Here is a 128100-nt window from a genome sequence, read left to right on the forward strand (position 1 = left end):
CAAAATCAGGAAATTACCCTACAGGCGTAACTCTGATTTCATCAGCTGCCCCACCACCATGCTGCATGTGCCAAATGTGTTCTAGTTACCACCTCTTGCAACTCTCTCAACAACCCGGTGAGTTTGATGTTATTATCCCCATTTTACCAACGAAGGAGCTAAGGCTCGGGGAGGTTAAGTGACTCGCCCACTCACACAAACATTAAGCAGCAGAGCTGGAATTTCAACTTTTCAACTCAAGTGTGCCTGCCGCCAAAGGCTCGCTCCTTAGTTCCGGATGAGTGTTGCCGTGTTAGAGAGGACCTCCGCACCAGAGGAGTGAGTCTGTGTTCCAGGCAAGAACAGAACCTGTGAAAGGAAAGCCAGTGACTATTTCTCAGTCTCCCAGGGAAAAAGTCCAGTGGAAAAGGAGCCGGGGATGAGCAGGTACAATTGTAGCTATTTCGTTACACAATGTATAAGGGTTTTTTTTTTTATACAGTCAACTTTATTTTTTAACTTTTTAAAAGTAAAAAATAACTTTTTAAGTCATTTTAAAAACAGATACAGAAAGAGACATAATACAAATAAACAACTTAATGAGTTCTGTTGTGGCTTATCCCCTTGTGTCCATCTTCCAGGTCAAGAAACAAAACTTCAGACCCAGAGCTCGTGGCAGACAACGATCCTGGACAAGCTAACACACAGCGCAGAGCATTGGTTTTCCCAAGTGTAAAACGAGACGATACTATAGTCACGTGCCACAGAATCACGTTTCGGTCAACAGTGGACCGATAGCGGTCCCACAAGATTATAATGGAGCGGAAAAAACTCCTACTGCCTTGTAATGGGGCTTTGAAATGTCCTAGCACAACACATTTCTCTAGTGTTTGTGGGGACGCTGGCTTAAACTGAGTACTGCACTGCCAGCCACATAAAAAGCACAGCACGGTTACTTATGTAGAGTACATTACACTTGATGACAAAAAACAGCTATGTTACTGGTTTATGTATTTACTATATTTGTTGTCATTGTTTTAGAGTGTGCTCTTTTACTTAAGAAGCGTTTGCTGTGAAACACATGCCATGTTCATGTGTCTCTTGACTGCTTTTTTGTGTGTGTTTGATGTATTCTCGTGTTTTGTCCAGTAACACTGTAGCCCAGGAGCAATAGGTGGTACCATATAGCCTAGTGTGTAGTAGCCATCTAGGTTTGTGTTCACGCAGTGACAAAAATCACCTACTGTTGCATTTCTAAGACTGTCTCTCGTCCTTAAGGGGCACACGACTGTATTCCGCCCCAGTGTGACAGATCTGCCCACATCGGCGTGGCAGGGCTGTTAAGAATCTCAAGTGCAAAATTGAAAGGAGGGAGGTGTTGCTCTTAATCTGTTCAAACCCAGTAATAAAATAAAAAATTCTACAGACCCTGATGCTTTGAAAGTTGGCATTTGGAATGATTTTTTCACAGCTCTAAATTTCTTGGTAACTTAGGGGGTGGTTCTCAAACTTGAGCACGCACCCACAAACCTGGAGAGGGTGCAAAAATACAGACTTCTAGGGCGCCCTAGAATTTCTGACCTGCAGTTCCTGGGGTGGGGCCCTAGAATTGCATTTCTAACAAGTTCCAGGTATAGGGTTGGTCCAGGGACAGAAATGTACAGACCTTTGGTTTTCGAGAGCCTGGTATGCAGGGCTAGGGTTCTATCTAGTCCACTTAGGTTTATCTGGTTTCAACGTCCCCCTTCTGTCCTCTGAGGCAGCCGAGGAGCAAGGAGGCCCTTGTGGAATGAAGTCCAACCCCCGGGCGCGTTATCAGGCTGCTGACAGCGGGGCCTCTCAATTGCCTTTGCAAAGGGTCTAGCAGAGGCCCACAAGGAACGAGATAACGCTATCCTGAAGTCACGAGGCCGCGCGTGGCCTCCAGATTCGTCAAGCTCATTCCCCGCCCCCGGGTCTGCTGTCGTGGGGCGGAGCGCCGGGCGTAGCAAGCTCCCAGGCTATGGTCAGGACCCGAGAGGGGCGGTGCCAGGTCGCGGGTCCTCAGTCAAGTGACGCCGAGCGGCTGGCCGGGGCGCCGACTGCGATGGAGCAGAGAGGCTGGAGGGCGGACCTGCGGGGGGTCGTTCGCATCCTCTCTCTGCTGCTGCTGGTGTTCCTGCCGCCGGGCCCCGTGCACGGCTTGCGTGTAAGTCTACAAGACCCCCTTGCGGGGGTGCATTGCTAGGGGACATGCTGGCAGAGGACCAGGTTGTAGCTGCGGCCAACAGGGGCCCTGCGGGGCCGTGGGCCTGGGACCCGGGGCGTACCTCGGCAGAGAGGCAGCCTGCGCAGCGGGCAGGCAGTGGACTGGCCCTCCTGCCGGGGGCGGGCCGAGCGCGTCCTTCCCGGTAGCTTGTCGCTAGTGTGTTCCGCTCCGGCCGCCGGTTTCGCCTGAATCCACATCCCCAAAGGTGCTAGGAGGTGGGTGAGATGAGGTGTGCCCATACCTTCCCAGCTCTGCAATTTTCCAAGAGGGGGAATTGGAAATTCCTCTAGCGCGCGTTAGGAGGAAGCCTTGGCCTCTGGCCTGGGGCGCCCTCCCTTGCCCAGTGTGTGCCCTGCGAACCGCTTCGGGGGGAAAAAAAAAAAAACGGGGCCAGGGGAGGCCCCCGCAATGGGAACTTTGGGTTCCTGTCCTCCGAGGAGCTCTCTTTTCAAATATCTCGCCACTCCCCGCCGCCTCCTATTATGGCTTGGATTTTCCAGACCTTCGGGTGGTCCAGGCCGAGAACGGAGAGGAGGCGGGCGGCAGTAGCAGCCGGAGTTGCCGGAGCGAAGTCTGCTGGAGCCAGTAGGGGAGGGGGAGGGGCACGTTTGGCGGGAGAGAAGGAGGACCGCGGGGAATTGAAACCGGCACCAACCCCTTGGCACGTTCAGCGAACCAACTTTGGTTCCTCCAGAGCCTGGGTGGGCTGAGCCTGGGCCACGTTTTAAGCCGAAGTGATGAGGTTTGGGCCGGTTGACTTGTAAAGCAGGACTTGGCCTGGAGCAAAACCGTACATTTATCTGAAGCGAGGTTAAGAATCTTAAGTATTTGGAAAACACCTGCTGACAATATTTTAATTTGGGGTTCTTCTTGGGGAAAGGTCACCTCAAGTGGAGGGTTTGCTACCCCGTTTATTGGGGTCTGTGGCTCCCCTAGCCCAGTTTTTTGGCTAGGAGTCTTGGAGGAGCTCGCCCCGACCCCAAGGCGGGAGCTCGCCCCTGTGAGAAGCCCGGGACAGCGGCAGAGACAGACGGTCGGGGACCACTGACCTTTATATTCAGGTGGGCTGTGGGAAGGGAGAGACACGAGCTTAGGTGAGGAGCCGGTGCACCGGCCAGTCCTCCTGAGTGATGAGGGCTCATCATTGCGCAGCAACATTCCGCGGTGGGGTGCCCTCGGACCGCCATGCCAGGTCCCGGCCCCCCCGGGGGAGGCCGGCTTCACCCCAGGAATCGTCATCGGTGTCTGGTTTTCCCTCCTGGGCCTAGAGCCGAAGGAAGCTACCAGCTGATGAGCTTTCTGTGATTTCCTTGTTTACATTTCCTTAGAACAGCAGTTCTTAAACTTCAACTGACCTAGAAATTAACATTTTAAGTATTTATTGATGTATTTCAGAAATAATAACTCTATTACATGTAAAGAGACGGATGGGTTTTTGGAGGGGAGGATAACAATATTCTCCCCAAATTTTAGGGCAAAGAGTGGTATTGGTTTTCATGTTTGCAAACCTCGTGTCTGCCCTAGAAGATGACAGTGTCCTTCTCCTACCTGCTTCTGCGCTCTGTGTCGCCACAGCGTGTGTCCCAGAGCCTCCGGAAAACTCCGCCGCACACTCAGAGAGAATGAGAAAGGAACAGGCAGTTATGGCGTAACATTATTATGGAAACAATTTAAACTAAATGGACCCCCGGGCCGCACTTCGAGAACCGCTGATTTAAACTAATGTGTTTGTTATCATAAAAGAAATTCTGTACGCATTGTGGAGACACTTTAAGCATTCAGAAAACTGGACGGAAGACCATGAAAGCTGCCCATCGTGTTATAAGCCAGTGTTTGTGTTTAATAGTAAAGTGTCCCCACCAACCAGTGGCTGGGATTCGAGGCAGGTCGGGCTGTTGTACGCGGCCTTGGGTTTTGAATGGGGACGAGAAAGGTCTGATACTCCACAAAGCTGATGCCGGTTCCTGGTTGCAGGCGGACCTGAGCCGGAACCTTCTCCTTGGCCACTGTCTTTTCCAAGGACCTCGCCTTCCAGAGCCCGCCGGCACAGACCTGCCAGGGGACCCTCATAGGAGCAGAGAAAATGGTGGTCTTCAGGCAGCTGTCCCTGGGTGTGAAGGCTGCCCTGGCTGCGGCACTGTCTTCGTGTCCATGATAATCTCCCGCTCCTACCTGTCCGAGAGCTTGCGGCTGGGAGCCTGGCGCTGGCTGTTCCGCCTGCAGCTTGCCCTGTTTGTCAACTCGCTCATGCTGATCGGCTCCCTCTACATCTGGCGGAGCGCAGTCAGCAACCTTAGCCATTCCCCAGCCTCGGAGTCAGCCTGCTTCCAGCTTTGGAAGGCGGCCGTTGTGACGTTCCTGGCCTTGGCCCATTCCAGTTTCTTCACCATGCTCTTTCTGGTGGCCGAGGAGCCCTATCTGTTTTCCTTGGCCGCCTACTCCTGCCTCGGGGCGTACATCATCATGCTGTTCTTCCTCTGTACCCTGAGCGGCATGGAGCAGGCCTACCAGCTCTTGGCCTGGCGCAGTGGCAGGGTCGTGGGCAGCCTTGACAAGACAAGGAAGCTGACCCTCAGGCCGGCCCTGGCGGTGGCGGTGACCGCCGTGCTCAGCATAGCCGGGCTTCTGAACGCTGCCCAGCCCCCGCTGGTAAAAACCGTGGCGGTGCCCATCCATCAGCTGCCCCCCTCGATGGACAACCTCAAGGTTGTGCTCCTCTCAGACATTCACTTGGGCCCCACCGTGGGCAGGACCAAAATGGAGATGTTCGTGAGGATGGTGAACCAGCTGGAACCGGACGTCACGGTGATCGTGGGCGACCTCTGCGATTCAGAAGCCTCCGTCCTCCGGACAGCCGTGGCTCCTTTGGGCCAGCTTCATTCACGCCTGGGCACCTACTTTGTCACCGGGAATCACGAGTACTACACGTCCGACGTCAGCAACTGGTTCGCACTGCTGGAGTCCCTGAACGTCAGGCCCCTTCACAATGAGAACGTGAAGATTTCCGCCACAGGGGCCCAGCAGGCTGGTGCTGGGGATGACGACTGGATCTGCTTGGCCGGGGTGGATGACATCGAAGCAGACATCCTGCACTACTCCGGCCACGGCATGGACCTCGAGAAGGCCCTAGGGGGCTGCAGCCCGGACCACGCCACCGTCTTGCTTGCTCACCAGCCCCTGGCTGCCAAGAGAGCCCTTCAGACTCGGCCAGATATTAATCTGATCCTTTCTGGGCACACACACGCTGGGCAAATCTTCCCCTTGAATGTGGCGGCCTATCTCCTGAACCCCTTCTTTGCCGGTCTCTACCAAGTGGCCCAGACCACATTTGTGTACGTCAGCCCAGGCACGGCCTACTATGGGATCCCCATGAGACTGGGTAGCAGGGCAGAGATCACAGAGCTCATCCTGCAGCGGGCTGTCTGAACCTGGCCCTGCCCCATCTGCCTCTTAATTACCCCTGCCCTCTGTTCTCTGTTCCTCTTCAGAGCAGGTCGCCTGCTTTATGTCCTCCTGCCTTTCCTGCCCAGCCCTGCCCACACACGCTTGTCACGAGGCTGGCCTAAACAGTGATTTCTGGTAGAGCTGCCTGGCAGGTTAACTCTGTAGATGGCCAGTTGCTTTTTACTATGCACTTGTGAGGCCACTAAAGTCACATGCATGAGGACAGGCACCTGTTTTCCAGATGACATGGAGTAAACCTTCTTTTCTACAGAGCTCGTAGGCATAAACGAAACATGGGGTTGCTTGAAATGTGCACCTCTAGGAAGCAGAGTAGGGAAGGTTCTCTGAGTGCTTTTTAAACCCTCTCTAGGACTTAGGCCGTTTCCAGGACCACTGATGCAGAGCTTTCTGGGCAAGGGGCCACATTGCTAGGTAACCTGGGTGAGCAGGTGAGACAGAGGCCCTTCTGGCTGCTGAAGAAGAATTTCTTGTCCCCCTTGGTTCTTGCCGAGTCATCTTTATCGAGGGCATCAGCAAAACCTGCTGGAATACAGAGTTCATCCTGTTCCAGACCTTGAGCGATGCTATTTTACTGCCAGCGCTCCTGGGCCTGTGGGGTTGGGGGTGGGGATGCAAACAAACAGCTTCGTGGTCAGTGATGGTAATAGTGCTGCGCAGCAATTCAGAGGGTGTTTGCCTCCTTTTATACAATAATTGGGTGAGGTAATTAAGGGCAGGCTCCTTCCCCCTGTCTAGAGATGAGAAACGGAGGCAACGAGCTGTAGGCACTAGCAACAGGACAAGGTGTGTAGGAGATTCTGGGCTAGAAGTCAAGTCTGTTTCCCAGTGAAAGTGTTCTTTCCACTGTCGGTGGTCCAGGAGCTGTGTCTGATTCAAAGAGTTACCAGGATGAAGAGAACAAAAAGGGGCTAGAATCTGATGTTCTTTCAAAGTGGTTGTTTGCTTGAGGCTGATTTCAGTTCACCCCTAACTGCCTGGGCCAGGGCCTGGAGGGGAGTCGGCTGGTTTCAGTGTGGGACGTCTGTTAACACTGGAGGGAGAGTTAGAAAACTGGACGCTCCCAACCCCTCACTCTCTACCAGCAGGGGCAGGGGGAGTTGCATTGCAGAGCCCCTCGGCCCTGCCTCCCATTGGGCTATGGAGTGCAGGGACCATCCTTCCTACTGGCCGGCTCCCTGCCCCCTGGCCTGACCTCATCAGACCTGTCCTAGGACTCTGGCCACAGATCAGAGGGCCATCTGTGCTGCCACTGGACCCATGGCAAAACAGGCAGAGGTTACTATGTCTGGAGTGACTTTACCTCTGTTGGTCCGGCCCTTATGAGACCCTTTAGCCCTGGGGTAGCAATAAGCAGGCGTGCAAGGAAAGGCCTGTCTGAGAAGATGGAGGACCTGGGCTCAGTGTTGACATTTTTGTGACCGACAGTCACTCTGATGCGAGGTCACCCTGCTGCTCACAGGTCAGGCAGTGAGGTCAGACGTGACCTCACTGAGCCTCGGTTTCCCTCACCCTAAATGGAGATATTATTATAGCTACCTCAACACTGTGTCGTGGGGAGGGCACTGGGACGTGGCGCAGGAGTTGCATGTGGCACAGTCACCGTGGAAGCACGCGGTGTGGCTGCTTTGTAAACATCATGTGGGGGCTTGCTAAGGAACTGCGTTGGGTACAGGTGCCAGGGAATTTATGGAGCAGACAGCCCTGGGGATGTGAGTGGGTTGCGAACCTCCTGCTGCCAGGCCCCAGTGATTTGCTGGGGGGTCGCTTTCCTCTGCCTGTGTTAAGTCTCCTGTGAACTCTGCCTGGTGGGTAATGGAATCCCGGGGGATCCTGAAGCCCACCTTGTTACATCCAAAGTATTGACAGCGGGCCTTCCAGTCCGGTGTGGCTGATTCCACCCTATGAGACACAAGACAGGGCCATCTTAGGTGTCCAAGGAATAGTCAGCAGCACCTCCCACTTGGCTTGTATTCCGTGATGCGGTGGGAGTTTCCCAGCAGAAACGACTCCTTTACTGTCCAGATGCGGCCCGGAAGGGCCGCTCTCTCCCGGGCACCCTCTGCACTTCTCTTCCTCACACACGGACCTTCTTTGTTTGTGGCTGGAGGAAGTGGTGAGAAATAGTTACTTGGAGCTTGAAAATTCAGCTTCCATTCTGGATTTTTTTTTTAATCTGTAAATTCAAGTGAAATTGAAATGCTTTTAAAAAACAACGATGTCATGTATAGTATGATCCTATTATTGGGAGATGTCACTGCATTCACCCCACTGTCATCCATTCCAAACATCCGTCTGTCTTTTTTCCCCTTTTTTTGTTTGTTTCGTTGTAGTTTTTTATTGAGGAAATGTAAGACATATTCACGATGCAGAGAGGACGGCACTGCTCTCTCAGCACCCAGCGTCAATGATCGTGGATATTCTGCTGTTCTCTGTCACTCATCCACACCCCACGCTCTTGCTCTTTTGGCTGGACTTTAATATTAAGGCAAATCTTAGAAAACACAGTGTTACCCCAAAATACTTCAGGATGAATCTCTTCTAGAAAAGCGTACACTAATGCCGTTATACCCAATGAAATTAATAGTAATTCTTTAACATCACCTAATACCTAGTTAGGAGGTGTCGGGGCTGGAAGCCAGGTCTTCTACCTCTCAGTAAAAGTGGTTTTTCCACTGCCTGAGGTTTAAGCCACTGTATTGGTTACAGGTGACTATCAGGATTCAAATGCAGTCTACTGTCGAAAGAGTTAGTATGCAGTTTTTCCTGAGTAACTCAGTAGTTTTTTTTTTTTTTGTACTGTGGTAAAAAGCACATAGCATAAAATGTACCACCTCAATGATTTCTAAGTGTACCGTTCAGTAGTGTTCAGCGTATTCACACTGTTGTGGAACACGATCTCCAGAGCTTTTTCATCTTGCAGATCGGAAACTCTGTACCCATTAAACAGTAACAAACAGTAACTCCTCTTTTTCCCCTCCTCTCAGCCCCCAGTAACCACCATTTTACAGTCTGTTTCTATGAATTGGACTACTCTGGGTTCCTTATGTAAGTGGGATCACACATTGTTATTTTTGTGATGGCTTCTTTCCCTCAGCAGAATGTGCTCAGTGTTCATCCATGCTGTAGCGTGGGACAAGACCTCCTTTCTAAGGCTGAGTAATAGTTCATTGCATGTATGTATCACATTTGGTTTATTATTTGTCCATCAGTGGACATTTGGGTTGCTTCCACATTGTTTGTTTGTTTGTTGTTTCTTGTGACTAGTGCTGCTATGAACATGGGAATGTAAATAGCTCTTCAGGACCCTACTTTCTATCCTTTTGGATTCATACCCAGCAGTGAGATTTTTGAGGAACTTCCATACTGTTCTCCATAGCAGTTGGACCGTTTGACATCCCACCGACAGTGCACAAGGTCCTCATTTCTCTGTGTTTTCACCAGAACTTGTTACCGTTTGTTTTTTTGTTAGTAGTGTGAAATGATAACTTATTGTGGTTTTGATCGGCATTCCTCTGATGGTTAGTGACATTGAGCATCTTGTCATGTGCTTGTTCATCATTTGTATATCGTCTTTGGAGAAGTGTCTATTCAAATATTTCCCCCATTTCTAAATCAGGTTATTTAACTCTTTGTTGTGTTGAGTTATAAGAGTTCTCTTTATATTCTGTATGATTAACCCCTTATGAGATATATGATTTGCAAATATTATTCTATTGCCCTTAATGAGCAAAAGTTTTTAAGGATGTCCCACTTGGTTATTTTTTGCTTTTGGTGCCTGTACTTTTGGTATCATTCAAAAAATCATTGCCAAGTTCAGTATCATGAAACTTACAATCCATTTCAAGTTAATTTTTATATATAATGTAAGGTAAGGGTCCAACTTCATTCTTCTCATGAGAATATCTAGTTTTCCCAACATCATTTGTTGACAAGACTATTTTTGCCATTGAATAGTCTTGGCACCCTTGTCAAAGACCATTTGAGCATATATGTGAAGGTTTATTTATGACCTTTAAAAAAAAGATTTTATTTATTTTATAGGCATGTGCCCTGACTGGGAATTGAACTTGCCACCCTTTGGTTGGCAGGCTGGTATTCAGTCCACTGAGCCACACAAGTGAGGACAATTTATGGCCTTTTTATTCTATTCCATTGGTCTATTTGTCTATCTTTATGCCAGTACCACAGTGTCAGTTTTGTAATATATTTTGAAATCAGGAAGTATGAATTTTCCAACTTTTTTTTAATTGTTTTAGCTATTTGAGGTTCCTTGAAATTCCATATGAATTTTAGGATGAATTTTTTTATTTGTGAAAAAAATGACATTGGGGTTTTGAAAGAGGTTGCACTGAATCTGTAAATCAAATTGGGTAGAATGGACATCTTAACAAAACTGAGTCTTCCAATTTGTGAACATTGAATGTCTTTCCATTTGTCTGTGTCTTCTTTAATTTCATTCAACAATGTCTTGTATGAGTCTTCACCTCCTTGTGTAGGTTTATCCCTAAGTATTTTATTCTTTTTGATGCCATTATAAATGGAATTGCCTTAATTTCCTTTCTAGATTGTTTATTGTTAGTGTATAGAAACACAGCTGACTTTTGTATGTTGATTTTTTGTCCTCCAACTTTGCTTAATTCATTTATTATTCTAGTGCATAGAATCTTTAAGACCTTCTACATATAATATCATGTCATCTGTGAACAGAGATAATGTTACTTCTTCCTTTCTAGTTGATTGCCTCTTATTTTCTTTTCTTGCCTAATTGCTCTGGCTTAGATTTCTAATACTGTGCTGAATAGAAGCAGTGTTGGCAAACATCCTTGCCTTGTTCTTGATCGTAGAAGAAGAGCTTCAGACTTTCACCATTGAGTATGTTAGCTGTGGGCTTTCATACATGGCCTTTATTATGTTGATGTACTTTCCTTCTATTCCTAGTTTGCTATTCTATTATGAAAGGTGTTGGATCTTGGCAAATCTCTTTCGGCCTCAGTTGAGATGATCATGTGGATTTTGTTCTTCATTGTGTTAATACGGTATATTACTCTAATCGAGTTTCTTATGTTGAACCATTCTTGCTTCCCAGGAATAAATCGTACTTGGTCATAGTGTATAATCCTTTTAATGTGTTGCTGAGTTCATTTTGCTGGTATTTTGTTGTGGATTTTTGCATCAATATTTATCAGAGTATTGGTTTAGAAAGTATAACTTTTTGTTATGTCTTGTCTGGCTTTAGTATTAGGGTAATGTTGACCTCATAGAATGAATTGAGAAATGTTCCTTCCTCTTCAGTTTTATGGGAGAGTCTCAGGAGGATTGGTGTACATTCTCCATTAAATATTGGATACAATTCTCTAACAAAGCTATATGGACCTGGGTTTTCCTTTGAGGATTTGCAACTACTGATTCAGTCTTCTTACTAGTTATTGGTTTGTTCAGATTTTTTCTTTCTTCATGATTCAGTCTTGGTAGGTTATGTGTTCCTAGGAATTTATCTATTTCTTCTAGGTTCCCCAATTTGTTGGCACGCAGTTCACAGTAGTCTCTCCTAATCCTTTTCATTTCTGTGATATCAGTTGTAATGTTTCCTCTTTCATTCTAATTTTAATTATTTGAGTCTTCTTTTTTCCTTAATTAATCTAGCTAAAGATTTGTCAATTTTATTCTCTTTAAGAAAAAAAACGCTTAGTTTTATTGATTTTTTTTCCTATGGTTTTTCTATTCTCTATTTTCACTTATCTCTGCTCTAATCTTTATTATTGCCTTCTGCTATTCTTGGGTATAGTTTCTGCTTGGTTTCTTGAGGAATTATGTCTCTGCAGTTCTTCTGTTTGAATCAGGATTCAAGAACAAGGTCCATATATTGTATGTGATATATTTCTTAAGTCTCTCTAAGTCTGTTAAACACCCTCCCTCTTTTATTTTGTGTCATTTGTTATTCAACTTACCAAGATATCATATCTTAGAATTTCATACATTTTGGACTTGTGCTTCTGTTTAGTGTGTTGTCTATTCCTCATATTTTTTAAACTGGTAGAGCTAGAGATCTATAAAAGTTAGAGCTAGAGGCTGGATAGAATCAAGTTCAACTTTTTCCCTTTTTTGATACAAAGACTTCATTGCTTCAGTGATACTAAGATTGACCCGTGGGTCCAGGTGTTAGCTTGATCCCTCCACTAGAATGTTTCTCATCAACATTTTAGTTAATGTTTCAGCAGTCACTGATGAGTGTTGCTTAAATTCATTATTCCACTTCCAACTGCAAATGGCGATTTTTAAAAAAATAGTGTGATGCATTAAATTCAGGCTTGAGTAGGCCAGTGTACTCAATAGGCTTTCTAGGAGTAGTTAGTTGGCTTTTATATATTCAAGAGACAATGGGAACTTCTCAATTTTGCATTCTGAAGGAGTTTCGGGGCACTCAGAAATACAGCCCTTCCCTTGGCCCCCAAAATAGTGATTTTCAATTTCATCATGTCTTCTGTGTTTATTAGCTGTCATTCTTCTGCAAAGAACTCTCCTCATCAGTTGTTTAATTACTCTGAAAAGTCTGTAGCAAAGGCAAAACAGACACCAGATCCTTCTCCTTTGTTCATTGATTCTCAGATTAATGAATTGCTGCCCCAGCAATCTCCAGGATAGCCAATAAGCTTTCTTTGGGATGGGAGAGAGTATTATGAATTTGGTTATTTTTATACATTTGATGTGTTTCCATCCATTGAAGTGATACATCTTTTGATGCTTCCGATACCTCATTTTTGGCCAATTATGCCATTTTGTTGTGACCCTAATAGTTTTTTGATAGTTTTAGGCTTATTTTGGACATATTCTGCCCCAAACTTAGGTTAAGTAATTTTTTGAAGGCTCCTGGTTCTTTTAGTAAATAATATTTACAGACCATAATTTAAGTGTTAGGGGATCTCATTGCTACGGGCTACTGGTCAGTTCTAGGCAGTTTCCCGTGGATATTGCTAAGAAATACACACGTTTTTTTAGAGAAAGAAAAGAACTTAATTTTATAGTAATATTTCCAAGTCAGGTGGAAGATTATGGGCTTTTCAAAAAATAGACTTTATTTTTTTAGAAGGCAGTTTTACATTCATAGCAAAATTCAGCGGAAGTCACAAAATTTCCCCCTTATCTCTGATGACAGGGTTTTTACTTAACTTCTTTGACTTTGTTTGTTCTTTTTTTACTCGGAAAATTTTGGTTCCTAACAACCCATTGCAATTACTTAATTACTTTATTCTACTATATACATTATAGATTCAAAATGGTATACGATATTAGTACTAAGGTGAAATCTACTGAACGCAGGTTGGTTGGTTTGTGTGTTTACCTAAATGCAGTTTAAGGTGTATTTTTATCCCTAGGCAAGACAGTCATTTCAGATTCACTGGAAATGATTCTTTCCTGATGTATTTTTCTCCTTAGGCAAAATATAGTCAAACTACTACTTCAGATTCACTGGAAATGATTCTTTCCTGTGTGTGAAGTTAGGTCTGTTTTTAACTTTTAAGAACTAGTTTATATTTTTAAAATTTATTTAAAAAGAAAAGCTATGCACTTTTCTCTGAGATGAAGGCGGAAAATGAAAAATCTGCCGATGTGTGTGAGTCCTGGAGGATTGGGAACTGGTCCCAACTGGGCTCCTTTTCCCTCCTCTTTCATTGTAATTTGTGCTCTTGATCCACAGTCTTTTTGGATGCTGAATGAAAATCTTTGCAAAACAAGACAGGCATAAGTACCCTATTTTGCCTTGTATAATGCTCACTTTTTGCCCAAATTTTGGAGGGAAAAATAAGGATGTGAATTACATATGGGTAGTACTAATTCCATATTTATATAAATTTTTTAATTCTTTTATTTATGCTTATGCATTAAAAGTATAACTGTAGAAAGCAATAACGCTCTCCATATGCAAAATAATGTCCTGGAATACAATAATTGGTTTGTTTCTAAATACAAATAAATAATTTAGATTAAAAATTAAAATGAAAGATTTTTTTTTTCCTGAAAGCTTGGGCCAAAAACGTGGGTGCGTATTATACCTGGCAAAATATGGCACGTAAACAGAAATATGCATAAGCTCTAGCAGCTCGTACACAAATTTCTCCAGGTCCATATTCATTCTCACCATTCCGTGTGTGGTGGTTTTGCTTCTCCAGCCTGTCTGATGTAATGGTGTTTCCATGACATTTCATACTGGAAAGATTGATAGGCCTGGCATAATTCAATTTGGTTCTCTAGTCATCTGAAATAGTCCTCCTCTTTCTCTGTGTTCTGTGGACTGTAGGGAAGCCGATGATGTGTAAAGACTCGTCCACCCCTATGTTCTCCCCTTCCCAGAATCCCTCTCCCCCTCAACCCCAGGGTACTAGCAACCTAGGAGGCTTGGGTCTCTGCCACCTTGGCCCTGAACAGCTCGTGTCAGGAATCCCCCGGTCTCTTGGGTCTCTGGGGTGAAATTGAATGGGTATGTAGAGTGTGGGGGATGGAGATCCACTGAGGAAGAACTTACCAGAGTTAACGGGGAGGGACCTGAAAACAACATCCTCACACGATCGGCGCAGCCCAGGTACAGGCTGTGAGGTCACTGAGCTCCTTCTGTTTCTTTAATCGAACTGAGAAATGTGCACAAGTAATGGAAATATAATTACCGTCTTTCCTGAGGACTAGAAACCTGGGGAATGGTCACATTACTTGGTGTTATAAATACCAGTGTTATGTTTAATGGGGTTTTTTAGATGCTTATTTACCACTGAAAGGACCTACACTGAACAAGTAACTTTAAAAATGTTCCATTGGACAGTATTAAGTCCCTGATGTCAACTGAATAAATAACTTAAAAAATGTTACATTGGATAGTATTAAGTCCTGATGTATACTTGGTTTGGGGGTAAACAAGTGATATTGTTTATATTTCGTGGTTGTTTTCCTCCAGTAATATATATATATTATGTACAACGGGGAACCTTGGGAAGATGTGGTCCTGGCGTTGCTTGGATCGATTTATTGATGTGTGGTTGCTGTGACTTTATGCATTGTAAGTACGTATGCTACCACCCCCCTGTACGTGTGAAATAAAACTGCCTCTTCAGCATTTCGTCCCACTGCCAATTAATTTAGAAGGGCTGGAATTTGCACAGACGGCAAACTTTGCATTCTTTTCATTGGGGGGAATACACTTGGAAGGCAGCCTTTCCTCATTCCTTCCCCCACCCCCCACGTTTCTCGGTCACCTGCTGTCCAGGGTGCCCAGCACAGCGATATTAAAGAAGCCGGCTCCTGGGGGCTGGATCCTCTCGTAGCCTTCAATGTTGAGAGGGGTCATTTTTGGAACCATGAAGTGGATTTTCCCTGTTAACCTTGACCGTGGCAGTCATCAACGGGAAGCTGTCTTAGGTGATGCTGCTTCTGCGGCTGTCCAGGTTGACCCCCTCTGTGCGAGACTTGTCACTGCTCCGCCGATCCAAATGGTGTGGTGTCAGAGGGACAGCCCGTGGCTGGTCCTCACAGTCAACGTCTCTCCTGAGAGAAAGCGGGGCAGTTAGTAGGGCCCCGGGGCAAGAGCGAATGTGTCCTGCTGTCCTGGCTGCCTACAAACAAACTCCTTTTGATCCTTTTTATTGATAGTTTTGAAAAGACTAGAATGTTGGCCACAAACCAGACGCCCAAGGCTGTGTTGATGTTCCAGTAATCCTACATCCACAGGGCAGCGGCCCCTGGGGCTACTACTTGGTTCAACAAGCAGGTGGCCACCCCCATCCACCAGGATCTGTCTGGTTTTCACTGGGGCTCGCAGGTCGTTGGCATGGGGACATGATGGGGATGGCCTGTGAGTCTTGGTGGAGGAGGTACCATGTCTGCAGCTTCAGGAGGAATTGTGGTCTTGCTTCAGAGTCCTCTCGAGTGGAGATGGGGTCCATTCCTAGGACTTCCCTGTGGCCCTTCCCTCTATAATGGCCCTTACTCGTGGTAGGGTTCTGGGGGTTGCTACGTAAAACCATCCCGACTTGTACCCGGGACCCGTGAAATAACCATCAGGTGGTCCCTGACTCCTGTACCCACTGTGAGAAGGACCTGGGGTCAGTATCAGCTCAGACCATCGGCCATTCTCCTTAGGACACAGGTACCCTAAGTCCCATCAGGGAAGGATTGAGGGGCTGCTGTGTGTGCAGTGCTTGGGTTGGCATTGCAGGGCCCTCCCTCAAGGGGGAATCCATCCAACCTTCTGGTCAGTCAACTGGCTGTTTGTCAGAGAGCCGTCCCAGAGCTGGCGGCCAGAGGAAGGGACCCATTTGCCAATTGCAGTGGCCGACAGTCAGCCTTTTGTGCCTGAGTTCCTGATTTGTTTTTCTCTCGCTAGACACAACGAACCACACCCTTGCTGGTTGCCCAACCGTCTCACCCTCTAGGAATGCCGAGGTTTGTGAGCCATTGCATAAGGACGCTGTGGGTCAGCACACCTGGCCGCCACTCTGCCCTCGCCAGTCCTTGGGGCGATTATATCCACCTGCTCCTGATGGCCAAGCGGTCTCTCTTTGATTGTCAGCATCTCATCATCCCCAGTGACACTAGGGCGGGGCCCAGGGCCACAGCAGCAACTTCTGTGACCATTTTCCTACAGAGGACAGCACCCTCAATGGGTTCCCCAGAGAGGCCAGGCTGCCCCCCACTGCCGCCTCCCCCCACTGAAGGGAAGGGTGTCCTGGGGCATACAGCCAGACAGCGGGTTGTCGGGGCACCATTTTTACATTTCCACCTCCGAGAGCCATCTCACACCATCCTCAGGGTGCCGGTGCAGTGTTGGCATCTGCGGCTCATTTCCTGTGGGCCTGTATCACGTCCAGGTTCAGGGAGCCGTGCCAGCCACGCAGCGACGGGGGAAAGGTGCTTTCCGGAGACGCTAACTCACACGTCAGGGAGAGTGCACTGTGTCAGCACACTTACCTCTGTCCGGCTTTGTGTTCCGGGCCCTCAGGATGACTCCCAGTGTGCCCTGGGATTAAATGCGAGCCTTACTCTTCCAGAAGGAAATGTAGATCTCTGATCACTCTGAGTGGATGGCCGATCTCTTTCTACAAAGCTTCCGAGTCTGTTTCAAAAGCCAGGCAACCTCACAGCCCTTCCAATTACCAGTACCACTGCCTCCCACGTCCCATTCCCCATTCCCGGGTAGAGCTAGTGCAGATGCCACCCCTCCCTTTCCAGCCCCGTGGTACCCTCCTCCCAGGCCTGCCCAGGTGAGGGCCTTAGCATTGGCATGCATGGCCCTGGGCGGTCACCGCCCACGTAGCACCAGCTGCAGGGCTGCTGTTGCTCTTTGACATAGCTGGGAGATCCAGGTGCAGACTCACATCCTGAGGACCTGCCGTGTGGGCCCGCCCTGGGACCAGTCGTCTCCATCTGGGTTTCTCTGGATGGCCTGAGGACTGATTCCAGAGCGCAGAAATGAGGGACAGGTGGGAAGAGGCAAAAGCGACGGCAGTTATTCAACCCCACCGGTTGAGGGTTGCCCCTGGGGGCATGGACTCAGTACTCCTGGGCCCCTGGGACAGCAGGGTCCCGTGGTGTTGGGACAGGAAGGCAGGACGACTTCAGGTGTGAGTTTGAGCTGACACACTGCCCTCACAAAGGCTACTGAGCTCACGCAGGACTATCCACAGGAGCTGCTGCAGTCTTGGGCTTGTGTTAAAGAAGAGTTCTCTCCTTTCTCTTTTTATTCTCTGTATGGGAGAGCTTTCATAATGGCAAGAGTAGGGTGCTTCATTACTCTCGGGAGTGAGAATATTTCATCGTGTGTGTGTGTACATACATGCATGTATAATACACACACCATAGAAACCATAATTGACTCATCAGCCCACTGATTTGTATCAACATTTCACGAGGAAAAAATTTCAAACATATAGAGAATTGAGAGAATTGTATACCCACCATCCAAATTCTAGCATTAACACATTGCTACCAACCCATCTCTCCATCTCTCCACCAATACACCTTATTTTTTTGATTCATTTCAAAGTGAATTACAGACATCAATGCATCCCCACACACACACAGATACTTCAGCATGTATGTTGTTAACTAGAAGGCAGTATTACTTTGTAGCTTTCTTTTTCCCTTTTAAGATAAACTCGACACACAATGAGTTTATTTCCTTGCGCCTTTTGATGAGTTCTGACAAATGCAGCCACCTGAATGATGCAGAACCCTTATCCAGCTGGAGAATATGACCAATACCCCCAGAAGGTCCCTCATGTTCCCCCCAAGCAACACCTGCCCCCGATGTCCCAAAGACAACACCTATCCTGATGTTCTCCCCACCATAGATTCAATGTGCCTGTTCCAGAACTTCCTATAAATAAGTCCACTCAGTCTGGACTCCCTCAGGCAGGGCTTTTATTCACTCAGCATAACATTTTCGAGATTTATCCATATTATTGCAATATCAGCAGTCCTTTTTCAATGCTGAGTAGCATTCTATCATGTAAATATACCAGTTTGTTTACCCATTCTCCTGTCAGCAGACCGTTGGTTGTTTCCAATTTTGGACTGTTATGGATAAAGCTGCAATGAACATGTTTTATGTCTTTTCATGAACATATGCCTTTGCTTCTCTTGTAACCAAGAAAAAGCCTTTATCTTGAAGGGAAATTTGGCTTCAACAGTGTCATAGTAAGAACAACAAAAAGTACACTTGTAAGTACACCTACAGGAAAAAATTTGTGGAAAGGGCAATCGCGTGTTTAAAACACGCTTTATTATGGAGAATTTCAAAAGTGCAGAGAGAGAGAACTCGAACACCCTCCATCGATTAGCCAGCCTTGAGAACCGTCAGTTTCGCTCTGCATACCCTCTGCTGTTTCTGCTCTTTGTACTTGTGGTCTATAGTAACTTCAGATGCAGTAATCACCCTAAAACACTTCTGATAAGATTTTTTTGTGCTTTTGTGTCATCCCCTCGCCATCATTATACCCAACACAATTAGCAATAATTCTTTTAATCCAGTCAAATGCCCAGTCTGTGTTCAGAGTTTTTCTACGTCAGCGCGGTGGTGTTTACAGGTAGAGTCAGGGTCGGAACCAGGTCCCCACGTTGTGTTAGATTGTTACGCTTCTTACATGCTCTTTTATTTCCGCACAGTATTTTAGGGTTTGATTTTATTTCAGTACCATCGGTCTGCTAGAGCAGCGCTATCGTGAGACATTCGGGATGCCCCACATGGTGGATTTGCCTTACTGCTTTCATTGGTGACACTAGCCTCAGGTGCAGTACTGGGAACTGCTTCTAGGTGGCGCTGCGTGCTTCCTGTTCGGGGATGTCTGCTTGTTTCATTTTCACGAGGCTGACACGGAGCAGAGGGATCGCACAGAATCTGCCCGGTCCCTTCTTTGTCCGCCTTGCTGATGGTTTTACCATGCACTGATGATTTGGCTTAAATTCATTATTTTACTAAGTGTTAGAAAAGGGTGTGTTTCAGATTCTGCTCTTCCATCTGCATGTATTAGCAAGAATTCTGTGGAAATTTTCCATTGTCGACTTTCTGGTTACTCCGAAATACAGTTTTGATGTGAAAGGGAAGTAAACGGCTTGGTTCTTCCCTTTTATTTGTCATTTTTTTAGAGTAATGAGTAATCCAGCAATCTCCAAAGGCGACCAGCGAATTTTCTTCCCCCAGTATATTGTTACAAACTCACAGGTGTTAATATCCTTGAAGTCTTTTTTTTAATTGATGTCTCTTAAGTCCCTCTTTCTCTTTTTAAAAAATAATGTTCACAATTTTCCTCCTGGCGCCAGTGGAGCCCCCAGAGGTTAGCCCCTGTGTCCTACACCTGTGACCAAGCCCCATCCTGTGGGTCCTCCCCCACCCACTGCCCCCCTCCCGTCACTGCCGTGGTCCATGTCTCTGCTTTTTTGCCACTTCAGGAAAAGGCCAGGGTCTCGAGTATTTTAAGACACACGCTTGATTCGATCATTCTTCTGTTTAAGCTGTTCTCCACTGCTCTTGGCATTAAGTCCAGGCCCTTGAACTTGGACTTCAGGGCTCATTCGATCTGGCCCCTGCCTGGCGCTGTGTCAGCAGACGTCACGCTCTGTCTGCACTGAGGTCCATGGCTCCTGCCCTGCACTGCCCCTTGTCTGCCAGGCTCACACACACACATACACACACACACAGTTTCCTCTGTCTGTGTCACCGTTCCCCTCAGCTGCCTCTTCTCCATCCTGGGGTTTCATTTAGGCCAGTAGCTCTCAACCCTGCTGCACCTTACAACACCTGGCCAGCTTTAAGAAATACCAGTGCCTGGGCTCCACCCAAAACCAATTAAAATCCAAATGTCTGGAGGGTGAGGCCTGACTTTGCTATTTTTAAAAGCATGCTCAAGGGCTTCTGGTGTTCGGCCAAGGGTGAGAACCACAGTTTGGAGTGGCCCTTCCTCTGGGAAATTTGCCCCCGCCCCCACACTCCCATGCCTGAGTTACATGTCATGTATTACCACTGTAGCTTTCTGGTTGAACCCTTTTTATCCCCAGCTTTATTGAGATATAATTGATGGATGACATTGTATAAGTTTAAGGTGCACAATGTGAAGATCTTATCTTTACCATCTGAGCCTCACTGTGCTAACTGCTGGGTTTCTTCCGAGTGAGACGGAAGCTTCACGTGGGCTGTGTGCCCTGTGCTTACTCAGCAGGTGTTAGATAATATTTCTAACTGGGCGACAGGGAGCTATTTAGGCTGGATTTGGACGTGGTTTTACATACAGGAATGGTGCCGTGCTATGGGGGACAAAGGCCAGATTCCAAGCTCTGCCAGCATCGTCTCTTGCTAACTCCTCTCCAGCTTTTCTGAACTCCACCTCCTAGGCCTATGGGCTTCAAACAGTCCTTTCCTTTCCCCAGTTCTGCCCGAAGTGGCTTACTCCTTCCACAGTGGTGCAAAGAACGCCCCCAACTCATCGGCCCCTTTTGAACTCACAGGACTTGTGGGAAACCCTTATTTGACAATTTGTCATGGATAGGCTGTAAAAATGTTTACAAAATTGGGGCACCTGATATATGAAGTAAATTTTGTATTTTGTGCATTTCTTTAGGAGTATCTTGGTTTCCTAGAAGAATAAATTGATATTAAAATGGTTATTTTATGATTATGTATTATTTTTATGTTGAGGTTGCTCTATTGAGGTGCAGTTGACATACAGGGAAGCTCCCCATTTGACCCAAAGCAACCTACTTGGAGTGCTTCAACATGCAGTCACAGTGCCTTGATGCCCTTGGGCTTCAGGCTATGTGTGATCTAGGACACACACTCCCTCCATTGCTTCAGATGTGACCTCAAGGCACCCCCAAGCTCTCAGTGACTGTGGTGCTGCTGTGAAGAGGGACTTTTTTTAAAAGTTCATATTGGGACCTTTGAAAGCCTAGAAATACTCAAGGAATCTTACCAACAATGAAATGATGGTAGCTGCCGTCCTGTTGCCATCTGGAGCCTGTTGCTGCCTTTTTCATCCACTAGAGGGCAGTATTGCCCTCCACCTAACTGTTGGCCTCCCCTTTAGGGCCTCCCTTCCCTTTCAGGTCCTAGCACCTTTAGCTTCTGAAGACCCACCAAAAAAAGTGCCTGTTGAAATTTGATTTGACTGCTAGAAATACATCTTATATCACAACCCTATAGAGACAGGCATGTATATGCAATTCTGTGTACGCATTATACAATAAATATTTCATAAAATAATACGTGCCTTTACTACATGCAATACACTCTATGTCCTCTCTTTTATTGGCATCGTCATCTAAACTGAGTTCATGACTCACAAATTGGGTCACAGCCAGCAAGGTGGAAAATATTGCGTTAGGGTTCACTTAGCCTGACATCCTGCACATTTATGGGTGAAGTACAGAGTTGCAGTACAGAGAGACTTGCCTGAGTCACTGTGGAACTTAGAACAACACCTGGGATGAGGCTTCAGGGCCTCAGACTTTCACTCTGTTGCCGCCGCTAGCCCACTGCCATTGCTGCTGTGGTACCCCCGGCGCTCCGGCAGGTCACAGCCGCAGGGCGGGAGGTCTGTGCACGTGTGTGTGTGTGTGTGTGTGTGTGTGTGTGGTGTTCCCGGTGCACTGGGCTTTGCTACGCCAAGAGAAGGGTCACCACCAGCAGGGTTTCCTCTGCGGGGATCTAACTTCTGTGTCCGCACCACTGATTATCAAGTCGGTGCTAGACTCTGCAAGGTCAGCTCTGTGGAATCCCTCGTGGGGAGCCTCCTTGGTGATCCGGTTTCCTGAGTGAAACATGGTGAGCCTGGCTTGGCCGTGGTTTGCTCGATAGCCCAGAAACCGACCGTGAACTCTGTCGGCACGTGATGCAATGACACAGGCAGGGAGTCACTCACCATTGTCAAACTGTCTACTTCCTAAAGGCTGAAGGTGCAAGTGTTACGGCAGGGATTTAATTATTGTTAATGAGGAGAGCGGGGCAAAGGGACTTAGACACTGAGCTTAATAACACTGGGGGCAGAAGCCTGTTTGCTCCACCAGGAAGCTGCAGCTTTTCACCCTCCGTGGGAGCACAGCATTGCCCCGCCAAGGAGACTAACACTCCTCCCTTCCCCACTCTGGTACCAGACTGTTGGGGGCTTGAGGGGAGGTGCCGCACCACAGAGGCTTGTCAGTCTTAACTAGGGGGTATAGACCCCTCCAAAGCCCACGGAAGCCTGGGAAACTGGTCATTTTTTAAAAGCTGCTGGTCTTTTCCAAGCCCAAGTTGATATAATCTCAGGGGAACAAAGAAGCATCCTGTCTCTCTCCCTCTCTCTCTCTCTTGCTCGTGACCTGCACTCACACGTCCTCTCTCCACAGCCACGTTGCCCTAACTGCCACACGGCCCATGGTCACGTGGACCCCCACACAGCCTCCAGGGGGGAGCCCAAAGACCACAGCGCAGCAGTGGACTGCAGCTGGAAACACACGCTAGGCCAGCCAGATGCTGGACTGGACTGGACTTTAATGTGGAGCAGACACTCTGGCCAGTGGCCTTCACACTGGCCCTACTAAAGACCAGATCGGGCATTTTCCATGGCGGGACGGGTGGAGACGGGACTTTAGGAAGTCAGGCCGGGAACTCCTTAGTTTTACACCATCAATAAAGTTCACCACCCCATTCCCTCGTGGGTCTCAGGAAGTTCCTTTCCTCTAGACACTGCAATAAACTCGTTTTCCACCAGTAACACAGTTCTCATCCTTGCTCTGTAGAATGTCTCCCAGAAGACGTTCACGATCGACTACAACCGCAACTGCTTCCTCAAGGATGGCCGGCCGTTCCGCTACATCTCGGGCAGCATCCACTACTTCCGAGTGCCCCGCTTCTACTGGAAGGACCGGCTGCTGAAGATGAAGATGGCTGGGCTGAACGCCATCCAGATGTAAGCAGGAGGGCCCTGGGCTCGAACCTGGGCCCAGACTCCCACCGGGAGAAGAGAGGGTGCTTCTCGATGCCGCTATTGCATTGCTCAGAATGAGAAAGAGCCATTGTCTGGTGTTCTGGGGGGCCTTGTCACGAGCTCCACTGGCCCTTCTTCAGATAATTCAGCCCCTCTTCCAGGCTGGAAGTTCATGGCCAGAAATCATAAAATGAATGTCGGCTTCAAAAGGCAACGGAAAGTAACAATGATGGAGCGCTGGCCATGTGCGGGGCTCACATGCATGAGCCTATCTTTTCAAGGCGTTACCATTCCCATTTGCAGCTGGTGAAATAAAGCTTTCCCAAGCCCATGTTTCTAGCCAGAGGCCCAGCTAGGACGTGAAGTTAAGGGTGTTTGTAAGCAGTCCCACCTTCTCTCAGCTCTTAGGGGGAATGTGCCTCATCAGGTAGATTCCTGAAACCCAGCCTGTCCCCAGGGTTCTTTGGGTTTAGTCTACAGCCCAGGGGTGATAGAATTACCCCAAGAGCTATCTCTCATCTCTCCTCTTCTGTCGTTGCAAGGTGACTAACAGGGAGGAATTGAGGTGGCTGGCCACTCTGGTTTTTACACTGCTGGTGTGAATTGCCAACAACTTCGCAAAAACAAAGAACTAGAAAACCCAGAGGCAGATTCCTAGGACAGATAAATTAGGGGGAACCCCACTTGTTGTTCTGGGTGTAAGGCCACCTGGCCTGTGTATCGTCTCAAGCTTATGTTCAAGGGGACGAAGACCGTCAGTTCCAGAAAACCCTGCAACCCTGGGAGCGTGGTGAAAGGGCACAAGCCAGGGTCACCAGAGACCTTTCTGATGACCAGGTGTGGCTTCGTATGTAAATGTATGGTCCATGCTGTAGGCAGGCAGGGGAGCTGGTAGGGACTTTTACCTCCTGCACGGTGTTCCTCCCTCTAATTTTTCTTTTGTTGCCTGTGCTCTCTGTGTTATAGCTAAGAAACCATTGCTTAATCCAAGGTCAAAGATTTACACCTATGTTTTCTTTTCCTTTTTTTTGAAGATTTTAATTATCTTTAGAGAGAGGGAAAGAGAGAGAGGAAGAGAGGGAGAGAAACATCCACATACAAGAGGTATATCAATTGGTTGCCTCTCTCACGCCCCCAACTAGGGGCCTGGCCCACAACCCAGGCACGTGCCCTGACCAGGAATCAAACCAGTGACCCTTTGATGTGCAGGCTGATGCTCAGTCCACTGAGCCACACCAGCCAGGGCTCTATTGTTATTTCAGAGTGTACTAGTTTTAGTTATTATTTTAAAAAGAGTTTGCTGTAAAAGTATACCGTGTTACCCTGGCGGCAGCCTCGTCCACCTCCTGCGTACTGTGGCTCTTGACTGCATCATTGTTTCTCATGCCAGATCTCGTGCAGGCGGCTTTGCTGTGTGGGCTTGTTGCCTAAGAGCAGGGGGCTAGACCGCCCGGGCTTGTTACAGGTGCACTCTCTGGTGTTTGCACCACGACAAAATCACCCGACGGCGCATTTCTCAGAACATGTCCCCGTTGTTAAGTGCACTGACTTTCTACCTCATCACTTCAGCACAGATATTTTCATTTTGCATGAGCCTCGAGCAGGCATATATACAATTGGTACAAATAGCAATAAATCGTGTTCGTGTAATTCTGCACCTTTTTTAAAGTCAGGCAGTAAATAGGAGTGGACATTCTCTGTGGGTCATGAACATGACAGGGTCCCTGCCCAAGTTAGATTCCCGTGGGTAGCTGCCCTGAAAGCTCACAGCGAGACCTCCTGCCCAGAGGCTGCCTCGGGGAGAGCCCTGAGCACCCTACAGGTTCACCGTTCTGCAGGCGGCTGGGAAGTGTGTGCAGGGCATCTGGATGGACCATTGAGCTGTTTCCAGGGAGGGGCTGTGTATGTGTGTGTCTTGGCAGATACGTGCCCTGGAACTTTCACGAGCCACAGCCAGGGCAGTACCAGTTTTCCGAGGACCACGATGTGGAGCGCTTCATTCAGCTGGCACATGAGCTGGAGCTGCTCGTGATCCTGCGGCCCGGGCCTTACATCTGCGCGGAGTGGGAGATGGTGAGCACGGCCGGCCAGGCGGGGCTCTGCCTGCCTGGTGCACGGGACGGGGGTGGGCCGGCAGGCAGGGGCTGGGGCAGGGGGGAGGGAGTTACAGCAGTTTCAGTCACTCGCTAATTCCAGAAAACACGGGGCCTGTGACTGGGGCCAGTGTAGGTGTTTTTAGCCTGAGGAGGTGCCCAGGCAGAGAGGACTGGCTACGGGCCGGAGGTCCAGGTCCTCCTCTTGGCGGTCACTCACATAACTCAGTTTCCTCACTGGGAAAAGCGGGAAATGGTGTGGGGCTCTGTCTGCCTCACGGGGTAGCTGTGAAATTAAGTAGAATAATCTACATAAACGGCTGCATGCCTGAAGAGTGACCTTATTTGTGCCATGATGATGCAATTTCTATTTTCCCCGAAAGTTCCCAAATCAGAAAGCCCACCTCCAATGCCGCTTCTCCGTGAAACTCCCCTCCCCTTGCTGCTGCTAGTAGTTTCTGTCCCTCTGCAAAGCGCCTTTCCTGACATGGACCTTGTAACAGCTCCTTTTTTCTGTCCCATCCGAGGGAGGACTGCCTGCGTGGCTGTTGGAGAAGGAAAGTATGGTGCTCCGTTCTTCTGATCTGGGTAAGTGGTCACAGATGTCTCGAGAGAACTTACAAAAGCTCAGACAACTTATGTCAGGGGACTCGAGTGTTTGGAAGGCTGGGGTACGTCCATGCAAATGCTTCCAAAAGTCGAGTGCAAGTGTTTTACCATCGTCCACACAGAACACCAGACAGTGGACGTGTCGGGAACAAGCTTTCTTTTTTTTAAAAAATATTTTATTTATTTATTTTTAGAGAGGGAAGGGAGAGAGAGAGAGAGAGAGAGAGAGAGAGAGAAACATCAATGTGCCGTTTCTGGGAGTCGTGGCCTGCAATCCAGGCATGTGCCCTGACTGGGAATCGAACCTGCGACACTTTGGTTCACAGCCCGCGTTCAATCCACTGAGCTACACCAGCCAGGGTGGAACAAGCTTTCTTGAAGTGCTTGACCAGATCTCGCTGACACACTCATGAAAATTTGAGTCAGCATCGGGCCCTCCTTGCGGGTGGCCGACTGATTTGAATGCTCTCCCTCCTGTATTCGTAGGAGGGTGCAGGGCGGGTGAGAGCATCTAGCCAATCCTCCCGGCAGGTGTAGGGTCTGGAGCGGTGGCCCTGGACCGCTGGGCAGCTGCAACGCTTTCTGTTCCTTGGTCTACTTTTGCAGAGGGATACATAAATGATAGGCCTTTTCTCTTGTCTCTGTAAACGACCAGAAATTATTTTAGCTGGAAACCTGATGAGCTGCATGTCTGTCTTCTAGAAGTTTCAGTTTCTCCTGCTGGTGGTGGTGATGCAGGTGGTCCCGGAGCAGCTCACGCTGAGCTCGCCGGGCCAGAGGCTGGCGTGCTGTACTCTATGCACTTTTCCTTCTGCGCGTATTCCCTGCACATTTTGCACTCTTAGAGTATTATTATTAGTGTCTTCACATGTATTATGTCATTGAATCTGTGAGGCAACTCTGTAAGTACGTACTTATTACCTCCCTTAGACAGTGTGTATTTACCTTTATTGGAACTTAATTGTAAAAAGAAAAAACCCTACAGTGACAGAGAGGAGGACACACCCTTTGGTCACCCTTTTCATTTAACTCACACTGGCAGCATGCCTCCTGTGCTCCAGGCTTTGTGTCCTAGTGACAGGGACAGATACCAGGCATACTGGTCCTCATGCACTGAGAGCTCATCAGAGGAGACGGCTCCTTGCAAGACAACCTTTATCTGACCCTTAGTGCCTGCAGTGACCCCACTGCAGAAGGTCGTTGCTGAATCTAGTACATTCTGATCTCTGCTGCTGGCCCCCGGGTCGCAAGGCTGTGTTGTGTCTGTTTGTACTAAAAGGAGCGTGATGGTGCTACACCTGTCTTGTTTTCCAGATTACCTTGCAGCTGTGGACAAGTGGTTGGGGGTCATCCTGCCCAAGATGAAGCCTCTCCTCTATCAGAATGGAGGGCCGATTATAACAGTGCAGGTAACCGTGAGCACGGGCTGGCGGTGGGGGGGGCTTCCCTCCGTTCACCACGGATACAGGAGTGAGGCAGACTCGGGCTGCATGAGTCTGTCTGTCTAGGAGGCAGCGCCACGGATGCTGCTTCAATTTAAATTGCAGTTGGGGGAGGTTTGACCATTTTTGAAGGCCTGCTGGGTACCAGACTCTCTCCTGGGATGTCCTCTACATGCTACTCAATTAATCCAACCACTGTCTGTTTTCAATGAAGAGTGTCAAAGAGATGAAGTGACTTGGCCAAGGTCACCCAGCTGGCAGGTGGTAGAATCAGCATAGCACCCCAGGTCTGCTGTTGCCTGTCTCTTTCTCTTGTCCTGTGTTGCCTTCTGACTGCAAGGATGTGGCACGGACCCAGCCACTTGGGTGACCGCCCCGCATGGGCAGCCAGTTCACACAGGTATAGAAAGAGGTGGTGGACTGGGGCCATCGTGTTTTCTTGCTTCCTGTCCTCTCCACTGTCCTTCTCCCACCAGTATTCCGCTCTGCAAAGAGTAGTATTTTCTGGGATATATCATGTGGCCTTGTATTTTCCATGTGAAAAATCAGGACACTCAACCTGCAACGACAATAGCTGTTTGTAAACTGAACTTAAAACACCAAACCATGTTCATTGGCTATTGCCACGGATGTTCTTATTGGAAAGAATAGCTATGTCAAACTAGCTGCATCCTGGAACAGTGTCAAGGTGCGGTGGGGCGCCCCCTCAGGAATTGTGGGCCAGACTTCCTTCTTATGAATTATGGACAGTGTGCAGGGACTGTCATTGGGGGCAGAGAACACGGCCATTCCCTTGCCCTTCCGGTAGCTCAAAGGAGCAATGAGAGGGCGAGCTGGTCAGGGTATCCACTCTGACATGCATGGCAGACAAAAGCCAGGCCACTGCCCCCCAAGGGATGTACAAGTAACACTCAGGGCCCCCTCTTGTCTCGAGTCTGAACTGGCTAAACCTTTAGGAGCCCATTTCCTGTCTGCAGATTTTGGTCTGAAAGTCGGGTGCATCTTTGCACAGCTGGGTCTTCTGCCTTACTCCTGATCTCGGGTTTACTTCACTTTCCCTCGTTTTTAGGGAAAGTCTCTGCCTCTCCCTAGACCACTTTCAGTTTCCAATCACAACTCTTCTGTACCCTTGGTTATCAAACTATCACAAGAATGTAATCAACCGTGAACTTGCACAGGAGAGCAAAGCTGACTGTCTTGGGCGTGTTTTCTCTGTGACCACCCCTGATAACCTCAGAGGCCTTTCTCTCGGATGTGGATCCTGCCAGCAACTTGGCTCCCTCCTCCTCTGCTCCCCCTCACATGGCCACCGCCTCAGTCCCACCTGATCCGTTTGCCCCCGATCACCAAATGAACAAGTACATGATGTTGGGAAATACAGAAAAAACATAAGAAAAAACCCCCCATAATTTGCATTTAAACATCAGGAGCCAGAAGCAAAGCTCAGCTCTTTGCATTTAGGGGGGAGAATTCCTTAAATTTTTGTCAATGCCTTTAAAAATTTCTTTTTACAGTCAGTTCATACTGTATGGACCGCTTCTTACCTGACTATATTTTTTTAGTTTATTCTTACGTCGTAAGCATTTTTTCATATCATTAAAAAGTCTTTACACTCCAGACTCGTGGTTGCCCTCTTGCCCTGTGAGGGTTCCCATAGGTCCTCTCGGCCCTAAAGCCTTCCCAGCTCACTCCACTGGCATCCACTTGGCTCAGAGCACGCAGCTAGCGCCTCTGCCTGTGGACCATTTGTGGAGTTTGGTCTGCTTCCGCCCCTGCCCAGGTGTGCCTCTAGTCACTTCTGTTCCCCACCCGTCTGCCTGGCAGCCAGGAACTCACATCCCAGGTGTGTCCACATCGCACACCTACCGAGTGGTTCTGGAATTGAACAGAGGCGGCTGGATTAGATAAGACAGAAGCCGGCACTGGTCGCCAGTGCCTCCGTGTGTGGGCGTCCCTGTACAAGTTGGTAGCTCCGTCTTCATTCAGGTCAAGGAGCGGCAGGACGAGTTCACTCAGTTCACCAGGCTGGTGTTTTCTCTTGGTGCCCAGAGAGTTGGAAGAGGCCACCGAGGAGCTGGCTCAGCCGGCAGGACTGAAACGATACCTACCAGCAGGCTCAGGCCCCTGCCCCAGGGAGGTCAGGGCCCTCGGTGCTCTCTCCTGACAGCCGCAGGAAGCCCAGCCTGGAGCTCCACCGTGCATTTGTGTACACATTTGTGTATATTTACTGTGTGTGTGTGTGTGTGTGTGTGAACATCTGGAAGACTATGCCAGACGCTTACGGTGGTTATCTCTGGGTAATAAAATTAACAGGTGATTTTTCCACTTTCTGTTCATTTTTCTCCATCTTCTAATATTTCTGCCATGGGGAGGTATTATTTATGGAACATTTACAGGATCTCTTATCTATCACAGCGTAGAGTATCACTACAGTCCGAAGCCGAGCATGGTGATTTTTGTTTTCTTTTTCTTGTTTCTGGGTAGAGCTGTACGTTTTTTACACTGAGCTGCTTTTCGGAAAATGAATTTTGAGGACTGAGTGTAGGGGATGTTTTTGGCAATCTTTAAGCCTTGTTATGTCAAAATACATGCTCAGGTATCCTGTCCAAACAAAAACGTTCATTAGAATGACTACATTGGAGTCTCTGATTTGATTTTATTTTTTTCCCCTCCTTTCTCTTAACTTGCAGGTTGAGAACGAGTATGGCAGCTACTTCAGCTGTGACTTCGACTACCTGCGCTTCCTGCAGAAGCGTTTCCGCTACCACCTGGGCAACGACGTAGTCCTGTTCACCACCGATGGCTCGAACGAGAAGCTAGTGCAGTGCGGGACGCTGCAGGGGCTGTACGCCACCGTGGACTTCGGACCAGGTCGGTATTTGTGCCAGGGTACCACGAAGCCGGGTTACAGCCCGGCGTGCAGCCTTCGCTGCGTCACCAGCCGATTGCTCTGGGCAGCCGCCATAGGAAGTGGCATGGGGCCACCGAATAAGATTCCTCACGTTTTCCTTTATCCAGTAATAGGTACAACAGGATAATTGACAAAGCCCCCCTCCATTGCTAAGGTTACTTTATTGAAGCCGATTTGGTCTGTAGGACAAGAGTTCCGTTTTCCGTGCTGGTGGAGCTAGCCTTGAACCTGGAGCACAGCTCTCTCCGGGGCTGGCGGGCCCAGCAGCTATTCCAGCTGTGAGAATCTCGACCCTGAGGCGGTCGTCTTTCAGGCTCCGTCTGGGACACACTGCTCTTCTCCGTGTCCCCCCAGTCGTGGCTGGGTGCTTGGGGGCCCTGTCCTGGCCATAGTGAGCTCTGAGGTCAGCCCTGGAGGGCAGGAGCTTGCTTTTCACATTCATTACCTCTCTGTATAAGTCAGAGCACTAGGAACTCTCACCATGAACTCTCTCGTGGGCCAGAGGTGGTTTGGTAAATGCTACGAAACTCATCCTGTTTGACTCGTGAGTGCCACGTAAGCTGCAGAGGTTCCACAAATAAAAGTTTGCGGGGGTTGGGGTGGGGGGCAGCATGGCTAGGATGCTTCTGGTTATAATTAGCTTCTGGCTGTCATTAGGAGAGTCTTCATTTAGGTTGAGTGCAGCTTTCATAAAGGACAGGAACAGCAGCGTGCGATTCCAAAGGGGATCCGGGACTGGACTCAGCCACCCTTCTCTTTATTTTTTACTGCAAAGAACACTGTTGTGACCATTGAAATCTGCATGTAGTCTGTAGATTAATTAGGAAATAGTAATGTAGCCATGTTAATTTCCTGGGTCGTAACGCGTGTGTTGGGTTTATTGGAAGGCGGCCCTGGCTCTTAGGAAAGCACACAGAAGTGTAGGGTTAAAGGGCCCTCCTGTCTGCAACTTATTTGAGAATGACTTCAAAATAGGTACCTTCTTATATAGAGAAAGGAACCAATAAAATAAATGTGGTAAAATGTTAACGATTGCAGAGCCCGGGTGAAAGGAATACGAGTTTTGGTACTATTCTCATGACTTTTCTCTGAGTTTGCAATTAATTTTTTTAAAGATTTTTATTTGTTTATTTTTAGAGAGGGAAGGGAGGGAGAAAGAGAGAGAGAGAAACATCAATGTGCAGTTGCTGGGGGTCATGACCTGCAACCCAGGCATGTGCCCTGACTGGGAATCAAACCTGTGATGCTTTGGTTCTCAGCCTGCGCTAAATCCACTGAGCTATGCCAGCCAGGGCGCAATTAATTTTTTTTTAAGTTAAACTCTTTCCACCCTCCCCCCCCCCAAAAAAGGACGTTCTTTAAATGGCATCGAGACCGCGCCGCTCTGCCATCCAAGGGAAAACACACTCCGTGCTTTCTTTCTCCTGAGAAGGGTGTAATTGCATTCTTTGAGGAGATTCTTCTGCATTACCAAGAAAGAAAAGAGTTCTTTTCGGCCCTAAGCGGATTGCGTGTCTCTTGAAACACGCACACTGCGCAGAGCACCTGGTGGTGGCGAGGAAGGAACTCGTCTCCAGAGATCTGCACAGGAAGTGGCGTGCGGGTTTCCTCCTGCCGTCACACCCCCCCCCCCCCATCGCAGCATTTTCTGTTGGGAGGAACAAATGGAAGATCGTCACAAGTGTGCTGCAAGCATTATTTGTAGGTGGGGTGACAGAGGGATGGCTGTCTGCAAGTGGAAGGGCAGACCACCGCAAGGCCAGTGAACCTTGGGGCAGAGGGGCTTGTGACAGCTTCATTCATTCGTGTGGCAACGGGGCCTTGGATGGAGGTCAGGTCACGGGAGGAGACTCAGGAGAAGAGACACTAAAGGTCTGAACACCACCTGATGCTTAATGGTGAGAAATTCACCGCCAGAAGGTAGAATGCGATCATACTCTTTCTTGATCAGCACATTCTCTCCTGAAAGCTGGTCTTACCAAGAAGCCAAGGGCCATCGGAGAGCAAGGGGTCATATGGAGGTCTTGGCCGGTGTCACTTCCACAGGGGGATACCTGCTGTGAAGTTCGGGATGCCTGGACCGTGGAGTTTGGGACCAGGGTATCCTCTGCTTTGTTGGGAGAGACACTATTCACGCTCATTCTTTCACTGACGCAAGGCAGCCATGACCTCTTCGTGGAGAAATCCTTCCTCTTTTTAGAGAAAGGAGAAGAGAAGGTGTGGGAAGACAAGACACAGGCATCCTAAGGAACATTTCAGGAGGAAGAATGGAGAGCGAGCAGCTGATGTGTACAAATTAAAATTCAGACATACACCATTATTTAGGGATAGACACGATTAGACCCTATTCATCCCTTTGATCCATTGATTAATTGGCAAATCTTTGTGGCACTATTATTGTGTGCGGCATTGTGGAGGCTACTGGGAAGCATCTTCCAAGCAGGCCCATCCTGTGGGGAATGTCTGGGTCAACCAGATGTCCATGTGAAGTGACTTGCACAAGAGGTGTCTGGGCCGTGGGGAAACACAGGTGAAGAAGACTCAGGTGAAGCAAACTCCCAAGGCAATGCAGCCATGAGAAGCCATGGGGACCTGCTCAGAGAGAAGGCAACATTTTTGGTGCCCACGCATCCATTGGTCTGAGTGCAGCCTAAAGCTAGCTTCGGGGTGTCCCAGGCCCATGGGAGTGTGGGGAGGTGCTGCGACCTCAGGTTCAAGTCCTGGGAAGGGCTCTTTTTATTGAACTTCGTGTCATTCCCACAACTGACCTTTTTTCTCCTGATCATGTTAGGTGCCAACATCACAGGTGCTTTCCTAATCCAGAGGAAGTATGAGCCCAGAGGACCCTTGGTAAGAATCGGGAGTGAGTGTGGAGAGACTGCTTGTACCAACTTCATCACAGTTGCTGGGAGAGAGGTTACGTGCTGTAGAAGGTGGGAACAGATCCATGGTTTTTCTGGCTCCAGGACTGTGGGGACATAGCCCTCTGGACACATGAGTGACAGCAGCAGCCATGCCCCTGCTTGAAACTGAGGCCCTGCCCTGGGGTGGGACAGAATGGGGACTAACGTGAACATCCTGTCACCACCGGGCTTGGTGTCCTTGCCTGCTCATCCCGGTTGGTCCCATAGCAACTCTCATAAGTCGTATTATTGTCTCCGTTTTCAGTGGGGCTCAGGGGACATGTCACTCACCCAGAGTTGTGCAGCTGGAGAGTGGCAGGGCCAGGATCTGAGTTCAGGTCTGCGTTCCCACCTTCAGTGTGCTTATGAATCACGTAGGAATTGTGTTAAAATGTAGACTTTGACCTACTGGGGCTGGGGTGGGGCCTGAGATTCTGCATTTCTAACGGGCAACCAGGTGGCATTGGGTGCAGGTTTGCTGAGTGCATTTTGAGTTGCTGGGCTTTGTGGCATGCGGTGTGGGCAGCCAGGAGGAGGAGGGGGTGCTGACAAGGTCCAGGAAGGCGCATATGGTCCATCAGTCCAACACTCTGCTCATTCCTTCTTCACACAATTTGCTGTGACTCAGCCCAGCTTACGGGCTTATGTCCTGTGCCTTCTCTGCAGTGGGACAGGCGGCCCCCCTGTCTGCAGACCTTTGTGCAAAACAGCCTTTTCACAATCTGGCCTCTGCCTAGTGAGCAGTGCAGAACCCACACTCATAGCCTTTGGATGGAGCTATTACCTGAGATGAGGAGGCCCCAGAACATGCCCCGGTTCCTTCTTCATTCTGCAGACCCAGGGCTTGGCAGGGTAATGCCCAGGAGAAACATGAAGTGCTTGGGGCCTGCTTGTTAGAATACTTGGACAGGCTGACCTCACTTTAAGTCAACATGCAAAATTTTGATGCAGGGAGAGCTTTTCAGGAATGCCATGTTACCGGTGCTTGAATACCGAGTTTAGGCAATGCTGTGATTACTGGAAGTCCTCATTGGTCCCCCAGCCCTGGGTTGAGCACATCAACTCCCCCTTCTGCCTGTCCCATGGTGGGGAATCTGGGGCGATAGTTACAGGGCAGTAGCCCCAGCATTTGAAGGTCATGACTCAACCCTAAACTCCATGTCCCTTTCTCTTTTTAGGTCAATTCTGAGTTCTATACCGGCTGGTTAGACCATTGGGGCCAACCTCACTCGACAGTCAAGACTGAAGCAGTAGCGTCCTCCCTCCAGGATATACTTGCCCACGGAGCGAACGTGAACTTGTGAGTGTTCACTTCTGGAGGGGAGGGCATCCCCCCTCAGCTGTCAGCGCACAGTGAGGTACCGTCTGTTCTCCTGTCTCCTTGCAGGTACATGTTTATCGGTGGGACCAACTTTGCCTACTGGAATGGTAAGAGCAATTTCACATCTGTTCGTGGGAGCTTATGCTAACAGGTTTCTGGTGTTTGGTTTTGGGGGGCTGTGCCTACAGATCATTTTTATGTTCTATTTTTGTTTTGTCTTCTGTATTTTCAGATATAGAAGAATTGCCTATATACAGTTTTTAAAAGATTTTATTTATTTATTTTTAGAGAGAGGGGAGGGGAAGGGAAGGAGAAAGAGAGGGAGAGGGAGGGAAACCTTAGTGTGTGGTTATCTCTCACGCACCCCATCTGGGGACCTGGCCCACAACCCAAGCATTTGGCCTGACTGGGCAAATGCAACCCTTTGGTTTGCAGGCCAGTGCTCGATCCACTTAGCCACGCCAGCCAGAGCCATTTTTTTTTAATTCTAAGGGTCACACATTGTGCATTTAGGTACCTTATTGTCTTAAACCGGCTGTCTGGGGAGTCCTCAGTTAGTCTCTAGCTCACATGTGCATATATGCTCTGCTGTGGTCTTTTATTTTTTTCACTTTTTTTGGTGGAAATATAATCCACATATCATAAAATTCATGATTTTCAAGTATACAGTATACAATTTTGTGATATACTAAATCTAATTCCTGGACACTTTTATCAGTGCACAGAGAAACCCCAAACCCAAGAAGCTCCCCCGCTCTCCCTGCCCCCGGCCCCTGGCAACTACTGGTTTGTTCCCTCTCTGCGGATCTGTCTATTCTGGAAATTTCACATCAATAGAACCACACAATGGGTGGTCTTTTGTGTTCAACTTATTTATTTTTATAGCATAATCTTCTTAAGGTTCACCTATGTGGTAGCCTGTATCAGTACTCAGTTCCTTTCTATTGCCAAGTAATATTCCGTTGTATGGATATACTGCGTGTTCTTTATTCACTCGTCGGCTGATGGATAATTGGGCCGTTTCCACCTTTTGGCTGTTCTGAGCAATGTATGAACATTAGTGTCTACGTATTTACTTGAGTCCATTTCAGTGTTGGGGGGTGGAGTTTCTGGGTCCCTCTAAGCTGAGGGAACTGCTGTAGCATTTTCCAAAGTGGCTGCACTGATTTACGTTTCTGTATGGCCTTATTTATTTATTTATTTTTTCTGGTAGGAAAAACCATGACAAAATTCTCTCCATTGCTGTTAATGTTCACAAAGGCGTGCCATGCTCGGTTGGCCTTTCTCTAACCCTCACTCCCCACCTCTCCTTACATCTATATTTGTCTCTCTGAATCATCACTAAGGGTGCCTGACTGTTGCGTGCTGAAGGGTTACTTTGGACCCAAATCTCCTACGATCTCTGCTACTCTCTGCTCTTAATGAACTTTCTCCTCAGAACTGCTTCGTTTGGGGCAGGGTGCGGTGGCCTGGGAGAAGACTGAGCTTACCAGTATTAATGTTGATGTTATTACGATGGTTAGAGAGCCAAGAAGTGGAGACACCGCAAAACTCAAATGTCATTGATTCAAAGATAATGGGCAAGGTTGATAAATGAAATGTTAGACCATCCCCGCGTGTCTCTGTGTTCTTGCTAGGAACCGTGAAGACTCTGGGTGCCTTTTTCATTCGGTAATGAGGAATTCCGCCTAGCTTCCGTTCATGGAATTCGGGCCAATCATCCAGTCCAGGAATGAAGATGGATATATACATGGGAACTTTACCATTCATGATATGATTTTTAAATAGCTTACTGTTCTACTTAAAACAATACAATGGTGTTTTTTTTAAAAAAAAAAAAAAAGAAGTATGGCCCTGGCTGGCGTAGCTCAGTGGATTGAGCGTGGGTTGCAAACCAAAGTGTCGCAGGTTCGATTCCCAGTCAGGGTACATGCCTGGGTTGCAGGCCATGACCTCCAGCAACCACACATTGATGTTTCTCTCTCTCTCTCTCTCTCCCTCCCTCCCTTCCCTCTCTATAAACAAACAAACAAACAAAATCTTTTTTTTTAAAGATTTTATTTATTTATTTTTAGAGAGGGAAGGAAGGAAGGGAGAGAGAGAGAGAGAGAGAGAGAGAGAGAGAAAAACATCAATGTGCGGTTGCTGGGGGTTATGGCCTGCAACCCAGGAATGTACCCTGGCTGGGAATCGAACCTGGGACACTTTGGTTCCCAGCCCTTGCTCAATCCACTGAGCTACGCCAGCCAGGGCTAAATAAAACCTTTTTTAAAAAGGTATGAAAATTACCACTGAGAAGAATAGAACCCACCTTTAATCTTCTCCCTTGCTCCTTTCCCTGCCATAATTAATATAAGCTTCTTGTCCACCTCGGCTTTTCCATTTAGTCCTCAAAGTAGTTTCACCTGGCTTACTATTACAGCCTCACTTTCCAGCTAAGAGAAGCAGGGTATGGGACACTCCACTCAGCTGGCAGAGGGTGGAGCCTGGACCACACTCAGGCCTTGAGGAGCTGATGGTCACCGCTCTTGGGATAACTCCTTCCCACCTGACACCCCTGCGCCAGCCCCTAGACCAGCCCTTCTTGTGAATGCCAAGCCCCTTTGACCTGCTGAGTGGCCCGCTGTCTTTGGGGACGCAAGGGAGAGCCCGTCTGCTTCTCAGCAGCTGTTCCTCAGGCCAGCTTCCCTGAGGAGAGCTGTAAGAAGAAACCGTCACGAGCTCGTGGCCCATCCTCCCCGGGGTCAGGTGCCCATGCTGTGCTGGTCTGTGTGCTGCGCTCTGGGCCTGTGCGACCCCACCTGTGCGAGGGGCTCCTGCGGGCTCCAGGCTGCCGTATGCGTCTCCCGGCAGGTGGGCAGCTGAGGACGGGCAAATCTTACTGTTTGTTCGCCTTCCTCCCTCCTGCCCCCTGACGTGGAGAAGAGGGTGGAGTTAGTACTGTTTGTCTAGGACACCGTAGTGGTCTGAAAACATCTGGATAAAGATGCTGCTGGTAGAAAGAGAGCAAAGACTTACTCTGCCAGTCCATCCTTGAACCCCCTGGCCAGCTCCCCAGCCTGGTTCCCCTGGCCTGTCAAGTTTGCTTCCAGAAGTCACACTGGTTCAACTCGGTAACTGACAGAGCTCCTCTTTGGTCCTGGCTCCGGCTGCCCCCTGCACCCTCCCTCCCCCCCACCCCCCCACCCCCTCCCGCAATGAGGCCACACCCACTGATAAGGTGCACGCAGCGTCTAGTGTGCAGGGAGACGTACAAGAGAGAAGCACCGGGCAGCACCGTCACCTCTACTTTAGAACGAGAGAGGGGACCACAAAGGAGAAGGTGTGCTTGCAAAAAGGGATGTGGTTTTCTTTTTCATTGCCTCTCACGACAAAGGATGTGTTTTATCATCTGAACCCCCCAGAGGCGGGCGCACCTGCTGGCAGGCAGCTGTCTCTGGTTAATAAGAAAGTAACGTGACTGAGTCGATTGGGTGGGTTTAGGTATTTCCAAAGGCAGGTTCTGGGCAGAGAGCCAATGACAAGGAGCCTTCAGGGTAGCTCATTTGTGAGCTGTGGGGACCAGTCGAAGGAGTTTGTTATGAAGTCATATGTGAACTCACAGATCTGGGGCCTCATTTCCTTAGAACTTAGGTTGGATGTAAGATTTCTCTAAAATAACTTCATTCTCATGCACTTACACGGCCAGGTGCCGCCAGAGTAGAAGAGAAAGGCGTGGCACGGAGCCTTCTGGTCCCCAGACGGCAGCGTCTGCGTCACCTGGGGGCCTGCTGGAGAGGCCGAGTCTCAGGTCCCTCCCCACAGCTGCCGACTCAGAATCTCGGGCAGGGTTTGGGGATCTCTGCACCCAAGTTCTTCACGTGACTCTCATGCCTGGGCGAGTTTTCTAAGTCCTGGCGGATGATCACGGCCCTATACTGCACACGATCTCCCACCTGTAAATGTCACGTGTGACAAGGTTGGGGTCCTCTGTTCGAGGCTCTGCTCCCTTGGCAATCACTGCAAGAACACTTGCTTTCCGAGTCTTTGCGGACACACAGCCTTGGCATTATTTGTTGCTCTCTGTCGCAGGTTGCGTTCCCGGGGAAACAGACTCCGAGATGACCCAGCAGGAAGTTGACTGGGTTGTGCTCTGAGGGGCCCACAGACACCTGGGAGAGAGTGTGGGAGGCAGGACTGAGCCGAGGGAGACACTGGGCTGTAGTATGGATTCAGACGTGGCTCAGCTGATTCTAGATGGAGCTCTCAACGGGCCTGGGAAGGCTCTTGGAGGCACAGGGGCTGAGTTTTTATATATCCACATTGGTCAGTTGTTGGAAGGGGCTATCCCGTGAGGGTTGGAACTGTCAGCAGGGCAGCCCAGCAGAGGCCAGGGACCAGAGAGGGACACACCTGAGAGCCGTCAGCAGCCAACTCTCCCAGCGGCTCGGGGAGCACGTGAGAGCCTTAGTCCCGAAGGGGGATGCGAGAGGCACCCCCCAGCACCCCCTCAGTCTTTGCAAAGGCCTTAAGGCTATATGGGAATCTCTGTGGGTTCATCTGTGTGTGCGGTCATCCCCCGCCTTGTTCGGTCTGGTGACCCTCCGTTGTTACCTGCTTGTCCCTGGCCTAGTCACCTGTGTCTCCACCACTGACCTTTTCTCAGCCACACAGTTCAAGGTCATGAAAAAGATCGCAGGACTAAACTGTCAGAGATGCGGGTCGTGCCATAAGCCCTTCCGTGACTGGTGGTGATGAGCAAGTTTTGTAGCGAAGGTCAGATGCTCTGCTTGTGCCGTGACAGCGATATCTGCTGATGTCAGAACTGTGAGCTCTGCGGGGGTGGGGGAGGGGGGAGTGCTCTGTAGGCTCCACGGTGCTTGGCACGGGCTTCCTGTAGAAGGAAACTAATTTCTCTAAACCTTGCATCCAGAAGGGCACCTCTGTGTTGCTTAACAATTGGTTCAAATGTGTGTTTTCTTTTCTCCCTCCATATCACTGAGCCCATGGGTCCCAAAGAATCTGTCCCAGGCCAGGGCCTTTAGTGGTAACTCGTGGCACGGTTTTTGTCTTCCAGGGGCCAACATGCCCTACCAAGCACAGCCCACCAGCTACGACTATGACGCCCCCCTGAGCGAGGCGGGAGACCTCACCGAGAAGTATTTCGCTGTGCGAGATGTTATTCGGAAGGTGGGTGCTCTGTGTGGGCTGTGGCGGGCTGGTCTTGGACAGAGCCTGCCTTGGACTCCCTGTGCTGTGTGGACGACTTCCTAGAGCCTCTGGGTTTCAAGGGACAGCTGAAAAGAGGCATCAGAGAGACTTGGCCTTGAGCCTTGGTCTCCGGCTGGTGAAGACTGAGCCCATGAACAAGGTACTCCACTAGTCTATCCATTTGTAAAACTGGACCAGCAGCCCTGGCTGTGCTGTAAGGCATCACGTTGTCCAGGGAGTGGTAGCCATTACTATTATTGATACTGAAGGTGAGACACTGTGTGTTCGTACAAAGAGCTGAAGTGCAGGGGAGAACATCCGTGGGCCTCAGGAGCAGGGTGCAAACGTGAGCTGTCATTCTCCCGCCTGGGGCAGTGCTTGCCGTTCCTTCTGGCCTGCCACCTGAACTGCTTCGTCCTGCTGATGCTGTGACCTTTTCAGGCATCCACAGCACTCAGGTGGGGTTTCCTGTCTCTGCTGTGGGTTAAAAAAAAAAAAAACAACCCACAGTTTTTCTGCTCAGTCACCTGAGTTTTGAAGTTAAAGAAACACAGGTCTTTCTGCCTATAAATGGTATGGGCGGTATGGACTTTTTTTTTTTTTTAAGTATGTTCTAGTCTCAACTTAACGGTAAGTGTTAAAATCTGTATACTAAAATACATTCCATGTATCGAAAAATATGACCTAGACTTATCTAAGAATGTGTCTATTTCATTAAACTCTCAAACGTATGGTTACAATGTTGCTCATGGTGTTTTTGTTACGGGTTTGACTGCTGCAGGACTGGGCGTGAGGATGCCCCAGCCCTGTCTCGGAGGTCTGTTCTCCCTAGAGCTATCTGTTCCCTTCTCTGTTATTTCCTTCCTTTATTTGGAGCTTAGCTTTCTAACCCGGCCTTCTCCTTTTTGAATATAAACGCTCAAGGTCACACATTTCCTTCACATTGCTGTAGCTCCATCTGCTAAGTTTTAATATGTAATTATGGATGATAGTTTGCTTCTAAACATGCTTATTTTGATTTCTCTTTGCCCCTTGAAATATTCAGAAGTGGGTTTTTCAGTTTTTGAACTTAAGCATGTGTCTAGTTTGTTGGTTTCTAACATATTTGCATCTGTTTAGAGAATGTGGTCTGTATGATACCGACCCCCTAAAATTCACTAAACCTAATCTTAGAACCCGGCATATACCGCTGTGAACAAATACTCCATGTGTTCTTGCTGTATATAATCTGTATATGTGTTCATTAGATTAAGCTTATCAATGGGGCTGTTGATGTTTTTGTTATCCTTCCTTCCTAATTTTTTGTCAGTTTATTCTATTACTTGTTGACAGAGTTGTTTATGTATTTCTCTTTGTAGTTCTGTCACTTTAAAAATTTTTTAAATTCTCTTTCACAGTGCTTTAATTTCAACATATATATAAATGTGTCCCCTGTAGGTCGATTTTTAAAAAAAAAATCCAGTTTGAACATTTTTGTCTTTTAACTGCTGTATTTATTCAATCTCATTCATCATAATTCTGGATACACATCAATTAGTTTCAACCATCTTATTTTATAATAATCGATTTGTTCACCTTTTCTGTTTTGTCTTCGCTTTATTACTTTCTTTTGGATTGTTTGAGGGGTATTTTTTCCTTATTTCTCCTTTTATCCCCAGTTTAGAAGTTATTCACTATATTTTTACCTCATTTCTGGTTACCTACTGAGGTATAAAATATGTACTCCCCACCCCCCCAAAAAAGCACAGCTCCTAAGTGTATGGCTCAGAAAATTTTATGCAAAGTGAATACACCCCTGTAACCCACACACGGCACCCCCGACGCCTCCCAAACTCCCTCTAGTCATTAACCTTCTTCCACCCCTCGGGTTAACCACCGTCCTGACCTCTATCACCATAGGTTAGTTTCACTTTTTTTTTCACTTTATATAAATACGTTCACACAGTACGTCCTCCCAGATGTCCGGCCCTCAAAAAAACTTGAACATTCCGTTTTAACTTACAATAATTTCAAATTCATCAATATCTTGACTTCTTTCATACAACCAGAACGTCCCTCTTGACATACGTGATACTGTGTCATGCATTTTTGTTCTCTTGGATTTAGATTTCTGAATGCATTCTACTTCCCTCTGGGGGGAAAAAACCTATAAGGCGTTATTATAATTGCTTTAGACATTATTTGACGTTACCCACATTGTCTGTTTATTCACAAATAATTCAGCAAATATTTAGTACGTTCCTTCGATATGCTTGGTATTATATAGACAGGGTCCAGCACAAATAACGCCCTTTTATTACAAAAGCTTTCATTACAAAATCATAAGCATGTCATTCTGTAACGTAACAATATCACACTCAAGCACACCACATGACATTTTAGGTGAAATGTTCAAATTACTACTATAAATTATTACACCCATATTATCACTCTACCGACCACACCCAAGCAGGTGTTTCTTCTGCCGACCCAGTATATAGTCCTCCTTGAGGATCGGGCGAAGCTGTGACAAAGATTTTGAGGTGCTGAAAAGCCACGTGGGATATCCAGGGCCAGAGCCGTCCTTGCAGCGTGCAGCCTGGGAAAGCGCACGGCATTTTTAAGGACTGGTGAGGAGGCCGCTGTGGCTGGAGCTCAGTAAGTGAGGGGAAAGAGTAGTAGGAGATGACGTCAGAGAGATAACGGTGAACTGATGACCCCTGGGGCCTCAGGGGCCGTTGTAAGACTGACTGGCTTTTACTCTGAAAGAAACGGGAACTCGTTGTAGAACTGAGCTGAGCAGAACTGCTGATGACTCAGGTTGCAACGGTGTTGAGACCAGGCCCTGGGAGGCAGCCCCAGGGCAGGGAAGGAAAACCGATCCGAAGGCTTTTGCAGCGACTTGGGTGAGAGGGGTCCTGGCTTGTGAAGGTAATGGGAACTGGTCGTATTCAGCCTCTCTCCTGGCTGCTTGCTTCCCCAGTCTCCTAGAATGAATAGATTCTCGTGGAGTGCGTTAGATCTTAGATTTCATATTTGACATGTAAATGTTGAGGTGCACGGAACTTTTGTAACTGTTGTTGTTAAGAGTGAGGTAGGGATTTAACTTTATTCACCTCTTCAGTGACGAGCTGGTTACCCCAGAACCTGTCACTAACTTATCCATCACTTTGCCACTGATTGGATGTTCCCATTTCGTGACCTACTTAACTTTTTAAGTATTTGGGTCTCTTTTTGAACTTGCTTTTGCGTTGATTTCCCCTTCTCCTTTTCCTACACTAAACTGGTTTAATCGTTGCTGTTCCTGTGTTTTATTATCTGGTAGGACTAGTCTTCCATCTTTAGTCTTTCAGAATTTCCCTGGCTATTCCTGCAAGTTTATTTTTCCATACAAACTTTGGTATTATTTTATCAACTTCAGAAAAAAAAAAAACCCTGCAAGATACCTGTTGATGTTTGATTAGTTTTGCATCAGCTTAGGGGTGATATGTACAAGATGGAGTCTTAGCCAAGAAAATGCTTTTTTAATCTATTCAAGTCTTCTCTGATGTCCTTTTCGTTTTAAGATTTCTTAAAATAGCCCTGGCTGGCGTAGCTCAGTGGATTGAGCACGGGCTGGGAACCAAAGTGTCCCAGGTTCGATTCCCAGCCAGGGTACATTCCTGGGTTGCAGGCCATAACCCCCAGCAACCGCACATTGATGTTTCTCTCTCTCTCTCTCTCTCTCTCTCTCTCTCTCTCTCTCTCTCTCTCCCTCTCTCTCTCTCTCTCTCTCTCTCTCTCCCTCCCTCTCTCTCTCTCTCTCCCTCCCTTCCCTCTCTAAAAAAATATAAATAAATAAAATCTCTAAAAAAAAAATACTTTAAAAAAAAAAGATTTCTTAAAATAGTTCTTGTCCACTTCTTAATATGTTTACTCCCCAATATTCTGCTTTTTAATATCGCTTACAGTGGTACTCAGGGGTGCACAAATCGGTGGCATTCATTACATTTATGATGTGTAATCATCACTGCTATTCCCAAAATTTTCATCGCCCCAGAGAGAACCTCTAACTACGAGGCAAGAAGTCCCCACTTTCCCCTGCTCTCAGGCGCCGGCAACCTCTAGGCCACTTCCTGTCTCTGTGAATCCGCCTACTCCAGATGTTTCCCATAAGTGGAACCATACAAATTTTCCTTTTGTGTCTGACTTACTTCACTTAGCGTAACGTCTGTAAGGTTCATCCATGTTATGGCATGTATCAGAATTTCATTTCTTTCTATGGCTGCATAATATTCCATCATCTGGATGTACCACATTTTGTTTATTTCTCTCATTCACCTCTTGAGGGACACATGGGTGTCCATCATTTGGCTATTTTGAATAAGGCTGCATGGAACATCGGGCCACGAGTATCTGCTCAAGCCCTGCTTTCAATTCCTTTGGGTATACACCTAGCCGTAGTGTTGCTGGCAGGTTTATTTTTAGAATAGTTTTCTTTCTGAAATAGTGAGCTTTTCTTATGCCTTACATAGGAAAAAAAATCCAAATTGGATTGTAAAACAAATATTTACATGGCCTTATCGTAACCTCACATTTTTATTCTATATTTTTAGCTAATTCTTTCTACCCAGTAACTCATACTTTCCTTGACCTTCCCTCGTTCTTACGATTGATGGTTGTTAGAGTCCTTCCCCACCCCCTCCACTTCCCTCCGTGCTGCTGTCTAAGGATCCCTGCTCTACAAACCACCAGCCCAAGCCGCTCTGACCATCACACACCCCACACTGGAACCAGGCAGGAGAATTGGGGATGTCAGTGTGGACTGGCTGGAACAGGGTTTTGTACTTCCAGTCTCAGCTGGACCTTTCACTATCTCCAGCTCTCTTTTGCACCTGGGTCTCTTCTCCTTGTCTAAAGCGAGCCGCCACTGCCGTCCTCTCTCCTTAACACACAGGTGGCATTATCTCCCATTTCACCGAGAGCACCTATGCTGTTAAATACGCCACGTGAAGGAGCTTGAAGAAAGTGACATAGGGCATTTCATAAATGCTTGGGGTGCATTCAGAAAGGGTATGGAATGAGGCAACGAAAGTGAATGCACATTTAAATGAGTAAAAAAAAATTCTTACTGTTACACAGATTTAAAGGATTAAATTCATCACAAAACTTAATAACATAGTTTGGGTTTATTAACTGTTTGGAACTGTTAGTAACTGCCATCCTTCTTTCCTTATAATTGCCTGCGTGCTGTTCCATTGTCTCTCTTCTCATGACAACCACGTTGGCGATCTTCTCCTCTAGAGAAAGTGGAACTCTTTCTCTTTAGCGTGGCTGATTGAAATGTATTTTTTAGTATTGATAGTTCACAAAAACAGAAAGCTTCGCATTTTGTTACCGATGATGATACACAGTGGTACGTTGGTGCTCACCATTCATTCGTTCTGGAACTCATGACAAGTGCCAGAACCAGAGAGTACGAAGCATTTTTCTCTTGCGGGGCGGTATGACTCATATAAGCTCTGGCAAGTGTGACGAGTCCCAAGCAAGCACCAAGTGCTGAAACATTCTTTTCTCATCAAAATGCACCGAGTACAAGGTTTGACAAGTTCTGAAGCTGACAAGTACCAAGGTATGACTGTATACATATTTAGGATTATTATCAAAATTGGGGGAAATCTCTCAAGTTCTTTCCTACTCGAGCTGTAATATTTGGAAGAAATTTCTGCGGACAGGTTCTGACCCCGTACATTTCACGTACTTCTGAGGCTGAAGTACGCCTTAGAGCGTGATCGTGTTGCAAGTGAGTTAGCATATTGAGTGTTGGGAACAATCAGTTGGCGATAATTTACCTACTCTTGGAAGTGCCAGTGTACCATGGATATGCACTCTATACCCTAACTAAATAAACCCCCTGCTCCACTCACCTGTGGTTGAATCCAAAGATGCCTGTAGTCACTCTAAAGCCTCCTGATTGGAAGAGGGTGTGTGACTCCGGGAAGCTGGTGCAGAAGGAGACAAGGCTCTTAGCCCCTTGTGGTTACATTTTATTGTTTTTGCAGATTTTTTAAAAACCTATAATCGCGTGAACACACTGGTAGGACCTTGCTCTGGGGCACTTCTGGATTCAGAAGATGAGTTAGGAAGCTGCTCTAGTAACCTGGGAATGACGTGATAGCAGGGCAGCGGGGAGTGGAGAGGAAGCAATGGGTCTTAAAGGATTTAGGAAGTAAAATCAGTAGGGTTTGGCAATTGACTTCATGCCGATGAGAAAGAATGAAGAGTTGTTGATTTGTCCAGGTTTCAGCCTTCGTTGGATAACTGGGTGGGTATTGGGGTCAGCAACTTAGATAGAGGGTTGCAGAGAAGGCACAGGCTGGGGATGGAGAGGGGGAAGCAAATTCAGTTCTGGGCTTGTTCAGCCCAAGATGCCTCCGGTGACATCCAGGTGGAGGTGCCGCTGCAGCAAGTGCCTCACTTAAGGGTGAGAAGCTCCAGGAAGAAGTCACTAGGACAGGCTCAGATTCTGGGGCCAGCAGTGAAAGTGGAGGCTAAAATGCAGGGCATGTTGACACTGAACATGGAGAGCTGAGCAAAAAGGGTCTTAGGTCAAGCAAAAGACTAACCTGGGGATCCCCAAGCTTATGCGCAGGGGACACAGCAAGATGAACCCATGAAGGACGCTGATCCTTCAGACATGAATGTAATTCAATGCCTTACGATAGATGTAGCTTAACCTCTAGTCATCCTTTCCCCCGTCTCTTTTGATATTTTAAATTTGGAAGAGAGAAATGAACTACTTTAACAGTTGGCTCTTTCTTGTAAGACTTTGCAGACGGCCAGTTAGCTGGTGTGCTAAATAGTATTCAAACTATTTGCTTGCCTCAAGAGAAACAGGGGGATCACAAATACCCCCTTCTAGAGCTCTACCAGCCGCTCTCCTTCACCGAGGACTTACAGAGCGGAAGGGGTCCCTCCTTTGCTCCACCTCTAGAGTCAGCTGAGTGGTGATGGACATTATCTTTTGCTGGCATGAACTCCCAGGGATGACGATTTCCCACCAGGCTGCACAAGCCTGTGCTCAGTGGTGAGAGCTCCAGGCGCCCCTTTGCATGCCTCTCCAAGCATGACAGAACTCATGACATTTGCAGTTTCTAAGGTATTCTCTTTGGTGTGGGTAAACTCAGCCAGACATGGTTAACACTTTGACCTCGAACATGAACTGTCAGACTCTAGGGCAGCACCCTCTTCCTCCGCCCTGCCAGTGCCTGAAGAGGGGCAGGGGTGAGTTTATTTGTGCATGCTTTAGCATGGATTCCAGGCCCACGTTTTAAAGAGGTTTCCATCAAAGAGAAGAATCTAGCTGGCTTTTGGGAGATGGGCTATTCTGCCGAAATTAATCACATGATAGCTGGAGGACCTTGATCGTGGAGTTGACCTTGGGATTCCTTGAGGTGGTTATGGGAGCGAGAGGTATGGGGGTGGGGACTGCAGGTGCAAGAATGCCACCGTGATTTTCAATAGTTTGGAAGCTTAATGAAGTTGGAAATTTGCCTCAGGACCAGTCTACAGAGGCCGATGGATGGGCTTTCTTGGTCTTTAGCTGGAATGACACTAGCTCAGTGGATAGACACAAGCTGTCTCTTTCAGCCCACGGTGCCGGTGGGAATGCAGTGTTTTATGTCTGATAATTAAGGACAACAAAGTGAATATACTTAACGAGTGTTAGCCTTTTGAAGCATCACTGGCACCCTTGTGGCACTAGTCTTTATTTCTTACAGACTTGGCTTTCTGAGTCTATCTTCCAGAGTGATTTCTCTAACATGCTGATCTGGTCCGGAAGCCATCTATGACTCGGCCCCTATTTTCCTCAAGCCTCATCTTTCAATTCTCCCCACCTTGTAGGTGACCCTCTGGCCTTAAAGTGAAGGGACCTAAACCTCTCTGAAAGGGACAGGGCTGTTTCTACCTCCTGGCTTCTGCACACGCTGTTCCCGCTGCCTTTATCCTTCTAGAAAATAAGGACACACCTCAGTTACCTTCTCTGGGGAGTCGTCTTTGATCCGTCTTTCTGCAGTTAGTCACACTCTGCTTTCTGCCACGAGCTGACAGTGTGGAAATCTTGAGTACACTACTCCTCACAGTGGGTTAATGAACTTGTTTACACACGTATCTCACGCTCTGTTAGAAGCTGCTAATATCCCCAGTTCCAAGCATAGGAACTGATGCAAAGTATGTTTTTAGTAAGACTTTGTTACATGAAGGAGCAAAAACGTTAGAGATCTTGGGGAAAAGATCTTTGAGATTCCATTGGGAAAAGAGCAACTTCCTCTATTGAATTTGTCTAGCTAAAGAAGTAGGATAAGAAGCAATATTTATGATTAGTCTGAAAACTGTGGTCAAAGCACAGGTTATTATGGAGAAATAAAGGTTTAGAAGTATAGTGTTTAAGTATATTTGTCTATTTATTTTCTGAAACCTAAATTAGTTGAAAAGAGATTAGGATTTTGCTATATGATGAGAAATGAAAATAGCTAAAATTATTAAAAAGAAAATGGAGAAGATTGTGGCAAATGGAACAGATGGGGACTTAATATTGATATTATAATGGGTTCATAGCACTGGTTAAAAATCAAGATCCAACTAGATAATTGGGCAAAAAAACCAAAAAAAAGTATATACATTTGATAAGAACTTTGGCATACACTATGTTAAGAATCATATAAAGCCCTGGCTGGCGTAGCTCAGTGGATTGAGTGTGGGCTACGAACCAAAGTGTCACAGGTTCGATTCCCAGTCAGGGCACATGCCTGGGTTGCAGGCCATGACCCCCAGCAACTGCACATCGATGTTTCTCTCTCTCTTTATTTCTCCTCCCTTCCCTCTCTAAAAAATAAATAAATAAAATCTTTTTAAAAATCGTGAAAAAAATTTTAAAAATCATATAAAAATGCTCATATCATTTGACACAGCAACCCTTTACTTGGGGCTTTATTCAAAGTAAAATTTAAGCCAGGACAATGCTGTAACTATGAAGTTGTTCAGTGCAACAATATTTTTATATTAAAAACTGGAAATAATTCAATTCCTAATATTGAAAAAATAGTTATATAAATTCTGTCATATCCATTTGAATATAATATGCAATAAACAAACTTATTGTCAATATTTGGTCATGCCAAAAGTACTTTTGATAAGTGGCAACAGCAAATTACAAAATTGCCTCTTACCCTTAGAGTATACATGTGTTTCAGGGGAAGGTCTACGAGAAAAACTGGAAGAGAGTAGGTTTCACAGTATGTTTTTGGTTTTAGAATTATGTTTTGGAATTAATAGGAAACACCTTCTGTTGTTGTCACGACCATTAAGGCGGTAAGACAGAGCAGTAGGAGCAGCAGCAGACGTGGGGTCCAAAGGCCCAGCTCCCACCGCCCTTGCTTTCTTTACAACCTTGAGCAAATCTCTCGGTCTCGGGAAATATAACAGCTGTGAGTGAGGGCTCTTGCTCTTGTGAGTAGTAAATGAGACGACAAAACTGGCTGAATGTTGGCTGAAGAAAGTTAGCTGAAGGTAGTGAAGAAATCAATGATAATATTTTAAGTGAATCAAAAAAGTCATCGCAGATATGTGTATTATTTAGAGACCCAAAGAAGCAAAAATAGGTTCCACTGAATGATTTTTAAATGGTTTCCTCTGAAGAATATAGCTAAGAAAAGACTGAGTCAGAAGACTATTGTGTTTCCTTTTACCAGTTCTTTTATCCTCTTCTTTTATTAATTACTTTTAAAAAGGAAAAAAGACCGGGGGGGGGGGGAAGGAGGGAGGAAAGAAGGAAGGAAGGAAGGAAGGAAGGAAGGAAAGGATCCTGAAAGATCATAATGCAGTCTACTTGGAGATGCCAGATGGGCATAGACTGTTCTAAGACCTAGGACTTCCACTCATATCTTCTGATGCTAATTTGTGTGTGTGTGTACACATTTAATAGGGTTTATTTTTATTTTATTTTTTAACTTTTTTAATTCCAACTTACATAAAAGTTTCAAGAATAAAAATTGTACAAAGAACACTTGTATATTCCTTACCCGGATTCACACATGTCAACATTTCACTCTATTTGCTTCATTATTTACCCCTCACCTCCCCCCTTGTGTTTTCTAAACCATTGATTGAAGGGATGCGTATCTCATGACCCTTTACCCCTAAATGCCTCAGCGTACCTCTCATAAGAATAGGTAGGAATGTGCTCTTACATGACCATGACAATTTCAACATTGATACAAAACTTTAATCTACCAATAAGATTTAATCTACAAATAATATTTTTCCTTCCCTAGGCTACCTCCCCAAAGATTCTGAGCCTTTTTCCTTTTCTTCCCCCCACTCTAGTCTTCTTGACGCCAGCCTCATTCTCTCTACTTGTCTTCTTTGCTCTCCATTATGAAGTCTTTGTTCTGTAATTACCTGAATGATTCCTGGAGCTTAAGACACACACATACACAGACACACACTTAGAAGTAAAAACTGAACCAGATCCTGTCTTGGAAGGAAGCCTTTTGGTTCTCTGCCTTTCCAAAGCATCACTGGCACCATTGTTTCCGTCGCTGACCCTCCTTTTGAAAGACGAATTGTACAGATGTGTTTCCAAGGGCTTAACGGCTGCTTTTCTTTTCTGTCCTTTTCCACTCCGGAGTATAGTTTGAAAAAATACCAGAAGGTCCCATCCCTCCGTCTACACCCAAGTTTGCATATGGAAAAGTTGCTCTGAAAAAGGTAAGGAAAAAAAAATGACAGAAACATTGAGAGTGCGGAAATGGAATTTAGCTGTTGGGAGTGAAAGTGTTTCGCTGGGGCATCGGCTCGTTATTTTTCTGTGAATTTGTTTTCCGTAAGACCGATGGGGAAGGTGATGTTTCTGGGAACACGGGGGCACAGGAGGTGAGAGCATGGGTATGTGTGTTGACAAGGTGAGCAAATGGGGCCTGGGGAGCCGGGAGGTATTCTAGATAATTCAGGTCATTTGGGGTCAGTTATCAGTTATCCAAAGCAATCCCAGAAACCTTTGTGGGAATGACATGCCACCTTGATGTTATGGCTGATAAGGTTCTTTTTTCTAATCCGCCTTTATTTTAGGGGGTTCTCAAAAGTTCCAGGCATTTTAATAGGTCTTTGCCCTAAATTATACACTCCCATCTCAAAATCGTGTGCTAGTTTTTGTGGTCTGTAATGTACATGGTAAATGAGACATCATGGGGGAAAGGTAAAAATCAATCATAAATAAAAGCTAAAGGTATTTTATTCTAGAAGAGAGGTTACATTTTATAGTCAGGAGTGACGTAAGCCAAAGTCATTTTGTTTTGATCATCTGTCTTCAGGTTTTCCCCTTTTATAATCCCTAACTCCTACATATGTTAACTCACAAGAAAAAAAAAAAAGACATGAGCCGTTGCATATTTCTTACGAATCTTGATATTCTAAAATAGCATCATAAGTTTTTATCTTTAAGCAAAATGCCAAACATGATCATATGATTTTTTTCCATTCATGAAGCCCTTTGATATTATGGTTGGTTGAGTCCTTGTAACTTTTTCCACCTAGTGTCAGATTCGTGTGTTACACTCTACAGAGAACGTGGTTGGCTGCTCTGACTGATAGGCATCTTTCTTTAGATTAATCAGACTTGAATCACACTCGTCCATGGAGCATCTCCGACTTCTTCACTGCTCTTGCTACTTAAGGAAAAGTGGGTTTGTCGGGGTTAGAGCAGTGAGGGTTTTATTTTTCTACAACAGAAATAACTACAAACGTTTAATACCACATTGCTAAATACAAATCTAGCTTGGTATCAAAAGCACATTCTGTTTACTGCAAAAGAAAATTGTGTGAGCAGAAAAGGCTTTTTGTTGCAAACTAAGTCCTTGCAATTTCATAGAGCAAATCAGCCTATAACTGAATTAAATGTGTACGGAACTTAGTTACACAGGATAAAACCTTTACCATGAGTTGTGTTTGTCTACGTGGGAAGACATCCACGTGAACAGCTGAACTGATAAAATTGCACTTAAGATTTTTTATCTGGATGCCGCACATCAGCACGGTAACCACGGAGAGTGCTGATGCCATTCCTCACCAATGTCACTGCCATGGAGAGTCCTGGGTTTAGAGCCAAACCTACCTGCAAATCCTGGCTGTGCCATGGCTCAGGCGAGCTTCTCCGAGTCCCTAACTTGGGGACCATCATGCCTTCCCCACTGGGTCCTTGCGAGGATTCAGGGAGGTTTGTGTGTAAAGCTCTGTCTCCCTTGGAGTTTGCTAAGCAGCCAGTGTTGGGCAGCTGTTACTGTTGTTGTTGCACAGAGTAAGCATCCTGAGTTGCCAGGATGCACAATCGTTTGGACAGAGAGTGTGTGTGTGTGTGTGTGTGTGTTGAGTGGCTACTGTGTATTGGGCTCTGGGGGCTGCGCACAGCACAAACCCAGCCCTGTTGGAGCTGACAGCCTGGCAAAGGGATGCAGCTGGTAAATGATGCAGGCATGGAAGCTATGCTGCAGACAGATGCAGAGAGCGCAGTCACTGGTACTTGTCCGTGGGGTGTTGGGGAAGGCTTCAAAGCAGGCTGCCTCCGAGCCTTGGGTTGCATTTATTTTAAGAGCCTTCCGGGAACTGCTAGAGATGATCCAAGGTGACTGGGGAGCAGCCCTGAGTGGAATTTGAACCATTTAGATTTATTTAGGGGGTTGGCCAAATCTGCTAATAACTTTGATCATTTGCAAGGGGCATGCTCGACTCTGATGACCAGAGAGGGGTGCGTAGGGAATGAATGAAAGCTGCTTTTGTTTCTTTTCAGTTAAAGACAGTGGAGGAATCACTGAACATTCTGTGTCCCAAGGGGCCAATAAAAAGCCTTTATCCCCTGACCTTTATCCAGGTGAAACAGGTAGGCCTTCAAAGGTAACACTTTTTTCTACCTGCAAAAATGTGCTTTCTGTCCTGCCTTGCAGTGTCCTTTCTTTGCACAGGGACCAAAATAGTAAGCAGACAAATCAGACCCCCCCAGTAATCTAACGGTGGATTTCCTGGCCCTCTTTAGCTTTAAATATTGCACATTAGGCCAGGTTTATTTGTTTGTTTTTCTGTATTTCCCCCATTTCTTCTTATTCTCACTCACAGAAGTTGTAGCTCAACCTGTTTTCAACATAATTGTGTACTAGCTGTAAATCGAGTGCGTTTCTGATCTAACTAATCTTTGTTACTAGGTACCAGTGGAAAACCACTATTTTCGTACTCAAAAAATGACAATTTAATTACTTGTCCATAGTTAGCTCAAAGGTTTAAGGGCTGTGTTTTTACTACATGAGGTCCGTAGAGGTTCTTTTGCCTGCTTTGGAAGAGAACAGAAACAAGCAGAACTGGGTGGTGTGTGGGTGTGAGTTGAATCCCCAGGCACTGCCCTATCTTTCACTTAAGAGCTTTCCCCACTTTCTATGTTGGGAAACTTCAAATTTAAGGGAGCCTCAGGAGCAGGACAGCCAGCACGCCTGTGGCTTCCCCCCAGGTTCTCCCAGTGTGACCGTCGCTGCACTGGCTTCACCTTCCTGTGTGTGTCTGTCATCCGCTGCTGGCTTTTTTTCTCCACCCTTCGAGTGGGTTGTCACCATCACGGCACTTCCTAGCTGTGACAGCCTGGGTCCTTCGAGAAGAAGGACTTCATCCTACTTGACCACAGTATAACGATCACACCTCAGAAAGTTGACATTGAAACGCAATCCAATGACCAAAGATACATTCCATAGTCAGGTATCCCGGTTATTCCAATGATGTCCTTTTATAGTTTAACTCTTTCCATCCAGTTTCCAGTCTAGGATCCTGCATTCCATTTAGTTATAATGTCTCTTTAGTCTCCTTTCATCTGAAACTGTTCCTAAGTGTCTCTCTCTCTCTCTCTCTCTCCCTCCCTCCCTCTCTCAATGAACATTTCTCAAGAGGTCAGGCCAGGTATTTGGTAGACTGCCTCTCACCGATCAGATTCAGTGACAAAACCATTTTTTGGCACAAACACGACAAAGGGTGATGTGTCCTTGGGGTACCCACGAGGTCAGCTTGTCCCTTCGTTACCATGTTAAGTTTGACTACCCAGTGGGGATCTCAGCCCCGTGTTTTTAAATGGGCTCCCACTTTCTGCAGAGATTGCCTCCTGGAGAGTGTCTGAACAGTGAGGTGACAGAGTACTAGCACACCTAATCTTTGTCTAGTGCGTTCTGTCTCCAGTTACTATCCTTCCACCTGTAGCATTTTACAAGTTTTATGAGAATGTTTTATAAGGGACTATTTTTACACTCGTACAATTTTACAAGACTGTTTTATTCCAACAAATCTGGTATGCCATAAATAAGATGAATAGTTAAGCTCCTCCACCCCACCTTTCTCATTAATACTGGGCCAAGTTTCCTGTCTAATCTGGGCATGCACCGGCTGCGTGTGCGTGTCTTCATCTGTACAATAGAACATGCCTTCCCACCTGGCGCAGCCGTGCAGCCCGTGAGAGAGGACACGGACACTAGAGCAGCTGGAGCCCGGGAAGCAAATGAATTCCAAGTTCACATACAGACACTTCGAGTCTTCGTTGTTTCTCAGGCTCCCTCTGCTTTGTGATCTTTGACCAAGGCCATGCTCTGGATTGGGCGGGGCTCCCGGAGCCCCGGCTCTCTGGGGTCTAGAGCAAGCCCACAGAATGTTTATTTCCAACGAAACCCATGGAGGGCACAGCTGCAGGAAGTGGGGTGCAGCCCTGGTACGTCCCCCAGCCCCCCAACCTCGGAGGCCTGAGCTACACCTTTGCAGGGAGCATCACAGCTTCCACTCCCCTCTGGGGGCCTTTCACAAAGTTCCCCTCAGCCTCTGAGTGAACACTTACCATTCTGGTTCCTCTTAAAAGCAAGAGATGAATAGAGACGTGGGTGTCAGGGAGGGAGGCGTCCTGGGCTTGAGTGTTCAGCGGTGGGGGCTCCAGTCCTTTCCTGCAACACAGGAACAAGGGTTAGCATTTCTTTCAGCTCCCCCAAACCCCCTTTCCACTCACCTGAGGTGCACTGCCCTGCTTTCTGGGCCCTGGACGTGAGGAACTTCTCTCTCTGGTCCCTAAAGGATTGCGATTGGGATTCTTTCCGCTGACTCAGGATGTGGCCCAGCTCACCCTGGCGCCTGTCCAGAGCAGAAAGGTCACTCCCTGAGGCTGTGGGTGTGCAGGAGGCCGACTGTCTGGGGCCTCCCTTTCGGAGCAGGGATACCAGCACCTGAAAGTATTTTCTGACTTCGCAGCAGGTTACACCCCATCTCTCGTCTCTCGCTGTCTCTATTTCCCCTACTCCTGCACTCGAAACAGTTTCTGATTGACTCTTGTTTTGCATGTGAGAGCAGATATTGCCCAGGGACCTGGAAAATGTTCCACCAAACACTCTCGGCTTTGTTGTTGTTTGTCTCTTTTGGTTGTTTCTGTGTTTTGTTTTGTTTTTCGAGGTAACGAAATACATGCGACAGGGTCCCTCTTAGTGATTCAGGGCAAATCACTGAACACATTCCAGAGTCCCATTGGCTCAGGCGGGAAAAGGATGTTTGATAGACGTCCCTTCACGGTCCCTTGAAGTTTGCCTCCCTGGAAGTTATTCCACGACCTAAAAACTGAAGCCAAGCTCCCTTCTCCCTGATTGAATTTTCCCCAGCGCCTGGGGGAAGCCTTCCATTCCTTACAGTTTTAGAAATATCACTTTCAGCCCTGGCTGGTGTAGCTCAGTGGATTGAGCTCGGGCTGCGAACCAAAGCATCGCAGGTTCGATTCCCAGTCAGGGCACATGCCTGGGTTGCAGGCTATGGCCCCCAGCAACCGCACATTGATGTTTTTCTCTCTCTCTCTCTTAAAAAAAAAAGAAAGAAAGAAATATCACTTTCACACAGATCAGGGGCAAATGAGTTCTCTTAAGGTGAATAGCAAAAATGACGAATTTTTCTTCCGTCCTTTTCTGGCCAGTATTTCGGGTTTGTGCTGTACCGAACCACGCTTCCCGAAGACTGCAGCAGCCCAACCCCCCTCTTCTCGCCCTTCGGTGGCGTCCACGACCGGGCCTACATCTCCGTGGATGGGGTAAGGACTGTCTCGGGGCTGTGTTTGCGCCAGCTGCGGGGGTGTGGTCTGCACTTGGCCGCGCCAGTCCTTCCGAATAGACATTCGAGACCTTAGCCCACCCTTCAGCCTCAGGCTCTGCCTCTTCCCGTAGCTGACCCCACCTGGGCTGACGTGGCCTCACCCACGTTCCCTCTGCCCGAATCCCTCCCTCCCGCCTCTTCCCCTGGAGGGCCCTGCTCCCGGCCCTACCTTCTCGGAAACCTTTCTGGTCTCCCCAGGCCAAGGCCATCCTCGGTGACTAACCACCGCCTGTCACCCTCGTCTTCCTTGCTCCTTGAGGAAAGGATCCATTCTGTAGATGCCAGAGTGGCAATTCACTTAAGGAAAGTTATATTCTGAAGGGTTGTTCATGATAGTTAGAGCAAAAATCCACAAAGAACTTTGCCTCATAACAAAGATATGTTCCTCTCTGCAATATTCATGGGCAAGAACACGTGAAGAGGTTTTCCTAAGAAAATTTGTTCAGAAAATTTTAAATTAAAACATCCCCATTATATTGTCATCAACAGCTTTATTTTCTGTGGGAGCAAGTTCCTAAGACATTATGTGTATACCGATGGCGATTATTTCTTGGATTTCAACTTAGGAATTGTGTTAGTGAATTACAGTCAGTAACATTTTTTCATCCCGTCTTTGAAAACATTAGGAATATGTCGCTGCTAAAATGCCTATTGTTTTTGCTCATTCTGTTACATAATTTCCATGGTTAATGCATTGTATCAGGTATTCTGAGGTGAGAACACTCCGCCTAACTCTCTGATTTTTATCTCATTTATTTGATTTCTATCTCTGCTCACCATTTTGTTTAGAAGCTTTTTTTTTTCCCTTAATGGCTGCCTTTCATGCTACGAGAGCACGAAGAGGTTCCTGTAATAGGAATCCTCCCCTGGAATTGTTTTGCTTCCATCCCCTCCCTATTAAAAATGGACACAAAGCAGCCCTGGGCAGGTAGCTCAGTGGGTTGGAGTGTTGTCCCTCTACACCAAGGTTGCAAGTCCCATCCCTGGTCAGGGCCCACACAAGAAGCACCCAATGAATGGGTACATAAATGGAATAACAAATCAGTGTTTCTCTCTCTCTCTCTCTTCCTTCCTCTCTCTCTCTCTCTCTCAAATCAATTTTAAAAAGTAAAACTTTTTTTTAACATGAGGCAAAACTTTTTTTAAAACATGAAGCAAAACTTTCCCGAGCAGAGGAAACCAGTCTAGACCTTTCCTTGCTCAGAGCTGTGTCTGGCGACTTTCCTGTTTAAAAAAGCCGATGACTGGGACAAAGGGGCCATCAAAACATTTCCTCCCAAGTCTGGTGACACTTCAAGGAGGGAAAACGAGTGCTGAATTTAACTGAGCGAACTGCCTGTCTGCTGATCCGCTCACCTTAGGTAATTCTGCTCTGACGTTGAACCCACAGGTCCCCCAGGGAATCCTTGACCGAAGCAATGTGATCTCTCTGAACATAACGGGGAGAGCTGGAGCCACGCTGGACCTTCTGGTGGAAAATATGGGCCGTGTGAACTATGGCCATTTTATCAATGATTATAAGGTAGGACCAGCCTCACTGTTAGGAGTGAAGTTCAAAGGTTGTCAGGACTGTGCCTAAGCCATCCGAGGGAGTTTTTGTAAATCTACTTTAAAGAGCTCACACATACATTTTTTCCCCCTGCAGCCCTGTTATCATAGAAGCAATTCTTAAAAGCACACAGACGTAGTCTAATTTGATGAGTGAACCTACCCTGATTTGTTTTGCAACCTAGAAGTTGGGTTATTTTGAAGACCTTATTTCCTCTGCAGCTGATGAGAAAGTCGAGCTTTGCAGACAGAACCCTTCCCTTGGGTTTGAGTTCAATCATTTTGTAGAAAGAAACAGAAGAAGAAAACCACTCCACTGTGCTCTGCCTTTGCTTATAAAACCCACCGAGCTCTCAGAAGGCACTCCCTTGCCAACAACACCAGCCTGGCATCGGGTCTGCTCTGTTTTCTGGGTACGTACGATCCATGGATCATACAAACCCTTAACTGTACGAAGCCTTGGTGCACTGCTTCTCTGCCTCGGCCAGTCACTCTGTGCCCAGGTGTCTAGTCCAAATATGTTTTCCTCACACGTATTTTTAGAACATTGCTCAACAAAGATGTGCTAAACTCATACTCTGTGCGAGTTGCTCTGTGTGGTGCTTCGGGGGATGCAAAGACGTTGAGGTAGCTCGACAGCAGGAGGCTGCACCGAGGGAAGGACAGCACCACCTGGTGTAGCACAGGGCGGGGGTCTGAGCTATTTCCTGGCCCTCTGCCTGGCAGCTCAGAGGGGAAGCAATTACAGCCTCAGGGAATGGCCACACTAGGGCCACTCCCTGAGTAGAAATGTCCCTGTTACAGGCAGTAAGTAGTGGCCTTCCTGCCTGGCTCTCACCATGGAATGAGAGGGATGCTTATGCAGTCTCTGGGTCCCCAGTACCCAGCAGGGAGCCTGGCACACAGCTGCCTGTGAACTTTTATTGAATTACTCAAGGGGCAGTTGAAGCTTGGTAGTGAGAGATGTCCCGAGACAAATGTGGGCTCTCACTAGGAATGGAGGTGTTCTCCCATATAAAAGGCCAAGAAGGGGAAGTTAGATGAGCCATGAGCCGAGGCCATGGACAATGTGGTGGCCAGTGCCATGGACACCTGCCCCCGGCCCTTGCTGGGCAAATAGAGCAACTTCAGAATACACGTCCGAGGTTCACCATCATTGTCACCACTCTGGATGGGCCTTTACGGATTCAGCAACCCCCTTATCCACAGTTCCACACCCCACAACTTCAGTTACCCACAGTCAACCATGGCCCGAAAATATTCTGTGGAAAACTCCAGACACAATTCCAGTTTTAAATTGCATGCGGTCTGAGCACCGTGATGGAATCTCATGCCGTCCCACTCCATCCCACCCGGAACGTGAATCGTCCCTTTGTCCAGCATCTCCTCGCAGTGCTGTGTCAGTTGTCAGATCAACAGTCACAGTATCGTGCATGTGCTCAAGTCACCCTCATGTTACTTAATAGTGGCCCCAAAGCACAAGAGTAGTGAAGCTGGCAACTTGGATGTGCCAAAGAGAAGCCAGAGAGTGCTCCCTCCAAGTGACAAGGCATGCACGCCTATGCATAGGGACAAACACGGCGTGTGTCAGTGCTGCTCCCAGTTTCAAGCACCCACTGGGGGTCTCGGAACAAATGCCCCATGGAGGAGGGGGTCTACTGTATCAAAATGTCCTCAGGTATTTTATCTCATTCAGTCCTTACAGCAGGTTGGTGGACTCGGGTGGGATCACCCTTGTGAGTGCTGCTGAAGAGCTTAAGATCAAGACTTGCTTGGTCTGGGGTCTATGTCAGGGGCAGCAGAGTCTGTCCCCTCCCTCCGTCTCCAGGGAGCTGAATGTCCTTTTGCGTTCCTCAGGTTCCGTCTTGTCCACCATTCTAGCAATGACTCTGAATCAAACACCGAAATCGGGGGTTTGGGGTTAAAAGCTCTAGTGGCTCAACCCCCTCTCTGTAGAGGCAAAACTCGGAGGCTTTTTGGGGGAACAGCCTGGCCTGCAAGGGAGAGAGAAACCTGTGGTTTGGGAGACGCGCCTCTTCCCAGGGCGATGTGATTCTTCCCAAGGTCTGTGTCGCTTCACACACTGTTGGAGTCTCGTCTGCTGCTGCTGGTGTTTCGTATCCCAGTTTGCTCTTCCCAGGAATTCAGGGCTGGAACACAAAGACACTCAAAGCCTTTGTCTCCCCGCCCCAGCTCATTGCCCCGTTTCCCCGTTGCAGGGTCTGATTTCCAACCTGACCCTCAACTCCAACATCCTCACGGACTGGATGATGTTCCCGCTGGACACCGAGAACGCAGTGTACCACCTGGGGGGCTGGCACGCCAATGACAATGACAGACGCTGCTCTGGGAAGAAAGCCTGTGCCCGCAGCTCATCGAACTATACAGTCCCAGCCTTCTACGTGGGAAACTTCTCCATTCCCAGTGGGATCCCGGACCTGCCCCAGGACACCTTCATCCAGTTTCCTGGGTGGACCAAGGTACGTGTCTCCACAGAAAGGGTTGGAATTCAGGCCTCAAAAGTCTGATGTTGAGTGTTTGAGAAAGAATCCAAAGGAGCTGCTGAGATGCCATGCGGCAGTTTCGGGAGTGGAGGATTTTCTGTGTTAGCTGCCCCCTTCCTCGGGGGTGGGGCCACAGCAGATCTTCGGGGATTCAAAGGCCAGCTTAGAGGTGGCATCGTCTACCCCGTTTTCACTGACTGACAACTTCCTTTAATGCAAGATGGCTTTTCTGCTTCCTCTAGGAAAACTCATAGCCCCTTTGGATACTGATTATGAGGGGCACATCCCCTTTATTCTGAAGCCAATCTGGCCCAGGCAGAGGGGTGACTCTGGGAGAGCCTGTTTTTCTCTTGTCCGCACCAGCCTGCAAACTCCTATCACACCCCCACCTTGATGCGGCCCCGTGCCCTGGGGGCGTCCACCGTGTCTGTAGGACCCTCCGCTCTTTTTTGGCCACTTTTCTTTATTCTTTGAAGACATCAGTATGTCTTCCTTCACTGTCATTTTCTCTACTTCAAGTCCTATTTTCATGTTCGATAACCTTACCATCGCTCAGTTATTCATTCAAAAGAGTTCTTTTCAGTGGCTACCGAACATCAAACTTTGTGCTGGGTGCTAAGGGTGTAGTACAACAGTATTGGGTGAGGCACAAGTAGGTTTACAGTTGTGAGTATGCAAAACACAGAGCTCATTTTTATATTAGTACTTATTATTATATTATGTTCCATACAAACAATTGTAAACTTCCTTTTGCCCCACCTTATAGATTCAATCAGATATGGTCCTTGCCCTCGGGGAGCTTATGGTCTAGGTGGGGAGCACGACCAAATCAGGTAATAGCCCAAAGTGAGTGGTAAAACTGTAGCTGCAATGGATACTAAGAAGAGATTTGGGAGTTGATAATAACTGGGGCATTTGACCTCAGCAGGGAGATTAGAGAAGCCATACTTGGGGAAGTGATGCTTGAGAGATATGAAGGATGAGTAGGAATTAACATGGCAAAAAGGGGAGGGGAATGAGTTCTGGGCAGAGCCGATAACGTGTGCAAAGGCCACGTGCTTCGAGGGGGAAATGGGAAATATGAGGAAGGGCCCACAAGTGTGAAACACAGAGAAAGGGGAGTGTGGTTCAGAGAAGAGGAGAGAAAGTGGGGAGACACCAGATTGGAATGGGCCAATGACATCACATCACAGTTTTGTCTTTATGTTGAGAGCCATTGAAGCAGGAGAGTGACAGGACGTGATTGTGGTGTGACCAGCATCTCCCACCCCGGTCTGCAGAATGGGCTGGGTGAGGGTATGTGTGAATGCAGGGAAAGTGGATCATAATCTCCTTGAGAGACTGGGAAGATGGAGAGGACGTCAACTACTGGGGAAATGTTTGCAGTTAAATCATTAAGATGTAATGATGGATAGGATGTGGGGGTTTAAAGAAAAGAGTCGTATCCCAGATGACTCTTAGGTTCCACACTTGCAGCTGGAGAGGTGGTACCATTTACGGAAAGAAGAAATTTTGGAGGAAGCCTTGGGCTGGGACAGTGAGATCATGAGTTTGGACTTGGACACACTGAGTGTGAGAAGCCTTGGAGGACAGCTCTGAGAAGATACTGGAGGAGGGCTGGGAATGCAGAGGAGGGATCTGGGCTGGTACACGTACATGCTCATTGGCGTATGGGTGTTTGCTGAAGATGTGGGATGAATGAGGTTCTCTGAAAAGAGGGAATGCAGAAGGAGAGAAGAGGATCCAAGGCTGATCTTTGAGCGACACAAACGTGACAGAGAGTGAGGAAGAGAGACCAGAGAAGCAGAAGGAAAGCAGGCATCTGTGCGGCCTAGAGGGCAAGTGAAAGGAAGGCAGGAGCACTTCCGCTGGGTTTGGCTGCACGGAGGTCCCTGGGACCCTCCGGGAAGTGCGGTGCCAGTGGAGCGAAGCGTCTGCAAGCCAGGCTGCATGCCCCGGGGCAGTGTAGGGTAAGGAAATGAACACGTGAACAAAAGTGTGGATACTTGAATATGAACATTCTTTTTGAAAAGTTTGACTCTGAAAAACAGAAAAAATATGTCAGTAGTTGGGAGAAGAGAGGGCAAAACATACACACGGAGTGTGTTTAATAAATGCCCTCTATAACTTTTTGCTTTTTAAATGTTTATGGAAATATATTTTCATTATCATTCTGTTCGAATATTTTCTAATTTCCCTTATTATCTCTTCTTTGACCCATAGATTATTTAGAAATGGGATGTTTAATTTTCATATATTTGTGTGGGGGGGTTCTAGCATATTTTATTTCTATTAATTTCTAATTTAATTCTGCTATAAAAGTTTTAGATGAAGGAGAAAAATCTTTATGACCTTGGGTTAGGCAAAGACTTCTTAGATTTGATGTCTAAAGCATGATCCTCAAAGGGGAAAATTAGTGAATCAGGCTTCATTAAAATTAAAAATGTTTTCTCTTTGAAAGAAGTCATTAAGAAAATAAAAATCCAAGCCACAGATTGGGAGAAGTTCTTTTCAAATCATATATCTAACAAAGGACTTTTATCTGGAATATATAAAGAATTCTCACAACTCAATAATAGGAAGACAAACAACCCAAAGAAAAAAATGAGCAAAAGACTTGAATAAACATTCCACCAAAGAAGCTATGCCAATGATTGATAAGTATATGAAAAGGTGATTAACAGCTGATAATCATTAATCATTAGGGAAGTACAAATCCAAACCACAGTGAAGTACCACTTCACACTCACTGGAATGGCTATAATAATAAAAGGTGGATAATAGCAAGTGTTGGCAAGGATGTAGAGCAATGGGAACACTCCAACGTTGTTTGTAGGAATGTAAAATGGTACAATGGGAATGTAAGATGGACCACAATTTGAAAGTCTGTTGAAGTGTTAAACATAGAATCACCATTGAACTCAGCAATTCCACTCCTAAGTCTATATTCAAGAACAATAAAAACATGTCCACCCAAAGACTTAGCTGTGAATCTTCTTAGCAGCATTATTCCTAGTAACCAAAAACTGGGAACAGTTCAAATGTCCATCAACTAATGAATGGATAAATAAGGTATGCCATACAATGGACTAATATTCTGCAGTACAAAGGAATGGACTACTGATACATGCTGCAATGAGCATAGATCTGAAAAACACTGCGCTAAGTAAAAGAAGCCAAACATAAAAGACCACATATGGTATGATTTGATTTATATGCAATGTTCAGAAAAGGCAAATGTGTAGAGACAGAAAGTGGATGAATGGTTGCCAGAGGCTCACGGCATGGATGGAGAGTGGCCGCATGGGTATGGGATTTTTTCTGGGAGTAATGGAAATGTTCCAGAGTTAAATTGTGGTGATGGTTCCACAATCTTCAGTTTATTGAGACCCAGCATGTGTTACATTTTGGTGGGCATACCTCTAGAATGTTAAGGTCTAATATCTTCCCTCTGGCCAGGTGTTTCTCTCCCACAAACTCTCCTGCCTCCCAAGCCTGCTCTTGGATCATCCTGATGACCCGAAACTTTCCACCATTAAGGCTGTGGTTCCTCCCTACCCAGCCCAGACATCATCACTTTCCTTTTTTAAGGGCCATCTATCACTGGCCCCCTTGCCCTTCCCCTCTGTTTCCGTGCTGATCCTCTATCTTTAGTGGGACTCCCACTGGCCTTTGCTGGTTCACTGGTAGCTGGGGACTGCTAGTGAAAAAGCAGTCCCCAGTTGCAGGGGACCTCTCCAACGGATTCATCAGGGCCCAGATCCTCTCACTGTCTCCATCCTCTGGAGGCACCCCACCTTGCCCAGGAGTCCCTGGTCTGTCTCTTCCCCTTCCTCAGAGGCCCTTTCTAACCTTCATCACTCTCCTTAGGCCAGTTTATTCTTCCTCCCACCTCCTCCTCTGAGAACTCACCCTCCCTGACTGCTATCAGGTGTAACTCCTTTGTTCCCTCCGCTTCCTGTCAGACTTATCTCTCTACCTCCACCCTCACTTCCTGCCCAGTGGCCTCTAGGAGGAAGTCTAAGCTCTGAATCCCCTCCCCACCTTCTTCCCCCAGGCCAAGATCCTGTTCTCGTACTTCCTCCTGCGTGTGTCAGCCTTTCTGCCTTCTCTGCCAAGTCCCGCATTGCAGCCAAGAAGTGACATCTGGGGTCTCTACGACCTAACAACAAAGTGAAGCCCTCCTTGGATGTCCCCACTCTAGCCAGCAGGCTCGTTCTTATTCCCTTGCTCCCTTTTTTTCTCCCCTTCTTTTTTTTCTCCTTCTCCGAGTGTCTTGGTGTGCCGCTGGGTCTTCTGTTTTCCTTGTTCATGCTTTTTCATTCTCTCTCTCTGCCCACGTAGCACCACATATTCCTCTGTCAAGACTGACATTGACTCCCCTAGGAAACCTTCCTAGCCCCTTAGTGCAGGAAAGGGCTGACCCTGCCCTCCTGAGAGCCCCTCTACGCCCCACCTGGACTCAGCACCATGATGCTTCATCACACTTAGGTTGACATCTCAGTTACAGCTACTGGGTCATAAGCTTCATGAGGGGCATTTTTTAAGTGCCCAGCGTATTTACCATCCTGCCCTCCTCCTGGGCCTGGGTGCTCTGTAAATGCTTTCTGGCGAACAGGTGCACCAATGCCTGTGCTGCTGAGCCCTGGGAAGAAAGCAAATGGGAGTGCTGAGGGGCTTTGCTGGGTGCTGTGGGTACAGGGCCAAGGCAAATGAGAAGACCCAAGCCCAAATCATTGCTCACCGAGTGGTATCAATGTAGTGCCTTAAGAGAAGGAACTTTCCAGAAATGCGAAGCAGAAAGAGAACATGTCTGTTACAGGGATTATCAGAAGGGACGAGTAGCTCAGACAGAGCTTGAAACAGACCTGAAGGGTAGAAAGCCCTTCATCAGAATCAGAGGGACTTTTATCAGGGAAGGAATTTCAGGTGGGAGAACAGTAGAAGCGAAGGTACAGAAATAAAAAAGCAGGGGACATTTTGGAGGTCAGAGGGGGTTCACCTTGGCCAGGTCATGTAGGTGTCACACCAAGAGTCCCAGAGCCAGGCTCCTCTCAGCAGTTTAGAAACGCTATCTCCATGATCATTAAGAGTGACACATGTGGTAGGATGTTATATCATTATCTCCTGTTTGCCGATGAGCAGATAGAGGCTCAGAGAGCTGGGTATCTAGTATAAGGTACGGAAGTGGGTGGTGGAACAGTTCCCCAAGCCCCAGGTCTATCTGACGTGAAGGCAAGTGTGAAAAGGCAGGGAGGCAGGTGGCACTGAACAAGGCCTCAAAGGTCAACAAGGAGCTTGGACTAATTATCCAGGCAGAGGCTCTTGACTGATTTCAACAGTCTGATGAGTGACCTGTGCCTTCATACCTGAAAGGTACACATACACGATGTTCGTGAATGTGTCGGAGGGTTCAGAACCCCAAAAGTCCATCTAATTCATATGCCCACTCAAAAGCTGGTATATAAATGTTCACACCAGCATTATCCAAAATGGTCAAAAGGACTTCCAGTCAAGATGGAGGTGTAGGTAGATACGTTTCACCTCCTCACGGAACCACGAGAAGAATTACAACTAACCTCAAAACAAATAACACTCAGAACTGCCAGAAAATCAAACTGTATGGACGTCCAGCAACCAGGGATTTAAAGAAGCCACATTCATCCAGATGGGTAGGAGGGGGGAAGAGGTGGAGTCGAGGTGAACAGGTGAGGAGACATGGTATGGCACAGAAAGGTGGTGGCAGTGGTGGAACAGGTGGTCCTACATTCACGTGTGATGGATAAAAATCAAGAGGGATACCTCAGGAGCCAGTGGTCCCAGCCCCAAGCCAGACCACACAGGGTGCCAGCGCTGGGAAGGTAAAGCTCCATAACTTCTGGCTGCAAAAACCAGTGGGGGTTGGGGCAGCAAAAGAAACTGCTGGTTTCTCCAGACAGTCCATTCAAAGGGTCCACACAGATTTAGAATGTACACAAACCCACCCGCTCTGGCATTCACCACCAAGGCAAGAGCTGGAAGAGCACCAGTTGCAGGGGAAGTGGGGGAAGTGGCTGGAAAGGGGCGAGTGTCGGGCAAACCTCCAGAAGACAGGCAGTGGCACTGTCCCCTCTCCAAACCCTCCCCACACACAGAGCCAGAAAGTGGTGCGGCGGGTTGCCCTGTCCTGGCAAATACCTAAGGCTCTACCCCATATAACTTAACAGGTGTGCCAAGATGGGGAGTCAGATCAGCTCTACCTAATCCACAGAAACAAACACAGGGAGGCTGCCAAATTGAGGAGACAGAGAAATATGGCCCAAATGAAAGAACAGAACAAAACCCCAGAAAAAGAACTAAATGAAATGGAGATTAGCAACCTATCAGATGCAGAGTTCAAAACACTGGTAATAAGGTGCTCAGAGAATTCATTGAGTATGGCAACAACATAAAGAAAGAAATGAAAGTTATACTAAGTGAAATAAAGAAAAATCCACAGAGAACCAACAGTAAGGGAAGGAAGCTGGGAATCAAATCAATGATTTGGGACATAAGGAAGAAATAAACATTCAACCAGAATGGAAAAAAGAAACAGAATTCAAAAAATGAGGAGAGCATAAGACTCTGGGACATCTCCAAAAGTGCCAGCACCTGAATCATAGGGATGCCAGAAAGAGAACAGAAAAAGCAAGAAATTGAAAACTTACTTAAAAAAAAGGTGAAAGAATACTTCCCTAATTTGGTAAAGGAAATAGACATACAAGTCCGGGAAGCACAGAGAGTCCCAAACAAGTTGGACTCAAAGAGGCCCACACAAAGATGTATCATAAATAAAATGCCTAAAGGTAAAGAGAGCATCTTAAAAGCAGCAAGAGAAAAGCAGAGAGTTACCTACTGAGGAGTTCCCATAAGACTATCAGCTGATTTCTCAAAGGAAACTTTGCAGGCTAGAGGGTCTGGCAAGAAGTATTCAAAGTGTTGAAAAACAAGGACCTTCAACCTAGATTACTCTGTCCAGCAAAGTTATCATTTAGAATGGAAGGGCAGATAAAGTGCTTCCCAGACAAGGTAAAGCTAAAGGAGTTCCTCGTCACCAAGTCATTATCACATGAAATGTTAAAGAGATTTATCTAAGAAATAGAAGAAGTTCAAAACTATGAACATTAAAATGACAACAAACAACTATCAACAACTGAATCTAAAAAATAAAAAAAATTAAACTAAGCAAACAACCGGAACAGGAGCAGAATCGTAGGTATGGAGATCGTTTGGAGGGTTCTCAGCTGGTAGGGGGAAGGGGGAGAGTGGGGGAAAGATGCAGGCAATAAGGAGCATAATTGGTAGGTACAAAATAGACAAGGGGATGTTAAGTATAGTATAGGAAATGGAGAAGCCAAAGAACTTATATGTGCAACCCATGGAGGGGGTGGCGATTGCTAGAGGGAAGCAGGGTACTGGGCAGAGGGGGGCAAAAGGGGAAAAGTTGGGAAATTGTAAAAGTATAATCAATAAAAAATACTTTAACAATGGCCAAAAAGTGGAAAAACCCAAATGTCCTACAACTGATGAGTGAATAGACAGAATGCAGTGTATCTATATAATGGAATATCATTCGGCAATAAAAAGCACTGAAGTCCTCATACATTGTACAACATGGATGAACCTTAAAAACATGTTAAAGGAAAGAAGGCAGTCACAAACCATACATATGGTATGATTCCATTTATATGAAGTGTCCAGAATTGACAAATCTATGGGCACCAAAAGATCAGTGGTTGCCTAGGGCAGGGAAAGGGGAGAAGGGGAGGAAGGGGAATCACTGCTAAAGGGTGCATGGCTTGTTTTTGGAGTGATGAGCATATTCTAGAATTGATTGTGGTGACAGTTACATAGCTCTGTAGTATACTAAAAACCACTGAGTCATACCATTTAAATGAATGAATAGGCCCTGGCTGGCGTAGCTCAGTGGATTGAGCGTGGGCTGCGAACCAAAAGCATCACAGGTTCGATTCCCAGTCAGGGCACATGCCTGGGTTGCAGGCCACGGCCCCCAGCAACCGCACATTGATGTTTTTCTCTCTCTCTCTCCCTCCCTCCCTTCCCTCTCTAAAAATAAATCATTAAAAAATCTTTAAAAAAATTTTTTAAAGTATATAAAAAAGTAAATGAATGAAGTGTATGGATGTGAATTTTATCTCAACAAAGCTTTAAAACGCATGCACCCATGCACACATCCATCCACAGGATTTGCGGATCTCGGTCGCGTAGACCTTGAGATGAGAGGACTTATTTATACGCAGCACACTTAGACCAGAGCATCTGTGCTTTCTTTCATTCGCTGGCCCGCAGCGGTCCTTGGTGGTGAGGACTGCCTCGGACCAGCTCCTGGGCTTCTGAGTGATCAGCACACACAGAACAGACAGACCTCACTGCCCCACAAGGCCCTGAGTTCTGACTTCTGGAGGAATGAGCACTTGGGCAGCTGTGGGGGAGGGGGCAGGATGGACTGAATGACCATTTCTCAGACTCTGTCTCCAGGCAGGCTAACCCTCTGCCATCAGGACAGCCCTACGGGGCTCCTGTCCCCAGCCTCCTGGCTTACACTGTTGACTTGCTATAAAGGAACTCCCGTATTTTGCCATGTATAATGCACATCCACACGTTTGGCCCACGCTTTCAGGGGAAAAAAAATTTTCCATTTTTAATTGAAAAAAAATTTCAATTTTTAATTTATTTATATTTAGATACTTGTTTTTTGTATTATAAAGGAATTTTAGCATTTGCTTTTTAACATATTATGGTACAAGAAATTTTATGTAACAGATAATTACAAAACACAAGAACAGATACAAGGTATTTCAGGTATAACCCACGTATAATGCGCATCCTTATTTTTCTCTCAAAAATTTGGGCAAAGAGTGCACATTATACACGGCAAACATACGGGACTTTGATTTAGTGAATGTAGTCATGGTAAGAGTGATTCGTGAGATAAAAAAAAATCACTTCTGATTACTTTGGCTTTACTTGAGCCAGATGTGGCTTTCTGGTTAAATGCCTGAACTTAGCTGGGATTTCAGTGGGGCGATCAGGCGTGTTTTGCTGTATCCAAGTGACACAGGCCAGCACGTGCCTACACAGGACCCTTGTCTGACTGCAAACTCCCTGAGATAGGCAGTGCCCTATCTGTGTTCCACCGGTACACTGACATCTGGACTGTGTACCTCTCAGGTGGGTGCCGGTAAACCTCGTATTAACATCTCCCCCAGCCTTCCTGCATGCTTTAGCCGCTTGTGGGTGTCGGTGTGTGACAGAGCATGGCCAATGTCTCCTCACCCAGAATGATGCTTTTAAATCAGAATCAAAATAGAATACTGACTAAAAGCAGTTTTATTTTTAAAGGCAAACATTACCTCTTTCGAGATATAAAAAATCATGAACTAAAGAATTCAGAACAAAGGGCTGGCAAAAATCCCTTTTGTCACCGGCCCTCTCCTGAGGCCTGGTCACCAAAAGATCAGAGGGTTGGCGTGTTGGGATGGGGGGCTAGAAATGGACCTTTGTAAAAACTCGAGAACAAGGAGACTTGGGCAGCTTTGGGCCAGTGAACCACCCAGATGCTGGGAGGTGCACCTGAAGAGGGTCACAAGCTCCACACCCCACCCCCACACCTTGCCCTATGCATCTCTCCCCTCTGGCCATTCCTGAGTTGTATCCTTTACAATAAACTCATAAATGTAAGTAAAATATTTTCCTGAGTCCTGCGAGCCACTCTAGCAAATTACTAAACCTAAGGAGGGAGCTTGGGGAACCCCCAATTCATAGCATGTTGTTCAGAAGCACGGGTGGCTAGAGCTTTGCCACTGGTGTCGGAGTGGGAGCCGTCTTGGGGGACGGAGCCCTTTAACTTGCGGGGTCTGACTTCAGCATTAGGTAGATGGTGTCAGAAGTGAGTTGTTGGACTCCCCGTGGGTGTCAAAGAATTGGAGAGCTGTCAAGGTCAAAAAAAAAAAAAACATCTCAGAGAGAGTGCGGTGTGACGTGGCAGCAAATGAAGTTGAAAAGATGGTTTTGTGGTCTCGTGGACCAAGGAGCCTGGACAAGACCTTGAGAACTTTGCAGAACTGGGGAGGCTTTAAGCCTCAGAGTGTGTGAATGGATAGGGCCACCGTGTACAGCAGGTACCCGGGGAAGTGCTTGAGGCCCGACTGTGGAATGTGTAAACGTGGTAGACAAGAACAGTGCTGCTGGGGAAACAGCACATTTATTTTCTTCCTAATTGTTACTGTAGTCATCCTGTAAGAAATCACAAACTTGGGTGGCAGCAGATGGAGAGAAGTACAAGATCTGTACAGAAAAGAAAAGGCAACCCTGGCTGGGTAGCTCAGTTGGTTGGAGTGCCATCCCAGCATGCCAGGATTGAGGGCTCGGTCCCCGGTCGGGGTGCAGTCAGGAGTCGACCAATGAATGCATGGATGGGTTGAGCAATGAATTAATCTCTCTCTCTCTCTCTTTCTCTCTCTCTCTCACACACACATACACACACACAAACACACATCAATAGATAAAAATTTAAAAAAGGAAAAAGCAAGATTTGCTGAAGGATTAGCTGTGGTGGTGGTGGAGAAAACGAGTGAAGGAGGAGACTCCGGAGTCGGAGGGGTGGGGCTGTCAGTGTCCAAGGCGGGGGAAGCTGGGGGGAGCTGGCGAAGGGTCGGGAGCTCTGTTTCCAGCATGTTCAGTCTCAGGCACTTACTCCTCAGTCAAGAGAAGCTATCCATCCATTCTTGGCCATCAGTCCAAGAGGTGGCCATAAAATCTGGAAACATAGCAAAATAATAAACAAAGCTGCATTCAGTACAATGAAATAACATCATCTATGTTTTCAGACCTTCGGCCATTCCTATAGAAAGCCTGTCAGTCTTTAGGAGTCTGTGTACATCCGGCGGTGGGTTTAATGTAGGTTACAGGAAGGTGTTCAGTGCTCGTTGGGGGACTGCCGAGGTGAAGAACCTGTCCCAGGTGTGCCACTATTAGGAACAGGTCACAACCAGTAGAACTAACTCTGAAGCTGTCCCTGCCAAGGCCACCAGCGCCTACGTGATAGTATGTCCCCAGATATTTCTCAGGCCTTGACCTCTCGGCATGTGACATCTGACATGAGTAACCACTCCCTCCCTTGAAATGCTTCTCCTGGCTTTTGTGGCCACACTTCTCTTGGTTTTTCTTCCCCCAATTTGTTCCTTCTTGGGCACCTCTTTCAGTTTCCATGTTTCAGATCTCAGGGCTTGACTCTGGGCCCCCTTCTTACACTTTCAAGGGATATCAGCCCCACAGATGTTCTGGTAACACCCAGCTCCGCACGTTTGAGGACCCGGAGCAAAACGTCCAACCGCCTATCATTGGAGGTCTCCTAAGCACCTTCAGCCTGATACATATAAAACAGAACTGTTCCTCCTCATTACCCCTGCAACTGCTTTTCTCCTGGAGAAGTGGTCCGGGGAGAAAGGTTGCAGCTGGGGCCTTAATGTCACAGTGGGGGTGGAGGGCAGGGGGTCCTACTGGGGACAGTAATAGTAACAGCCATGTCATTGAGAGCTCACTGCATGCCAGTCACTGTGCTGAGTGCTCACACATGTCCTGTCAGTCAAGTCATTCACAGCAGCCCTGAGAGGGGCACAAACACACTGAGGGAGCCCTCATGAGACCTGGCGACTGATTAGTGGAAGAGGAACTGACTGGGTTTTGGCAACGGGTTTGCCACCAGAACACAGGCGTCATGAAAAGCACCACTGGATCACAGCCAGAGAGGGAAAGGAGAGGACTCACAGCACCATCGTGGTCACTGGACACGCAGATTCCGGCAAGCCATCCAGTTTTCATGGTTTAAAACACCCATTTATTCCCCTTATTTTTTTTAAAGATTTTATTTATTTATTTATTTTTCATTTGTTTTTAGAGAGAGGAGAAGGGAGGGAGAAAGAGAGAGACAGAGACATCTTACCTGGCCCACAACCCAGGCATGTGCCCTGACTGGGACTCAAACCCGCGACCTTCAGGGTTCACAGGCTGGTGCTCAACCCACTGAGCCACACCAGCCTGGGCCAGCTGGTCTTTTTGAGTGTTGCCAGAATGGGCGGTTCTTCTGCGGGCCTCCGTGGGCGTGTCCTTCTAGTCAGGGAGGGAGCTCTGCTCCTAGGTGTTAGCTAACTGGCTGTCTGCTGAGGGTATGGAGAAGACTGGGCCATCTCTCTTATCACCCAGCAAGCTAGCTGAGGCTCTCCTCCACGTGGTGACTGGCAGGGTTCAAAGAAAGAATACAGGTGTGTGAAGCTTCTTAAGGTTCAAGTCCTCATTTGCGTGTCACTTATTCCGTGTTCTTTGGCCAACACAAGTCATTACACCATCTCCCTCCAAGGGATGGAGAGACAGATTCTGCCCCCTGATAAGGGGGAGCTGCAAAGAATTGCAGGCATTTTGCAATCTGCCACAGGTCTTAGTACCGTTCGGCCCTACTTTCATTCTGAATTTGAGGTGATTTTTAAACTTTTCTGGACTGATTTACACTTGTTCTTCCCCCCTACCATTTCCATCTAAATTTGTTGTTTCTTGTCGCAAGTCCTGTGAACTTGGAAACTAGATAATCAGGCTGCTTTCTCTACATATGCATCAATTTAGTGACAAAACTTGAATTGTGTGTGAGCAGGAGTAAGCCGGCTCTGAGTGAAGGAGGGCACCTCTAGTCTTTAGTGCATGGACTTCATAACAAATATATGGCTGCCCGGAGGCAGTTTTCGCTCACCAGCTCTTAGCTTTGTTCATATGTGAGGTGCTGTGGTGACTAGTGTTAAGCAAAGTACTCCATTCACAAAATCAAGAAATGGCCCCGGCTGGTGTGGCTCAGTGGGTTGAGTGCCAGCCTGTGACCAATGGGTCGCAGGTTCGATTCCCAGTCGGGGCACGTGTCTGGGTTGCAGGCTGGGTCCCCAGTGGGGGGTACTTGAGAGGCAACCACACATTGATGTTTCTCTCCCTCTCATTCTCCCTCCCTTCCCCTCTCTCTAAAAATAAATAGATAAAATCTTTTTTAAAAATCAAGAAATAATGGAACTTTTTCAAATTGCAAAGAAAAGGAATTTACATTTGGGGTTCGATGAGGGGAAGAAGTGATTCATTTTTTATGCTAATATTTTAGGTTTTCATGGCTTCAGTGCTATACAGAGAAACCATAAAAATGTTTTCACTCTGGTGCTGTGGATCAAAGAGGAAGCAAAGGAGTGGGTTGTGCATCAGCTACAGACCCCTTTGGGCTGGGGGAAGAATTCATTTCCTCCTGGGTACTGCAGTGAGACTTATCTAACATCTTATCTAAGCAAGCCCTTCACTGTTTTACCTTTCTAAAAAAAAATTCTGTTTTTCTTTTCTTTCTCCCAAGTTAGCATCACAATTGCCCAGGAATTGTGTGTGATAAGAGCCCTTTAACCTTGAGAAATGGACCGCTGTCTTTTGATTTGAAGTTCCCCAAGTGTCTCAGTGCCTTCTTTCAGAATATGATCAAATCGACGTTGAGCCCGAATTTCTTGTTTTTAATAAAACTCAGCCAAATTTTTAAGAATTTTAAACTGTGACTTAAACCGGCATTGGAACGTGTGAAAGGACTGACTTTTCTAGAAAACTTAAAACAGACACATCTGTCTGATTAATTAAATAGGTCAAGCATTTCCTGGAACCGAACATTTATACTATTATCACCTTAGTAATAATAGCAAAGAGTGGGAAGAAGCCTGTCAAGTGTCAAGCCATGGTCAGAGAAAGTCAGGCGTCGTCATGAGACTATTAGCTGGGACAGCCCCAGGAAGCCCCAAAAGCCACTGCGTGGCCCCCACGGCGCTCACCCTGTGAATTCAGAGTGTGTCTGTCTACTTTTACATGGCCTTTACCAGCATGTGCTTCCTCGCCCTCCCACCAATAACTTCAGCATGATTTCTTAAGAGAATCAAAAGTCGGAGTGTATATATTCTTTTTTAAATGACCGTGCTAATCAAGGAGGAGTGCAAATATTTCATTCTTCTTCCAGTAAACAGTGTTCTCTAGAACTCTTGCCCTGGCTGGTGTGGCTCAGTGGATTGAGCACCGGCCTGTGAACGGAAAGGTCGCTGGTTTGATCCCCAGTCAGGGCACGTGCTTGGGTTGCAGGCCAGGTCCTTAGTAAGGTGTGTGTGAGAGGCAACCACCCATTGATGTTTCTCTCACACATCGATGTTTCTCTCCCTCTCTTTCCCTCTTCCCCTCTCTCTGAAAATGAATACCGTACTAAAAAAAATAATAAAATAAAACTCTTAAGCAGATCAGAGAAACAAACACAAAGTATTTTTTCAGTAGGGCTTTGTGTCAGCTCATAGGTGAATCTTTTCTCAGGCAGACCAACCAGTATTATCGGATGAGTGCGCTAGGTGTATACTTAATATCACTCTGCTGTGTGCTGAGAGCCTCGCCTCGGACAAGACGGGCAAAGCCTTCCTTTCATAGAGCCCGTGCTGGAAATAGCTGATAAATCAGTAATCAAACAAATGATATGAACCTCAAACAATGACGAAAACTAGGAAAAAATGAAGAGATTAAAGGGGTGGTGAGGGACTTGGAGCGGAAGGCCCAGTACCAAAGACGGTGACCATGGGTTTGAGACCTGAGCCGTCAGGAGGCTTCCTGTCTGGGGACCCATCATGAGGAATAGTTGGCGTGTTAAAGGAATGGGGGCAAGTTCCGCGGGGAGCTGAGTGAGCAAGGGGCCGAGTGGAAGAGGCAGGGCGGAGAGGAGCAAGGCGTGGGTCTGTGGGCCACAGTACAGAGGTGAAAATCACCTGCATCTCACTCAGCTGCCGTGTGGAGCCTGGGGTCCCAGGAGGCCTACAAGGATGCTGTGGGCCTCTCGGGAAGCAGTGGGGACGACTTGCTCCGGAGGGCCGGCTGTGAGGCTGGGGAGAAGCGGAGAGACTGTGGTCTGAAGGTGAAATTACAGGCGCTTCACCCTGCCTCAGCCTTACGGTAGCCACTAGCTACATGTGGCTATTTGCGTTTCAATTGAAAGAGAAAATTCCATTCCTTCTTTGCACCAGCCACATTGCAGGTGCTCACAGCTACTCTGTTGGGCCGCACGGGACATCCCATGGGCACAGAAAGTCCTGTTGAACAGCGATGCCTGTGGGCTGTGTGCCTACAACCTGCTCTTTCCAAATTCGTCATTCCTCTCGCTCTTGGAAGGGCAACCCAACTGCCATAAATTGCATTGACTGCCCCTTGTTTAAAAGCTGCATGTGAAGGGAAATTTTGTCCTGAAGAAGCTCCTAGCTCTGGAGAGCTAACCGAGGCCCAGGAAGACATGACCGTGGATTTGGGGAATGTTGGAGGGAAGGTGAGAGGCATGAGTTCTCGAATGGGGGAGTCATGGGGGTGAGTCAGAGTCCAAGCAGCCAGAGTCCGTATGGCTGCTGCTGGGGGCTCCCAGTGGGCAGAAGGTGATAATGTTGGGGAGGGAAAGAACAACCGGAACAGAATATGCGGTGTCCAGAATTAAGGGAGTGATGAGGAGAAAGATAGTATCAACTTTGATCAATAACTAGAAGCAATGGTTTGGGGTTGTGTCTGTCGGTCACAGTGCAGTCTGGGGAGTGGGGCCACCGGGACTCTTCACCGGGAGTTGGAGTTTGGAAGAACGGACAGAGCATCAGAAGGGGAACACTGACTGATCCACCTGCACTGGGCAAGTCGGCACCTCCGGGGACTCCCAGGAGCAAGTCCGGCCACCCAAGTGGCACGTGAGGGAGCTCACGGGGAAGGCTGTGGGACTGGTGCCCTGGGAAGCTGCTGCACTGTTGGTCAGCAGAACAGCCTTCATGAAGATGAGCTGGGCATGGAGCAGAGGAGACCAAGGTCCTGCCAGTGCTGGGCGCAGCCGTGACAACCCTCAAGCTCAAGGGCTGCTGCTTGCCTGCTGCTTCCCAAGCTCGAGGTCCTCTTTCGGCCAACTCTGGCCCAGAACCGTCGGGTGGAGGGGATTTAGGGAAATGGTTGCCAGTCTTCCAGGGGAGTATGACTCAACTCAAGAGCTGTGAGGGAGAAGGAACCAAACCTCAATGTTCTTCACCTCACTCTTGGTTCAAGAGTTGGTTTGGCCCTTGCCGGGAACACAGTGTGTGGCGTCCATGGCGCACAAGCCATTCCTCGTGGGCGGCTCACAGAACCCTCCTCCCCACCCCCCCCTCCACTGCTAGTCTACCTCTGAACGCATCTCCCCCCTTGACCACAAAAGTGATGTTGCTGTTCGTTAATCCTGTGAAAACAAGGCGCCGGCAGATGTCAAACTGATAAAAACCTGGTAAAGCTGTCATTGTACCTCCTTTCAGGATGGATCAAGATAACGTGTCCCGTGGTTCGAAAAAACAAGAGTAAAGTGGTTCTGGGTACTGTGAAACTGTCATCCTTTTTCTAAATGACTGAATCCAAACGATAGGCGGTTTTTAATCAGCGGCCAGCTTTTGTGGGTACGGGAAGGCCCAGGTTGTTTCATCGCATCGTGTGAGGAGAGCCACAGCTCACCGAGCACTTCCCCGGGGCTGGCCCTTAGCTAGCATGCTCTGCGTCCTCCTGTCCTCTGTGTCCCCGGTTGCTGGCGTGAGCTGGGACCTGCCCAACGTCAGACAGCCAGGAAGTGGTGGGACTCAGCTTTGAACCCAGCTAGGAAATGCAGAGGGAGCTGGAATAAAGGGGATCCCTGGAAGCTGAAAACAATACCCCAAGCTGAGCAACTAAGCAGCTGTAAGGTAAGGGACCACAGCTGTGACAAGGAGCATGCTAGGTATCAGGGCTCAGCAGGTGACAGTCGGGCCTCCTCTAGGGTTTCCCCCTCCCCCATTACAGATGCTCCTCGACTTACATTGGGGTTACACCCCAATAAACCCATCATGAGTTGAAAATCTTGTACGTTGAAAATGCATTTAGAATACCTGCCCTACCGAACAGCGTGGCTTAGCCTAGCCTCTTACATGTGCTCAGAACACTCACATTAGCCTACAGCTGGGCAAAATCATCTAACACAAAGCCTATTTTAGGATAACATCTTATGCAATTTATGACATGCATTGCTTTAGCACAATTCATAAAGTCGAAAAATCGTAAGTTGAACCACCCTAAGTGGGGCACCGTGTGTATTTGGACCACTGTGGGGAGGAATTTCTTTATTTCTCCCTCCCTCCCTCCCTCCTTTCTCCCTTTATTCCTTCCTTCTTTCTTCTCCTACATATTCTTCCCTTCTCTCTCTCCTGTGCGTGATCGCCCCTCCTTTGCTCTCTTTCTTTGTGATAGAATGTTCCATCTCTCCAGCCAGCAGCTGCGTCCCACCCTCTGAGCGGATGCTAGCACCTGCGGAGAGGCCGCGTGGACACACCCAACCGTCGGTGCTCTCCTTCAGGAGGTTCTCCTCTGCTCTCAGCTTTGTAGCGGAAGCGGCTTCTCCTGTTCACAGAAATTGCCTTTGCAGCCCGTAGGGTCCCCTCTGCTTCTTGAAGCAAGCGCACTGCTCTCACCCTGATGCTGGTGCGAAAACCAGTAATACAGACACCCAAGTGGGCGGCCCCTGTCTCTCCCCCTACCACCCCCACATCCTTCTGGAGGGGTTGTTTGGGCACAGCCTCTGAGGCCTGTGTGTTCTCAGGCTGCAGGCCCTGTGCTCACCTTGTGCACAGCGACAACAGTGTGGTCAGGACCCGCCTCTAGGAGCAGGGCACAAAGAAGGAAAGCTCACCTCCTTGAGGAGGCCATTTGTCATTGTCTCTGCACTGAAGCGTCAGGGAGAGGCTGGTCTGTGGAGACAGGCAGTCCTCCAGGACCCAGGATGAACTTCAGACACTTGGCAAAGCTGCCACAGTGCTGTCCAGCACTGACGTGTGACCGCCAAAGCCAGGCAGAGGGACCAAACACGCATTTTCCTGAAGTGGGACTGGGCATTTGAGGCAACTTGTTGTTTCTCCCACCCAGCCCCTGCCCGACGTGGCCAGTCATCCCCGCAGAATGCTGGACCCCGGGCTGGCCTCGGCTGTGGCAGAGCGTGCCTGCGCGGGGGCATTTCCTGCCTCTGCGGCTGCTGGCGTGTCTGGGCATCAAGGCGCTCCTGTTCCTCAGGATCCCTGCAGCTGGGGTTGATGGTTTCTCTCTTTCTGTCTCTCTCCAGGGTCAGGTGTGGATTAATGGCTTCAACCTCGGTCGCTACTGGCCAGCACGGGGGCCCCAGATGACCTTGTTTGTGCCACAGCACATCCTGGTGACATCAGGCCCAAACACCATTGTAGTGCTGGAACTGGAACGCGCACCCTGCGGTGACAGCCCCCTAGAACCGTGCGCTGTGGAGTTCGTGGACAAGCCGGTTTTCAGTGCAGCTGTGACCTACAACCCTCTCTTTCAAGACCTGCCTGACCCAGACTCCTGACAGGAACATGGTGCAAACCTGTGATTCTTTGCAGCGCCAGCCTGTCACACACCTCCCATGTCCCCTTGCACTGGCAACATTCACTGGAGACTTTGGTCGGAAAAGAGATTTAGCTTGTGCATTTTCACCTGAGGCCTCCCTGCCACTTCGCAGTGACTGACCCCGCCCCACCGAGGAGCCCTGTGAGGGGTGGGGGCGGTAGCACAGGAGCACCCGGGTGCATCTGCAGAGTTGGAACGGAAGCTTTCGAGGTGTTTTCTGATTTTTATTCTGGAAGAATCATGTTGTCTTTTTTAAAAATAAATTTTGCATTCATAAGGTTACTGTTTTTGACGTTGAGCAGGTATTAAGTTATGGTTCTGATTTAGATCATAACTAGACTTGAGTGGGCTGGAGAAGCCACTTCACTCACTCGAGGTTCAAAGGCATGGAAAATCATCTTGGTTTGATCTAGTGGACTGCCACTTTTCTGATCCCTATTTGAAGTTTGAACCCATTTTGTATGTTCCGATGTAGCAACTGCATCTCTCCACATGCTTAACACAGGCCTTCACACATGTCAGTAATCACACATACACATGAGTGCATATGCTACGTCCGTGCAAGGTGTTGTATGATACTCGTGCCTTGCCCAGGGCGGGAGCTCTCTGTCATTGCACACTGTGCTATACCCCACCCAGTTCTCTGCATATTATATATTTAGTACACTCGTCCCTCACAAGGATTGCCATCTTCCCCGATTTACCAGGACACACAGCTGTAAGTGGTAGAGACAGGGTTCGAACCCAGGTCGTCTGGCTCTAGCATCCAGACACACATTTCGGACGTAATATATCAACATGGGCTTACGTTCCCATAGGAAAGGATTGGAACAACATCAACAAAAACATTCACGTGACCCTATCTGGGTGCTGTTTGAGAGATTGCTCACTTTTTCTTTTTTGCTTACCTGTGTTTTAAACCTGTTACAGAGAAGATATACTTTTTTTTTTAAGGAGGGAGAAAGGAAAGATTTTTATGCTAACCTACACCGTGTTTCCATGGTAGTATATTTTCCCCCTCTCACAGACATTAGGAGTGAAGATCGGGGAGTTGACAGGGAGTTCTCAGACCAGCTGCGCTGGCTGCAGGAGTTGAAGCACACCGAGACTGGAACTTGACGTAGGACTATTTTCCATAGCACATTTTTCTCAACGTCCTGCATCATGTGATGTTCAGGTGTCCCACAGGCTGAAGAGGGCCTGCATGGACCCAGGCCTCATTTCATTACTCTCCCTTCCACTGCTAAGTTATCAAAAATGTGTAAAGTGATGCTCAACAGCTGTGCACAGTGGTAAGCTTTGGAAAGAAACGTGAGATGATTCCTTTTAAAACATTCTGTGCGTAGGTACTGCACCTCGCCTAAGAGGCCAGCGCAGCATCTCCAGAGGATGCAGGCAGTGAAGCAGGACCACCTGGTTGAGGGTGCATGTCCATTTTCCTGTCTGACCCTCAGAGCCACACTGTGAGGCCAGCAGCAGAGAGCCCATTCTACAGATGAAACCATTTCAAGCTTCAGCGAGAGGTGGAGTTGGGTTCTAATCTGGTCTGTGCCCACCCAAAGCCAGAGTGTGGTGGTGTCAGAGAGAGGCAATCTTTTGGATTCTCCCCCTTTCTACAGCACATGCCCGCCCTTTTCCAGGGTGTCGTGTTCTGGAAAACAGGATGTTAATACATAAATAGTACCACCCCAGACTCTGCTCCCAACCCATCAACTCTCTAGGCTTCCTCTGAGGGGCGTATGTTCACCTTCTACAGGTTCATTCTCAAAACGTGATGTGCCTTTTACCCCTCCTGATTTCTGAACTCTGTGTATGGATGCTGCCTTTGGAAATAGTAAAGGCAGTACAACCACTATGGAAAACAGTATGAAACTTCCTCAGAAAACTAAAAATGGATCTGCCTTTTGACCCAGCAATTCCACTGCTGGGATTATATCCTAAGAACCCTGAAACATCAATCCAAAAGAACCTATGCATCCCCAATGTTCATAGCAGCACAATTTACAATAGTCAAACGCTGGAAGCAACCTAGGTGCCCATCAGTAAATGAATGGATCAAAAAACTGTGGTACATTTACACAATGGAATTCTATGCAGCAGAAAGAAAGAAGGAGCTCCTACCCTTTGCAACATCATGGATGGAGCTGGAAAGCATTATGCTAAGCGAAATAAGCCAGGCAGTGAAAGACAAATACCATATGATCTCACCTTTAACAGGAACCTAAACAACAAAACAAATAAGCAAAATATAACCAAAGACACTGAAATAGAGAACAGGCTGACAGTGACCAGAGGGGAGAAGGAGGGAATCTCAGGAGAATTTCAGGGGAGAATGGGAAGGGTTTACAGGAACAAATATAAAGGACACATGGACAAAAACTAGGGAGGATGGAAATGGGAGGGAGGTGGGGAGGGATGGGCGAGTGGGCTGGGTTGGGGGTAAAGGAGAGAAAACCACTTGAACAATGATTTAAAAATAAGAAAGAAAATAGGAAAGGCAGTACCTCCATTGACTGCTGTGCAAATCTTTTATATTAACTTTGTCTCCAAGCTGACTTTAATATTCCAGGACTTTCTCAGCAGGCTTGTGCTAACCCAGCCACCACACTGAGGATCTGGGAACATTGCCGTATTCTCAGTCATCCTTGCGGTGAATATCGCAGCCTTTTCCTTTGTACCGTTGGTTATATGCATCCCAGGCTGCAGAACATTGTGTTTTAAAACAGCTTTAGAGAAGCATAATTTGCATACCATAACACTCACCCATATTAAGGTACGCCCATGTTGCTGAGTTATACTGCATGTATACAGTGGTGCGGCCATCTCCACAGTCCAGTTTTAAAACATGCCCCTCCCCCTGGGAAGCAGTAGGTAGTCTTCTGTGTCTGACTTCATTCACTTAGCATAGTATGTTTGAGGATTATCTGTGTTGTAGCATGTTCAAAAATGTGTTCCTTTTTAAATTTTTTTAAAAATATGTTTATTGATTTGAGAGAGGGGGGAAGGGCAGGGGAGAGAGAGAAAACAAAACATCAATTGGTTGTCTCCCACATATGACCCAACTGGGGATTGAACCTGCAACCCAGGCATGTGCCCTGACCTGGAATCGAACCCCCAACCTTTTGGTGTATGGGATGACACTCCAACCAACTGAGCCACACTGGCCAAGACAAAGAACGTGTTCCTTTTATTGCTGAGGAGTATGCCATTGTGTGGACATGCTATGTTTTGTCCACCCATCTGTCAGTTGATGAACGTTTGAACTGTTTCCTGTTTTGAACTACTGGGAATAATGCTGACCTGAACATCCACGCACAGTTCTTCGTGTGATCATATGTTGTCCTTTCCCTTGGGTAGATACCTCGCGGTGGAATTGTTTAGTCATATGGTAAATGTATGTTGAACTTTTGAAAAAACTGCCAAACAATTTCAGAACATCTCTCTTGGGGCTTACGAGTCACCAAACAGCAGCCTAGTGGCCCTCAGCAGAGCCCGGTCCATCCCGGAGCTCCCGCCCCTTCTCCTGTCCTCTCTGCTCCCTGCTGCACCTCAGGATGTTCACGGTCTCTCACTTTTTGTCCCTTTGCCTCTGTCTGCCTTTGCATCTCAGCAGATCCAGTTTGTTCAAAAGGAAATTGTTCCTGGCTGGCATAGCTCAGTGGATTGAGCGTGGGCTGTGAACCAAAGTGTCGCAGGTTCGATTCCCAGTCAGGGCACATGCCTGGGTTGCAGGCCACGGCCCCCAGCAACCGCACATTGATGTTTCTCTCTCTCTATCTCCCTCTCCTCTCTCTCTAAAAGTAATAAATAAAATCTTTAAAAAAAAAAAACGAGAAAAAAAAGAAAAGAAAGCTGGATCTTTTTTAAAAAAAAAAAAGAAGGAAATTGTTTGCCACTAATCTGAGTTTGGGTTTTTTTTTTTTTATTGTTTCCCCAACAAGCAATACATCTGCCGTCAGATGACACAAACAGGAAATGATCTTCTATGGTCTTTGTTTCTTGCCGCACAAGAAAAAAAAAAGTCATTTTCTGAAATCCCTTTTTCAGTCAGGATGAGGGATTCTGTCTGGTCTGTGGTAGAAAAGACAGCCAGTGGGGACCAAGCTCATGGGCCGTGAGGAAAGTCCGCTCAGTGTCCGCGTCGTTGGAGTGGGTGGTTCTGAGTTCAAGCCCAGCCTCTGCTCTTGATCTGACTGAGCACAACTTTCCGGCTTGGCCACTGCCTTCCAGCCTTCTGGCCCCGGGGTTTGTTAACTGGACACCCAGCAGCCGTCTGGTTGCCTGTAAAGGCCCAGTGAAGATTCTGCACAGATTACCCACTAGACAGTTGCTCTACTAACCCTCTGGGGGGATTTCCCACGCGTGAGGAAGCCTCCCACAAGCCTCAGTCCCCTGTACTCCCCAGCCAGCAGCACGGACTCCCCAGGGGAACCAGAACAGACTCGGGGCAGACATGGGCTCCTGCTCCCATTCCATCACTTACCAGTGGCGTGATCTCAAGTAGCTGGTTCACCGACAAGCCTCAATTTCCTCATCTCCTGAGTGTGGTTTCTGCCTTGTGGGGGGTTTTAACCAAGTACAGCAATCGTGAAAGCACCCGACACGGCCCTAGCCACATAGTAGGTACTGACTGCATGAATGCTAATGCGATGCTTTCCCCTCGCATTCCTCCAGCGAAGTGGGTAAGGCCCATGTGGACCCCTGAGGGACAGGCGGAGAAGAAATACCCCCCAGGACACACCACCCTTTTCCTGCATCCCTTTCTGTTCGGTTCAACAACTTGGTTCCTCTCCTGACCAGCCACCGTGCTGGCTAAGGATGCAAAGGTGAAGGAGACAGTCCACTATAATGCATGGACACAGGCTGGAAGATGGAGGAGGAGGTTGCACAGAAAGGGGGAGGGGCATCGTCCCATGAGGCCAGGACAGTAACCTGACATTGCCGGGGACAGCCTGAGCCTCCGGGAAAGACTGGAGATGAAGTTTGGACTTCAGAGACCTCACTGCTCCACCTCCTTAAAGCCTCTGTTCCTTGTCCTCAAAACTTAAGCGACTTTCCAGCGCCCACATGCTGACTTCCTAGCCCAAAGGGCATTTCTCATCACTGTGTGTTGTTTGGGTGGATGTCTGTGCTGCATATCAAACCACCTCAACACATTTGCATAAAATGTGACATGAAACAGCTGTTTTGTGATGGCTCCGGGCTGGAATTCCACAGGCACAGGCAGAGGGGCTTGTGTTTGTCCTGTGATATCTGGGCCTCTGCTGGCTACTGGAGTCATCCGGGGGCTCCTCCACTTGCGTGTCTGGCATTCCACCTGGGCCGACTGGAAGTGTGAGCTCAGACTGGGTCTGTCAGCTGAAGCATCTCCATGTGGCTTTTTCCTGTGATGATGCTAAAAAATAATAAATAACATTTGTAAAATACTTTCAACATTTAATTTTGCATATGGTATATGTCATTGAGTCTCTTTTTTTAGGTTATATTGATTGATTTTAGAGAGAAAGAGGAAGAGTGGGAGAGAGAGAAATATCGATTTGTTGTTCCACTTATTTATGCGTTCACTGGTTGATCCCTGCCCCGGGATCAAACCTGCAGCCTTACTGTATCGGGATGAAACTCTAACCAACTAAACTACCCAGCCAGGGTCTCACTGAGTGTTTATAAAAACCTTTTAAAGAAATAGGGCAGGTGATATGCAGCCCAATTTGCCGTTTAGGAAAGTGAGAGGTAGGAAGGATTGTGATTTAGCCAAAATTGGGAGGGCCAAAACTGAGGCTCTTGCCTCCAAATCTTCCCATAGGCAGGCTACCTTGATTGATGGGGCTGCAAGGAAACAAGTTTTGTATTCCATTTGAGAAAACTCAAAACACAGAGGAATGATATTTTCAGCCCCACTGCCTGGCTTCCACCAGGCCAGATGTGAGCTGCGGTTTTGGTGAGTGAGTGACCTATGAGACATGGGGGTGAGGAGAGCGGAATGGCCTGTACGGGTGGGGCCCCCGTGGACACAGGGCAGGGAGTGGGGAACCCCCAAACAGGAAAATGGCTTGCTCCCAAGTCCGGGCCCTCTTCTCTCACAAAACCACCCTTGTAGAGCCCAGCCTCTCTTCCACTTTAATTTGTTCTTTGACACTCAGCAAATTTCCCCAGGAACTTAGCCGGAGAGTTTCATGACCGAATTCTCTGAACGAAGTGACTAGAGAGGCTTTACATGAAATTGTAGTTGAGAAGTCAAATGGTGACTCTGGGTTTTCCTCCAAAAGGAGCTCTTCCCAGCCGTGAGAGGGGCTAAGGGGACTGGGAGTGGACAGACAGGCACTGCAGGCTGACGTCTGTCCACTCCAGCCCTTGGGAGGTGAGAACCTCACGACGTGCCTTGTGGGTGACGGCGCTCCTCTGTCCAATCCCTGCCATGCTGGGGAGTCAGCAACACCCAGTTGCAAAGAACGCACACGGTAAAGGACCTGAGAAACCACAGCAAAGAGTTCATCTGTAGTGGGTCAGATGTCCTTGGACCATTTCCAAAGCCCCGCAGGAGGCTTTCATGGTTTGGTATTCTAAAATTGAAATTGCTTAGAACCCAAATGCCAGTCTTTCCACCAGATGGGATTTTTGCAGTACGGTAAGTCCTCGCCGAACCTTTGTTGTGTGGGTTCTGGGAAGTGTGGCGAAACAACGTATAATGAAACCAATGTTACCACAGGCTAATGGATATAAACAAGATCAGCGTCGTAACGAAATGATGGTGAACAACGTGGCATTATTTGAGGACCTGCTCTATCTGAGGACCTGCGTATCCACAGGAAAGAAGAGCAGGATGGAAGACAGTTGGGCAGAAGACTAGTTCTACCTTTCCATTAAAATATTGTGCGATCGCCTGATAAGCTGATGACAGGCAGAATTTCTTGGAACACATTTTTCAGGACTGTCCTTAGGTCATTGCAGACTCATCACAAACTCTCCAGGGGCCAATCTGCTTAAATATGGAACTCTGGTTGTTCAGGAAGACAGAAGTGGAAGATAGAAAGAATAATCTGGGGTTTTTTTCCCCTACTCTGAACACCAAACTTTTTCCTCTTAATAGGTAGGAAGGAACCATCTCTCTCTGGTTTTCTTTTCTTTTCTTGTCTTTTTTTTGTTTAATGTTTTATTTATTTATTTTAGACAGAGGGGAAGGGAAGGAGAAGGACAGGGAGAGAAACATCACTGTGTGGTTGCCTCTCACACAACCCGCACTGGGGACCAGACCTGGCCTGCAACCCAGGCATGTGCCCTGACTAGGAATCAAACCAGCCACCCTTTGGTTTGCAGGCTGGCACTCAGTCCACTGAGCCACATCAGCCAGGGCTATCTCTGATTTTCAAATGCTTTTGAGAATAATTAACTCCTCACTGAGGTGTAAAAGATTCAGTGCCTGTATAGTAACATATAGAATGCAAAAACTGTACCAGCGGGAGTGAACCAAACTTTCAGTCCCTTCTCACTGAGCAGCACCCTTCAACATCATACTAGTCTCAGCTGCTCCTCTTTCTCTTGGTAACAGAATCCTGCCATTTCCTGCTCCCATGACTTTTTTATAGGTTGGAATGGCCCCCTCTTCATTTCAGATGTCCTATCACTTAAGTCCTTGGTCTTTGAACCTGAAAAGTCTTCAAGCTCCATTCTTTATGAAAATGTTCAAATCTCTAAAAATGCTCTACAAAAGTGCCTGTAGCCTCCATGTCTTTGTTAAATCCAGGACACCCTTCATTCATCCATGCATTCATTCATCCATTCATTCATTGAACTACTAGTGAGTACCTAACACAGGCTAGGCATTGAGGACAAAATAGTAACTGCTTCACAACACCCTCTGTCAATCACTTTTTTTGAAAGTATAGAGCTACTATCAATAGCAATAAGAATAAAAATGTGGCCCATGACTACAAGAGGTTTACAGTGAGGGAGCAGTAAACAGACACATTCAACGCAATCTTAGGGGCTGCACAGGACAGGAGAGCCCAGGGTGGGAGGCGGGGTTCACAGCCGAGACCCAGGCAGCCAGGGACTCTGTCTTACAGCAGAACCTAAAACCAGGGTTTGGACACATGTGCTTTATAGAGGGGCTGCTCTAAGAAGGAAGGGAGTAAGGGAAGAACATGGGGCAGGGGAATAAAAACAAATAGAGACTACCTTCAGCTTAAAATAACCTTATTTAGTTCATTGTTCTCCTGGGAAGTTCTGGTCTGGACAGGGCTCTGCTGATGTTGGCTTAGCTCGTCCATGTGTGTGAGGTTAGTCAGTAGGTCAGCTTGGGCTGGCTAGTTCCAGGAAAACTCATACATATTAAGTGCACCATGAAGTTGGTCTCACCTCAATTCAAGGGGGCCAGACTTTTATACCCACCTGCTATGTCAAGCAGCCCTTGGCTGCCGGCTGCCACTGAGGGAAGGAGGAACTATTGGGCTATGGGAAGGTGGTGGGGGATTGGCTAAAAATAGGAGAAGGCTAATGCCCTATTAGAAGCCAATGCCCCCAGCAGCTTGACACTGGGTGCACCAGTTCCTAAAGGAGATTTGGGTAGGCATCAGCAGCATCTGCTATGGGTACTAAACTGAGACCTGAAGGATGAGTAAGAGTCAGTCCCATGGAGGGTGGGTGGGGGAAAAGCATTCCAGGTGAAGTTAACAGTGTAGGCAGAAGGCCAGAGCTCAGAGAGAGCAGGACCATTCATAGAAATGTATGTGATGGGGATGGACCCTGTTGAGAACACCTGGGGCTGCAGTGAAATCAGGGAGCCAGGTGGGAAGTGTCTTCCATGATTGTACAATGAGGATATTATACAGTCCTCATTGTTGAGGTATTAGCACAATAGTTCTGTTGTCAGTCAGTGACAAACAACACCCAAACCTTAGTAATTTAAAACAAGGTTTATTTGTTATTCTTGCCGCATGTTCTTTGCCAACCAGCTGGGTAATCTCAGTTTCCTGTTGATTTGTTCTTTCACACCAGGACCCAGGCTGACAGAGCAGTCACCACCTGGAACTTTCCTTCCACAGTTCCCAACACAGGCAAAAGAGAATGTGGGAAATCACACACTGACTCTCGAAATTTCCACCTGGAAGGGATACTAAAAGCAAACAAACAAAAGAGACTTTAACTTTCAAAACATCATTAGGAATAGAGAGTCATCACAAAAATTATGAAATGACTATTCATCAAGAAGCTATATTATTGCAAACACTTATACATAAAATATATAAAGAAAAACTGATTCAGCTACAGGGAGAAATTAATAGCCCTCTATCACAGAGCATTGAAAAGCTGATAGCATAGTAAGAGAGGTCAACAAATCATCCAGAGACATTTTTTCATTTGATGATCCAAAGTAAACTGACGGTGAAGTTGAAAACAATTTCGGATGGGGTCATGAGGCAAGAAACACAGAAGTCAATGCCTGGCATTCACAAAGTTTAGAAAGTCTAACAGAAGACTGACCCACATTAAAGTAGGTGGCTGCAAGCCCTGGCTGGTGTAGCTCAGTGGATTGAGCATGGGCTGTGGACCAAAGGGTCACTGGTTTGATTCCCAGTCAGTGCACATGCCTGGGTTGTGGGCCAGGTCCCCAGTGGGGGCCATGCAAGAGGTAACCACACATTGATGTTTCTCTCCCTCTCTTTCTCCCTCCCTTCCCCTCTCTCTAAAAATAAACAGATAAAGTCTTTTTAAAATAATAAAATAAAATAAAGTAGGTGGCTGCAATTCTCAGTTAGGAGTGAAATAAATGGAAACCGCTCTCCATTGTCTGAATTCCCAAGAGATGTAAGGACAAGCACCTTGATTCTGAGCAAGGCAGAAATAACTAACAACTCATCCCTGATAGGTTATGAGCACAGGCCAGGGACTTACATTTGCATCACTGAGATCATCCATTAAACTTCAGGCAGTGAATTCAAGTGTTATACAGGGTTGATAATGCCTTTTTATGTTCTGACAGAAGCAAATTCAAAATTGTCTTTGTAATAAGGGCATTAATTATCCTATATCTTGGGAAATCCCCTCAAACAATCTTCAAGGTCAAAGAGTAGTCACAGTCAAATATAACCAAGTGCACAAGAAAACAAAACGATATAAACAACAACCAGCAGGAAAAGACCAATATAGCTTTGGATATTGAAATTATGATATATACTTTAAATATTCTACAATATTTAAAGACAACTAAATAACCTTGAAAATATTTGCAGGGGATAGGAAACTCTATGATAAGACATCACGGATTTGCCAAAGAATTAAACAGAACTTCTGGGACTTCACAATAAAATAAATCACAATATAAAACTCAGTGTAGGTTTTGAGAGCTGGTTAGACACAGTAGAAGAGAAATGGGTTGGAATATAGATCAAAAGAAATAATGTAGGACGTAGTATGGTGGGGAGTACAGACATGGGGGCCAGAGTGAAATGATCAAACATATTCCAAAAGGAGAAGAAAGAAAGAATGCAACAGAGGCAGCATTTAGAGAAACAATGGATGAGAATTTTCAAGAATCAAGGTCAGGTGCCAGTCCATAGACTCAAGAGACCCAACAAATACCAAATATTTAAATTAAGTGAAAGTTTATATCTAGACATATCATAGTAAAACTGAAGAATATCAGCAAAAAATAAAACTATCTTAAAAGTGGTCAGAGAATAAAGATTACCTTCAGTGGAGTGGCAGCAGACTGAAAGATGATTTCTCAAAAGAGAAAATAAAACACTAAAGATAACAGAATGATATCTTCAATGTTCTTGAAGAAAACAACTGCCAACTTAAAATTCTATACCCAAGAAAGTTATCTCTCAAAAATATTGGCCAGTGAAGACATTTTTGAAAAGCAGAAACAGAGACTATTACTAAAAATTATACTAAAGCGTATACCTCAGAGAGGAGGAAAGTGACTCTAGAAGGAAAGTCTAGAATGTAAAAAAGAACAGAGGAAAGAAGTGACAAATCCATTCATAAATATACAAAAATATTATATTAATGATTCAATAATAGTAATGACCAGTGGATCTCACAATACTGAATTACAATAAACTAAAATGGGAACTGTAAGACAGTAACAATATAAAAAAGTCTTCTCATTTTTTGTTGTTGTGGTTGTGGTGATTGGTTTGGAGGCTTTTTGGGATCAATGATTTGGAACAAAAGGAAGAAATAAATATCCAACCAGAACAGAATGAAGAAACAAGTACTCAAAAAAAATGAAGAGAGGCTTAAGAAACTCTGGGACAACTTGAAACACTCTAACATCGAATGATAGGGGTGCCAGAAGGAGAAGAACAAGAGCAAGAAGTTGAAAACTTATTTGAACAAATAATGAAGGAAAACTTCCCCACTCTGGCAAAGGAAGTAGACTTCCAGGAAGTCCAGGAAGCCCAGAGAGTCCCAAAGAAATTGGACTTGAAGAGGAATACAGCAAGGCACATCATTGTTAAGTTACCAAGATTAAAGATAAGGAGAGAATCTTAAAAGCAGCAAGAGAAAAGGAGACAGTTACCTACAAAGGAGTTCCCGTAAGACTATCAGCTGATTTCTCAAAAGAAACCTTACAGGAAAGAAGGGGCTAGAAAAAAGTATTTGAAGTCATGAAAGACAAGGACCTACATCCCAGATTGCTCTATCCAACAAAGCTATCATTTAAAATGGAAGGGCAGATAAAGTGCCTCCCAGATAAGATCAAACTAATGGAGTTCTCATCACCAAGCCCTTATTATATGAAACATTAAAGTAACTTATCTAAGAAAAAGAAGATCAAAAACTATGAACAGTAAAATGACAACAAACTCACAACTACCAACAACTGAACCTAAAAAAAAACAAAAACAAAAATTAAGCAAACAACTGGAACAGGAACAGAATCAGAGAAATGGAGATCACATGGAGGGTTTCAGTGGGGAGGGGGGTTTTCATGGGGAGAAGGTACAGGGAATAAGAAGCATAATTGACAGGCATAGAATAGACGGGGAGAGGTAAAAAAATGGTATAGGAAACAGAGAACTCAAGGAACTTATAGGTACAACCCATGGACATGAACTAATGGAGGAAATGCTGAAGGGTTGGGCCCAAGAGGGGACATAGGGGAAAAAATTGGGGAAACTAATAGCATAATCAATAACATATACTTAAAAATAAAATAAATTGTTTAAAAATAAAAGTGTTTTAAAATTTTTTTTAAAAAGCAAATGAAAACATAAGGATACCAAAAGGCTGAAAGTTAAAAGATGGAAAATGCAAATCAAAACAAGGCAGCTTTCTCACACGAAGGTTTTTGAGGTGATGGGTAATTTCCTGTTTTTGAGACACCTGTTCTTAATATTTTATCTGCACTCTCCCATTAGCTTAACTGCAGCATCATTACGGTGGTGGTCATGGAGCTTCTGCAGCATAGTTCTGTGCTCACAAAGCAACAATTCAGGATAATAACAATAACCCAAAAAGAAGAGAGACTTAACTTTTAATTAGGCAAGGGACACTACGTCAGAAACTCAGACGTGTGGATTAGGACCACGTTGGTGAACCATTCTGAGAGCCTTGAAGGCAGAAGAAGAAATGGAGGGGACAGACAGTAAACTCTCCCATGGCCTCTTAGAGCTACGTTCTCCTGATGTTTACTAGTGCAGGGGCTGTCAGTCTTTCTCAGGTTACATCTCCCTCTCGGGCACTTAGCTCACAATGTCGTAGTTATCTGTGTGTGACTGACCGAGAGAGCCTTCATGACAAGTCCCACGTGGCTTTCATTCTTCTTTCCCTGAATCAGTACATCTAGCTCATAGTAGGTCCTCAATCGATGCTTCCTGCATGAAAGAATGTGTCCATGACGACAGTCACAGCCTGAGAGTGGGTCTATGTGTGCTCCCCGTTCCTTTAGGCATGTCTAACACAGACGGCAGCTGAGGTGCCCTTCTCTTTAAAAGTTTAGATAAGATCTTTTGTCAAGACCTTCCCAAGGTTTCTGTGAACCCCAGTGGGGGGCTTACTTTCTCAGTTTCCTCTGGCTAGACGCTCTGCCTCTGCTTCCACTGAATTTGAGAAGCGACAAAATGGTCTCGACATCCCACACGTTCTTCTGCAGCACCATGACTCAACCGTGGAACTCAGTCCCTTGAATTTCACAAAAACTTCACCCACACGGGGCCTTTTATCTTTAGAACTTTTCGGAAGCTTTGAAGACATTAGGGCAAGGAGCGGTCTACATTGCAACAACATATGCTCAACAGTATTAAATATTAGATATCCCGGTTGGTCCACCCCTACCTCTGAATTTCTAGCCATTTAAAACTAAACATGTCTTATATGTATTTCTAAAATGACACAGGCTCGTCTTTCTCCTCGAGGTCCAGCTTCTTAGGAAGGGGCCCTGCGAGGCATGAGAAACCCATGGGCTAACAGAGAAGAAGAGAAGAGTCAGAGGAAAGCAAAAATTCAGACGTGAATGAGCATCCTGGAGATGATCCCTGGCCCTGCCACCTCCCATGGCCTAGCCCCCGTTTTGGGAAGGACAACAGAATTTCCCTAAGGTTTTGATATCTAAGCAAAGAGTGCTTTTGAGACACCATTCCTAAGAGTCAAGCTTGGGGAGGAAGCAAGATCCCTGAGTTCCCCGTCAGGACGCACGTGGGTGTTTGCACATGGGCCAAGGGTCTCCATGAGCCAGACACAGAGTAGAGAGCAGGAGATGGTCTCTCATACCAGCTAGGGCAGCATGATGTAGCAAAGGCTCTAGACAGCCCTACTAAGCCCTCTGAGACCAAAGCGTAGAGCAGGAGGAAATTCGGGGTGCCCTGTGTCCTGAGGAGTCCATAATACCTGTGAAATAGCCTTGTGGGAGTCCTGTATGCAAGCATGGATCAACTCAGCAGGTCCCTTCATGGACTGATGCTGGAGACCCAGACAGGATGAGGTGCTGCTGATACGAGTGATGACAAAGACCAGAGTCCTCTCCCGAAATTGTAACTCCTGATGTTCCTGAGGGAAGAGGGAGTGGATAAAACACCAAACTGACTGAGATTCAGTTTCTGATTCCTGGGAGACCTGGGACTCAAGATACAAATTAAGTTTAGTTCTGAGAGGAAACTCACTGTTGACACCCATGTATGTCGTTTCTAACACCTTTAGGTAGAATCAGTCCTTTCTGATGTCAGTAAGTATTTTAGAATCTTCTGTTGTTTGTTAGGGGATGGTATTACTCGCTGAAAATAGATCAGAATACTTAAAGTACTTTCCACGCTATTACATTATATTGAGTTCACCTCAGGTAAGCTCTTGTTTTGATTGTTAATCTTGTACATTGTTTTAGAATTATGTTTCTTCCTTGAATGATGGAATTTTGGTTTGCTCGCTCATTTTGAATAAGAGATTTATGTTACTTTATAAAGGAGGCTCTCTCTCTCTCTCTCTCTCTCTCTCTCTCTCTCTCCCCCTCCCTCCCTCATTGGTTCTGCTTCTCTGGAAAACCCTAATACAGAACACATCTTTGCTTAGCTTCTTCCCTTCCTTGTCCAACATCCCTCCTCCACTTCTCCAGGGAACAACCCCCAACAAATCACTCACACTGGAATCTGTCTCAGGTTCTGGAGAACCCAACCGCAAGTCCTTCCAGTGAACAGCTCAGAGTAGGCCTGTGGACAGGACTTAAGTTGGTGGTTGGGATCTGAAGTCCAGTGGTGGTTTGGGGTACCATATATCTATCCGATTATGGAATCATGGGCTTGGGCTGGGTTCAAATCTTCGTTGGGAGTTTGTGCTTATCTTCCAGCCTACAGTGGCCAACCAGCAGTTTTTCCACCTCCCTTTGGAGATGTCCCGCCATCACCACTGACTTCAAGCCCCCCACGTTGTCTGGAGCAGTTACCCCACAGGATCTGAACTGCTGGAAGTTACTGCCAGCGCCAGGCCCCGTCACACAGGAGACCTGAGGTCTCGGCTTTGCTCACTACGTTGCTTTTTGGTCCCACCTGTGGTCCTTCCTCACAGATGCTCAACCCTATCACTTTTCTGCAATATTATTCTCATTAATGTATTATATAATTTGCATGTCACAAACGTGCAGGTTTTTAAGTGCATCATATAATAAAAGTTGGTAAATATATTTACCCAGCTCACCCACACCCAACAAGATACAGGAAATTTTCATCACCCAGATCATTCCTCTGCGTGCTGACACACTAACACACACCAGAGGCAAACACTGTTACAATGTTTTTCTCCCTGGGTTAGTTCTTGACTATTCTAGAACTTCAGATAAATAAAATCGTATAATAAATATCTGTGTCCAGCTTCTTTTGCTCAAAGTAACATTTCTGAAGTTTATCAATGTTGTTACATCCATCCATGAGTGCTGCCCTCATTTACCTAGCTGAGCAGTATTCCATGGCAAGAATATACCAGCCTTGTTTATCCATTCTCCTGCTAATGGACAAGTGGATCATTTCCACTTTTTGGTTATTAGTAATAAAGCTGTTACAAACATAATTAAATATTTTTATTGAGATGTAATTCACACACCATAACAGGTACTCATTGAAAATGTATAGTTCGGTGATTTTTAGTATATTCACAGGGTTGCGCAACCGTCACCATAATAATCTAAGTGCAGAACGTTTTCATCAGCCCAGAAAGAAACCCCACACTCTCCAGCAGTCACACTCCATCTCTTTCCTCTCCCAGCCCCAGGCAACCCCTGCTCTACTCTTGCCTCTATACATTTGCCTACCCAAGGTCGTGAGATTTATGACTAGGTATTTCTAAGAACATTACAGTTTTAGCCCTTACATTTAGCTCTGTGATCCACTTTATCTTTGTTTGGTTGGAGTAAGGTAGTGGTCCAGCTTCACTCTCTTGCATGTGGGTACCCAGTTGTTCTAACACAAGTTGTCGAAAAGACTGGTCTTTCCCCCATTGACTTATCTCGGCACCCTTGTCAGAAATCTATTGGCCGTTAACTTGAAGGTTTGTTTCTGGACTCTCAATTCTATTCCCTTGACTTATATGTCTGTCCTTATGCTGTTCTACATTGCCTTGGTTAGAGTAGCTTGGTAATGAAGTTTTGGATTTAGAAGGTGTGATTCCTCCAACTTTGTTCTTCTCTTTCAAGACCATTTCACCTCTTCTGTGTTCCTTTCGTTTCTGGGTAGAATCAGCTTGTCAGTTTTTGGAAGAAAAAGAAGAAGAAGAAGAAAACTCTTCTAAGCCAGCTGGAATTGTGACAGAGATTTTATTAACTCTGGAGATAATTTAGAGAGTATTGCCGTGTTTAAAACATTGAATCTCCCATATCAATGAGCACAGAAAATCTTTCCACTTTTTCAGGTCTCTTAATTTATTTCTATGATGTTTTCTACTTTTTCAGTATACTTGTCTTACGCTTCTTTTATTAAATTTATTTCTAAGTGGTTTTTTTTTGATGTGATAAATTGAATTGTTTTTCTTAATGTCATGTTTGGATTATTCATTGCCACCATAGAGAAAAGTCATTGATTTTTGTATATTGATCTTGTACCCTGCAATCTGCTGAATTTACTTATTAGCTCTAATCGTTTTTTATGGACTCCTTAGAATTTTCTGCATAAGAGATTGTGTTGCTGGCAAATAAACATAGTTTTATTTCTTCCTTTTCAATCTGAATGTGTTTTTTTTCTTTTTCTGACAAGAACCTCCAGTATGATACGAATAGAAGTGGCAAAAATAGACATCCTTGTCTTGCTCCTGCTCTTAAAGGGAAAGCACTCAATCTTTCGCCTTAAGTATGATGCTATGAGTGTTCTCGAACAAGCCCTTTTATAGACTAAGGTCTTCATTTCTCCTGAGTAAATACCTTGGTGTAGAATTCCTGGATCACAGAGTAGGTGTATGTTCAACCTCACAAAGAACTGTCAAATTGCTTTCCATGGTAAGTTTTGTACCCAACCGTCTTTTAAATCCCTCTTGTTATATTTCTATCTATCATGTCAATGAATTTCAGGAAACAGGAAAAGCTTCTAAACTATGAACTCCTTGCTGCACCGTAATTGGGCGGCTTCCCAGTGGTAGATTCAACAAGTCTGTGACCCTCAAGGATCTTTCAGCCCTGGCTGGCGTAGCTCAGTGGATTGAGCGCGGGCTGCGAACCAAAGTGTCGCAGGTTCGATTCCCAGTCAGGGCACATGCCTGAGTTGCAGGTCATGGCCCCCAGCAACCACACATTCATGTTTCTCTCTCTCTCTCTCTCTCTCTTTCTCCCTTCCCTCTAAAATAAATAAATAAATAAATAAAATATTTTAAAAAAGAATCTTTCAAGGGACAATTCTTTCATTTGCCACTTAAATCCATTCCCTCATAAGCTCACACTTCATCCACTACACAAACACACCCAAATTCCTCCTCAGTTATTCTCCGAAAAGGAACCCAGCTAAACCACAAAAGGTGCCACCCGAACTAACGTCTACTTTATTTGCGTGTGATATTTTCATGGTGATGCCATTAAAATGAGGAGGACTCCCTCTGACCAAGGCAACCATGAAGAGGGGGTTGTACAGTCCAGTCTTTCCCGCCCCCCCCCCCACATTTTTAAGTGTTTCTTTCATTGAATCTATGGGAGTTACATGGGTTAATAAAGTTATATAGGTTTCAAGTGTACCACTCTGTAATATGTCATCCGAGAATTCTCAGTCCAGTCTTGACGCACATCCGTTTCGTGCCTGGTTGGACTCCAGTGATGGTTTTGGTTTATCTCCTGTGTGATCAAAGGAACGCACACATTCTGCACACTCCCACAGCTATCTTGTATCCATCTGAGGCCGTAAGCTCTGCTACCCATCTCCTGGACTTATGTCAGCATCTCCTTCAAAGCACCACACGTCTTTGCAGGCAGTCGGCATATCAGGAGGCGCATCCGCCGGCTTACCTCACCTGTGAGCCTTGAGGTTTTCAGAGTCCCTCTCTGTGGTTCATTAGTCAGCTTCCCATGATCTCAGGGCCCTTCCTCTATTTTTTTCCCCTAAAATGACAATGTCTCTATTGTTTGGACAGATTATGAAAGCTATGTATGTTGTTCAAAGAAATGAAGAAGCCTAGAAATTATAAAGCACAATTTTTCCCTCTGGAGAATAGCTCACACCAATAATATCTCAAAAGACCAGGGGGGGAATGTGTTTTAATGGCTAACAGTTTGGAGTTTAATTTGAGGTTTATCATTCCAGGTTTTTGAAAGGTACTTGGACATGTCTGCATGGTAGTTGGTGTACAGCTAGAACTCATTCTCTCTAATGACATCATACTCCATAATATGAATAGACATTATTTTTGTATTACTAAATATTTCAAACATATAGGAAAGTACTAAAAATAATATAATAAGCATCCATGTGCCACTGAGTTATTAAAAAACACTTCAAAACCCAAACATTTTCCCCCATTTGTCTTTGTCTTTTGATTTTTCTTTAGGTGATTTTTTTCATGCATATTTTCATAGTCACAGAGTCAATTTTAAGAATCTTTTCTTTTATTCTTTTATGGCTTCTGAATTTTTGAGAAAGACCTTGCCCATGCCAAAATTATTCAGAATTTCTCCAGTATTTCCTATGAGGACTTCCATAGGAAATTTTTCAATTTTTGTTAAAAATTGTTTCAATTTTTACATATGAATATTTTGTCTTCCTGCAATGTAACTGTGTAACCAACGTGAGACATAAACCAAGCTTAATTTTTCTCCAAGATGACAGTTCATTTGGTCCACTTCTTCAGTAAATAATTCTTTGTATCACTCCTTTGATTTAAAATGACACCTTTGATATATGCTAATTCCCATGTAAATTTAATTTACTACTCTATTTCTCATTCAGGCCAGTTGCCATACTATTTCAATTAACTGATTAATTTAATACACCTAATAACTTATACTATGTATACCTGTATTGCTCTCCCTTTTCAAAGTGAATCTGGCTACTCTTTTCTTGTCCATTTTTACATGAACTTTTAAATCATTGTATGTAGTTTAAAAGAACCATTGCTATGTCTTGAAAAATAATGTTGAATTTTAGAACTTAACTTAGGAAAAACTGATGCTTTTTAGAACTTCAAAATTTCTTGTACAAGAACATCTAGGCCTTTTCGTTAGATCTTCTTGGTGTCCGGCAGCAGAGACTTAGAGTGGATTTTTAAAATATGTTTTACATATATTTCCTATATATCCTGTTTTGGTTTTTGAGTTCTTATATTTTGAGTTTATCCTTCATTTAATTTTTAAAGCACTACATTGGTTGAGTATTAAAGCTAAAACAACAGCAAGTAGCAAGCAGATCATGGTTATAGTCCCTCATTCATTCACTACTGTATATAAGGTGCTGGCAGGAAGTGTCATTCACTGGCTGCATTGAGTGGTCTGACCCTGACCACCAGCCTAGGATGATGTTCGTCACCCTCACATGCTTCTCCATTGTAATGGCACCGTCATTCTGGGTTTGGATCAAAGTCAACCAGCTCTACCTGGTCCATTTCATCAGTCTCTTCTACTTCCTTCCATTCAGGTAGGAGTTTTTCCAGCAAAGAGAGTTAATCAGGAGAGAGAAAGCCGTTCTTAGGCAAGTTTACCTAAAATTCAATGATTAGGCGACCCTTTCCATATGGGCTCTGATAAATTGGCATGCCTTCATTTAACACACCTGATATCTCTCCATGCTTGACAATCTCACCTGGAGGAGAGGTGCTGACTGTGGTTCAGTTGTTAAGAGTAAGAGTAGCTCCTGGCTTCTGGAAGCCACACAACGCTTCAACCAGCTGTAGGTCCATACACATGAAAAGGTCTCCTCACGGAGTGAAAACAGCATGGTCCTTCTGATCTAAAACAATGATAATATCTCCTGGCCCTAGTGCTGGTGCTTGGTCTTCTTCACCATGGAATGTTAGCTTCTGGACATCTTTCATGCCTTTGTCAATATGGACTTCTGGAATCTTCTTCTCTTGAACTATCTTCCTTCCATTGCAGCTTTGGCATCTAGCTTTAGGACTGATCCATTCCCTGTGGCCCTGGCACTCCTGCACACAATGAATTTGCTGGACCATTCCAGGTCCCAGTTGATGAATTCTTATTTGCATCCTCGTACCTCTGCAACCAAGACAGCGCTCACTGCTCCTTTCTTACCACCTCGACCTTCACATTTGTCACAAATCTCATTCTTTTGCAGAGCTAGTTTTTCTTGTTGAGCCATTATATAAATCCTCCAAGGTTACTGAGAGCTGATGCACAAGATTTTTACCTCTCCTTTTCCTCTGCATCCTTCCCCCTCCTCCAAAACACATATCAAAGGTGTCCCTAGGGGAGCCAAAACCACCACCTGCTCCACCTTCTTGAATTGCCTGATCTCCTCCTTTATCGTATAATTTCCTCTTCTTTGCAGGAGAGCACTTCATAAGCTTGAGAAATCTGTTTAACTTCTCTCCTTCATTTGGATTCTTATCTGGGTGGTACTTCAAGGCCAGCTTCCTGTAAGTCTTTTTCAGCTCTTCCTGGGTGGCATTGGGTTTGACCACAAAACATCATAGTGAGTGGTTTCTTTCACCATTTCTGACAGCAGGCGAGTGGGCCCGTGCAGGTGTGGAGGGGCAGAAAATAATGCATTACTGCGCACAGCTCCAAAAGTCTCCACTCCTTGGCTTCTTGCAGAGTGTTCTGGAAAGTTCCACCTATTTCCTATATATTTTAGATATAGAATATGTATTTTAATTAAGATTTCTTCTGCTCTCTTTCAAAATATGAGTCTGTTTTTTTCTTCATATCTTCTAAGTGATTGTTACTTGTAAATATAAATGTAATCGAGTTGGGTGTATTAATATTTTGCCCTATTAACTTGCTTAATTACCTTATTGCTTATAATAATAACTTGAGTTTTCCAGTTATTCAACACTGTCATTGCAACTAGAGATACCTTATCTTTTGTTTAAATAAACTGTATATTTTATAACACTTTTAGACTTACAGAAAACCGTGAAGTACAGCGAGTTTGCCCTTACCCCCACATCCAATTTTCCCTATTACTAATATCTTACACTAGCATGGAGCATTTTTTATGTACTTAATGAACCAATATTGACACATTATTGTTAACCAATGGCCTTGCTTTATTTGGATTTCCTCATCTTCAGCTAGTGCCCTTTTTCTCTTCCAGAACTAGTTACATTTAATTGTCTCTTGGGCTCCTCTTGGCTGTGACAATTTCTCCAGCTTTCCTTGTTTGTGACGATGCTCACGGTTTTGAGGACTACTGGATCAGCATCTTGTAAAATGTCCCTCTAGTCCAATTTATCTACCTCTGATTTATTCCTCTGACAGCACGGAGCTGGTCCGTGCAGTGCGGTGTTAACGTGGGCGTGGTGAGAGCAGACCTTCTTGTCTCATTTCATTTTTCACTGGGATGTGCCTGTAGTGCCTCATTAAGCACTGAAGCCAGGACAGATGTCTATTTGATCGTGATAACAAAATATTACATTCCTATACGTCCGTAGGACTCCTGTCCTGATAATTTTCTTAGAGTCTGTCTCTGAATTATGGACCATGCTCGTGTTTGGGGCGAGGGTTCCTGTGGTCCTCAGGATTAGCTGTTCCACAACCCCAGCGGCTCTTTCACCACAGAGACAGACTTGCCTCCTGCAAATCTGAAATTTGGCAAGTCGCAACAAAAGTGAGATTAGGAGGGCTTCTGACCCAGTTCGTCCCAGCTCCTCCACCTTGTGGTGTCCCCCATGCGTCAGGAAATGGATCTTGGTCGTGCTTCCTGAAGTCTGTCACTGCTGCACCCTCTCCCCACCTCTTGTCATCTTTGCCCACAGCCTTTACCTGCTTTTTAGTAGAACTAACTACATATATATATTGGGCTCTGAAAGGTATATCTCTTTCTAGGTTTGACCAAGGATGGTATTTGTGGGGTTTTAAATTCATTCTTCTTGCTGTTATTTGACAGTTTCCCAGAGAAGGTGAAAATGCAGACTTCTGCAGCTGTGTTCATACCAAAAGTCTTCATGAAGTAATTTTTGACCCAAAGACCGCCTACTAATTTCTGGAACTGGGGGGGCAATTCAATCAATCTTTGAAGTGTGTCATATAAAGTTTTATTAGAAACATAATGGGGATTTTGGAGAGAAGACTGGTGAAGTCTTCGTGGTGAAATAGAAACTTGAATCAACGTGCGGAGAACTTGATTAAGAGATAAAGGAAATTCACTCATTCAGTAAAAAAAAACTAAACTAAAGAACTGCTTTGCACAAGGCATTTTGCTAGGCAGCTAGCTAGTGGTTATTGTCGGTGGAGTTAGTCTAATTCATGCTTAGAATATGGTTTCCCCTGGACCTCTTTGGGGGAATAAAACCAAATGTATCTACTTTAAGAAGAGTTTCAATATATGAAAGCACTTAGTGAACTTCTGATTTTCTGAAATGGAAATTTGGAGCCATTGTAAACTTTTTTTTTTTGGTGATAAAGGAAAGGAGTCTTTATTCAAAAGCTTCACAGTTTTGGAGGAACAGCTTTCCACATGTATTAACCACTTACAGCTTGTCAATTAAGGCTAACATCTGCAACCCTTTAGTTACAGCTTCAATCACTTCAGCCTATCAATTAAGGCTACACTCTAACACCTGGGTTCTCCTAGCATTTCCCCCGTTTTTTTTAGTTATTTTATTTCTTTAGGGTTAGTTTACAAACCAAAACATAAGATACAAAACCTACACAACTTTGGAAGAATGGCAGGCTTCTGCCTCAGAGCTCGTCCCCTCTGGAACACCCAAAGAATAACCCTGCCCCCCTCTGCCAGGCCAGCCCAGTCCCAGGCTGCACCTGGAATTCCTTCCCATCCAAAATACCATCTGGTGGGAAATGCAGGCAGCTGCAGCACCAACATCCAGGCATCCTCAAGGAAGAAGGGCCAGATAGCCCGAAAGAGCCAGCCTAGGAGCTGGAGAGCCCGTGAGCCAGAGAACCAGAGAGCCAGCCATCTTTTTACTTCCATGTGTCCTGGAGGAATTCGGCTTTCCCCACTGCAAACTTTTAAGGGGTATAGCACTGTGACCACACAAATGGCTGGAGCTGTGTCTAGTTCGTTTAAACCAAGGAAGTCACTGACCGGTAAAGGATATAGGGTGCAGATGACAGAGGCGCGGCCACAGGTAGACAAGACAGGAAGGGAGTGGTGTAAGGAAGATGCCTCGGGGTGTGAGGCGGGCAAATTGTGGGTGCAGACGTAAGACTGACTAACCGAAGCATAGGAACCAAGAGTCAAGTTGGGGTTGATGGTCAGAGGGCAATGAGGGAAGAACATTCCGGATGTGAAGATGATGCCCCTTCATTTTCCCACACCTGAGGTCTATTTCCATTTATATTAGGTGCTCACTTGTCCCCTCTGTGATCCAAAAGTCCCATTTTCGATTGGGGCTCCTGGAAACAGGCTCTGGGTCTCAGAGATTAGCATCCGGTTTTGACGGGGAGCCCTCTTGGGAGCAGCCCCTGTAACAGCATGAAGGAAGGGCGACTAGACCCAACAGGCAAAGGTGAAGGGCAAGGCAGTTGCAACAGAGGTCTCGGCTAATCTTACAGGGAGCTCTGGAGTTGAAATGGCTCTTCGGAGTTGTCCCAAATTAAGGCAAGAAGGTGTTTTGTTTCTGGTCACTTATCTAGTCACTGGATGTGACCTGTGCCCGGAGAGGACAGTCCTGAAAGGGAACTAGCAGAGGGCTGTCACCCATCAACGCTCCCGGTGGCTGTGGCGCGAGTGCTTCGGGCCTGGACAGGAGTGTACACACAGCGCCCATCGAAGTTCACTAATGGTCTCCTCTAGCCTGGTAGGGGGTGGCAGCTGGCTCAGAAGCTCAGAACTGCAGCCTCTGTGGTCTCTCTCATCTTTGCCTTCTTTGCCACTCTTCCCCACCGCCCACATAGTCACTGTATGAAAACCTACCAACCACTCCCTGAACACACAATATGCTCGTAACACCACCCTACGTGTTCATGTGCTATTTCATCAGTCTAGAGTGTCCTTTCCCCCTCCCATTCATCAAAACCAAGCTCCTTTTACAAGGCCTACTTCAAAAGCGAATTGTGTTATAAAAACTCAAGACTGAATCAATGTCTCTGTCCTCTGGGGTCCCAGAGCATGTGGTTCCTAATTCTCTGATCGTATCTGCTGTGTTTACTACTCTAGTTGATCTTGTGTCTGAGTTATCCTTTATCAGATTGTGAATTCAATGAGAACTTACTCGTTTATACTATTATTCTCTCCGTAACCCAGCATCCTGCTTGGCACCAAACAGACATTCAACAAATAGGAATTTATTATATCCAATGTTCCAGATTGCTCTAAGAGTTTCTTAGGAAAAATTTCCCTAAAGGTCCGAAGACCCTTTGGCATCACCCTGTACTTTTCCCTCTGCTGGGAAGAAAAATAACATTTATTTTTTCTGTATCATCTGAGTGCTTACCATGGGCAGGTACTGCTAAGGCTACTTCCTAGTATTCCTATTGTTGTTACTGGTGGTGTCATTAGGTAAAATGCACATAACACAAAACCAGTCATTTGGAAATGTACAGTTCAGTGGCATTTAGCACATTCACCGTGTTGTGCAGCCGCCACCCCTGTCCAGTCCCAAAACATTTACATCAGCCCAGAAGCACACCTGTTCCTATTGTTCCTTTTTTTAAATGTTTTTTTAAAGATTTTATTTATTTATTTATTTTTACAGAGGGAAGGGAGGGAGAAAGAGAGAGAGAGAAAAACATCAATGTGCAGTTGCTGGGGGCTATGACCTGCAACCCAGGCATGTGCCCTGACTGGGAATTGAACCTGCGATGCTTTGGTTCGCAGCCCACACTCAATCCACTGAGCTATGCCAGCCAGGGCTCTATTGTTCTTAAACAGATTCTACCCAGTCTTCCAGAAGCTAGGCATGTTGCAACAACAAAGGAAGGGGTCTCATGTCTGAAGAATTCATAGTTTAACCCACCTGTGTGTAGAAATCACGCTGGCTTGCATTTCTATGTTTCTGTTACTGACTGGGAGAAACCTTTTTTTTTTTTGCAGTGTTCTGAGAGGGTCGAGTTTGGGTGTCACTAGATGTTCCGCAGTCCCATCCTGAGGAACTATCCCCCAGCTTTGGAAAAACGGAAGCACTGAGTGACTTGAGGTGATGGATGACCCCACTGCCAGTGGAGGGTTGGAAGCTGTGTGGTCGGCACCTCCCCTGTGCTTAGTCAGCATTGTGCATGATGGGGAAGGAAGGGACAGTGACCCCTTTGGCCAGTCCTTGTCTTTTGGTCTGTCTCCCCGTGATGAAATGAATAAAATCACATGCTCTACCAGGAAAGAGGAGGCAGCCGCTAGTGGAGCCAGTCCCAAACCGCCTTTGTCTGCGACCCAGGAACGTAGATGATTCACATTAACCTCCTCATTTCTTTTTTTCAATCATTCCGCAACATAGTCTGCTTCGTAGATCAGAGAAAACAGAGGGTAAGAGAGGAAAGAAGCATGCTCTGGCTCACAGGGGAATGCAAAGTGGGAATCTGGCAGGCCCCAGCATATACTATGTAGGGGTTTTCTAAGGACACTCTGCCTGGAAACCTGACCCCCAGCCCCACGTCTCACCGACTCTGATCCCCAAGTGCACTGGAACAAGACAACGACGAACCCCCTGACTCCTCCCCTTGGGCACATGCACAGCATCTTCATCTTGTAGCTGATGTGGGGGAGACCAGCCCAGGGGGACCTTGGCTGCTTGAACGCTCATCCCCCTCGGATCAAAAACAAACACGATCAGGAAGAAAGGCTCCATGGGACTATACACACATTTATTTTATAGTTTTTCTATGAAGGCAACATCAGCGTACCCTTTTCAAATCACTTTTCTGAAAATAAATTTTCTGGAAATGCATTCTTTTTCCATGTAGAGCATGCAATAATGTGTAAATTCACAGAAGCGGTTTGAATGGTTGCTCAGTCAATGGCAAGGTAGGCTTTTTTGCAAGATAGGCTTTTGTTTTGGGAGGGGTGATAAGTGTCCCAGTTTTACAACTGAGCCCAGACTTTGTTCAAGTCTTTACCTAACTGATGAATTAAGGCTGCAAGAACGATCTTTATGGTGTAAAATGATTAATTACATGAGTAAAATGACAGGAAATGACTGGATTTTTGAGTCACGCCAAAGTTAAAGACCAGGGCCAATGTTTTAAAAGAGAGAATGACACTTTTCACAATTTCATCATTTTGAGTCATTTTTATGTCACGTCAACAATAACGTTTTCGCTGATTATTCTCGCCTCCCTTGCTGGCAGGTGCTTCAGGGGAACAAAGAGGGGCATTGTCACACTCTAGGTGTCTTTGTTATTGTTACTTTGTCAATAGGCAAAAGACTGCAAATAAATGTATCCGGGACTATGTGACTTTTTTAAAATTTTCAATATTCATCTCTTATAATTAAAACAAAGTATTCGGATTTCCACAAGCATGTTTGGATTTTTTTTAATGCCTTGAATTTTGTGTTTGGGAGTCAGAGCATACTAATGTCTCCATATCCTCATACTTGGAACCAGCATGCAAAGTTTGGCTTTCATTAACGAATAATCACTTACATTCAAAAAATCAGATCTAAGTTCGTGACTTCACTATTCATTTCTGCATACACCTGGCTTCAGATATAGTATTAGAAAAACCCCGGGGACAGCATGTCAAAGCTTTCTATATTGTTCCGTGAAAGCTAGAAATGAAAGAGCCCATTTTCTCCAGCAGGAAGTAGCGATTTATTCCACCAATTCTCTTCTACTTCCTCAGGAGAACCCCATCTGTCCGATTAGAAGCGAATGGTCTTCCCCTTCCAGAATGATTCCTAACCTCTTTGAAAAGGTGCTCGGAGTCCCCCTCGGGTTTCCTTATCACAGCGGCCAGCCTGGTGCGGGGAAGGACACCTCGGCCCAGGTGAGCTCTCGCTGCAGGGAACCTGTGCGCGGCAAGAGGAAAGCAGACTGATTGCAAGGTGAGGAGCCCCTCTGGCTTACTGCAGTGGATGTACGTCTTCTCCCTGACGCTCCCTGGCTCAGGGAACTCTTACTATAACACAATTTGAAGGAAGCTCTTCACTTGGGAAGCTGACTGACTCCGTTTTTGGCATTCCCATTTTTTACAGAGCATCGTGGAGGTCATGATCCACCGTGGACTGTGAGTAAGAGGAGCTGGAGGGGTCGGGGAAGTAGATCTGAAGGAGCCTACAGTACTGGCAGAGCACGGAAGAGCCCCCGCACGTTTTGAAGAGCTGGATGATGTACTTGCGAAATTTCTCCCCCAAGAAAAAGTAGATGACTGGGTTAAGGCAGCAGTGGACAAAAGCCAGGGTCTCCGTGGCCTGAAGGGCATAGTCCAGGTGTCTTTCAAAGGCGCAGTCCTGGATGACCTCTAGGTCCACCAGAGTCTCCAGGAAGAGCACCACGTTGTACGGCGTCCAGAACCCCAGGAAGAGGACCACCACGGCAAAGATCATCTTCACCGCCTTGTTCTTCTTCTCGTTTTTACAGTGCTGCAGGGTCCTGATGATCATGGAGTAGCAAAAAAGCATGATCCCTAAGGGGATCACCAGCCCTAGAATGTTGATCTCCAGGGAGCTCAGAACCTTCCACCGCGTGGCGTTGCGCGTGTACTTGGTTTTGCAGTAGGTACGCCCCTCCTCTGTGTAACAGGTGCTGAATAAAAGCCCTGGCAGGGAGACAAATACAGCCACTGCCCACGTGACCAAGCTGGTGATGACCCCATAAGTCACGGTCCTGGCCCTCAGGGAAAACACTGCGTGCACAATGGCCAGGTATCTGTCTATGCTCATGAGCATGATGAAGAATATGCCACTGTAGAAGCCCACCAGGTACATCCAGGAAATAATCTTGCAGAGACTGAGTCCGAAAACCCACTGGTCCGCCGCGTAGTAGCCCCAGAAAGGGAGGCAGAGCACGAAGAGCAGGTCCGAGATGGCCAGGTTGAGCAGGTACACGTCTGTCATGGACCTGAGCCGCTTGTACTTGAACAGGACCAGCACCACCATGGAGTTTCCCAGCAGACCAAACAGAAAGACCAAGGAGTAGAGTGGGGGCAGGAAGATCCCCCCAAAGGCTTTGATGCCTTTTTTGGTGCAAGGCTCGGGGATATTCACATAGAGATAGTAATTGTTATAGATGCTGTCATCCATGGTAGTGTCTGCTACATCCGTGGTGTTCATTTTCAAATCTCCAGGCTCCCCCAGGGCGGGTCTGAGTCCAACCAGGAGAAGCTAAGGAGGCGGAGGGCAAACAAGATTCCTGTAAGAACAAAGCGGATCAGAACAGTGCTGAGTGCAGAGAACAGCTGCTTCGTATTTCGCCCCAGATCATTCTCCATCCTTTCCAACCTTCCCAAGTTGAAGGGCTCAGGTCCTCACAGGCCAGTGCAGCCAAATGAAATAAGCCTGGCCCTGTCCAGTGTGGCTCCATTGGTTGGAGCATCAGCCCATACACCAGAAGGCTGGGAGTTCGATTTCCGGTCAGGGTACACACCTAGGTTGCAGGTTCACTCCCTGGTTGGGGTACATATGGGAGGCAACCAATCAGCCAGGAGATGTTTCTCTCTCACATCAATGCGTCTCTCTCCCCTGCTCCCTCTCTCTTTTAAATCAATAAAACAAATTAGAACAGTTTTTAAAAAAGAGTCCTGCCCTTTGGAGTCAGACAGATCCCAAATTCCAGCTCTGCCACTGTTCTTGCCCCTCTGCTGAGAGCTCCGGTTCCGTCCTCTGTAAGAGGGACTGTGTTTCTGAAAGGTAGTCTGGGTTATTGCAGCCACTTGCAGGAAGTTCAAGGCTAGCTGACATCCCCAACAGCACTACACTGAGGGCCTTTCCCACATAAAAACAGAAAGAAAGTATTTTAACACCTGCCTGTGATACCCCTTTAGATTGTAACTCCAAAAATGACTTAGGTGATCATTAAGCTAGAAGGAAACCAGCTTGGTCATTTGTCTTTCTATGAAAATTCTTATTCCTCCTACACGCTTTGCACAAAGCACGTTCACTGGTATTGCCATTCACTCCCGCTCCTGCGCTCCTGTCCCCAGCGTCCCACCCTCCCAGCGCAAACTGCTTCTCCAAGCCAACCAAGCATACCGAGCCGTGGTGCAGACAACTCGTGGACGATTCAGAGAAGTTAAGTTACTTCCGAAGGCCACACAGCTGTATACAGAACTTGCCCTTCAGACTCTGGGTCCCAAGGACGCACTGGCAAAGCAGTGGGGGTGTTGAGAACGGAAGGACTCTGATTTATGGTTTTTGCTGGTTTCCACAGTGTAAACACTCCCACCACGGACAAGGTCAAGCTACCAACTGCCTGGTGAAGTTCCTGAATATTTCACAACCAATTCTTGAACGTTGGCACAGGTGGGTTCCCGTGCCCCACCGCCCAGATTCGTGGTCGCGCCGGAGCATCGTCTCAGGTGGAAGCGCGCAGGCCCTCCGGGCCTGCCTCTCCCCGGCCAGTCTGACACGAATGCAGCACACCTGTTCTCAGGGCCCTTCCTTCCAAAGGTTACAGCACGTACTCAGCTGGGTAAACGGAGGGAAATGTTCGGTCTTTTCATCGAAACCATACATGAAAATCAATCCTATGCGCTGAATCCTATCAGAGTGGGAATTCGTATGCCAGATCTAGAAAAGGCACATCAGAGCCAGAAATAAAATCTCCGCATCCTCCACCACCCTCCCTTCCTATCTAAATCGGCAGAGGAGGTGAAAACCTACTTAAAGTTACAGACAAGGTCACGGCACTCTCATCTCCTATCTACATCGGCAGATGACGAGGTTAAAACCTTCAAGTTCCACGCAAGTCCACGTGTGACTCAGAGCAATTTAGGAATGAGCTTTCTGACTCAGAGGCAATTCCTCTTGCTTCCTTTTTTAAAAAATTACAATGTGCATCCAGTATTATTCTGCATCAGTTTCAAAGGTACAGCATAGTGATTAGACAATCGAGCACTTTACAGAGTAACCCCCCCCCCCACACACACACAGTATCTCAACTATCCGCCTGGCCCCACACATAGTTACTATGTTATTGACTTTATTCTTCTCGCTTTCTTCTTAATGGTACCCTGAGGCTTCTTATTAAAACCCTCTTCACAGCGCTGAGTAATTCACAGCTACTCCCTTACCTCCCACCCTCACCGGCACACACCCAAACACCTAAATTCTCTGTTTCTCAAGCGAGAGGTTTTGGTTCACTCCTGCAAACAGATGCTGAAGACTGATGCATCTCAGGGTCCCCCAAAAATGCGTTAAAAAATTGCAATTCTATTTAAACAAAGAACAATTGTAGTCTTTCTGCACCATATTGCCAGTGAAAATTAAAGAAACAAAAGAGGCTGAGGAGTTAGGAAATTATCAGAACACACTAAAGTAAACACGGCCGGCAAGTGTTTGGAATTATTCTGCCGTCCTTATTTGTGCGGTCTTTCTTAACCTGGGACTCTTCCTAGAAGTGAGAGGCAGAAAAGCATATATGTTCAATGAAAATTGTCTGCATGTTCCAAGCGCATGGACTTAGGCCACGTGTGTGCATGAATGAGTGCTGTCAGATGAGGACTCAGAGGGTGTGGGTCCAGGTAAAGATCGTGTATGACCTCCAGAAATAGGAGCCAGATGTGAGCACTGGACTGACCAAGACGCCCAAGTGATAGGGCTGGGGGAGTGGCTGGCCAGCTTCAGTGCTTCCAAAGGCCTCACACCTGTGCAGAAATCAGCCCACAGCCCGGGAACGGCCCCATCCCTCTGCACTTACCCTGCTTGTCTGACAGTGAGTGGCTCTGAGGAAGGTCTGTGAGGCAGTGCCAGACTTGCTCAAGAAGCAGAATCAAGAAAGACAGGTGCCTTTGAAGGGCACGTCTTCCTGTGAGCTCCGACTCTGTTCCTCGCCCATCTCTGCTGAGTTCAAGTGGTTTTTTTTTTTTTAAAGAAGAAAGAGAAAATGACTCTTAATGACCCTTAGTGACTCTTAGTCACTCATTTCCCAAAACTGAAAGCTAGATTAAGGAGAAAAATGAAGTAAATTATTAAAAAGAGAAACCTGTAAAAAATCCTTGATGTGCTGTATTTCTAATTTTAAAACTGTCCTTTTAGCGGGCTGTCTGCCGCAGAAGTGATCTTTCTATTCTGGATATTCTGAATCAGGGGGCTGCTTGCTATTTCCCCATCGTGGATGCACAGTGGCAAGCAATCGAGAGGTGTGATATTCTCTGAACAAGTGGCATCTGAAGAGGTCAGAATGAGAAGCCAGACATATTCAAGAAAAAGGGTGGTCAGGTAGAGAAGAGAAATATGTGCAAATATACACGTCTGGGAGTGACCTGGAAGACCTTAGTCAGCCACAGTCAACAGTGGAGAAGTCCTCAATCTTGTGCACGGGACATAACAATATAGTTTCAAGCCCCTTTAAAGGGCAATGGGAAGACCCGTCCCCCAAGACCCTTGTGCTTAGAAATCGTGATGATGTTACTGAGGGTGATCTTGGCGGAATCCCTTTGGGTTTGCTCCGCGGTTGTAGCCAAGGGGCTGACACCAGTCCTGTCTTTTGTGTATCTGTCCTCAGCTTCTGTGGGCTTTCAAACGCTGTCCCTCCACGTGAATAGAGTTGCTTAGTTCTGCAATTCAGCTTGAAAGAGCCACTCATGTCATTTTTCTTGAGGAAGCTGCCGGCACAGAAACCAAAAGATTGACCTATAGCAGTGTTGATCAAACTTTCTTCATTATCACCCCACAAGGAGTCTTTCTGGTTGTTTTTTCCGAATCACCTCCCCATGAACTTTTAATACCACAAACTGTATATCTGTTTATGTAACATACGCGTACTTGTATTTTACACATAGAAAAAGTTTTTTTCACCCCTGGGAACAAATTTTTGCCAGGAATGCTGTTAAAACCCTACAAGGCAAGAAGAGCCCCCCGCAGTAGTTATCCACCCCGGAATGTCAGCGGGGCTGAGGGCAAGAAACCCTAAACGACGCCAATGTTCCCCAGACTAGGTGTGAATTATGCATCCAGATTCACAGATTTCATAGCCTGAAAAACAAAACAAAACAAAAAAACCCCACAAAAACAAAACAAAACAATAAAACCACAAAAACAAAACAAACAGAGATCTGCGGTCAAACAAGTTTGGCCAATGCTGGGCTTGGGTTCAGGTTAAATGTGGTTCCTTACTGTCATGCTTGTGGGTGGCTTTCCAATCCTAACATCATTGTGAACTCAGGAAAGCCGGCATTGAATGAAAAGGTCCCAGTGAATCTATACCCACTATGCAGAGCAATTTATAAAATAACCACATTTTTTAAAATGTGGAGGCTGAGGAAGTTTCTACCATAGAATTGTAGACCTTAAGGGATGAACTAGAGAGCTGAGGGGCACGGTGCCGACGCTGTGAAAGCACGCACCTCCGCAAGGCCATGGCCACGCCCACCTGAGCACACCGCCCAAGTGTCCCCGGCCCCTGGCTGGCAGGATGGGGGTTGTTAAGGTTCTAGAACATGGGATAGATATCCAGAGTGATCACCATAAGTAATCACCATGAGTGATCATTGGTCAGTGTAGGTCCTGAGTTGATCCCTTAAAAGCCAGTGAGTGCTCCCAGGACTGGATCTGGCCACGTGATGGGCATCACCGGTCAGGAGTGAGAGAAACCACCAGCGCCGGTGTCCATGTTGGTAGAGAGCACTTGCTTGGAGGTCTGCTCACTCTGCATTTGGGGCTCAGTGCCACCACTTTCTAGCTATGGAACCTCAATGTTCTCACCTGTAACGGTGATAAAGCATGAGGATTGAGGAGAGATTGATGAGCTAACGTTTGTGAAGCGCTTAGCACAGTGCCTGGTGCCGCGGTGCACAAGAGGGACAGCAGCAGCGAAAATTAGTGGGACGGATAGAATGCACAGGAATGACGTTCTCCCCTGAGATAGCAGAGCCTGGCACGCTGCCCTCTGCCATAAGGAGGAATCCAAGACATATTTGGACTTAGACTCAGTGGGCCACGTTTGATTTCTGAGTCAGTGTTCATATTAAAAGAAGGTTTCAGGTTTGCAACAAGTTGCAGATGTCAGCGTTCAGATCTAACGTTACTGTCCTGAAAAAGCACTAAATAGGTTCTTCCTCCAGAAAGGGTTTCAAAACTAACCAACCCTGCCCCGCCCCCCCCCCCCCCCCCCCCACTAAAAAAAGGATCAAGTTTTCAGTAATGCCTATTTCATAGATGGGGAACAAGAACCTAGAGAGGGGAGGTGGTGTGCTCAAGACAACATGGCCAGAGACACAGGACCTACACCCCTCACTTTTTTACGGACACCGTCTTCCCCTGGGCTGAATTTCTGAAAACTAAACAGGAGCAGATCCAGAAAATTACCCCAGGGCAACCCTCCTCGGAACCGAGGTGGTACGCAGCACAGTGCAGTACTGGCATTCCTGAAAGAAAGCACTAACATGAGACTACAGCGCCCCCTGGTGTTACCAAGCCTTATTTCAGCATCGAAGACATCCAAGTACTTCATCCAGCCCACACAGGACCTAAGCCATCCACAGAGGCCAGCACAGTATCTGACATTGGAAGCCATACCCTTCCCAAGGCCTTCAGGAGGGGCTCAGGGACTGAGCTGTAAAACAGTGATGGCAAAGCATCAAAGACGTGGTGTCAGACTTGTTACTTAGAGCTTAAAATGGGAGAAGGCTGCCAGGCAGGGCCACAGGGGGCAGGGGTGGGGGGTGGATACCCAAGAACTGGGTAGCACTGGGTTACACAGCAAACTGGCACCATAGGGGACAATAATGTATGGCAAGCAGGTGGTGTTAATTAGTTTTCATGGGTTCTCTGTCAATTGACTAACTTCAATTACTCTGTGGGCCGGGAGCAGAGAGGCTGGTGCACAGTGACCCCAGAAAATGAGAAGCTATTATGGGAAGGGATTGTCATATGCACCTACCTGCCCAAAAAGAGGAACTGACAGACCTCTAGCCAGGGTTTCTTTTTTTAAAAAAGATTTTATTTATATTTATTTTTAGAGAGGGAAGGGAGGGAGAAAGAGAGAGAGGAACACCAATGTGCGGTTGCTGGGGGCCATGGCCTGCAACCCAGGCATGTGCCCTGACTGGGAATCAAACCTGCGACACTTTGGTTCTAAGCCCGCGCTCAATCCACTGAGCTACGCCAGCCAGGGTTAGCCAGGGTTTCAAACTGAGTGAAGACAGCATTTAAACGACTATATTACAGGGGAGGTCAAAATAAACAGATAAAATTTGGGTAAGGAAACAGAAGATTGTAAACAAATTACAAGTTGATTTTTTTAAAGATAACTAAAAATCCTTGCACTTTTGAAAATTAGAAAGCATATGGTCATGTAACCTAAATGGCACAGAAAATATTATCAGGGAAAATATAAAACACTTATAACCAAATAAAATGCAGGAGGGATATCTCAGGAGCGAAGAGTCCTCGCCCCCACACCAGACCACCCAGTTCAGGGTTCCAGTGCCAGGAAGATAAGTCCACATAACTTCTGGCTGCAAAAATCAGTGGTGATTGAGTGGGTAGAAGAAACTCCTGTAATCCCAAGCAGTGCCCCTTAAAGAACCCACACACAGATTTACTCAGACTCACTCACTGTGAGCTCCAGCACTGGGAGAGCAGCTTGAAAGGTACCAGTGACATACTGGGAGGAACTAAAGTGTCTGGCATCAAGATGAGCAGAGGCCATTGTCCCTTTTCTGAACCCTCCCCCCACATAACCACAGAGCCGGCAGGGGCAGGCTGGTGCCACATGTGAGACTCTCAACCCAGCTATCACAGTTTGTCCCGCCCTAGAGATCCCCTGAGACTCTGTCCCATCCAATTTATGGGCCCACCCAAGCTGCTTTTCCATCTGAATGGCTGGTCTTGGCTCATGCTTCTCAACTTACTAAATTCTCTCAAATAAGCAACAGCCTGCCTCAGTGAGCCCCCAGTCCCTGTACATTTTGTTAAGAGGCCACAGGCCTGGCACCAGCAACAACCAGCCTAGATTCACAGCTTGGCTTCACCTGGGAATCACCAAGCCCAACACAAGTAGCAGCCATCTCAGATTGCTTTATAGCTCAGAGAGGGTGGCCCCAAGCAAAACACAGGTAGGGGCTGACCTTGGCCTGCACTACCCAGGAAATCCCAAAGACTGTGCACTCAAATACTGAGAGAAAACTTCCCTAGTTTGGTGAAGGAAATAGACTTGAAAATCCAGGAAGCACAGAGAGTCCCACACAAGGTGGATGCAAAGAGGCCCACACCAAGACACAACATAATTAAAATGCCAAAAGTTAAAGATAAAGAGAGAATCTTAAATGCAGCAAGAGAAAAGCAGTTAGTTCCTAAGGGGCATCCCCATAAGACTCTCAGCTAATTTTTCAAAAGAAACTTTGCAGGCTAGGAGGGATTGGCAAGAAATATTCAAAGTCATGAAAAACAGGGACCTACAGCCAAGATTGCTCTGCCCAGCAAAGATATCATTTGGAATCAAAGGGCAGATAAAGAAATTCCCAGACAAAGAAAAACTAAAGTTCATCATCACCAAACTATTATTATATGAAATGTTAAAGGGACTTATTTAAGAAAAATAAGATCAAAATTGTGAACAATAAAATAGCAAAAAAAATACATATCTATCAACAATTGAATCCAAGAAACTAAGCAAACAAGAAGAACAGAGACAGAATCATAGATATGGAGAGTGTTTTGATGGTTGCCAGAAGGCAGGGGAGTACAGGGGAATGGGTAAAGAGGTGAAGAGATTAAGAAGTACAAATAGGTAGTTAAGGAATAGCCATGGGGATGTAAAGGAAAATATAGGAAATGGAATAACCAAAGAATCCATGCAAGACCAGTGGACCTGAACAATGGTGGGGGATTGCCTGAGGGAGTGAGAGGTCTGGGTGGAGGGGGCAAAGGAGGAAATATCAGGATTTAATGGCATAATCAATAAAAAATAACTTAACAAAAGAATAATAAAAATACTCTTGGATTCATTTTAAGAAGTGAATATAACTTTGATAACAACCAGTTCAAATGAAAAAATAAAATTACTCAGTTTCACTTATGAATATATCGATGCAATTATCTGATAAAAAATATTAATAAACCAAGCTCACTGAAGTTGAAAAATACATACTGGCCAAGTTAGCTCATTTCAGAAATGCAAAGTTGGTTTACTAGTAGAGAATCTATTAATAAAAATCAGGACGTGCCCTGGGTGGCGTAGCTCAGTGGATTGAGCTCGAGCTGCAAACCAAAGCATTGCAGGTTCGATTCCCAGTCAGGGCACATGCCTGGGTTGCAGGCCACGGCCCCCAGCAACCGCACATTGATGTTTCTTTCTCTCTCTCTCTCTCTCTTTCTCCCTCCCTTCCCTCTCTAAAAATAAATAAATAAAATCTTTAAAAATAGATATATAAAAAAATCAGGACATTAGCAGAATAAAAGAGAAAAGACATCTGACACAGAAAGAGCCTGGACTATGAAGACAATAAGATGGCTGACTTCAGGAAGATGGCAGAGGAGTGAATGGAAGTCACACGAACCTCCTCCCAGGACCAATCTGGAATTACGACTACATTGTGGAGGAGTCACCCAAAACAAACGACTGAGTGATAGCAAGAGAGAAACCCTACAACCTGGGGCAGACAGAAGAATCATCTTTAGCACTAACTGACTGGTAAGGAGTGCAGTGGAGACTCGAGAGGGCTGGCTGGGCTCCCACAGATGATGGAGCCAGAGGGATAACTGAGCAGCTGGTTGGAGCCCCTTGAGAAGAATGGGGTCTAAAGCCTAAGCTGGGATCCCAAGCCTAGAGCACCAGAGCCCCAAAAGTACACAGAAAACAAGCAGCAGCAAGCTGCAGGGTTGCGCTCTGCCAGAGTTGGATGGCTGGAGACACAAAGAGACGTTTAAAGGCCCAACGCACAAATTTTCATTTTTTTGCAGCCACTTACCTGGGCTCCAGCAAAGGTGGCAGGCAAAGCAGGCTGGAGACGCCGGAGGAGAGACTGGAAACGAAGGCTTTGGGGAGAGAACTGAGAGAGTAGATGCTGGGAAGCCCGTGCTGAGTCATCACCCCTACGGCAGCAGCCATCCGGCTCAGACAGACCTCTCCCTTCCCAGCAGCAGCAGCCTGAGGGGAAACAATAGCCCCAACCCCAGGAGGGACTCTGCCCTGCCCTACGGTGCTTAAACCTGATTGCTACGTGCAGAGTGACCAGGTTAACAATGGAAAGAGACAGCCAGTAACCGTAGATCCCTGGAGTTCTCAAACTGGCTGCCTAAGGTCATGTGGGGTTGACATCTGACATCACCTGAGGTGGATCCAGAAAGAAAAACAGTGATAAATACTAGAAGCTACTGAGATGAAATCCACTGTGGTCTTCTCCGTGATTTGAGATATTTTATTTCCTGCGTAGCTTTTTAACATTCATTCCTTGTCCAGCAAGTTTGTGCCCATCAAATCAGTAGGTTTTATACTATAGTTTATTTTAATTCACATATTTTGCCCCTCCCTTTTCCTACCCCATTTTACCTTCTTCTTTCCTCCCATTATTTTCATTTTAAAATTGTTTTCACTCTTGCTACAACTTGCCACCATCCACACACACAAAACTGATGTTCTTGCCAATGGTCATCTCACATCCTTTTTCCCCGCTCTTAAAATACCCACGTTCTCTCTCCACCTTTAGCAATCTTTGCTAGTTGGTTGTGGGTAGGGTAGTTGTTGCATTTTTTTTTTTAATTTTATCTCTAGATCTTCACTAATTCTGTATTTCAAATATCAAATTTTACTGGTCCCCTCTCCTACTCATTTTTTTCATCTCAAATTTTTAATTTTGCCCTCTCTTAGCCAGTTTTTTTCTCTTTTTTATATTTCTTCTGTTTCTCTTTCATCCTGCCTTTTTTCTTTATTCTCCTTTTTTCTTTTTTCCCCCCATTCATCTCAAATATTAATTTTTCCCTGTCTTAGCCTGGTTTTTGTTCCTCATTCTTAATATTCCCTCTCCCTCTATCATTTCAAAATCACTTCCCATTCCTCTAGACACCTCTTAAGCTTTTATTTGATTATTTTTTCCCTCTTATTCCCATACCACCTATACTAATTTCAGCTCATTTGTTGCTGATAGTGCTGTGGTGGATCTTTCTCTCCAATTTGGCTCCCATATTTTTATTTTTTACTTACTTTTTTTCCTTGCTTTTTCTTTCCCTCTCTCACTTTATTTTATTTTATTTTCTGTTTAAACCTAATACTATATGCTTCCCTTCTCATACTACATTCCACATTTTTCATTCCCTTTTTTAAAAGATTTTTATTTATTTATTTTTAGAGAGAGGAAAGGAGGGAGAAAGAAAGGGAGAGAAACATCAATGTGTGGTTGCCTCTCATGCATCCCATACTGTGGACCTGGCCTGCAACCCAGGCATGTGCCCTAGACTGGGAATCTAACTGGTGACCCTTTGGTTCTCAGGGTGGCGCTCAATCCACTGAGCTACACCAGCCAGGGCTCTTCATTCCCTTTTTTATTCACAATGTAAATTTTACTTTCTCTCTTCACATTGCTCTGACTCTCAACCCTTATTAGTGCTCCTCCCTCTACCCTCTCAAAATCATTTTTCTTTCAGTAAGTCATCTCATATTCACTCTCCTTTCTTAAAATAGTCTTAATCTCTTTACACACTTATTATTACTGGTTCATTTGCTATTGATAGTGAGATTGTGGATGGGAGTCATTTTTGCAGGTGTGGATTTGTTTCCTGGGCTTTGTGGTTTTGTTCAGGCAGCACCTGTGCAACAGCACAGGAGATGTGGTAGGCAGAATGACCCTCATTCAACCAGCTAGAGGGAAGGACCCACCAAAGAAAGACCTGACCACAGCCAAAATGCGATTACATCCAGAGAACAACATAAACAACATCAAGGGCATCCCAAGAGCATCAAGTTTAGGAGATCGAGGAGACTGCACCATTGAATCTCACAGGTCTCCTACCATAGAAGTTCTCACCACAAAGTCAAGAAGTCAAAACAGATCCATTTAAGAAACAGAAGCAAACAAGAAGAGTCTCACAAACAATGGGAAGACAAAGAAAAAACCTCCAGTTGAAAGGAAAGGAGAAAGCCTCAGAAAGAATGCTAAATGACACAGACGCAAGTAAACTATCAGATATTGAGTTCAAACCAATGGTTATAAGGAAGCTAAAAGAGCTCACAGAGAATTACCAAAAACTACAGGGAAACTATGAGGAACTTACTGCGAACTATATCAGCATGAAAAAGGACATAGAAACAATCAACAAGAACCCAGAAGAAATGAAGAATACAATTTCTGAATTAAAGAACAAAGTAGAAGGAATCAAAAGCAGGTTCAATGAAGTGAAGGATCAAATCAGTGAGCTGGAGGACAAGGTAGAAAAAAACTCCCAGAAAGAGTAAGAAAAGGAAAAGAAACTCAGAAAGAATGAAGAGGGGTTAGGGGAGTTGCAGGACAACATGACGTGATAATATCCATATAATAGAGATACCAGAAGGAGAAGAGGAAGAGCAAGGGATAGAAAACCTGTTTGAAAAAGTAATGATGGAAAACTTCCCTAATTTGATGAGAGAAAAGGTCACACAAGTCCAGGAAGCACAGAGGGTCCCAATCAAGAGGAACCCAAAGAGGCCCACTTCAAGACACATCATAATTAAAATTGCTAGCAGCTGACTTCTCAACAGAAACACTACAAGCCAGAAGCGAATGACAAGAAATACTTTAAGTAATGAAAAGTAAAGGACTGCAACCAAGACTACTCTACCCAGAAAGGCTCTCAACAAGAAAGGTGAAATAAAGAGCTTCCCGGGTGAAAGAAGGCTGAAAGAAGGCTAAAAGAATTACACCTCTATGAAACCAGCATTATAGATATGGGACTGCTTTAAGGGACTGCTTTAAGAAGAGGAAGAAAAAGAGAGAGAGAGGAACACAGGTACAAACAAGTAAAATAGCAATGCAAAACTACATATCAAAATAACCTTAAATGTAAATGAAATAAATGCCCCAATTAAAACACATAAGGTGGCTGAATGGATAAGAAAACATGACCCACACATATGCTGCCTACAAGAGGCCCACCTCAGAACAAAAGACCTACACAGACTGAAAGTGAAGAGTTGGAAAAAAGATTCCAAGCAAACAGACAGGAGGGGGGGTGGGGAAGGCCAGGGTAGCGATGCTTATGTCAGACAAAATAGACTTCAAAACAAAGACCATAAAAAGAGACACAGAAGGACACTTCATAATACTCAGGGGAAGAATCCATCAAGAAGACATAAATATTGTAAACATATATGCATCCAACATAGGTGCATTCAAATATACAAGGAAAATCTTGGAGGATGTCAAGAAAGATACAGACAGCAACACAATTATAGTGGGGGATTTTAACACCCCACTGTCAGCAATGGATAGATCTTCCAAACAAAATATCAACAAGGATACTATGGAACTGAATGATGCATTAGATCAAATAAACTTACCTGATATATACATAACTTTTCATCCCAAAGAAGCAAAACACACATTCTTTTCAAATGCACATGGAACATTTTCAAAGATTGACCACATGGTAGAACACAAAACAAGCTTCAACAAATTCAAGAAAATTGAAATCATATCAAACATTTTCTTGGACCACAAGGGCTTAACACTAGAAACCAACCTCAAGGAAAAAATTCAAAAATATTCAAACTAATGGAGACTGAATAGCATGCTATTAAACAATATCTGGGTTAATGGCAATAAAGACAGACACACAGACCAATGGAGTGGAATAGAACCCAGAAATAAACCCTCACATATGTGGTCAAATTATTTTTCAAAAGGGTGTCAAAACCATTCAATAGGGAAAAGACAGCCTTTTCAACAAACAAAGCTGGGAAAACTGGATATCCCTATGCAAAAGAATAAAGTTGGACCCTTAGCTTATACCATAAACAAAAATTAACCCAAAATAGATTAAAAACTTAAATGTAAGAACTAAAACTATAAAAGTCTTAGAAGAAATCAGTGGAGCCTTGGCCGGGTGGCTCAGTTGGTTGGCATGTTGCCGCATACACCCAAATGTTGTGGGTTTAACTTCCGGGCAGGGAACATTCCTAGGTTTCAGGTTCCATTGCCGGGGTATGTCCAGGAGGCAACCAGCTAATGTTTCTCTCACATTGATGTTCCTCTCTCTCTCTCTCTCTCTCTCTCTCTTTCTCTCTCTCCACCCACCCCCAAATCCAATATATAATAAGGTATTAATACCCAAAATATATAAAGAACTCCTACAACTCAACAACAACAAAAAACCTGATTGATATTGGTGGTACTGAGTCAAGGACAGGAAAATAGACACAAAACAAAATAGCCAAAAGTGAACTTCAGTGACTGTTCTAGAGACAGACTGAGTGCATGTTTTGTTTTTAAAATCCCCAAAATGTCATACTCCCCAGAGTGAAGCCTCGTGTGTGAAATCAGCACCCTCCCCTGCCCCTACACACAGGAACTTAAAATAAAAATCTAACCAGAGAGACTGCTGATGGGTTGAAACCCGAAGAAGAGCTATCCCCTTAACACCCCCAAATACCAAGATGTCCCATCACAACAAGGTCACAGTGCTCTAGGGCACGGTCTCTGCACTGTCCCCACCCTACCCACCCGACCCACACGCAAACCGCCAAATCCTGCCTTTGGCATACCCAGCTCCCTCTTTCCAGGTTTAAGTCGGCCCTGAGCTCGGGCTCTTCCTCCCTCCCTGACCTCAGCTTCTATCCCTTCCCTGTTGAACACAGTTGGAGACACAAAGTACGTAAACATAGGTTTGTATATTTTAAAACTGTAAACCAGTTCAGTGTGCCATTTTATATATTAGGGTACAGTGAAAGAGTAGCACAGAGAAATAGTTCCCAAAGCCTCCTAGATGGTGGCATAAGTCACCACAAGGACAAAAGTTGAGGGAGAAATCTTACTCCTGAAGTTCCGAGGATCCTGGGGTAAAACCCATGGGAGCAGGAGGTAGAAGACTGGAAGACAGGCAGCACTGGTGCGCCACACTCTGTGGCTTCTTTTTTTGCTCCAGGGTAAGAAGAGGAGGAAAAAACTGTCAGAAAATGAAGGTGCCATGGTGGGCCACAAAGCGGGGCCCTACACTGGAGGAGAATGCAGGGCTGGCAACGATTGAAATGAGACTGCTTAGAACATACCCTCAGGGGTCCTCCCTTTCTCAGCGTCCCCACCCAGCTGTCAAACGTGGCTCTCCCAGCCCTTAACACCACCCCTCCTCCTCCCCTCCTCCCCTCTCCCCCAGCCTCCTCAGCCCTGCCATTTCCCTGACCCTAACCCACAGCCATGCTCCGGCCCCGAGTCTGCCTCAACAGCAGCACCCCAGGGCTCAGGCTGGGATCCTAAGCCTCCCACGGTGCCAGATGCTGACGTGGAGGGGGAGATGAAATGGGAATGGCTGAGCAGTACCACCCTGGCTTTCTCATGCCATGGCATTTGGGGGCCTTCCAAGATAAGCGATGTCTAAAGTGCAATGGGCATTTTAATTATAAAAAATCAAATACCTTTTTATGTAGTATTAATAATCCTGAAAAAATGGTAGTTTATTTATTTTTATCCTCATCTGAGGACATGCTTACTGATTTTTTTTTAAGAGAGAGGAGAAAGGAGGGAGAGAAATGTCGAGATTGGTTGCCTCTGGTACATGCTCCAAATGGGGACTCAAACCCACAAACCCAGCCATGTGCCCTGACCAGGAATAGAACCTGCAGCCTTTCAGTTTACAGGAGGACACTCCAACCAACTAAGCCACACCAACCAGGGTAAAAATGGTGGTTTAATTTAAAATAAGTGATTTCCTCTTTCTCTGCAAATATTTACAACTCTGAGTAAGATTACAAAATGATAACAGGAACAACTTATCAAACAAGTGTGTGTGTATACCTGTATATACACATAGATTTGAGTGTAAAAATTAATTATGTGAGCAACAGGCACACCTACACAATAAGCTGACACAGTAAGCTCATGTGATAAAATACACCCATGCTACAACAGTATGCCCAACCCTCACCATGCATCTTTTTAGCATCCGGCTTCATTTCCCTTTACGGGGCATGCACACGTTGTGAACAATTCCAGGATAGATCTTTAAGTCTCTGGGCTTACTAAGAGAGGAAAAATAACAGAGGCATTATTAATTACTGAATGCTGGTCGATGACGCTTCTTACGTGGAGTTGAGAGGTGAGATCCATTTGGTCAAGGTTCCCATAAGTTTGGCTGAATTATAAGAATTTAGAAAGTGTGAAATTGTCATTTTACTACACAACATCCAAATACCATTGTATTCATTCTCTGTTGCTATTGTATCTAATGATCACAAACTAAGTGGCTTAAACAACCTGAATGTGTTATCTTACAATTCCGGCAGTCAGAAGTCAGAAATCATTTTGAAGCGGGGCGGGTTTCTTCGAGAAGCTCTAGGCAAGAATCTATTTCTTTGCCTCTTCTGGCTCCCTGGGACCAGGTACGTGGCTGGCTCATCTCATGCCTCTTCCTCCGCCTCCAGAGCCAGCGGTAGTGCATCTCCCCTCCTCTCTCACTCTTTCACAGTGACTGCTGGGGCTGTACTGAGCCCACCCAGATAATCCAGAATGATTTCCCTACTTCAAATCAAATGTGCAAAATTCCTTTTGGACGTAAGGTAACACATTCATGGGTGACAGGGATTAGGACGCAAACACCTTCAGGGCCCACAGTGCTATTTACCACATCAACATTCAGTAATATCACCACTGATCTCATCAGATAACTAAAGATTAAGAAGTTGTCATATTAGTCATAGCAGATATAAATTTTCCAAGATTATAGTCTTCTTTTAATCCTCATTTGAGGATATATTTGTTGATGAGAGAGAGAGACACACACATCATTGTGAGACAGAAACATCGAATCTATTTGCACCCCGACCAGGGATTGAACCCACAACTCTCTGATGTATGAGACAACACTCCAAACAACTCAGCCAGCCAGCCAGGGGACGAGATTATAATTTTCACTTGAAAGCTCAAATTTTATCATTGGCAACAAATACTGTCAGTTGTTTTACTTGAAATGACAGGTGCACTCCTTTCATTTTTAATCAAATGTACAAAATACCTGTTTGAATAATCATGAATTCTAAGTCTTTTGAGTTAAATGGAGTTCCACATGAACTCAAGGGCAGAGAAAACAAAGTCTTCTGCCTCATCAAGGACAAGTTCGAGGAAAGCTGGCGCTCAGAGCACCAGGCAGTGAGGAGTCTGTCTGTAGTTCCCGTCTGTTGCTTCTATTTGTCCGAAGTTCCCAGCCGCTTTACCCACCATCGCTTTTCACTAGCAGTGCATACATCATCAGAGTGGGAAAGAGAACGTGATAGTATTGTTACAAACGTAGGTTTGATATCACCGGTCCCCTGGAAAGGGGCACGGAAACCTACTCTCTCTCCCCCCAGGGATCCTCGCACGGCAGTTTGAGAATTGCTGTTTCCAGGAAATGGAACCTGCCAGCAGAGGGCAGCAGGTACAGCAGCATTTTCCAGTTTGTATTGGCCACGATTTAGGAAAGCTATTCCACGATAAATTTTAAATTATGCCTGTAAATATCAAAGGGAACATTTATTTTAAGAAAATATTTTAAAATACACAGGAGAATCATATGAAACAAGTGTTACTGAAGCTCACAATTCACTTATACAAGAACTTTTTTTTGAATGAGAGAGAGACAGGAAGGAGAGAGATTTGTTAATCCACTTATTCCTGCATTCACTGGTTGATTCTTTTGTGTGCTCTGACCTGGGATCGAACCCTCAACCCTGGTGCACATGGACGATACCCTAACCAACTGAGCTACTTGGCCAGGGCACAAGTATTCTTAAAACATGAAAATTCTCACTGACAAAGTGTAGGCAAACAGGCATTCAGACACTTGTGAGAGACCTAGTTCAGCCTATTTATAGGAAATTTGAGACTATGTATTAAAAGCCAAAAACTTATACCATTTGACCCAAGAATCCTACTCCTAGTAGTTTTTCTCTTAGAATGAATGAGAGCTAATCATGAAGTTTAACGTAAAAGGAAGACATGGTAGCCTTATTGAAACAGTGAATAGATATTAATAATCTAAAGACAAGACCAAACAATATGAGGATGAATCAGTTACTTATGGAGCACCCACAACATAGTATATCATACCGTCTTTAAGCTGCTTAGAAGGTTATTAAAGATGAGAACGTTCTCCCAGGTATGGTAAAGTAATGAGGATATTCTTTCTTTTATGTATATTTTACTTGTTTGTTTTTAGAGAGGGGGAAAGGAGGGAGAAAGAGAGGGAGAGAAACGTCAATGTGTGGTTGCCTCTCATGTGGAATATAGCAGTGAATGAGCTCAATAAAAATGACAGATTAATCAAGGAACAAGGTACCTTAAAATACTGATAAATGCTAGTTAAAAAAATGAGAAAGAAAACAAAGAGAAATATTCAACAAATATTTGACTGCTTTTTAAAAGTCTTTCCTTGATTTGAGAGAGAGAGGGAGAGAGAGAAAGAAACATCAGTGTGTTGCTCCAACTGTTCCTGCATTCATTGACTGATTCCTGCATGTACTGTGCCCGGAACAAACCTGCAACCTGGGCCTATCAGGATGACACTCCAACCAACTGAGCTACCTGGCCATGGTGACTATTTGACTACTGAATGAATTAGTGAATACATAAGTGGCATTGCCAAAGCTCTGGTCTGAGTGTAACAATGGAAGCACCCCCAGGAGGCTTGAGGAAGGAAGTTGCCAGGGGAAGCCGGTTGGCAAGGAAGAGGGATTCGGTTGTACAGTTCATTCCCTGTGATGATGGCAGAGATTCCAGGAGAACCGACAAGTATGAAGATGAACTCTCATGTTCACCGTCATGCATATGCGTACACTCATATCTGGTGTGATCAAGAATGAAAGCATTTCCACCAGACAAGAAAGGAACCCAAGGGAGTAAGCAGTGGTCCTTCCAAAGTGGAGGGGGCCGCTTGGCCTTCATCTGGGCAAACTGCCCGGCCCACTCAAGGCACCTGCTGGGCCGTTCCTGTGCCTGAAACATTGTTCCCTACTCTGTGGAAGTGGGCTTCTGCCTGATGCTTGGTCTGCCTTGATTTAGGAAAAGTATCCTAGAGGGAGACCTTCCCAGGCGAGGTAATGTCATTATGTGGTCGGTGTAGCAAGAACAAGCGGGTATCAGGACGGAGCCTGCTCCTGAGGCTGTGCTGGAACCGGCCGGGAGCCTCGACTCGCTGGTACCTGCCCAGCCCTCCTGGCATGAGGGCGAGGGACAGTGTGTTCTGGGTGGATCCCTCACCCTTCTCTTCTCATTTCCATCACAGGCCTTAGAGTGTGGGCACAGTCCTCAACTGAGTCCTCCAACCTGATGAGATTGGCGAGACAATCTCAGTGCAGATGGAGGCCGTGTTCCAGTCGCTACGCCACCCTGCCCCATTCTTACTCAGCACTCGTCTCAGCCAGACACTCAGGGACAGCTAGTGACAGGGTCATCTGGCCCAGGATGGTCCAGACTGCCATTGAAATCTCCATGTGCAGTGGGGTCTCCTCCTACCCAGAACACAGTGTAAAAAGTTTTAAAGTCTCCATTCGATGCCAGTCTGGAGAAAATACCACGTCTCTAGCCTTTTGTAGCAAGGATAGCACACGTTACTAGAAGTAGAACTCTGGATCTCACGTATGAGATAGCCATTCAAAAACATGCTGGGAATGCATGACGGCTGAAGTGGCCGAATTGAACCTCAGTCTCAAAAATCAAAGTTGTCATCTTTTGAGGAAAACACCAAGAAATTACGCCACCCAAGAAAACAAAGCTGTGGTCTGGCCACCTGTCCTAGCAGGCCCCAAAGGGTTTGGTTGAGCAGAAAGTACCTTAACATCACCGAACCTGCCAGGCAACAGTGTGTGACTATCCAGCCAAAACCACGTGTCTGTGTGACTTGAGCCTTAAAAAGGTCAGGCTCACATTGGTCGGTGTTGCAGGAAGTATTCTCTCCCGAACCCTGCTCCAAACTCCATGCATCTTCTACCTCCCCACCGGAGGCCCACCTTCCCGACCTCCTCGTTTCTTCCAGAAGCGCCACCGTTTCGGCAGCAGGCTAGGCACGGGGGATGCAGGTCAGCACTGGGAGTGAGTGAAGTGAGGAGGCTATAATTAGTTTAAAGTCATCCTAGAAAATGCTTAAACTAAACGATCACTCCCTGAATATGAATTATGAGAAGGAACAAGCTAACACACTCAAACCCTTCTGCGGATGGGAACACAGCTGCAGCTTGCATGTGGAATTGCTTGGGGTCAGCTACAAATTTAGTCCCCGGATAGACCCCGCGGATGTCCCTGAACATAGCTCACTTCCCACACCAGCTAACAACGTTCAGCCCTCCCTCTGAATGACGTGTTTGGGCTGAGGAGAGGGCACTATGAAAAAATACACAAAGTCCACAGTTAGAAAATAAAGTACATACATTTACATACAAAAGGACAAGAGTACTCTTTTTTAGAGGTTTAATTTGTTCTACCCTGGTCGCAGTGGCTCAGTTGTTTGGGTGTCGTCCTGCAAAGCAAAAGGTCACTGGTTCAATTCCCACTCAGGCTACATGCCTGGGTTGTGGGCCTGGTCCCCCGCTGGGGCTGTGCAGGAAGCAGACAATTGATGTTTCTCTTCTTCTCTCTTCCCCTACCTTCCCCTCTCTCTAAATAAATAAATAAAATCTTTTTTAAAAAAAAGGTTTATTGTATTCTCATTCGAGAGGGGAAGGGAGAAGGAAACATCTATTCCAGGGAGAAACACCAATCGGCTGCCTCCTGCACACACTGCCAACCAGGCATCAATCTCACTACCTGGGACCGCACCCTGACCGGGAATCGAAGAGGGAACCAGCAACCCCTTGGTTATGGGACGCTGCTCCAACGATTCATGCCGACAAGACCAGTTGTACTTTTCCATGTGAGGCAGAACTGCCGACAAGGTCTCTCTGGAAGCCGTCCAGAGAAAGTCTCTGTAAAGTGGCAATTCAATGAACACACAAAATTAAGCTTGAAAAAAGGTAATTTTATTTGATTGTTCTCCTAGATCAATTTATATATATAAAATATATATAGTTAAAAATATATATATACTTTTCCTTGCCTGAGGACATTTTTTCATTGCTCTTGTTCTTTTAGAAAGAGAGGGAGAAAAGCATCTATGTGAAAGAGAAGTGATTGGTTGCCTCCAGTATGCACCCAGGCCCGGGATCATAGGTGCCTGGACCAGGGATTGAACCTGCAGCCTAGACATGTGCTCTGACCAGGAATCAAACCTTCAATCCCATGTTTACGAGACAACATTCCAAATGAGTGAGCCACACCGACCAGGGCAAGAGAATGAATTCTTTCTAGCCCTGAGTGGTGTGGCTCAGTGGGTTGTGCACCATCTCATGAACCAAAGTGTCACCAGTGTGATTCCCGGTCAGAGCACAAGCCTGAGGTGCAGGCCAGATCCCCAGCTGGGGGCATGAGAGGGGCAACTGATTGATGTTTCTCTCTTCTTCTTTTTTCCTCCATTCCAATCTTTCTAAAAATAAATATTGGGTTGGCCAAAAAGTACATGTGTTTTGTTCCTGTAAAATAAACGACACATTTTTCATTTCACCAATAACTTGATTGATTTGGATATTGAGTATGTCAGCTATCTCCCCCTACTGGCTTTTAGTGGGTAGAGCCCAGGGGTGCTGCTAAACATCCTCCAATGCCCAAGACAGCCCCACAGCAGAAATGTCAATAGTACCAAGAAACTTCACAAACCATTTTTGACATGTTCGATCAGTCACAGCATCTTCTTCATACTCTGCACAAATCTTTTTTTTTGCATCAGTTGCATTTTTACCCTTCTTAAAGTAATAAAGCATAATACACTGAAAATGTTGCAGATCTTCTTCCACCTTCAATATTAAAATAGCTGCGCAAAAATTCACCAACTTTGATGAGTTTTTGTAAATGCACACTGATATGACAGTTGTCATAATACAATCTAACAAAATTGTTTCAAATGAAATTAAGGACAACTAAGCACTACTAGAGCCATCGTGTGGAAAAAAACTAAACGAACTTTTCAGCCAACCCAATAAAATCTTCATACCAAAACCACTCATTGATGTTTGGCTTTTTATAATTAATGACATAGCATATTGTGAGTTTCAGGGGGAGCAAATAAATGGTTGATGCTTAGAAGAGCAATGGGGAGGAGCCACCTCCCTGGGTCGCAAGGCCCTTATGTACACACCCGGACTCTCCAATCCCTTCAGTCACTGGGGCCCTGGCATGCCAACCTGTGTTGTCGGTGTATTTATTTGGGACAATGTAGTAAAAGAAAATAAATTTAGGCACTCTTTTTCTTTCCTTAGTTTGTATTCGAGCTTTTACCAGTATTTATTTGGTGTTCGTATGCAAGCATTATGAAAAATAATGTATGCAATTCTTAATATAAGCATGAATGTGTAGAAGCTGCGTGAACATGATTCTTCTGTCAATAGTTATTATAACTGGTTTCCCAATTAAAATCTAGAGGCAATTTTCAAGTGATTCCATTTAGGTGACATTCAAGAGGAAGAAAAAAAA

General features: G+C 46.1%; 3 protein-coding genes, 1 long non-coding RNA gene and 1 pseudogene across 6 annotated transcripts; 2 read left to right on the forward strand and 3 right to left on the reverse strand.

Moving 5' to 3' along the window:
* Window positions 1–1946: 1946 nt before the first annotated feature.
* On the forward strand, window positions 1947–78595 carry GLB1 (galactosidase beta 1). 3 transcript variants are annotated; one of them, XM_028518641.2, is made up of 16 exons: window positions 1947–2167; window positions 22949–23118; window positions 25059–25209; window positions 25757–25817; window positions 27153–27247; window positions 29971–30151; window positions 32983–33041; window positions 34273–34394; window positions 34482–34522; window positions 39472–39584; window positions 50259–50333; window positions 52408–52497; window positions 55585–55698; window positions 57151–57282; window positions 59528–59788; window positions 78018–78595. In XM_028518641.2, exons 1-16 carry the CDS (start codon window positions 1982–1984, stop codon window positions 78270–78272), a joined length of 2106 nt encoding a protein of 701 aa, XP_028374442.1. In that variant the 5' UTR covers window positions 1947–1981; the 3' UTR covers window positions 78273–78595. The 3 variants fall into 3 exon arrangements, with proteins under 3 accessions (XP_028374442.1, XP_035886445.1, XP_035886446.1); XM_036030552.1 differs by having other exon boundaries at window positions 1960–2167; window positions 25757–25812; window positions 27148–27247; XM_036030553.1 differs by lacking the exon at window positions 1947–2167 and adding an exon at window positions 2356–2442 and having other exon boundaries at window positions 25757–25812; window positions 27148–27247.
* Window positions 2356–14795, forward strand: TMPPE (transmembrane protein with metallophosphoesterase domain). The gene is given in 3 exon segments (XM_036030554.1): window positions 2356–2442; window positions 3701–4356; window positions 4359–14795. Coding segments are annotated over 2 exon segments (1341 nt in total). The 5' UTR covers window positions 2356–2442; window positions 3701–4310; the 3' UTR covers window positions 5654–14795.
* Window positions 15262–27124, reverse strand: LOC118501570. Its single transcript, XR_004904190.1, has 3 exons — window positions 26206–27124; window positions 22405–22410; window positions 15262–15275 (listed from the first exon to the last, which is right to left on the reverse strand). It is a non-coding gene; the product is annotated as an uncharacterized LOC118501570 (long non-coding RNA).
* A 19043-nt stretch (window positions 78596–97638) lies between the features above and the next one.
* LOC114502095 lies at window positions 97639–98543 on the reverse strand (annotated as a pseudogene).
* Window positions 98544–104130: 5587 nt separating this feature from the next.
* CCR4 (C-C motif chemokine receptor 4) lies at window positions 104131–106722 on the reverse strand. The gene has a single exon (XM_028518724.2). The coding sequence runs from the start codon at window positions 106553–106555 to the stop codon at window positions 105473–105475; it is 1083 nt and encodes a 360-aa protein (XP_028374525.1). The 5' UTR covers window positions 106556–106722; the 3' UTR covers window positions 104131–105472.
* Window positions 106723–128100: the final 21378 nt, after the last annotated feature.

The sequence above is a fragment of the Phyllostomus discolor genome, chromosome 7, assembly GCF_004126475.2.
Source record: "Phyllostomus discolor isolate MPI-MPIP mPhyDis1 chromosome 7, mPhyDis1.pri.v3, whole genome shotgun sequence".
Lineage (NCBI taxonomy): Eukaryota > Metazoa > Chordata > Mammalia > Chiroptera > Phyllostomidae > Phyllostomus > Phyllostomus discolor.

Coding starts and splice junctions, on each gene's coding strand:
- GLB1 (XM_028518641.2), top strand. CDS start 1,982: ATGGTCAGGACCCGAGAGGGGCGGTGCCAGGTCGCGGGTCCTCAGTCA. Junction 2,168..22,948: donor GCCCCGTGCACGGCTTGCGT/GTAAGTCTACAA, acceptor CTTGCTCTGTAG/AATGTCTCCCAGAAGACGTT. Junction 25,210..25,756: donor TCTGCGCGGAGTGGGAGATG/GTGAGCACGGCC, acceptor GTCCCATCCGAG/GGAGGACTGCCTGCGTGGCT.
- CCR4 (XM_028518724.2), bottom strand. CDS start 106,555: ATGAACACCACGGATGTAGCAGACACTACCATGGATGACAGCATCTAT.